General features: G+C 50.2%; 2 protein-coding genes and 1 pseudogene across 4 annotated transcripts; 2 read left to right on the top strand and 1 right to left on the bottom strand.

Moving 5' to 3' along the window:
• The first annotated feature begins 37,931 nt into the window (after nt 1–37,931).
• Nucleotides 37,932–75,188, top strand: LOC127191967 (guanylate cyclase D). The gene is made up of 19 exons (XM_051149324.1): nt 37,932–37,938; nt 40,942–41,700; nt 45,615–45,910; nt 47,068–47,422; nt 48,858–48,942; nt 49,529–49,625; nt 49,722–49,850; nt 50,991–51,071; nt 53,376–53,552; nt 53,740–53,896; nt 54,119–54,268; nt 57,932–58,080; nt 60,090–60,253; nt 63,725–63,917; nt 68,305–68,479; nt 69,226–69,324; nt 70,135–70,229; nt 71,609–71,694; nt 74,727–75,188. Exons 1-19 carry the CDS (start codon nt 37,932–37,934, stop codon nt 74,833–74,835), a joined length of 3,363 nt encoding a protein of 1,120 aa, XP_051005281.1. The 3' UTR covers nt 74,836–75,188.
• Nucleotides 75,189–86,196: 11,008 nt separating this feature from the next.
• Lrrc32 (leucine rich repeat containing 32) lies at nt 86,197–96,477 on the top strand. 3 transcript variants are annotated; one of them, XM_051148997.1, is made up of 3 exons: nt 86,197–86,293; nt 90,369–90,463; nt 94,403–96,477. In XM_051148997.1, the coding sequence occupies exons 2-3, from the start codon at nt 90,377–90,379 to the stop codon at nt 96,305–96,307; spliced, it is 1,992 nt and encodes a 663-aa protein (XP_051004954.1). In that variant the 5' UTR covers nt 86,197–86,293; nt 90,369–90,376; the 3' UTR covers nt 96,308–96,477. The 3 variants fall into 3 exon arrangements, with proteins under 3 accessions (XP_051004954.1, XP_051004952.1, XP_051004953.1); XM_051148995.1 differs by lacking the exon at nt 86,197–86,293 and adding an exon at nt 86,542–86,935; XM_051148996.1 differs by lacking the exon at nt 86,197–86,293 and adding an exon at nt 88,111–88,278.
• A 17,779-nt stretch (nt 96,478–114,256) lies between these two features.
• On the bottom strand, nt 114,257–114,811 carry LOC127191726 (60S ribosomal protein L9-like; annotated as a pseudogene).
• Between the last annotated feature and the right edge of the window lie 27,624 nt (nt 114,812–142,435).

The raw sequence follows: 142,435 nt of genomic DNA on the forward strand, positions 1-142,435 counted from the left end.
TAATTGAAGCTGGCTTACCATTTTAGATGTTTAGTCCATTATCATCATAGTGGGAAGCATGGCAGCATTCAGGCAGACATGGTGCTGGAGAAGGAACGGATAGTTCTGCATCTTTATCCACAGGTGGCAGAAGAAGACTGGGTACCACACTGGGCATACCTTGAGCATAGGAGACCTCAAAGCCTACTCCCACACTCCCACTCCCCAAAAGGCCATACCTACTCCAACTGAGAGGCCTGGTTAAATAAATGTAGCAACGGGCTTCAGTTTCTGTTAGTTCAGAGCCTCCATTCCTCAAAGGCGGGTTCAACAGTCACTGGAAATGCTGCAAAGAATGGGCAGCCAACCAGAGATGGCCATGACATGGCCAGAGGGAGATAGGGGTTAAAAATGGTTATTACTGCTGGTATAATTGGTTAAGAAAGATATATTGCCCGTCTGGAAATCTGCCTTATGATGAACTCATGACCTGGCCAGAGTTTGCTCAGTTTGCCTGGGCTTTCTAGTTTAAGTGATTACTTAACCCCCTTTGGAGTTTAAAAGCTTGCAAAAAGAACCTGTGAGCTCACCAGGGGTGGGTGGGGGGGGGGGTGGCTGTAGCCATTGTGTCTTGAGTAGTGATCCCAACATGCTAATGATTATCTACCCTCTCCTTTAGGACTTTCCCTAAAAGCCTTTAAAAAGAGCTTGGGAGCTCACCAGAGGTTGCTGTCCTGTTTAAAGGTTGACTACAGTATGCTGGATTTCTGCAGAATAAACACTCTTTGCTGTTTACATACTATTTGAGTCTGGGAACTTTTCATCAGCATGCTCTGGACCCTAACAAAACAAGGCTACACTTTCTAATAGTGCTACTCCCTATGGGCCAAGCATTTAAACATGTGAGTCTACGGGGCACTACCCATTCAAACTACCACACTGTGCTCACATTTTTAGGGAAAAGACCACATTCACAAAGTGAAGTGGAGTATAGTCATCTCTCTGCATGTACAGAGGATTTGACTCAGGACCTTCCATGAATACCCAAATCCATGTACACCCCAGTCCCTCACATACAATGGCATACACGTAACCTAGACAGACCTCACACCTACTTAAACCATCTCCAGGTGTCTTAGAATACCTAAGACTACATAAAAGCCTTGGAATTAGTTATACTGTAGAATACCTAAGACTATGTAAAAGCCATGGAATTAGTTATTATACTGTTTTGTTTAGAAAATAATGACAAGAAAAATCTATACTTGTTCAGAACAGAGATAAGTAGTTAAAAAACATTAAATACCATTTTTATTAGAGTTAGAAACTGTGTGTTTGTGTGTGTGTGTGTGTGTATGAGAGAGAGAGAGAGAGAGAGAGAGAGAGAGAGAGAGAGAGAGAGAGAGAGATCACATGTAATGGCACAAATACTGAAACCAGAACACAACTTGTGAGAGTTGGTTCTCTCTTTCCTTCATGTGGGTCCCAGGGATTGAACTCAGGTCATCAATCTTAGCAGCAAACACCTTTTCCCCAAGCCATCTCACCAGCCTGAAAAAAAGTGTTTGTTATTTATCTATGCATATATGTGTGTTTGTTTGAATGTATGTTATGTGTATGCAGCTGCCCACAGGAGCCAGGATGGGGTTCCCCTGAGGTTGATGTTACAGCTGTTTTGTGAACTTGCTGACATTGGTACTGGTAAATGAACTCAGATCCTCTAGAACAGCAAGCACTCTTACTCACTGAGCTATCTCCTCAGCCTATGAGAAAATAATTAGTTTGTTTGTTTGTTACAGAGAGAGAGAGACAGAGACAGAGACACAGAGAGAGACGGAGACAAAGAGACAGAGAAAGAGAGAGAGAGAGAGAGAGAGAGAGAGAGAGAGAGAGAGAGAGAGAGAGAGAGAGAGTGCGCCTTGAATTCATTGTCATCCTGCCTCAGACTCAGGAGTGGGGTGATCACAGATTGCTTCACTGTGCCAGCTTCTTTCAAATATCCAAGGATACAGAACTGAACTGAAGGAGTGTGTGTGTGTGTGTGTGTGTGTGTGTGTGTGTGTGTGTGTAAATGGTGGCATCTCAGGCACAGTGGTCTACAGAGAACATCTTTCTTCTTGTACCGTTAGCTACTTAGGATGTCTGGGTATATCTACTGGCCATTCTAGAATACAGATGGGGACATGACTATTGGAGAGGAGTATCCTAAAAAGAATCACTCTGTGGTCTTTCTTCTCTCTCTCTCTCTCTGTCTCTGTCTGTCTCTGTCTCTGTCTGTCTCTGTCTGTCTGTCTCTCTCTCTCTCTCTCTGTCTCTGTCTCTCTCTCTCTCTCTGTCTCTCTGTCTCTCTCTCAGCAGTATCTCCAGTAGCCCAGGCTAACCTTAAATTCACTATACATCCATATAGCTATTTTCCAAGGACTGAAATTACAGGCATGAGCCACCACCCTGGAGACTGAATTGGAGCTTCATGCATGCTAGGCAGGCACTCTACCAACTTAGCCACATCTCAGCAACTCTCCCCGCAGCCTACACACATACTTTTAAAAAAAAATGTTTTCCTTAATGAGAAAGTTATAGATAGAACCTGACCTCAGAGTCCTCAGTGTGGTTTTTCCTTGCAGTGTTGCTGCATAGCACCTGCCCTGTCCAGCAGAATGAAGGCTCCCAAGGAAGGGGATGGTAAGCCAAGGCTTTTGAGCAAGCAAACCCTGAGAACTACCTAACAACTTATGGGTACCTGGGAAAGCTGGTCCCTGATCACTGAGAGGGAGACAGGAGATATATTCCCAGATGGTGGTAGACACAGCCATCCTTATAAAGTGTTGGACGGAGGCATGGCAGAAAGCCATGACTGGGTGGAACAGCAGTATGGTCAGAGAAGGGGGTATAACTTGAATGTAATTACAGTGTTTTGTGGGCTCAAAATAAACAACCTTCAGACCCCTGAGATGACCCAGAGGAGAAAATGGAACAGGCGTCTTAACTGTGAGAAGATGGTGGTGCCAACATCCACACCACAGAACATCTGTGACCTCAAGCCAAGCAGGCAGAGCTGCCAGGCCCAGGTGTGCACCCAGTCTAAGCCTAGTGTCGAGGTGCTGGGTTGAGTCCTAAGAGGCCTGCAGTACCCTGACAGAAAGCCTGCTTCAGTTGGCTGCATGTGAAGGACATGTTTCTGTGTGACATTATCCCATGTTTAGGGAGGTGTGACAGTGGCCAGAGCTTCTGGGGCCCAGGCACCCAGGAGTGCCTTACTGGAGAGAGACAGGAGGAGGGGCATGAGAGAGAAGGAGGTGGGCAGGATCTGGGAGGAGTTGGTGGAGAGGGAAAATGCTCAAAATGTATGAAAATTTTGAATAAAAAAGATAGAATAGTATTTTTTAAGATTGAGAAAGGGAAATGCTTACCCCATATATAAGAAAAGACTTTTCTGAAAACTGGAAGGGATTTCTATGAATGAATGAGTGAATGAATGAATGAATGAATGAATGACCCACAAAACCAATAAGCCAAATCAGAGAGCCAGGCAAAGCATTCAAATAGGAAAGTCACAGGGGGAATAAGAAGGATTCACACATGAGCCTATGTCCTCCTTGCTGCTTGTCAGGGGTTGAAAGTCTGAAATGACATCGACTGAGTTCAGTTCCCATCTGTAAGACTGACAGACCTTTGTTGACACCTGTGTTCTTTACTATAGCAAAACGCCTGAGGCTTCTTAAAGTACTCAGTTTATACACAGAAGTTTATTTAGCTCTTAGTTCTCGGGGCTTGAAAGTATGCCAGCCAGCATGAACTTGGCTCTCGTAAAGGACTTTTGGTAGATGATGTCACAAGGGCTGGATGGGAGGAAGTAATCACATTGTCAGATCGGAAGCCAGAGAGGGTCCTAAGTCAGGAGGCCTGCCTAAAGTCTTTCCAAGCACAGCCCCCAGTGAGCTAAGGACTTCCCTCTAAAGACCCGCATCTTAAAGTTCCATGCCACTTCTCAACATTATGAACTACGGAGAGCCAAGCCACGACCAACCCATAGCGCTACCCAGTGTTGATGAGAGATGCCATTCAGTGTTGGCGCTGGATAGGTGCCTCCGCAGCTGAGAGTCCTCTGCTCTTCCATGGGACCCAAGGTCAGTTTCCAGAACCCTCATTGGGTGGCTCAAAATCACCTGTAATTTAGTCTGTAAAAGAACTGACACCTCTGGCCTCTGTAGGCACCCACAGTCATGTGTACATAACCATATATAGACACGTAATTAAAAATAAAATATATCTTGAAAAAACAAAAAGAGTTGCTGGCCATCTAAATTGGTACAGCTTTTTTGGAAACCGTCTGACTCATTCTACTAGAGTTTAAAATACATAGTGCATTTGCCCGAGCAATTCGCCTCCAGATATCCATCTCGTGAAGAAACACCTGGATACATGCATGGAGATACTTCCTGAAGCACTATTCATAACATTAAAAATTGGGAGAAATCAAGGCCAGCCTGGTCTACAGAGTGAGCTCCAGGACATCCAGAGCTATACAGAGAAACCTTGCCTAGAAAAAAAACAAACAAGAAAGAGAAAAAGAAAAGAAAGAAAGGAAGGAAAGAAGGAAGGAAGAAAGAAAGAAGGAAGGAAAGGAAGGAAGGAAGAAAGAAAGAAAGAAAGAAAGAAAAAGAAAACTGGCATGTTCCTGTGTCGGATTCCACACAGCAACAGAGCAAGGCAGCCTTGCGAGCTTAGGCTTACGGTGTTGTCCAAGGGTAGAGGCCTCAGCATTTGCCTGCCTGGACTGTGCTATGTTCCAAATGTCCTGGAAGCTGAACTGAGAGCCAGAAGGGTAAGCAATGGAGCAGTAAAGGCTGAGAGGAGATTCCTGGACAGGGGCCGAGGAGGCCCTGCAGGCTCTTAGAGCTCAGGTGTAGCCAGTTCAGAGAGAGCTATCCCTGAAGCACGACTGGCTAAAAAGACTCTAGCTCATTAGCTGGGAACCCTCAACTGACTGGACAGGTGGAAGCTTGGCCTGGGAGGCTGATGACGTCAATGTGCACGCTTCTTTAGGGTAACCCTCTACCTGCCAGCTCACACCGAGCCCCTGACCTACCCCAATGGACTCAGACACTTGCCAACCCCACCATCCATACCTCCTGAAAGACGGACTCATTTGCTTTAGTTGCTTATCTTCATCTACTTATTTATTTATTATTTATTAGTATGTATACAGTATTCTGCTTGCATGTACACCTGCACACCAGAAGAGGGCACCAGATCTCATTATAGATGGTTGTGAGCCACCATGTGGTTGCTGGGAACTGAACTCAGGACCTTTGGAAGAGCAGGCAGTGCTCTTAACCTCTGAGCCATCTCTCCAGTCCTACTTATTTATTTTTAGTCAGAGTCTTCCATAGCCAAGGCTGACCTCAAATCCCTATGTAGACAAGGATGACCACCCTTGAAATTCTATTTCTCCTGCCTCTCCTTCCAAGTGCTGTGGGCCACTGAGCCAGGTTTTCTGCAGCGCTGGGGCCTGAATCCAGGGCCTCATGCATATGAAGCATACACTCCACCGCCTGAGCTACATATCCAGCCGAGCCTCAGAGTGGCATGTATTTATATAAGAAGGCAGGATGCTGTCAGGATTCTGCTTCAGTCCACCTACCTATGATGTCATTGCCTACCTTCCCTGGGGGCGTGGCCCCGCCCAAGGCTATATAAAAGGACAGACCTTCCTCGTGGCTCTCTCTCCTCTCTGTCTCTCTGTCTCTGTCTCTGTCTGTCTGTCTGTCTCTCTCTCTCTCCCTCTTCCTCTCTTTGCCTCTGTTTCTGTCTCTGTCTCTCTCGGGGCTACCCCTCCCCCCTTCCCTTCTCTCCCCATGCTCACTTAATAAACCTCATATATTCTAATATCTGGCAGCTGGCACCTTATTATCTTCTCATCATTCTCTTATTATGAAATGGAAAAGATACCACGTATGTACTGAAAATGGTTGGCTCAGACTGGACTTGTAAAACAAAATCAGGAACAAGATGTAGGTCTTCCGTGCCAAGCAAGGGAGGGGACAGGGAGGAGTTCGGGAGGAAAAGTCAGATTGGTAACAGAAATAATTACAGTTTCCCTGTGCATCAGCGCACAGGGCAGTGTGCTGATTCTTGTACGCCTTCCACCAAGCACTTGGATGCCTGGTTTTTTTGTTTGTTTGTTTGTTTTTCCCTGCCTGGCATGGCTTCCCAGCTCTTCCTCCTGGTTGCTTTCTACTCCACTTTCAGTTTGGCCTTTGGTATCTTCCTAGGAAAGCTACTCTCTGCCCAGACTTCCGTCCTTCTAGCTTTCCTTTACAGCTTAGTGTACTGTGTTGTTGGGACAGCTACCCTTGACCCCTGACTGTGAGCTGAGACTCTGTTAACCTCAGTGCTGGTCCTCACCTTCCACCTTGCTCGAGAGAGGGTCTGTTGTTTGTCACTATGTGAGTCAGGCCAGTTGGCCTGAGAGCTTCCGTCTCTGTCTTTGACCTCACTGTAGGGAACGTTAGACTCACAGCTGGGAGCTACTGATTCTGGCTTTGTGTAGGTCATGGGGCCTGAATTCAGGCTTCGTGCTTGCACAGCCAATACTTTATCCACAGAGCCATTTCTGCGGCCCTGGTTTCATCGTTTGTCTCTCTCTTCCACTGGGTATTTCCTTGCCTTTGTTTTCTGTGACCTTCTGTGCTCTCCTCCACCTCCACCTCCTGTCCAACCAGCAATACCTTCCCCCTACCCAGGCCTTGCCCTCCTCCAGCCTGGCAAAGGGTGGCTCTCAGTTCTCCCAAGTCCGTCCCACCTGCCTGTCCACCTTCACACTACCCCCGCTGGTCAGGCTCCGAAGGTTAGTGGGCATGTGCTAGACTCACTGTTTCCTGACAGTGCTTTGCTGAGGCGGGAGCAGGGCAACTGTGACTCCTGGGTGGGGCCATCTGGGCCTTTTCCAGCCTGGAGATATCACACCTCCACCCTGTAGGAAGCCCAGCCTTCTTCCTGTCTCTTACTGCCACAACCCCATTACTAGGCTGCATTCATGATTTCCTCCAGGGGGCTCCTTCCTCAATCACCTTCATCCACCTGCTAGGCTATTAGACACCTGGGAGGAGTTAGATTCCAGGAAGTGGCAGGTGGAATGTAAGAGAACCCAAGTACAAGGTGGCAAAGCAGAGGAAGTAAGAACGGACTGAGACACTGGAGGTGGGACTTGAACCAGTGAGATTCAGCCCCGATGGATCCTGGGATCTGCCTGCCCCTCCCTCCCCCATTGGGTATTGGGTGTGGGGGCAGGGTTGGGGGTCTTAGGCAAACTGCTTCCTGGTTCTCAGTCCCTGCTTCCTTTCCTGAAAATAGAATACAGATTCCTGCCATGCACTGTTGTACAAATTAAAGGTTGTCTTAGTTAAAACTCCCATCATGGAAGGCTCATGGGAAGTTTTACTTGAGGTGGAATTTGAAAGCTCGATGAAGGAGTAGGGGCTTTAAAGCCCATCCTTGCCTCCTGTGGGTGCCTCGGGGAGGGTGTCTAGGGTAAAGAGTAAACGCAAAGATTAGAGGACGAACTGTAGCCGAAGGCAGTGGGTTCACATCTTAGTGGGCACCGGGACAAAACCCACAACCAGGACATAAAGAATGGGAAAAGATGCGTACTACTAGCAAGGAGGGCACTGCGGTTATTTGTGAAGTAGTGCTTTCTGGGAACAAAGAAAGCATGGGGACTTACCTGGAGGCCTATAGGTATTAGTATAGAAAGAACATAGAGGCGAGCACATTTCCAGGTACCATCAGTTCAAGGCCAGAGAGTGCACGTGCAAAGGAGAAAATGGCTGACATGAACTCTTCTGGGCATGCTCAATTCAGTATTGCAATGAGTCAAGTTTACTCTAGATTGCCTAAAAGAATAAGTCAGAGTGACTCTGTGACCTTGGCTGATTCTTGTTAAATTTCCCCCCAAGGGCTTTCAGCTAAAACAAAAGGAAAGAACAACTTTGAAGATGTGCTAACCTTCTTTAAAGGGATATCGTCTTTCTCCCTTTTCCTCTAAAGGGGCAGCGGCTAGAGCAGGTGTTAGACTCTGAAGGCACCTGCCTCAGGTAGCTGCTGAATGAATGGCTGCATCTCAGTCACTGGTCAACTGTGGCCTCCCATACCTCACAGGTCCTCAGTAAAACAGAGAGGGAACATGTATATTGCAGTTTGCAGGAGAATGAAATTAAATACGAAAACTCAATAAACATTAGTCCATGTATAAATTATAAATAGCATAGTATAAGATTTGAATTTTAAAGTTCATCATATAAGGATGAAGCTTAGTACGAAACGGAGGCATGGTTGCCCCCATTTAAGCCTATACTGCTAAGGATCAGGCGAAAGGGCGTGGTCCGTTTACAAAGGCCCTTAGGCCCACAACAATTGAGGGAAGGAGCCTGGAGATTACTTCTGCAGGTTTTTGACCAAGTGCCCAGTGAGCTGCTGGGGAGCCAGACATCTAGATCCAGGGGACAGGTGATTGGAGGAGGTACAAGGAGGCTAAGGTCAAAGGGACAGTTCTGCCAATGAGGATGCAGGCCCAGAGGCTGTTTCCAAGACTACAGCTGTATTCCTTCTTGTGGTAGTGATCTGAGCCCCAGACTCCTGTCCTATAGAATGTGCTCCAAAAGCACATACTAGGCAGGCAAGCCATTTCCTGTTTCTGGCTGCCTTTGGACATACTGCATGTCGCCATATCTGTGTCTCGGCTTCGGCTGTCCCTAACCCTAAGGTCATGTAGTTCTGCCTTCTCTTCCTGCTAATATCCTGCTTGCTCTCAGCTCAACTGCAGCCCTCAGATCTCCAGTTGTCACAAATGACTCATTACTAACTGACTCTGGGAAGGTTACCTGATTCAGTAAGTCCCAGTTCACTTGCTTGCAAATGGGGCTGCTTGTCCCCTTACCTGTGGGTCCTGTGAACACTTAGTGAGAATTTACATAAAACTATGGCACTGGCATATAAATCCATACAGGACTCAATCCATCAGAGTGCCTGTGGAGGGTGGTGGCCTTGGCCCTGACCTTCCACAGATGAACAGCGCCAAGGTCTCTGGTTAGCCAATGTGAAGGGACGTTCTCTGATCATTTAGTTACTTAAAAAATGCTCAGGGGTCATCCATTGGGGGCCAGTTCTGTCTACAGAGCTGGGTGACCTTGGTGAATAAAAGCTACAAGCCTCATGCATTCTGGTACAGGGGACAGACAACCGATAGCAGTGGACACTGAAAGGTGACAAATGCTTTAGATAGAAACAGATTGAAGCTAGAATGATGGGGCGGGCGGTGGAGACTTTATGGGAAGGCAGAAAGCAGAGGAGGGTGTTTTCCAGACAGACAGAGGTCCTCAGGAGTGTGCTCCGGGTCCAGGGCAGCAGGGCAAAGGCACTGAGGTGGAGCCTACGTGGCTTGCTAAGGTGCAGCTGGGTTCAGCAGAGTCTGGGCATGATGAATGAGGTCACAGTTCAGTAGAGGTATTATAGGCCATTGGGAGAATTCTGATTTTTCCAAGGGACTTTGGAGCCTTTGGAAGCTTTGAATAGAGACCTTTACCCTGTTTGTCATTGTTTTAAAAGGATCACCCCACTTGGTTTTCTCCATGGGCCCCAGGCCCAGCTCCCCGTTTGTAACTGTACCAACGCGTGACTTATTCCTCTACCTTGCCTCACTCTCCTCTGGGGGGGAAAAAGCCAGTAGATGAATACTATGTATCTCCCAGATCCTTGGCAGAAATTCCTGTCTGCTTTTAGACCTAAGAATAGCAGTCCTTCTGAGCAGCTGGTCAGCTTCACTCGTGAGCAAAGTGTGGCTCACGCTTCCCGGCTGCCCAGGAGCCCAGAGTGCAGTGTTCAGCCCACAACAAGTGTGGCCATCTTCACGAAGTCTGACGTGGTTCCTGGGATTACTTCTTTCACACCTACTTTAAAAATACATTTGAAATGTTATCTCCTCTAAATACTGCCTTTCAAATAACATTTCCCTCAATTACAGAAATAAGACCTGTTACTGTTAGATATTTTGGGAAAAATACAGGAAAAAGACCATGAATGAAAGTATGTGTAACTCAGAGATAATACTTTAGTCTTTCTGTAGTATTTCTTGTTACCATGAGTGTGCATGCCTCTCTCTCTCTCTCTCCCTCCCTCCCCCTGCCCTCTCTCTCTCTCTCTCTCTCTCTCTCTCTCTCTCTCTCTCTCTCTCTCTCTCTGTGTGTGTGTGTGTGTGTGTATGTGTGTGTGCGCGTGTGTGTCCTGAAGAAAATGAAGCTATTGTTAAACATTTTCTACTCTTTCCCCAGTTTCCTCAACTTCATGCCTTTGGCCATAAGGCATTGCTGTTGAGCGTGATGTCTAGGGTAGGTCTCTTCCTGGGCCCACATGACCTTTGTGCTTGGAAGGTCAGCTACTCATTCAGAAGAGGCCTGATGAAGGGTCAAGCCTTCATACCCCAAAACAGACAAACAGACAGCATTCTGAGAGAGAGAGAGAGAGAGAGAGAGAGAGAGAGAGAGAGAGAGAGAGAGAGAGAGAGAGAGAGAGAGAGAGAGAGAGAGAGAGAGAGAGAAATGAAAGAAAGGTGAGGAGTCTTGTACCATTTGCCTCACCTAGCTTTGTCCCAGAAAGAGAGCGATGGAGACCAGCCACCAGAGGCAGAGGCTGCTGTGTGGCTCCAAGAGCAGGCAGGCTGAGGTTAGCCAAGAAGGTTCTGGCTGGAAGAGAAGAGGCAGCTGAGGGGAACCTAGGGAGACAGACTAAGAGAGCCTCATAAATGTCCCAAGTCCTGGGAAAGCTCAGGACAGCTGAGAGGGGTTCTGTGTCCCTGGGATGTGGGAAATGACAGCCAACCTTGGCAAAATTCCCCCCCCACACAAGTGAAATGACCCACAGCCTTCATGCTAAGCAGCTGAGTCCAATTCCTCAGGCAGTGTCTTTCCATAATTCTGGGGGCCCCCTGAGCTTGCAGTTGGTGTCAAAGGCTGAAACTGTGTTGATAGGATGCACACCTCGGGGTCTTCCTCTGCTAGCTTCACACTCTGGGGTCTCCCTCTGCTGACTCCACACCTCTGGGGTCTCTAGGACAGACTTTCCCCCTTCTCTGCAGGCCCCTGGTGGCTGTCAATCTTCTGTGAGTGGCTGCATGTTCTCCTGTGCCTTCTGCATAGGGTCTTCTCTGTGTGTCTGCCAATCTCTCTCTCTGTCTCTCTGTCTCTCTCTCTCTCTGTCTCTGTCTCTCTCTCTCTCTCTCTCTCTCTCTCTCTCTCTCTCTCTCTCTCTCTCACACACACACACACACACACACCTATCTATCTATCTATCATCTATCTATCTATCTATCTCTTGACTGATTGCCCCTCTCCCTTCAAGAGCCTCATCTTACCCAGATCTTTTGCCACATTAAGAACATGTTTCTTGGTTCCAGGGATTTGGAGGTATCCGAGGGTAGGGGACATTACAGAAGCCAAGAATACTGCTTGGAATCAATAGGCTTTATGATTGGGGATGAGGATGGGCTGGGCAGTGGTCAGTGGGAACTGCCCAGCCAGTGCTCAGACAAGATCATGAGATGTCTGTCTTAGGGCATGCCACCACAGACAGGTGACATCTGAGGACCTAACTATCAGAATAGAGAAAAAAGGATGACGACAGGGACTCAGAAATGATTGAGGATAAATCTCTACCTTGTAGAATGGTATCTTATAGAAATTACACTTAGTTAGAAAAATGAAGTTAGCAGTTTTATGCCCTCATGTGGTACAAACTTATAGCACGTTGTCTGTGGGCGTGCAGACTAAGTAGCATATAACAATTCTCAATCCCAAAATGAGTTCCTACCCATAATGTTATCCTGTGGGCTAGTTAGTCATCCTACCCTAAGAATGTGCTTTAAACAATTTCTGTGTTGTTAAATATCCTTGATTTTGACTGCCTTTGCCAGTCAGCTGATAATTGAGTATATGATCCTATACACATTACCCTATATTGTATTTTTATGAAAGCTTAGCTGGGCTGCTACACCTGTAATCCTGCCACTCCGGAGGCTGAGACAGGAGGTTTGCAGAAGCTGAAGCCAACCTGGGCTCATGGTGAGTTCCAGGCCATCCTGGGCTATAGAAGGATACCTTATCTCAAAAGGTGTGTGTGTGTGTCTGTCTGTGTGTCTGTCTGTCTGTCTGTCTGTCTCTCTCTCTCTCTCTCTCTCTCTCTCTCTCTCTCTCTCTCTCTCTCTCTCTCTCTGTGTGTGTGTAGGGGGGTGGCTCTTATAAGCCACATTCATCTTGCTTTCCTTTTTAGACAAATGGCGAATCAACATACTTATTGAGTTGCTATGAGGTTGCTATGAGGATTAACTATAATTCTGTATATGTAAAATTTAGAATTGAAAAGTTTAAAAATTGAATCCAAGTTGAATTTTTAAAGTTGGATTTGAAATGCATTAAAATTGGAATTCATCAAAATCCATTATCTCACTGCAGGAAAGGTGCTGCCAGATTTCTCTCCCTACTCCCTATCTAACCATGGCCCTCGGACTCATGGGCCCTCTCAGAACCACCCAGTTCTGTCCACTCTTGTGGATTGTTCTCTGATTCATTGTTTTCTCCCCTCTCCTCTATCTCAGATAACCCTGGCTATTTTCCTTTCGGTTGCCCCTAAGGCAGATCCTGAGATGACTTAGGTCATGTGACTTGTTTGTGGGGCATGTGATCATAGAAATAAATAGACACTGGAGAAAGTGGGGAGAGAAGACAGTAAAGTAGGTAGGGCATGAGCTCTGGCCATTGGGGACCATGAGGTACCTGTAGGTGATGCAGGCTCCTGTGAAAGCCCTTCTCTTCCTGCCTGTGGAGGCAGGAAGCGGGGATCAGTCAGCAGTAAATGAACTGTTTTCAGAAGCTAGTTGGTCTTCTGGGCTCCAGAGTTAGTGTGACAACATCTGCTGTCTGCTAGGCCTAGCCTGCTGCCTTAATCTCTCTCTCTCTCTCTCTCCTCTCTCTCTCCTCTCGCCTCTCTCTATCCTCTCTCTCGCTCTCCTCTCTCTCCTCTCTCTCCTCTTCTCTCTCTCCTCTCCCTCCTCCTCTCTCTCTCGTCTTCTCTCCTCTCTCCTCTCCTCTCTCTCTCCTTCCCCCCCCCCCCCCCGTCTCCCTCTCCCTCTCTCTCTCCCTTTCTCTCTCTCCTCAGAGGGCTTCCTGGGACTGTGGGTACAAGGCTGTGCTGTGTGAGTATAGAACAGTGGTTCTCAACTTTCTTAACGCTGCGACCTTTTAGTACAGTTGCTCATGCTGTGGTGACCCCAACCATAAAATTATTTTGTTGCTACTTCATAACTGTAATTTTGCCACTGTTATGAACTGTGATGTAAACATCTGATATGCAGGAGATCTGCTATGCGACCTGTGTGAAAGGACTGAGAACTGCTGGCCTAGAGGAACAGGCAGGTGGCAGAGGGGCAGACATATTAGGACTGCAGGTTGGCCTGTCTTTTGTCCGAGCTCACTCTAAAACTGAACAGGATGGAGCCGAAGTGAGCTGTAGATAAAAACGTGTGACCATCAGGGCATCAAGCCTTACTTGGTTCCAACTGACTTGGAAAGCAGGTGTTCTTGGCTCCAGGTTTCAGGGGATGGGGGCAAGGAACCATTTAAGATGGCACATTGGCCATGGCTGATCCTCGCGCACAGCACTGAGTCTACTCTGTGCCTCTGACCAAGCCATGAAAGGGTTTAAGGATGTATTTCGGACAGCACGGATCCAATCCTTGACTTCATAAACTCCCCGCAGATCCTAGCAGGGGAAAAAAGCTGCTCCTCCTGGAATGATGCCAGTGTCGACGAACAAGGGGACTCTCGCATCTATCATGAGATCCACTGAGGAGTCAGCTGCCTGGATGACAGTGACTTCCTCCTGCAGCCCTGTGATTTGGCACCCACACAGAACTGCCAAAGAAGCTTGGTCACTGGCTCCCAAGGGTGGCTGTTAACTAGCCGTGTGGCCTTCGACACAACAGTCCCTCCCAGGTCCTTTTAGAAGAAACAGGCTTTGTTATATGCCAATTAAATCCTGAGCCCAGCAGCCACTTCCTGGTGCAAGCTTTGCCCTGTCCAAGAGCTGAGGTCTGGAGTACACAGATGGTCAGAGCTGATCAAGATGGGAGGCCCTCTTCAATGCTGGGATGATGGGGCCGCCCGCCACAAAGAAGATGGCTATAGAAGGTGCTTTCTGAGAACAACAGGTAATACAGCCATTTTCATAGAATACAAGGAGCATCCTAGAGCTAAGATACGAACAAAGAGAGGCAACCCCAGAGCTTACAAACTGCTTGGAACTGCATTGTGCTCACGCATGATAACTGGTTAATGATACTTTGTCAGACCATCAGACGTTTTTAAGAAGACACTCAGGAAATGTTAGATGCAGCAAAGAAAATCTGTAAGAAGAAATAGATGCCTTAGAATCCATATCAGTATCCATTCAAATCTTCAAATAGTGTGGAAAGGGAATAATTCATCTGGGGCTATTGATATGGCTTAGTGGGTTAAGAGCTCTTAACACTCTTGTGGAAAAACTCAGCTTGGTTCCTCCTGCTCACAACCACCTGTAACTCCAGCTCTAGGGAATCTGATGCCCTCTTCTGGCCTCCTTAGCCACCTGCACTTACATGCACATACACACAGACACAGACACACACACACACACACATATATATATATGCATACTTTATAAATAAAATAAATTGGAGCTGGTGATATGCCTCAATAATTAGGAGCACTGGCTGTTCTTCCAGAGGACCTGGGTTCAATTCCCAGAGCCTACATAGAGGCTCACAACTGTCTGTAACTCCTGTTCCAGGGGACCTGACTCCCTCACAAATGCAGGCAAAACATGAATGTATGTAAAAAATAAATAAAAACTCAGGCCCAATAAATAAATAAAATCTTTAGAAACTTTCATTTATTTAATGGGAACTTGCCTATTTCACATCTTGCTTATTTATTTTTATATTTTTTGAAGAAGATAGAATTTGTATGTTTATTTTGCATACTGATTAAATAAGTTTAGGAGCTATGTGTTAAGTTTAGATAGATAGATAGATACGTAGATAGATAGATAGACAGATGATAGATAGATAGATAGACAGATGATAGATAGATAGATAGATAGATAGATAGATAGATAGATAGATAGATAGACTTTCTTTCCAGGATGGAAGGAGGTACAAGGTTACATGGTGGCTTGATGAAATCAAGGAAAAGGAAGCATCCTAGACAAAGTGACAATAAGATGGGTATTTGAGTGATGTTTTATGCACTGTCCTTGTATTATTCAACTCCTGATTTCTCTACGGGCAGAGAGCTGAGTACCGGCTAGACACTAGTATTCTCTAGTTGCATCATATTTTGTAAACATACACTTCCCTCACCTTCTGATTGGTTAAATAAAGAGCTGAACAGCCAATAGCTGAGGCAAGAGAGGGAGACGGGACATCCGGCAAAGAGAGGGATGCTGGGAAGGAATCTCAGGTGCAGTAGTCGCCAGCCAGACTCAGAGGAAGTAGCAAGAGCCAGAATTAGAGTCTAAGATGGCAGGTAATGGACCATGTGGCGAGATATAGGCCAGGCCAGTATAGTCAGATTAAATAGCTGAGAATCAGGCCAGCTATAGTGCTACAAGCTTGTAATAAATATAAAAGATCTCTGTGTCGTTGTTCCATCTGCTGGCGGTCCCAAGGAAACTCCAAGGTTTTAGATAGGTATTGATGAATGACTGTGGTTAGGAGTTTTCGGGATAGGTACACTGTGGGCATCCCTTCCACTCTGTTTATATAGTCAGTCTTCCGGATATATACGGGCTATGTGCAAACGATACACACAGGAACCTTGGGGCTAAGGAATCTGAGGCCCAGAGAGGTAAAATAACCTGGCCTGAGTCACACAGCACTTGGAGACAGATCAAAGACTCTAACTATCTGCGTCCAACCCTTTGCTCACCCTTACTGAGCATGCCTCCAGAGGATAGTTGGGCAGCTGGTGAGAACACAGCTCCCTGCTCTGAGTGTGACCATGCAGGGTTGCACCAAGCCACCTCTCCTGCACCCACACATTGACTCCTCACACACAGGTGTGCAATTGTCCTCTAATTTCTGGGTTCTGTGTTGCTCTCCATCTCTCAGGCTAGGAGAATATCAACATTTGGGGATGCAGATCTGAGCCTTCCTGCAGCCGGTGTCACCTGATTAAATGGGGGTAATCTCAGGGCAAGCTGTGATCATGACCCCTGACAGGAACAGGGAGTGGGGAGGGGGAAGGGCTTATTTTGGTTCTTGGTCCAAGAACCAAAGGTTGAAAGCATGCAGCAGTTTACTCAAGTGGAACCCTCAAAGACCTACCTCTATCGGCTGCTTCTGCTAGCTAGGCCCAACCTTCAAGGCCCCACAGCCTCCCAAAATATTGCCTCACGTCCCAGAACAAGAGACCATGACAAAGAGGATGATGACCACATGCAAAGAAGTATGTGGCTTTTTAGGACCTAATCTCAAAGGTTACATGACACTGTGTTGGCAGCATCCTGTCACTCAAGGCAGTCCCCAGCATCTGTGTAGTCCCAAGGGGCTGGATGTGAACCTTCCATCTTGACTGGGAGTGGCGGGGCCCTCGGAAAGCGTTATAGACAAGTGTTGTCTCAGCTATCTTAGGAAAATACGAGCTGCTGAGCCCAGTCACACCTGCGTTTTTGCTTTCTGTATGACACCTTTCCATAAGCAGGGCCTCCAACCCCTACAATAGTTGAGTCTCTTACGTGCTCTTTTTCTGTTTGCATTTTAAATGTCTTGTTGGAGTCCTTCTCTGCCTGGACTTCATAAAAGCACGTCCTTATTTTTAATTCAAAAGCAGACAAAAACAATTGCCTGGCACATGTTAAAGACCTTAATCTACCTGGACCTGGTTTGCGTGTTTGTGCTAACCATAAGGACAACCGGAAGTGTCAGCCCCACTTGCGGAAGGTGGTTTTTTTGTTGTTGTTGTTTTTGGTTTTTTTGTTTTTCTTTTCTTTTCTCCTCCTTCCTCACAGTGCAGCTGTTGTTTATCAGGTTTCCATAAGTTTCCAGCTGGTTTCCCGGCTTTCTCTCCTTTCCTCGCTGTGTTCTCTATTCCTCTCAGCAGCCACATTCTCTTTATGTCCGCATGGCCTGTGATCAGTCTCAGTAGCTTGCTTTTCTTTTGTGGCGGGAATCTTGGCCTTTTGCTCATCCATTAAAAAGCTTACGCTGGGGGCTCCGGATGGCTCAGCGGTCAAGAGCATATGCTGCTCTGATAGAGGGGCCAAATTCACTTCCCAGCACTCATACTGGGTGGCTCAAAGACACCTTCGTCTGCCCCACAAGGCATCCATACATACCCTCATACACACATAATTAAAAATAATAAAGCAAATATTTAAAAGCCCTTATACAACCAACTTACACGGTTCCCCAGGATAGTCACTAGAATTTGGATCGGGAAGGCACACAGTCCATAAACCCACTACTAGCACTGATAATTAGTATATTTTAATATATGGATCTAAAAATGTCTTGTTTATTTATAGGTCTCTCTGTTTCTGGATCTCAGCAATATTTACAATTTTTTTCATAAAAGCTTTGTTTGTTGAGTCGGGCATGGTGATACATGCCTGTAATCCCAGCACTTGAGGAGGCAGAGGTAGGCAGATCTCTGTGAGTTCCAGGTAGCCTGGTCTAAAAAAAGAGTTCAGGACATACCAGGCTATGCTGAGAAACCCTGTCTCTAAAAATCAAAATAAAAAACAATACAAAGCAAACAAACAAACAAAAAAGGCCTTGTCTGTCTATTATTAAATTTGTTTTAAAGGAGCCGGGCATGGCAGTACCTTTAATTCCAGCACTCAGGGAGGTAGAGGCAGTTAGATTGCTGTGAGTTTCAGGCCAGCCTGTTCTAAAACAAAACAAACAAACAAACTTTAAAATAACTTGTTTAGGGGGCTGGAGAGATAACTCAAAAGTTAAGAGAACTGGCTGGTGCCGGGCGTGGTGACACAAGCCTTTAGTCCCAGCAGAGGCAGGTGGATCGCTGTGAGTTCGAGGCCACCCTCGTCTACAAAGTGAGTCCAGGACAGCCAAGGCTATACAGAGAAACCCTGTCTCAAAAAAAAAAAAAACCAAAAAAACAAAACAGACAAACAGACAAACACTGGCTGCTCTTCCAGAGGTCCTGAGTTCGATTCCCAGCAACCACATGGTGGCTCACAACCATCTATAATGAGATCTGGTCTATAATGAGATCTGGTGCCCTCTTCTGGGAGGCAGGCAAAACATTGTATGCATAATAAATCTTTAAAAGAATTTGTGTTTCGAAGTACATTTTAACTGTTACTACTATAAATACGTTTTTTTAATAGATTGTAGGACTTTATTATTATTATTTTTATTAATTTATTCTTGTTACATCTCAATGTTTATCCCATCCCTTGTATCCTCCCATTCCTCCCCCCCCCATTTTCCCATTATTCCCCTCCCCTATGACTGTGACTGAGGGGGACCTCCTCCCCCTGTATATGCTCATAGGGTATCAAGTCTCTTCTTGGCTACCTGCTGTCCTTCCTCTGAGTGCCACCAGGTCTCCCCCTCCAGGGGACATAAATACGTCTTTTAAAGTTACATTTCAGCTTATACAATGCACCTACTTTGACACAATCATGCACCTCTCTAAACTCCTGTGCTTATTTGTGGCTATTTATGGTTTCTGTGTAGATGCTAATATCTTCTGCAAACAACAGGCTTTAGCGTTTTTGGGTTTTTTTTTTCCTTCCATATCTTTACGTTTCCCGTTTCTTGGCATTGTTTTATGGTGCTGTCTAGGGTCTCCAGAAGAGAACTGAATAGAAATGATGACAGTGGAATCCTTCTCTCCTTCAGAGTTCTAAAGAGGATTTAAACAGCAAATCTCCTTGGTGAATTCAGCGTATGCTGGTGGGGTTTCTGTAGGTGTTTGTTTATGAAAACAAAGTTTTTGTCTCTTTCAAGTTAGCTAAGAGTTGTTTTTAGAATCGAGTGGACATCAAACTTTATTGAATCTGTTTTTTATTTTTTCATTTGTGAGATGAAGTCTAATTTTTCCCCTTCAGTTGTTGAATGCTAGGATTGATATAAATGACTGAAAACCCCAAAATACTGACTTTCCTGTGGAGGGGGGGAGTTGTCTGTCCTACAGAGGAACTAGGGCAAACAGGACAGGAATAATTTGGTGAGAGTGCACCAGGAAGTGCTCCAGCACAGACTCCTCCCTCTGAGCTGCACCACTTCCTGTGAGCTGACACTGCGGATCCAAGATGGCACCCTGGATGGCACAGCCCTTTGTCCCAGGCAGGGAGGAGGGTGGGCAAAGGCTGGCTCACCTGAAGATGGGTTCCTGGAAGCTGGTGCCTGAGAGCTCACGTGTTTCATTGTGTAGCTTCACACTCCTTCTCCTGTAAACATGGCTTTACTTCACATATAGACTTTGACTTTGATATGGCTCAGTTATCAAAACTAGGGGTTATTCATTTCTGGAAAGTTTGGAAATGCGTATGGGAAAACTCTCTTTTGAAAGTTTTATTGTATACACACACACACACACACACACACACACACACACACACACACACACACACATACAAAAGTATTCGAATGTGCAAGCAGAATGCTTGTTTGTGTTTTCCTGAATAGACATTCGATTGTGACCTACAAAGCAAGGCCATTTCCCTATGCAACCACAAGACCATCAAAAACAGTGACAAGCACAAACAGCGTGACTGTGGATGCGGCATCTCCACCTACTTCTTGGGCTCCTTGCAGGTTTCTGTAAAAAGCCCTTTAGAGCCAATGACCCAGTTTAAAGTCTCCCATGGTGCACCTCTTAGACTTCAGACGGAGGCAGAGCTGCCCTGCCTCTCCTGTGCTTGATACTCTCGAAGATTATAGGCCGTTTTCCTGTAGGATGCTCTTCAGAGGTGTTTTGCCTGGTGTCTCCTCATGACCAGATTCTGATCTGATTCCTCGGCAGGAATATTCCAGGCATTGCTCTGTCGTAGCCTCCTGTCAGATGCGCCTGACTTCAGCCTGTCCTGACAGTGGTGGTGTGCTCGCTAGTCTCCTGAAGAGTGCTTGCCGGGTTTCGCCACTGTAAACTCCTGGAGGAAAAAGGGCCCTTTCCAATTCCATGCACAATGAACAAGCATTTTGTGGGATGGTGTCTTGAGGGTGTGTAAATATCCCATGCCTCAGTAAAGGTCTGCTCCCTCCTTCCTCTCATCTCCAATAGCTCGGGCTCCTGCTCTCGCTATTCTATTCAAGGACTCATAGTCTGTTGTGCCCATTAGCTATTCTAATGCACAGAGTAATGCAGCTTTGCCTTATGGGAACCCTTCCAGGGTACCTTCTCGTTCTTTCTGACACGTCTCACCATTCTTTGAGCGTGTCCTTCCTCTCAATCTGTCCCAGGTTTACTGTGTGCATTCCCTACCCCTGGACTTGGAGTCAGTTGTGTCTGTAAGGGGCTTTGTTTCCATTGCTTTCATGGGAGGGGTGCCCCAAGGCCCTGTAGAGAGAAAGCAAAATAAATAAATAAATAAATAAATAAATAAATAAATAAATAAATAAATAATGCGCTCCTCCGTGAGCTCTCCACACCAACACTACAAGGTTTATTCTCTCGCCATCTTTTCATTCAGTCATATACAACCACTCTCCCGTGACAACTGCTTGCCAGGGTGTGGACACCCTCCTCCCCACCGATAGGCTGACAGCTGATGCTGGGTCCTGCCCTCCTCATGCCCCAGGTCCTGGCACAGGGGAAGCAGATAGAAGTGAATGTTGGCTGCACTCACCCACCCACCCACTCAGTGCTCAGTCTGACATGATAATCCAGACTCCAGAAATTCAAGACCTGTTTTATGAGCTTGTCTTTCAACCATGCACCGAAAGGAAAGGGCATTTGCTCTCCTATCCAAGAACTACTGAGCTTTGCCTCCTGTCACTGCCTTCTTCTCTCCCCGGTTGGAGCTTCCTGCCCATTGCTTTCTTCCAAGTTTATCTTACAAGTCACTCTGTTTGAATCCTCCTCTTCCTCCTCCTTGGGAATCCCGCCCCTTCCTTCCCCTTTTTATGATTCCCCTTTTCCACTGCCTTCCAGCATTTGCTTCCCATCTTAAGTTCCTCAAAAATCTAGCTCCCCCCCTTTGTTTCTGCACAGTGACTCTTTGCCTCCCTCCACCCTTCTCTCTCTTTTCTGTCCATAGCAGCTCTGCTGTGAGTTCCTCTCTGACTTCATCGCTACTTGGCTCCTGCCTCCTGCCTTCTCCTCACCACCGCTGTCCTGCTCTTCCCTCACCAGCCATTTCACTCTCCCTCTTCAGAGCCACCTTTCCATGCCACCCCGGCAGTGGACTGGGAGTTGATGCTACGTGGCTTCGTGGCTTCTATGGCTTCTGCGGCTTCTGCTGAGACCCATGACTCCCCCGCCCTCCTCCTGTGACAGCAAGAGCCGCTATGAGGCTGGCTCTGGCAAGCATGCCTGTCCAGCTGGCTGCCTCTGTCTCAAAGGAGTCTTCGCAAGCCAAAAGGGGCACTTAGATGGCAGAAAGCCGGCCATAGCCCAAACGCTAAGAGTAGACATCAGCTCCACTAGCAACCCCAGCTTTGGTGGGTGGTATAATCACATGGCACATTCACACACACACACACACACACACACACACACACGGGAACACACAAGTAGGCACACACACTTATGCACACAGCTGGGCACCAGCCTGGCACTCAGCTTTCCTGGAACCTGCTGCTGTTGCTTAGGTTTCACTTAGACTCACTTCCTCCCTCCCTTTGGAGTTGACGCCAGCCTTAATTGTCAGCTCTGGCTCCAGCCTGGCTCCTGGAATGTTCTCTGTGCAACTGTGGATGAAGAGTCAGGAGGGAGGGAACATGGATGCAGTTTAGGAGCCGACTGACACCCATCAGGTGGCAGACTCTACACCTTCTAGTCTGCTTCCATACAGGTATGCCCATCGCACCATTGGACCACCAATGTCACCCTGCAATGAAGGCACCATTGTCCTTTAAGTCACAGGTATGGCAACTTGGGCACCTGAGGTCACAAGTCAGGAGGGGACAGAATTGTCAGCCTGGCACCTGCCATATTGTCTTCTGTCCACAGGCTAGCAGAGTTGGCTATAGGGAGATCATCTGAGTCAGCAACTGGACCAGCTTCAGAAAAGACTCAACAGAGTAAAGCACATTAGACCTCCTGTCCCAACAGGGACTGCACTGGGATTAGCCAGGATGGGGGAGTGTGAAAGGGCAGACATTAGGGTAAGTCACATCCTCTCTAGAAGTAAGACCGGCTAGACCTGCGTGTCTAGGGTTTATTAGCACAGAGGACCTGCTTCCTTCCTGGTTCACCATCCAGGGCCAGGAACACCCTGAAAGGTCAGCCTCAATGCCGTACACTGCAACTCCTAAAAATACCAAGTCAGGTTGGCCCTACTTGGGCACTAGCTAAGGGGGAAAAAAAAAAAGGACAGCTGTTTAGGCTACAGATGATCACACCCCATGCCCCAGGGCTCTCTTTTGCTGTACACTATGGCTTCCGGCTTCTGTATCTCCCACTTATACCTATTTGCTGTCAGCTTTACGCAGGTGGCAGGTTCCTCTGCAGCGTGCCCACCGTTACTTCTGTCATTTCACTGTGGATGGTGATGAACTAGCAGAGGGCTCATGAAAATGGCGGGGCAGGAATCACCGGGTTGGGGATCCCTTTCCCAAGCCAGTTGCTCTCAACTTCTGCTGCACCTCACCCTCCACCCTGCACCCTCCACGAGATTACAGCAGTTACCCTTACCTAACCGACACCAAAACAACAGAGCAGGAGATGGGAGGCAATGGAATACGCACTGCACATAGTGGGTAGGAGGCACTGCGAACTTCGAACTTTGTGAGGGGTGAGCGCAAAGGAAAGGCCCCGTGAGGCCAAGCCAGGGAGCTTGGCCACTCACTGCCAGAAGACACAGCCTCCAGGGTAGAGGCTGTTGGCTTGCTGTAAGTGGTTCTAGACACTGCCTTCCCCCATGAGGGCCTCTCTCTCTCTCTTCAGACCTGCTCTCAAAGGACAGAGGACCAGCTCTGCAGGACATCTTGTCACTGTTTTGTGTTCTGGGCAGCACACTCATTCAGCTCAGAACAGACAGTTGTTTGACTAGTCTCTCTGTCTCTGTCTCTGTCTCTGTCTCTCTGTCTCTGTCTCAGTCTCTCTCTCTCTCTCTCTCTCTCTGTGTCTGTGTGTCTGTGTGTAAGTGTATGTCTGTGTGTATGTCTGTATGTAAGTTTGTGTGTGTGTTTATATCTCTTTTGTGTGTGTGTGTGTGTGTGTGTGTGTGTGTGTGTGTGCCGGGGATGGAACCCAGGGCCTTGTATAAGCTAAGCAAGTGCTTTACCATGCCCTAGCCCTCAGTTTTGAGATTGGGTCTCACTGTATAGCTCAAGTTGACCCCAACCTCATAATCTTTCTGCCCCTAACCCCCAGATACTGGGAATATAGGTGTGTACCATTGTGCTCAGCTTCTCTTTTCTTTTTAATTGCTTTTTGAAGCTATGTAGACTCTGCTTTTGCTTTCTGAAGAGTGCCACCTGTGGACACCTTGTCCTGGTATAAACATCTGGCCTGGATCAGGAGTGACTGACCAACCCCAAAAAGGAAAGTGAGTGTCCTTACCCACAGGATGATAGCAGGTCTCTGCACTCACACCTGGAGGTGCAAGCGAAGCCCCTGCTTTTGCACATTGCTGCCTTGCAGCTGGTGCTCACGGCGGGGTGTGAAGTGTGCACTTGGCGTTCTTCCAGACGGCAGCATGACTCCAGCCTCGTGTTGTGTCCGCAAAGATCTTCCCCAGACTCGGAGACAACCCCGGCCCCCCGCTGTCTGCATCCCCTGAGGAACTCCCCCCACTTTAATCAGATTTTCTCCCCTTTCAGAGAACCCTCTCCCAGCTCCTCAGATACTAGACAAGTCACTTCCCACCCCACAGTTGCTGGTGGTCGGGGAACCCTCTGAGCTCCAAATGCTTTGTGCTGCAATACACTTCATTTCAGTTCTTAGACCAGTGTGCAAGGCAATTATGTCACTACCTCCCCCCTGAGACTTCATGGCAGGTGGCGAGTGCCACTGAGTCTCTAGCCTGTGCTTTCTGTCTCTGTCCTGTGCCCTCGGTCTCTGGCCTACTCCTCTGCACCTGAGCCTCTCACCTTCCAGAGCTGCTAAGAGCTGCCATGAAGCCCAGCTCTCACCACAGGTGTACCACTGACAGGAGTCTGTTCACTGCCAAGAACTCTAGTGCAGGCCAACGAGTGCAGTCTTGCTGCCCTCTGCTGGAAGAAATACAAACTGTAACTGTACTTTTCCCCCCAAAATGCAATGTTTATTTGTTTGTTTGTTTGTTTATTCACTGTATATCCTGGTCTTAGCACCATCCCTTCTCTCCTCCCAGGCCCACCCTCCTTTCCTGTCCCCCCCCCCTTCCCCTATTCCTCAGAAAAGGGGAGCCTTCTCTTCCCATATACCCTCAAGTCACATCAGGACTAAGTGTGTCTTTCCCCTGTGGCCAGGCAAGGCAGTACCACCAGGGGGAAGTGATCAAAGAGCTGGCAACAGAGTCCATGTCAGAGACAGCCCCCATTCCCCTAACTAGGGGACCAACATGAAACCTAAGCTACCCATTGGCTACATCTGTGTAGGGGGCCTAGGTCCAGTCCTTGGTTGGTGTTTCAGTTTCAGCAAGCCCCTCTGGTCCCTGGTTAGTTGGCTCTGTTGGCCTTCTTGTCAAGCTTCTGTCACCTCCAGGTCTTTCTCTCCACCCCCCTCTCCCAACCCAGTTTTCCACAGGACCTCCTACACATAGCCTAATTTTTGGCAGTGAGTCTCATCATCTGTTTCGAAGCACTGCTGGGTGGAGCCTCTCAGAGGACCACTCTGCTAGGCACCTGTGTGCAAGCATAGCAAAGTACCATTAATAGTGTCAGGGACTGGCTCCCTCCCATGGGGTGGGTCTTGGGCTGGGCCAGGCATTGGTTGGTCATTCCCTCAGTCTCTGCTCTATCTGTTCTGTCTTTATCCCTGTACTTCTTGTAGGCAGGGTAAACTTTGAGTTGATGTTTTTGTGGTGGCTTGGTGTTACCGTCCCTCTTAGTAGGAGTCTTGTCTAGTTAGAGTAAGTCTCTTCTGATTCTATGGCCTCTGCTAGTAGAAGACTCTGCTAGAGTCCCCTTCATATCCTCCCAGGAGCCTGCCCTGACTTAGCTTGTCATAGAGATGCCCCCCCATAGTTTCTCTTTTCTCTGTAACATTTCTAAAGCACATTTATTATCGCATCTACTTGTCATCATCCTTCTATTCACCCACTTGCCTGCCTACCAGGTATCAGCCATTCATCCACCAATTGATCTATTTGTCCACATATCCATCCATCCATGCATCCATCCATGCATCCATCCATCATCCATCAACTGACCATCCATCCATCTAGCCATATATATTCATCCATCTATTTATCATCCACCTATCAACCCATGTAGCCATCCATCCACTATCTGCCTCAAGTTCCTGGATCTATCCATACACCTACTGCTACAGCCACAATCCCTCCCTCCCTTCTGCCTCCTTCCCTCCTTTTCAGTATTACCTGTGTCCCAAAGATACCATCCCGTTCCACTGGGCTTTTCATTGCAGTGCCCCCAGATCTTTCCATGGACCAGTTCCTGAACCAGCATCAAGGTACAGTGAAGGAAAAATAGAGGCCCCATCTGTGTGCTTCTTTCCCATCCACCAATATCTGTCAGAAGCCGTAGTTAGGATCCCCACTTAACTGATAGGGAAACTGGAACTATAGCACCCAACAGCCGTACATTAGAAATAGTCTTTGCAAACAGTGAGATGTCACTAATTTCGCCATATGGGGTAAGTGTCTCAGGCTCTCTGAGCCTTAGTTCTTAATTGGTAAAGTTAACTGTTTGATAAATACTTGCTCTGTACAGCATGTGCCATGGGTGGCTCTGGGACACACCAATGGGAAGGGCAGGAGGAAATCCTGCTCCTCTTAATCTTGTGCTATGACATTATAATGAAGCTTATGTGACACAAAAACAGCATACCGTGCCACAGAGGTGCTAATGTGTCACACCATTACTATCACTTCTATAAGAGCATGGAAGGGAATGGCTGGCATATGGTAAGACATTTCCCAAGGCTTATTATGTTTACTTATGTGAGTCTGACATGGCGTTCTGCCTTGCACAGGCCAAGAATCAACTGAGGCCAGAGGGATATGATCTGAGGCCTTTGAAATGTGAGGCCAAACCAATCTTTCCTTCCTCTGGTTGTTTTGTTGATCATTTGGTCAGAGCAATGAAAAAATAACGGATACACTTTCCCCTGCCATTTCCAATTTACAGATTCCGGAACAAAATCGCCACTGGTGTGCCCAGCCTTCCATTGTGTGTATGTCCTCTCATTGGGTAACTAGGGCTTAATGCCGCATTCTGCTTGGCCCCTTGCGAATTCAGAGAGACACTTCTAGAACAGACAGCACGTGTCTCTCACAATCGTGTCACCCCCATGAAACTTACCTTCTGTGGGTCTCGGTTTCCCCCTCTACAAAATGGCACCAACAGTCACGGGGTTTGAAAACAAGCAGGACAAGCCACAGTGCGCCACAAAGCTTAATGTCTGCTCTCTCAACTCGAGTGCTGCAGCCACCGGAGGCCACTGCTCCCTCCCAGGCAGCCAGCTGTCTACGGGGCTCCTGAAAACACCCTTTCCACAGCCTGGCCCCATCTTCTACATTTTTAAATTATTAATTTATTTAGAGTGTGTGTCTGTCAGAGGAAAAGCGTCGGAGTTGATTTTCTGCCCCCATCGTGTGGGTCCCCAGAATTGAACTCAGGCAGTCAGCCTTGGCAACGAGTCTCATCAGCCTGCTGCCCCATCTTGAGCGCGACCCTTCTGAGCAAGGCCTCTTGGAGTTACCCCTAATTTAACCATACAGTTTCTGTCACAATCCTAGTATTAGGGGTGGCCCTAGGAAATGGCCACCCCCAACAAGACAATGGAATTGAGTTGTTTGGAACTAGAGCTAAAATTCTGTGACAAAGCATTTGCTTAAGCAGAAGGCCTGGGTTCTATCCCTAGAACTACAAAATAAATAAACAAGGAGTTGAGTTGGGAAATGAACGAATATTCTCTTGCTTTGTGCAATCCTGGCGTGGTCTCTTTGCTGAGGGAGACAGGGAACAAGCAACTTGTCATGGGTGGTAGTATGGAACAATTCGTAGGCGGGGGTGATACATGGCTCTGGCACTAAGACCCTATGGCAATGAGAATGGTTGTAAAGATAGCGGAGGGGCCTGGGTTATTACAGCCCAAGAGAACGTGCTCACAGTTGTGCACTCTCGAACAGCGATGCAGTCTGAAGAGCATATTGCTAGGCCCTTGCATTGCTGTGTGACCATCGGAATCTGTACACACAAACATGCTTACATCACACTATACAACTCATGTCTGCAGCCTGTCTTTGACTGCTGTGTGATATGTTTCTGTATGTAAGAAGCAAAGGTTGTGTGGTCACATAGTGGAGGGCACGTGATTGATGGGAGGCTTCCGTGACACCTAAATGGAGTCCTTCATGCCCTGTAGACACAGGTAGGATGTAAGGGAGGCCCAAACTCAGGACCCGATGGTAGCATTGCAGTCATGCCCTCTTCAACTCTTGAGGGGCACTGACAGGCAACAATGGGACCCCAAGTCACATGGGGGTGACATTTAGGAGACCAGAGACGGGTCTAAAAATTCTAAAAAAAAAAAAAACCTTCAAGTTGCCCTGAACTCTTGTGCTAGCGAAAGCAGCTCCCGCAGGCCTTTCTGAGCACCCCTATGGCTACATAAACCCTCCCCAGGGCATTCTCTCAGCATTTTATTGTTTTCAACCACACGCAGGCTTCCACCCCAGCAGAGCATGAAGAGCCCCATGGTTCAACCAGCAAAAGGCTGGGCTGACCCCTGATGGAAGAAGCCAACGTGCCAGGAGGCAAGGAAGGAGGAGCGCAAAGGCTTTCTTAGCATAAACTTAGCTGACTGGAAGAGGCAACATCTCGTCCTGGAGGATGATCTTCCTGGGGGGGCTGACTTAGGGGTGGAATATGATAAAGGTCAGGTTAAATGCTCTCAGTGCCCAGCCTCACTGCAGTGAATGACTTTAAGCCCGTGCCAATCCCCAGAAGTTTGGGTCAAGAGGAATGATGCTAAGATTACACTGGGCCTAATTCACTGCTATGGGAGAGCTGGTCTCAGGATCGAATAGTTTCCCTTGAGCACTCAGTAGTTTTTTCATCTGTTGGGTGGATGAGCTGGAGTTTGGATTCAACCATAGCACTGGCTATAAAGAAGAAACGTCAGCTCCTCCTTAGGACAGGGAGAGAGAAGCATCTGGAGGCCGAGAGAAGCAGACACGTTGGGGCTGTGACACTTGCTAGCCTCCTAGGAGAAGCAGGAGGATGCTCCCTCCACCAGAGCCGAGAGGGATGCATGCATGGAGTGGGGCCCTGCTCATGCTGAAGACCTCTGGGAGCCAGAGATGACTCTGGGAATGATGTGATGGGCGTTCTTTAATGTCAGTGTGGGTAACAGGAGCCTGGGAGTTCAGGTAGGGAAGAGCCCTTGACCATCAGAACCAAATGGGTGGACACAATTACCAGAACAAGCCATGGGCACAGAGCCATTGTGGAAGTGTTTCTGGGATCCTTGGAGTTTTTTTTTTTAACTAATTGCAGTATCTCTGATGCCATAGGCAGGATGCTTTGGCATGAAACTAACAGAGATAAAGCAAACACAAAGGTTACAGGTTGGACAAAGTGGCTTGGGCAGGTAGCTGGGTGGTAGAATACTTGCCTAGCATGTGCAAGGCCCTGGGGTGAATCTCAAACACTGCAAAAAAGGTCATATTTAAAGAAAAAGATAGGAGTCTATAGGGATGACCCTAGCTGAGACTCCAAGCAGCAGGTGAACTCAACACCTCCTCTAGCCAGGAGGGACTCTCAGTGGAGGGAGGGGGACACCAACCCACCCATAAGACTTTCAACCCAAAATGTGTCCTGCCTACAAGCAGTGTAGGGGAAAAGATGGAGCAGAGATTGAGGGAATGGCAAAGCAATGACTGACCCAACTTGAGACCCACCCCACGGGAGAGAGCCAACCCCTGACACTATTAATGATACTCTGCTGTGATTGCAGACAGAAGCCTAGCATAACTGTCTTCTGAGAGGCTTCATCCAGCAGCTGATGGAAACAGATGCAGAGACCACAGCCAAACAATAGACTGAGCTTGTGGAGTGCTGTGGTAGAGTGGAGGCGGAGAGAGGATATAGGGAGCCAGAGGGGTCAAGGGCACCACAAGAAGACCCACGGAATCAACTAACCTGGGGTCCATGGTGGTTTACAGAGGCTGAAGCACCAAAGAACATGCTTGAACTAGGATTAAACCCCCTACATGTATGTGGCAGATGAGCAGTGTGGCCGTCATGTGGGTCTCCTAACAATGGGAGTTGGAGCTGTCTCTGACTCTGTTGCCTGTCACTGGATCCCTTTCCATAGCTGGGCTGTCTTATCAGTTCCCAGTGAGGGAGACTTGAGGTGCCTTAGTGGGTTGATACCCCTTGGGGGCCTCCAATTCTCTGAAGAAGGAGAGGAGGGAATGAGAAGAGGGACATGAGGGTCGGCCTGGGAGGAGAGGAGGGAGGAGGCTGGGATCAGGCTGTAAAGTGATTGCACAAATAAATAAATGAAAAAAAATAAAGAAGATAGGCAAGAATTTAATGAGACTAAAGCTTGTGAGTAGAAGTGAGCTAACATTGGCCAAAGAGGTAACCAGATTGCCCACTGAACGAAGACAAGGCCATGCATCCTGCTGGTCTGTTGCAGTGAGCTAAACTGGGTATAGTTTCAAAAACTGTTTTACTCCTTGTGCACAAGTACGTGGCCTCAAGGCTTACAAGCCAGCCGGGTGCTTATATTAACCCAGGGGCTGCCGCGTCACTTTTGCTCCTGGCACCACCGTTTCTCAAGGATGCCCTGGCTTTATAGTTTAGTCTTGGCCCTGTGAGAGGAGGGAATACTGTCAGTGTTTGGGCTACTGGAGAAGCAGCAAGGTGGGGCAGACCATGTTCCAGCCAAGTTAACTCTACAGGACCATTCATGGACAGAACATTTTTTTTTATTGGCTTTCTTTTTTTTTACTTTATTAATTTATTCATATTACATCTCAATGGTTATCCCATCCCTTGTATCCTCCCATTCCTCCCTCCCTCTCTCCTATTTTCCCCTTACTCCCCTCCCCTATGACTGTGACTGAGGGGGACCTCCTCCCCCTGTATATGCTCATAGGGGATCAAGTCTCTTCTTGGTAGCCTGCTATCCTTCCTCTGAGTGCCACCAGGTCTCCCCATCCAGGGGACATGGTCAAAAGTGGGGCACTAGAGTTCCTGTGAAAGTCAGTCCCCACTCTCCACTCAACTGTGGAGAATGTCCTGTCCATTGGTTAGATCTGGGTAGGGGTTCGAAGTTTACCGCATGTATTGTCCTTGGATGGTGCCGTAGTTTGAGCAGGACCCCTGGGCCCAGATCTGCCCATCATAATGTGGACAGAACATCTTAAATGAGAAATGTGTTTCTACACACATAGCCAAGTAGACTCTGGCTCCTGGGGCAGGGTAGCAAAGCGACAAACATGCTGTGAAGGCAGGGATGGCAAGCCTTTTGCCTGGTTAGCCATATGCTAGAAGGGATGGCATTCACTGACAGTGGTTGTTTCCTGCAGCAAAGCTAGTGGGGGAAGAAAATAAGAATCAGTTGCCCACTTGCAGGACCTCAACATTAGGAATTTTCTTTTTCTTTTTTTTTTAACTTATTTATTTTTATTTTGTATGCATTGATGTTTAGCCTGCATGTATGTCTGTGTGAAAATGTCAGCTCTTGGGAGTTTCAGACAGTTATTAGCTGCCATGTGGGTGCTGGGAATTGAACCCAGGTCCTCTGGAAGAGCAGACAGTGCTCTCAATCGCTGAGCCACCTCTCCAGCCCCAACATTAGTGATTTTCAAATTAGTCAATAGCAAGAGCTGCCACTGGGCTCTGCCTGGATGCTTGAGTCCATCCTTGGGGTTACCAAAGGCATTTTAGGAGATGATTTTTCGCCTTGCTAGTGGTTTCTATCTTGTCTTCGTTTACTCCTTGATCTTGAGGGACTTGGGATCTATCCAGGGTCATTTGTGTGGCCATCCTGAACCCCACCTGCCCAGCTACTCTCATCACAGGGTCTCCTGTAAGAATTCAGGCCCTGTGGCCTGACCCAGCAGCATCCTATGACAAGGCTATTGAGAGGGAGCAAGGGTGGAGAGGAAATTGTGCTTTGCATGAGTAGCGTATTAAGGGCTCAGAGGGCTTTCCCCGTTTTGTCCCCTTGTGGCAATCTCTCTATCATCCCTGAGGAGAAAAAGTAGTATCCTTCTACAGTCCTGCTTGACAATTGAAAGCTATCTGGAGTCATCACAGTGCTGGCGCCTTGCTATGAACACAGCTCCCTGACTGCCAGTTCCCAGCCTCAGAGCCTCATGGGGCTAGGACAGGGGTGGGTGCTAGGTCCCTTTGAGGCAAGTGGATGCTGTGGATCTTCCACCATGGGGGGGGGGTGCGGGGAAGCTGGGAGGTGACTAGGCACAGGCTCTGAACTGCTACTGAGCACTAACTGTCGGGAACGAGCCAGCAGGACCGCCTTGGCCTTCGCCTTCCTAATGGAGGATGGGGGAGGTTATTCAACCAGCTTCAGAATGAACGGATAAAAGTTTGCATGCACAGCAAGAGCCAGATCACTATCTGGCCTCCCTAACCTGGAGAATAAGGGCTCTAGGGGAGAAAATATGAAAAAGAAGCATTGAAACATCACACCCATCCGTCCCCTGCCCAGAGAGAAAAGCCAAAGCTTGCTAGACCCAAAAATATCTGAAGTGAATGCCTGCATCAAAGGCTCAAGTGGCTTAGGGACAGCCACTCCTATCACACTCCTGTCAGCATGCATTTCTTTTAAAATTTATTTTTACTTATTGTGTGTGTACATGTAGGCATGGCACATGTGTGCAGGTGTTCATGGAGACGGAGTCAGATCCCCTGGGTCTAGAGTTGCAGGTGGTCATGAGCAGCCCAGCATGGATTCTGGGAACTGAACTGAGTCCTCTGGAAAAGCAGTAAGCGTTTTTGAACCACTTGACCATCTCTCCAGCACCAACACTTGTGTTTTGACTGAGGAAAAAGCTAGAAGGGTCTTGGAAGACAAGGGCGATTGTTGTTGTTTTGGTTAGGATTTCACTGCTGTGAAGAGACACCAAGACCACAGCAACTCTTATAAAGGAAAACAGTTATTTGAGGCTGGCTTATAGTCTCAGAGGTTCAGTCCATTACCATCATGGCGGGAAGCATGGCGTTGTGCGGGCAGACATGGCGCTGGAGAAGGAGCTGAGAGTTCTACATCTTGACCCACAGTCAGCAGGAGACTGTCTCCCTGGCTAGATTGGAGCATATATTATCTCAAAGCCCACCTCCACAGTGGCACACTTCCTCCAACAAGGCTGCACCTCCTAATAGTGCCACTCTCCATGGGCGAACTACTCAAACGCCTGAGTCTATGGGGGAGGGGCGGGCATTCATATTCAAACCATCACAGTCGCCAATACAGACCAGGAAAGTTTCCACGCCACCTGTCTTCACTGGACTGAATCAACAACAGTCTCTGACACCTGCCCTGTGACTCTTGTCCAAGAAATTATAGCCACCCCCCCCACCGCCCTGCCGCCCCACTTCCCATCAGGAAGTACATTGGAGTGCAGTGTGCAACAACACAGGTCTCTGTTGTTTTGTCCCCAGAGCACTCCAGTTCTTTGTCATCATAACAGGGCTCAAGGGGACATTGGATCAGCTAGAGATCCCACAGAGTATCGTGGCAGTAGGTTAGATTGATGACATTTTGCTAATTGGACCTGATGCTAAGAAGGTAGCCAGAATTCTAGATGTCACACTGGTAAGTGCCAGGGAGAGCCAACAATTCCGGAGGTTGTCCCCGGACCAGGTCCCAGATGGTCTAACGCCATGTTGGGGTGTACTTCCTTCTTCCCCCCTTCCCTTCCTTCCATTTTCCCCCCTTTTTGTGTGTGCATGCTCATGGGGTGAGGGATGGGCCTGGGGCTCGGGCTGTAGGTGTGGGTGCACCTGTGCAGAGGTGAGAGGTGGGGGTTGGAGGCCAAAAGTCTACTTTGAGCATTGTTTCTCAGAAGCCATGCACCTTTTTAAAAAGAGAAGAATTAATATTTCATTGTCATTTATAATCAAATGGCTGTTGGGTATATTGTTGTACTTTTCACAAATTAAAAAAAATGTATGTTTTAACCAGCTGATGGATATTTTTGCTTTTTCAGGACACGACAAAGCGAATTCATTAACAGTGGCATCAAGCTTTTTTTTTTTTTTTTTTCTTGTCAGCTCCAGAAAACTTTATCCGCCATTTGACCCCTTTTTATGAGACATGGAAGATCAGCGTGCATCCGACTTCACAGTTTGCAGCAATGTCCTGGGAGTCGTCCACATTGCTGGGACGGATGCCTTTTAGAGAGGAATGAGAGGAAGCTCATCATTCTGCAAGGACCACAGCACGTGTCTCGGAGTTGCAGGCTGTTATGCTACCTCCTGCAGCACCCAGGGCCACCTGCAAAGCTTCCATTGCCCCTGATCAGCTTCATCATTTTTGCTATTGTGGGAAGGTACCTGATGAGCTCCTGAAGAAACAGACCCGAGGAGGCAGAGAGCATGCGCTAAATTTGTTGTTGTTGTTGTTGTTGCTGCTATTCTTCATCATATCATCATCATCATCATCGTGCGTTTGCTTGTCCTTATCACTTATGTATACAAGATGACCCATAGCTGTCAGCCAGCTGCTTCCCCCACACTCTAGAGCCCCATGGATAGGTGGAAGTAGCCTTGACAGCCAGAATGTAGCCTAAACACACACTTGACCCATGGACGTTTATTATGACTATGGCGCTGCTGCGTGTCCAAGCAGCGAACAGCAGAGGTCGCTGCTGAGCAACCGTTTCTGTAGAAGGGTGGGTATCAGCCCCACAGTCTGACTCCATCAGCCTGAGTCAAGAATTGGAGGGTGAACTGCACACACACACACCTGTTTTTCTCATCTCTGGTGCTTTTGATGAAGCTGTGACTATGATCATACAGACCACACCTCTGACTGGAGGAAGCGTTTTTCACTGCAAGGGCAAGGAAGCAGGTGGTGGCTGCCTTCCCCTCATCTGTCATCCGAGAGCATCTGGCTGATGGGCTAGAGAAAGGGAGTGCTGGGGCTGTGACAGGGTCAGCGGGGACAACATCCTGTATGATGGGGTCCAGTCTAGTGGTCAAATGTACCATCCTGTAGTCAGAGCGTGGGCCAGGAACCAAGAACATAGGGGGACCTCTGTCACTCTTACCTCACAGACACACTGAAGGAAGCTCATTTGTTGACATTTCTGTGATTCTGTAGAGCAGTGGTTCTCAACCTTCCCAATGCTGTGACCCTTTAGTACAGTTCCACATGTTGTGGTGACCCCCAACCAAAAACTATTCCACTGCTACTTCTCAACTATAATTTTGTTACTGTTATGAATTGTAATTTAAGTAAATAGCTGTTATACAACCTCCGAGGGGTCGCGACCCACAGGTTGAGAACCACTGCTTTAACATGGGCAGAGGTTTGTTGCTTGTTGTTGTGGGTTTTTTGTTTTGTTTTGTTTTTGAGGAAGTGTGTTGGATCTATCTTTGGCCATGTGTACATCTCAGGACCCCTCCGCTACCCCCAGTCAATCCAAGAAGAGAGCTACTACATAAGCCCCAAGTGACAGATCTCAGTCTTTATTGGGGGGCTTTTGTCAGTGCCCCCATAGTTGGCAAAAAGGGTTATGCTAAGGATACAATATGTTAGCCCCGAGAATTGCCTTGTCCTACAACCCTGGCTAACCCTGTAAAGACTAGACTCAGATCCTTCAGGAAGGAAGCTTTGTTTCACCTACCTGACAGTTCCAACAGCCCTATGGTAATATAACTCTTCCCTCTATATAAAAACTGCCCAGTCCCCAGTGAGTGCCAGTGGCATCTAGTGTCTGAGTGGAAGTCACCCTGCTGCACCACAAATCATCTTGTGGTCTTCGTTCCAAGGAACCATGTAAGGGTAGAACTGCCGCAGGCCACTGTCAGTCCTGTGGTAAGAACAGACTCTACAGGGACCTTCCCAACAGACGGGCTCAGGTAAAGGACCCACCTGGAGCATGGATCCAAACAGGAAAGAGAAACAAGGGACCAGGGTGGTGGGGAGGCAGCTGTGCTGTCCCCTGGCAGACCTGCGAGGTGGTGGTGACGGATGCCGTGAGGCCCAGGCCCTGGTTCCTGATCCTGCTCACTAAAGAAAGTGACGGGTCTTTGAACTTCCTCGAGCTGTCAGTTTCTCCCACTGTTGCACACATGCAGGGAAGAGACTGTGATTGCTGCCTCACGCCAGCAACCCCCACTTCCCGTGATGATGATGGGGTACTTGTCACTGGCTTCCGAACAACATGGCAGAGCTGGTGTGGTTAGCTCAACTGACATCATAGCACAAAAGGTTGGCTTGCTGGCAGACACTCTGCTGCTGGCTTTGAAGAGGCAAGTGGGCTGGGTGTGGTGGCGCACACCTTTAATCCCGGTACTCAGGAGGCAGAGGCAGGTGGATAGCTGTGAGTTCAAGCCAGCCTGGTTTACAAAGTGAGTCTAGGACAGCCAAGGCTACACAGAGAAACCCTGGCTTGAAGAAAAAAAAGTCAAGTGGACACCACAGCCCATGGCCAGGGGAGCTTGGAAACAGATCTTTTCCCGGTTGAAACTTAGATGAAAGCCAGGCCTGCTCCTGTTTGCAGCCTGTCAGACATGAAGCAGAAGTCTCCAGTTAACCAATCCTCAGATCTTAGAACCTATAGAACCTGTGGGATAATACTGACTTTGTAAAAATATGTGCTATGACATAAAAATGTTAAAGTGCTTTGTAAGAAAAAGCTACATTTTGGTGCTGAGGAGTGTGTGGTGAAATTTCTACTTCTACATTTTTCACTGATATTAAATTATGAAAACCTTGCAAATACACACAGAAACAGAAAAGGGAGTATAACAAACCAAAAATACACCCGAGAGTGAGGGGGTGAATTTCCCAGTGTCTCCCTTTGTCTGTCCTTCTGATGTCTGTGAGTGTCTCCTTTTGGCTAAAACCTGCCCAAAGGCCATGACATAGGATGATGGGAAGGGCAGTTTCTGGGTTAGCTCCTGCAGTGAACGCAGCATACCAGCTTTCTTTCCTTCCTCGCCCCTTTCTCTGAGATTAGGCAGCCTGCTGAGGGACCAGAGAATGGAGATGAGAGGCAATAGGTCTGTGTCTGACACATCAGCAGGGGCCCTGAAGCCCTCTCAGAGCAATATTGGGGCTACATAAAAAAAAAAAAACAAAAAACAAACACACACACACACACACACACACACACACACACACAACCAAAATTAACTTATGACACACCTACTCTTTCTTGACTGTTAAAATCATGCTAAAGACTGCATAGTAACATAAAACTCTCATGCTGGGCTGTGTACCTGGCACTGTTGATGGTCTTTGCTTATTCGTAACATCTCTCACTTTCACACAGTAGCCTACCACCTTTATTTTTTTTTTTAACTCTTGTGTCCTTTCATATTCCTGTTAGAAAAGGTCCATGAAGATTAAAAAAAAATTTTTGTTCTTTCCACATGTCAATGGGACTCAGTTATCTAGGACAATACCTAAGAGGCAGATGAGTTTGGGGGAAATGTCAGGAATTAGGGGTATGGTTGAGGGAAGGAAAAACAGTGGCTTTGGCTCACTCCATGGCAGAACTGGGACGTGAGTTCTTAGTAAGCTCCGGATGAATCAATAAGGTGACAAAGAAAATAAGACATGTTTTCACTTGGCAAGGTCATCTCTGGGGTGAGGCACAATGTGATGGCAGTTTTTAGTAGACTCAGGGCTGTCAAGAAAATCTTGTTGTCCCAGGTAAGAGGTGGTAGGTGGAGGCAGGGTGTGAGTAAGCCCACTGGACCGAGGTCTTATCCACCAAAAGGACAGTAGAAAAGATCTCTCATTCAAGAACTGCATGGTGTGACAGCACGGTGTGTGTGAAGCTGCAGGCAGTCAGCCATGCCACTTATTCGCTCTGTGCCCTCAATCAAATTACCTAGCCTCTCTTGGCCAACTTTGTTTATCTCTAAAGTAAACGTAATAACAGTGCCTCTGAGGGTAGAGTGAATTGTGCTTGGCCCTTGATGGATGCTCGTTAATGCTGGGTTCTGTGACTTGCCTGGATGCCCTGCATTCTGGGTGCCCTAGAGAGGCTGGAGCTGTCCACAGTGCTGAAGAAACCCTCTCATCGTCTCCCCCTCCCTCCCTCCTTCTCTCCCTCCTGTCCTCAACTCTCCCTTTCTTTCTGATGGAGCTCCCCAGAGCCCTGGTGTCTGAACAGATCCGGTTTTCCAAATGGTTTCTCTGGGCTCCTAAGGGGGAACGGGAGAGGATGAGCCATATCTGTGCCTGTCCCCAGGCAGGAGTCTTGGTAGACAACAGGAGCAATGAGTGGCTAGGACAATCACACAGAGAACGAGAGGCCCCAGGTCAGAGAGTGCTCAGGACTGCTGAGGACCCTGTGTGAGACCCTCAGGACTGACGAAAGTGCAGTGTCAACTCTGAGGGCCCATCATGGCAGGTGAGTCTGCAGGGAGCATGCCCTGAAAAGAGCAAAAAGGACCAGGCTGGGGTTAGGAGGGTGACCCTGGGCTCATAGGAATTCTCCATCTTTGTCCTGTGGGCTACTGTCATTCTCTTTGGTTTGGTGTCTTCATTCAGACAAAAGCTTCTCTGACTCTGAGCTCCGGGGTTCTGATGGGAGCCTTTAACTCCATGTGGGTGGCCTCATAAACCCAGCAACCTATGGCTAACCCTAAGGCCATCTCTAAACCCCCTCCCCATTTCAGGGTGGCCCTTCAACCTGTTGTGCCCAGTACAGAGGGACCAGAGGAGCTTACACCCTTGGGGGTATTATGTGGAGGTGAATGCTGCTAAGCTCAAGGATAGAGAGCTCTGTTTCTGTGTTCTCTTGGCACACTGAACATCAATGTGGAAGGATGTTTAGAGACTTTAAGATGCAAACTGAGCTTTGTTTGCACAGTTGGGGAAACCAGGGGCAGAAAGAGGCCTGGACCAAAGTGCTACAAATCAGGGCCAGATGCAGTAAAAGGTGGCCCCTGCTGTGTCTTATCACTGGCCTCCTGGTGCTATGAACCCTGAGTGTCTCTGCAGGCCATTGGCTGCAGGATTCTTGAGGCACCAAGATTTACCAGTAGTACCTTAGGTCAGGGGTCATACTGGTGTTTTGCAGGGTCAAAGGAAGAGCAACCTCCTCTCTCTGAGCTTCAGGGTCTCAATCTGGATACAGAAGGCTTGACCTAAACATCTGCCATCCTTAGGCTCCGGTACTCCATATGAGATAGATGGATAGATTATACACACGCACGCATGCAGGCAGGCAGACAGGCAGATAGATGGCAACAGAGTGAGTGAGGGTGGGTATTGATTCATCTTTGGCTGGGAAGTTGGAGGTTAAGTTTTGGTTCTGACTTGGTCCCACCTTTTGTAAGACCTTAGACAAGTCACTATCCTACCTAGAATCAGTCTTCTTTATAAATGCGAGTTTAGGGTCTCTTTGGGAGCTTCTGGGAGGCCCCAGCAAAGTCTGAGTCACCAGTGCTTTGGGAAACAGACCAAGGATAGTGACTGGTCCCTGGTCCCTTTGACCAGGGATGGCTCACGCTTCAGTTTTTAGCTGGAGACAGACAAAGACATTGTACAGCCAGAGCTCATCCCATGGGCCAGAGGGACTCACTGTGAGGGCAGGTGGACCTCAGCTGCATGCTAGGAGACCACTCTCTGAATATCACAACAGAAGGCACTGCATCCACAGGCTCAGAGGCTAACAAGAGACTAGCCTTTTGCCCACCAGCCCTGAGTCGGGAGAAGCAGAGTATGAAGTCATCAGGGCAAAGTGCTGGGCACTGCACAGATGCTGAGGCTGAAGCCTAGCATGACGTGGAGACTCAACTCCCTGCATCCTTCCTGCTCAGCTCTCCCTGCTCTCTCTCTCTGCATCTTCTGCTTTCTCTCAAAGATCTGAAGGTAGGGTAGTAATGAGGAAGAGGCGGGATGGCCCTACTTAGTAAGTGCAGAGCATCCATCCCATCATAGACAGGACGCATATGGTTTCCACAACCCACCAAGTAACTATTTGTACCTCCACTTTGCAGGCTGGGAAACTGAGGCTCAAAGAACCTCAGTGTCTAGCCCAAAGTTAAAAGCTAGGAAATGAGTCTTCTATATGGTTACAAGGCTCCTCTCCCCGCCCCACCCCAGCATTGAACATGATTTCTAAAGAGCTGCCCTACCTAGACCCTTTTTTATGGCTTTCAAAGAAAAACTTCCTTTCCCCTGACCTCAGTCTCCAAGTGTAGGGTTGATGTGAGCTCTGCCTCCTCCAGGAAGCCCTCACCACCCTTGCTCTCCCCTGCTGATCCTCCTGTCTATGGCCCAAACTCATGGCTAGCTCTTCCCTTGGCTGAGATCTGCCTCCCTACTCACTTGGCAGTTTCGGGGCGGGGGTTGGAGGGTAGAATGGTTTTTATTCCTTCCCGGAGTTCTCCACATGACTGTATAAATGGTGTGGGCAGAAAGATAGCTGAGCCCTGTGGATGGCCAAGAGCTTACAGCATGTTTTCAGACAGGAGGCAAGAAGGCCTTCAGGGGGGTGTCAAGAGTCTCTAACACTAGAATAGAGCAGGAGCGACAAGGAATATGGCCCCTGTGCCCACATCAGACATAGCTACAATGAAAGTCAGCCCTTGCCTTATCCCGACGCAGATGCGGTCTTCAGCTCTCCATGAACCTCTGCAGGCCCCTGGCTGCAGGATTCTTGAGACACTGAGTCTGGCAGCAGGGCCTTAGGTGGAGGAATCTTACTCCTGTTCTGTAGGATAGCCAAACATGTACACAGAGTGTCATGGTTGAAAAGGTCGTGTTTGGGGTAGGGGAGAACGGACATGCGTCTTAGCCTATCTCTCTACTAACTTTATGCCAGTTCCCCCAGCTTCTTCCTCTATGCGGTGAGGTGGAGAGACCATCTGGTCCAGACAGGTCTGTGATGGGTTTGAGGAATGGGACACACATGGATAGTGCGAACACTTTAGCTCCAATTCTCTTGGTGAGCAGGGGCAGCAGGTGAGCTACAGCACTTGGCACATGTGCTTTGCTCCCAAGGCCTTGGGCTCAGCAGCCAGGGTCTTTGGGTGGAGCTGGCCTTGTAGAGAACAGTAACAGGGCAAGGAGCACTTGGTCCTCCTTAAAGATGAGTTAAAGAAGAAACAGAGGTCATGTTTTTGTTTTTGTTTTCAAAGTAGGACACTGAGTCCTAAGAGCTTGGAATTATGCCGAATGCTGTCCATGGTAACATTTGTCAGCACAGTACGACTTCTGAGCAGTTTTTGCTGTTCATATTTTCAGAGGAGGAAGACAAGGCTGAGACATCCCCAGAGGCTAGCCTGGGATCTATGGATGGAGGCAACGGGTTGGATTTGGGTGTTATTCCTGTAGGCAGCATTCTGTTTGAGCTCCATCCCCAGGACTCTCTTAGACAGCTAGACTTACCCACACTCTTCCCCAGGTTTGCAGAAAGGCCTGCACCCCGAAAGCCAGGACTGGACTGTACCACACAGGAAGACCTGCATGCCCTGCCAGGACAAATGGGGGCTCATTGTCAGTCATCTGAGGACAGCCTCATCGATATCAGTCCTCTCTGTGGTATTTTGGGGTGTCCTTCTGTCGGCTGACTCCTTTCCTTTGCTGGCATGGGCAGGAGAAACCTTCACCATTGGGGTGCTGGGTCCTTGGGACTGTGACCCCATCTTTTCCCAGGCCCTCCCTGGGATGGCTGTCCAGCTGGCTGTAGATCGAGTCAACCAGGATGTCTCAATGCTTCATAGCTCCCAGCTGGATTTCAAGGTCATCCCCACAGACTGTGACACCCCTCATGCCCTGGCCACATTCGTGGCCCACAAGAACACAGTAGCTGCTTTTGTGGGCCCTGCCAATCCTGGGAACTGCCCAGCAGCAGCCTTGCTGGCCCAAGGTTGGGGCAAGTCCCTCTTCTCCTGGGCCTGTGGGGCTCCAGAGGGAAGAGGTGCCTTGGTGCCTACTTTGCCTTCTGCCGTCCATGTGCTACTTTCTGTCATGAGACACTTTGGCTGGGCTCACCTGGCCATCGTGTCCTCTCACCAGGACATCTGGGTAACCACAGCCCAGCAGCTGGCCACAGCTTTCAGGGCCCATGGACTGCCCATCGGACTGGTGACTTCTTTGGGACCTGGAGAGAAGGGGGCCACAGAGGTTTGCAAGCAGCTCCATGGTGTGCGTGGTCTGAAAAGTAAGTATACCAGGGCCTCGCACTGCTGTAGGCATCCTGGACTTCACATGGCCACAGGAGGCCCTTTCTGGATCAGCCCATGGGCTGAGCACTTGCCGAGTCTCCCAGCAACAAGCCTGTAAGCCATCCTTTCTGAAGGCTTCCCCTGGCAGACCACAGAGAGCAGGAACTTGTCCCACTGGTCTAGTCTGATCTGACTAGGCAGATCAACAGGATCCTGAGCTCTGGTTCAAATGTTGGCTGTGAAGCCTACTTTTTGGTGGTTGCCTTTGAAATGAAAGTTTCAGGGGTGTAACAGAGATCTAATCATGGCTAGCATTATAAAAAGAAAGAAAGGAAGAAAGAGAGAGAGAGAGAAAGGGAGAATGAAAAGAATAGATTTGAGAATGAAATAAAACATAACTCTGTGTGTGTGTGTATGTGTGTTTATTCATGTGTGCATATATGTAGTTCTTAGAGCTACTTTCATTGTATCCCATAGGTTCTGGTATGTTGTCTTCTCATTTTCATTTGATTCTAGGGATGTAAAAATTCATTTTCTAATTCTTTGATGATCCAGTCATTATTTAGTACTACGTGGTCCAGTCTCCAGTTTCTGTAGTTCTTGCCAATTATTGATTTATAGTTTTAGTCTACTGTTATCAGATAAAATAGAGAAAATTATTTTAGGGCTCTTTTTTATTCCTTAAGAGTTGCTTTGTGTCCTAAAATGCAGCCTATTAGTCATTCACTTTACTGTCTTAGGATCAATCAATGTCGTTACATCCAGTATGGTTAGCCAGGCAGTGGTGGCACACACCTTTAATGCCAGAACTTAGGGGGCAGAGGAAGGTGGAGCTCTGTGAGTTTGAGGCCAACCTGGTCTACAAAGAGAGTCCAGGACAGCCAGAGCTCTGTTACACAGAGAAACTCTGTCATGAGAAAACAAAACAAACAAAAAAAAAATTGAAGTCTTATAGCCAGATGTTAGAACTGCTACACTTGCCTGCTTTTTAATTCCACTAACCTGGAATATCTTTATTATCCTTTCACCAAAATGCTGTCTTTGTCAGTGAGGTGTGTTTTCTATAGACAACATATAGATGGGTTCTCTTTTCTGTTTTAAATTGAATCTGTTAATCTATGTCTTTCAATTGATGAATTGAAACTGTTAACATTCAGCATTGTTATTGAAACATATACACTAATTTCGGTCACTTTGTTAGTTTTGTAATATTTGGTACTTTCCCAATGCTAATTGGGATTGTACTTTTCTAGTGAACTTTATTCTTTTTCATGTCCTCATGGATGTGTTTACTGTTTCCATTTGTGTATTTGCTAGCCCAGCACATTTCTTTACCTTTTTTTTTTTTTTTTTTTAATACAGAAGAGTAAGATAAAAGATAGCCTTGCTGGGTATAGTAATCTGCGCTCTCATGTCCAGCACAATACTAACAGAATTCTCAACAGAAACTTTAAAACTAAGAGGTTATGGGCAGTACTTCAGTCTGTTCCAGACGTGACTTTGTCTTCTCTACTGCAGCTTTTCCTTTGAACTCTCCATTTGGAATTTCGTCTATTCCATTCTCTTTGTGGGCCCTTCCTGTGGAATTACTGATTTTCAGAAAGTCACATCACATTGGTTTTTCATGTTTCTTGTGTTTCTGTGTTGGGACTTATGCATCCAGGATTAGGTTGGATTTTTCTTTATCTACCCCTATTATTTTGGTGGAAATATCTGCAATGTTCAAATTAGCCTAGGTTGTAGCCAGACTAAAGTGCCATTCCTCTCTCCACTTCAGTACCTGCGCCTTCAGCCTATGTACTCGGGGCGCTCACCCTCATCTCTATCCTACTCCAATGTAGCTGATTCTGGCAGCTGATACATGAGTGATCACAAATAGCAATCTATACCCTCAGAAATCTCAAGCCCAGGCTCCCAGGTTCCTGACCAAGAGCCCAGCCCCAAACTGGAGTGGTTAGTATTTATGAGTGGGACCAAGCGTTCCACACCTCCCTGCTGGGGATGCTTGACTCACCATATGAATACTCAGTTCTATGAGATGTATCTCCAGCTGAGCTCTGAGGATGTGGCAGGAACAGGCTGGGTCTCAGCTGTAAGGGGCCTGAAACTAAAGAAGAGACAAAATCCAAAATAGATGACCTGTTTGGAGGTGAAGGGGGCTTTCTAGAGAAGGTGACATTAAGGCAGGACTGGACAGTGAATGGGAGTCAAGGGTAGAATAGAGATGACAGAGGGGCATTGTAGTGCAAGGTGTGCAGTTAACACCCCTCATGCCCAGGAAAACAAGGGACAGTTTGGCTCTTGTCAGATGGGGCAAGGAAGGGGCAGCTAAGGAGGCTGTGAGACCACGCCTCTGCCCCTGAGACAGAGAACTGAGTTCCAGCCATGATACTAACATTCAATTCAGGAGGCAGGATGTTGAGGGCAGCTGTAGGAGTTCCACGTTGGCCCTACTAGCTGTGTGGCCTTTGGCAAGCCACCAAAAACCTGTCTTTGCTTTCAATGTTCTGTGCTCCTCAATAATTTTCTCAGTGGAATGAGGCAGCTTAAAACTCCTAGTTCGTAGGGTGGTGAAGATGATGAACATGGCCAGTGAAGAGGTGCCCTGAACCAGCTTTCTGCCTAGTTACATGGTTCTCAGCTGCCCCTTGTGGCCAAATATAAAATGGTGCTTCCAACTTCCCCCAAGAGAAAGGGGATGTCTGAACAGAAAGTGACAAAGCAGGTGGGAAGCGCTCACCGCTTCGTCTGCCTATCTTAGTGGGTCTTCAGGAGATCGTCTCACTATTTGGGTTTCAGATAACTCATGGCCACCAGCCCACACAACACAGCCACTCCATGCAGGCTCTGACCTCTGTGTGATGAGGGACCTCAGGCCCAGCAGGGAGACCTCTGTTCTTTTGTGGAAGATGGTAGCTCCATCTTTCTGGGTTTTCTAGAGACTCGGAGGTGGAGGTCACGAGTGGGCAGAGGTGACAGTGGGGGTGGTGAACACTCTCTCAGACTAAATAGTGGTGATACAGGTTTGTAAATATACTCAAATGACCAAGGCGTACACATTTAAGGATATGTTTTCTGATATGGAAATCATGTTAATTTAAAAACTTAAGCAAGCATAATGCCATAAAAACCTATAAACCCAGTCCTTGGTAGAGTGAGGCAGGAGGATCACAGATTCGAGGCTAGTCTGGACTACCTAGTAAGTGCACGGCCAATGTGGACTATATGACAAGACTAACACACACACAAGTTTTTTAAGTATTATAAACTGATGGTAAGCCCTGGGTTCAAGTCCCAGCTCTACTATTTTGGTGCTTATATGCTCTAGGAAAATTCATAAGCCACTCTGTGCCTAAGTTTCCTTCACACACACACACACACACACACACACACACATATCTTCATGCTGCTGTGATTTTTTTTTTTAATTTGAGACAGGATGTTATCATGTAAGCCCAGGCTGCCTTAAACTCAGTATCCTGAGTGCTGGCATTACACGTGTTTACTGCCCACCCACCCCACGCCCAAATCGGCAATGAACAGCTACATGTAAGGGCATTTGGGGACAGCCATTGGACACAGTTGATACATATCAGCAGTTATCAGGGCCTGAGGGCTGAAGTGGATGAGAAGCTGTGCCTGCTATGTGGCATGCTGGGATGTAAGGTCAGAGGGCCATCTTAACCTAGGGTTATCCTCGATTGAGAGGAGTTTTTTTCACCTAGATTTGGTGGCCTCAAGCCATAATTATTCTAGGGTCAGGTTGAGGGCAAATCTCACCTATACCCAGAATCCTTTGGAGCTGAGGCTAGAAGTGTGACCACAGATTTCGGGAGCTCTGAGAACCTCAGGATTTGGGTTTTGGGCAAGAGCTGAAGTGCAAAGGTAACCATGCCATGTTGACTCCCAGTCGTGGTGCTGTGCATGCACTCTGCACTGCTTGGAGGCCTGGAGCAGACCACCCTGCTGCACCGAGCGTGGGAGGAGGGCCTGACAGACGGGAGACTGGTCTTCCTGCCCTATGACACGCTGCTCTTTGCCCTGCCCTATCGCAACCGCTCCTACCTGGCCCTGGATGACCATGGACCCCTTCAGGAGGCCTATGACGCAGTACTCACTATCAGCCTGGACTCCAGTCCTGAGAACCATGCCTTCGCTGTTACTAAGATGAATGGAGGGGCCACTGCCAACCTGGAGCCAGATCAGGTGGGTGCGTCAGATTCTCTCCAGCTCTGGAGGGTGGGGCCCTGAGCCAGTGTGTGTGCACACTTTACCCATTACAGATCTTTCTGGCCTGGGCTGGCTAACCAGGCCACCCCACTGTGGCCACAGGACCTGAGTCTGCCTGCTTAGTTCATTGGTATAGGCTTGTGCTTGCTTTCTGTCTCTAATGCTACTACTCTCTCTCTCTCTCTCTCTCTCTCTCTCTCTCTCTCTCTCTCTCTCTCTCTCTTTCTCTCTCTCTCCCCCCTGCCCGCCTCATCTTCTCTCCTGCTGTGTTGTAACTTCCAGTGACAATGTACTCAGTTCCCATAATCTTATTTTCCAGTCGTTCTTTATCTAGACACACCCTACCTGTCCTGACTCAAATCTCTCTAGCAGGCGATGAAGACTAAAAGAAGAAAATGTTGGGAGTAGATTTTTGAGGTTGCCATTATGAACCTGAAAATTGTTATTGGTCTGGTGAGGCTACTGCCTTGGCTTTGGTTTGTAGGATTTGGCTTAACTCCAGAGCCTGCTTCATAATGAGGAGGAATAGCAGTGGCTTGAGGTGACAACAGGGCTGCAGGTGTGGATGGAGATTATTCATCCTTTTTAAAAATGTGAATTGGGTCTCTCATATGCCACCATGTGAGGTGTCAGGGACCTGGTGATATAAGCAAGACAAGCTTCCTTCTGTTGGGGAACACAAATGACAACCATGGAGACGGTGTATGTTGTAAACAAAGTCAAAGCGATGGTTTCTTCCAAGAAAGCAGACGGGAATCAAGAGACGGAGAGAGGTGGACTAGAGGAGTGGACAGCAGAGATAGGGTGCACCAGGAAGTTCCCCCTCCCGTGAGGAGGTGACACTTGAATGAAGCTCTGAAGAACCAGGAAGCATCAGATGAGGCCCTGAACAAAGGGCAAAGAGGATGAACCTGCTAGAACCAAGAAGCTTGTGTTTGGAAGGTTTGGGATATATCTGAGTCAGAGAGAGTGGAGTAGTGGTGGTAGTCATGGAGACCGTGAGGCTGCTCAGTGGGGCTGGGGTAATGTAGCCAGAGTGTGGACTGTGTGGGGAGATAGGATGGCAGTATACACAATCCTGTAGGTCGCTGAGATGTCTAAGGTGACAGTATGGAGGGCTTTCTCTTCCACAGGTGTCTCCACTCTTTGGAACTATTTATGATGCAGTCATCCTGTTGGCCCATGCTCTGAACCACTCTGAGACTCATGGAGAAGGGCTCTCAGGAGCTTGCTTAGGGGACCACGTAAGAGCTCTCGATGTGGCTGGTTTTAGCCAGAGAATCCGGATGGATGGGAAAGGAAGGCGGCTAGCCCAATATGTCATCCTGGACACAGATGGTAAAGGAAGCCAGCTGGTTCCCACCCACATTCTGGATACAAGCACATGGCAGGTGCAGCCCCTAGGAAAGGCTATTCACTTTCCAGGAGGGAGCCCTCCAGCCCGTGATACCAGCTGCTGGTTTGACCCCAACACACTCTGCGTAAGAGGCAATTCTCTGTCCACCCAGGAATCTATCCATCCATCTATCCATCCATCCACCCACCCATCCATCCATCCATCCATCCATGCATCCATCTATCCATCCATGCATCCATCCATCTATCCATCCATCCATCCATCCATCCATCCATCCATCCCACACACCTATCTTTCCTTCCACCCATCTGCCCACTCATCCCTCTTTATATCCATTCATCTACCCACCCACATACCAATCCATCTCTCCAACCATCTTCTCACCTGCCTACCCACTCTCCATGGGCATAGTCCCGCAAAGGGAGCAAGAGCAGATATGAAGAAGGGCTCTGATCTTTCATGGGGAATCCTGACCACTAGCTGAGATGCACTAGGAGAGACCGGCAAGGCCTCCCTTGGATGATCAGGGCTAGTGGTGCTCCCCACTCACAGATCTTCTAAGGGCTTCACGGCCTTGTGGGTAGGGTAGGCCATTACCCCCCACAGACACCATTAAAGAACTGAAGGTTGAAAAGCCTTGATGACTTGCCCAGAGTCACATAGAAAGGCAGTGACTGAGCTCATGTGGACCCAAGCTTCTGACTCCAAGTACAGAGTTTATTTTCCTTAAGACCACTGGGCATGTGCGGCAAGAAGCCCATACCGTTCTGGTTTCTGTCACTCATCCATCCTGGCTGTCATCCTTTATGACACATGTGACTATGACCATAAGGAGGCTCACATATGCATACAAGCACATTCCCTAATGCACATGTCATCACTATGGTGGCAGTGACAGGTTTGACCAGACCTGTGTATGTCCCTGTCCTGCCTCAAGCTTTCGGTGCCTCCTTTTGTCCCAGGCTCAGCCAACCCTGTCCTTCCAGCAATTGCATCTTCCCAAACACATGCCCTGCCCCCCTCCCCCCAAATCAGGCTTCCCTTAACAGGAACACTTGTACTCCTGACCCTGGTGCCCCTTCAACTTGCCTGACCACATCTGCTCTGTAATAAGTGTGTGTTCCATACCACAGGCAAGCACTAGAGCACTGAGCCACACCCCCTGCCTCCCGGGTCCTTACAATCAGCTCCTCCCTAGAGCATCATTCATACCAGTGTGCACAACCAGACAGGACCATCAACCTCCCAGACTAACCGAGAATACGAAAAACCCTCCTGGGGAGGGGCGGGGGGCGGGGCTGAAGCCCTCACCTGCTCTTCTGTCCTTTTCTTCTACAAAGAGTGACTCCTGCCCCCTGCCCCACCACTGCTCACTCTCAGGAGTAGGTGAGAACAGAACAAAGACAAAGCCAGGCCAGGCCCTCCAGGTGACATAGTCTGTAACAGACAGGGATGGCTAGAGACCATATGCAAGGAGCAGCGGTTTGAGAAGGGGACGCAATTTGAGAAGGCGGCAGCAGGTCTGTGAGGTCACTGCTTGATCGACCCCTGTCTTTCTCTGCCCAGGTGTGCAGCCCCCGGGCAGCCTCCTGACTCTGACACTGGCCTGTGTTCTGGCCCTGGTTGGTGGAGTCCTTGCTTACCTCATCAGGTGAGGCTGACCGGCCTGGCTCAGGCTCTCTGAGTCCCTGTCCTACGGGGTCTCCCTTGGCAACCTACAGGGGCTTTCCCCATCTCCACTTCCATACCTCAGGGACTACTGGCCTTTCCCTCTCTTAGCTGTTATTCAAGAAGAGCCAGGAGTCTTGGCTGCCTCCTGAGAGGGCTGTTTGAGACGTGGGGGAGAAGCCTGTGACACTGGATAAGACTCTCTGCCTCTGAGGTTCATGCTCCTGCCTGTACAGTGAGAGAGGGGCAAGCCAGATCCATCCCAGAGATTCCTCCGTTCTGCAAACACTTCTCCCGTTTCCATTCAGATGCTCCCGAGCCTCAGCCATATCTCGCTCTGTCTACTCTCATGTCTAACAAGGCCTCAAGGAAAACTGGTCTACACACCAGTAGACCCATCAGGCCCTGGGAAGTTGCAGACTGAGCCCAAGGCCAGTGGACCCTGTACAGACCGTACTCAGCCCCCACCAGCCCGGAGGCTGGCACTGGAGGAGATGCGGAAAGACTAGGATGTGGGTGCTGAGTCCGAGGCGGCGCCTGACTGAGGTCTTATTTTCTCTCACCTCCAGGTTAGGCCTTCAGCAGCTGCAGCTGTTACAGGGCCCCCATCGGATCCTGCTGGCAGCTCAGGAGCTCACCTTCCTCCGGCGGACCCCCAGCCGGCGGGTGGGTGGGGAGACGGGGCTGAGTCGACAGGTAGGAGGATGGGACGACAGGCTGGGTCTAGCCTCTGACCACCCCTCTCCCCAATACCTGTCCCAGAGGCTGCATGCGGACAGCGGCAGTGAGTCAAGGAGTGTGGTGGATGGTGGGAGCCCAAGGCCGGTTACCCAGGGGTCAGCAAGGAGCCTACAAGCCTTCACGGAGTACACCAACGTGGCCTTGTACCAGGTGAGGGCGGTTGCCACTCCATACCAGACCTGAGAGGCTGTGTCCAAGTTTGGAAGAAGTCAATCTAAGACACAGTCTTAGGCCTCTGGAGGCCCCTTCTGTTGGGACTTTCCTGGTTGCCCTGGCACATGTACAACAGCCCCAGAAAAAGGACACAAGACACCTTGCTCCCACCAGCATGGTTCCACGTGCTGATCAGCCTCAGACCACTTGGCTTTGGCCTTGGCCCAAGTCACCCACCTGCTCAAGCAGTGACACTCCCCAGTCCCTAAAGCTTTGAAGGCAGTACTCAGCCACAGACCCCTCCAGGTAGAAACTGAGCCCCAGCTGACAAGGAACCTACAGGGTGAAAGGTCAGACAAGCAAGGTCATGTTGCTGAGAACACAGCCATTTTTCGGGCACCATTAGTCTCAAGTGCAACTACTTACTAGTACACGGCTCTCTGCCTGTGGCTGCCACGGTGACTGAATTTGGCTAATTGTTTTCCACAGGAAGCAGTGTGAAGCTTTCGGTGCTTATTTTTCCACTTTTTCCCCTGGGCAACCCCCACCTTTTCCTTTTCCTACCAAAAAGAGGTTTTAATGACGCACAAAACACAATAGCCAGCAGGCTGCAGGCTGGACAGAGGCAATCCATTAGGGACCAGCTGAGGGCCGGGACCACAGTGAGAGCAGCAGGCACCTCATCCTCTACCGCCCTTCTCTCAGGTCTCTCTTCTGGAGCCCAGAGTTGCAGCTTGCACACCACAGGTGTCCGAATTCTTCATGGTAAAGCCGGACTCCAGCTAGGACCCTGTTTCCTAGTTGCAACTCCTTAGCCTTCATCTGCTGGTTGCCCCCGCTTTGCAGACTCAGAAGCTGACGCTCACACTAGAAGTCGCCTACCCAAGTCACAGGGCTCCAGGGAGGCCAAGTGATGAGTGGGCCTCAGGTCCACCAGCCAAAGCTTGGCCCTGGCCCTCCCTGAAAAAGTCTGAAAAGGTCTGCTTACTGCTCCCATTGGCCAGGCTAGGCGCTGCTCAGAACACAGATGAGGGCACACGTGTGGGGTAGGCACTGAGGCCAAGAGGTGGTGGCATTGTTCCACGACCACCCAGCTAGTGAGCTAGAACAGAACAACGCTTTCTCTTGCTTAAACAGGGAGACTGGGTGTGGCTCAAGAAGTTTGAAGCAGGCATGGCTCCTGAGCTGCGGCCAAGTAGCCTCAACCTCCTGAGAAAGGTAGGACTACAGAGGGAGGGACACAGGGGGCCAGAGGGCATGTGCTCAGGACACCCTCACTGGTCTGGAGTGGTTCCTACTCCCTGGGCATGCTTCTGGCCTAAGAGAGAGAGAGACAGAGAGAGACAGACAGAGAGAGAGAGAGAGACAGACAGACAGGCAGAGAGCGGCAGAGGAGAAAGAGAGAGAGAGACCAGCGAGAGAGCAGAGAGAGGACCAGAGAGGAGAGAAAGGAGAGAGAAGAGAGAGAGACAGAGACAGAGAGAGAGAGAGAGGAGAGAGAGAGCAGACGAGAGAGGAGGAGAGAGAGGGAGAGAGAGAGTTTGCTTTCTAGTGCCAGCATCTCCTCAGCTGCGTGGTCGCCATCCCACACCAGCATCCCTCAAACCTGTCAGCATCCTAGCATAAGCCTCACCATAGCTATCTGGGTTCCTCTCCCAGCAACAGAACCTGGGTACCACCAAGGGTCCTCAGCCTGTGCCTACCTCCCTGTGCCCATCCCTGTCATATTCCAGGCAGAGTTCTGGGCTTTGGAGAAGGGGTTCTTGAGGGAGGGAGCTTCAGTCACCACCACTGACCACACAAGCACCTTCCCCCTACCTCCACCCCAAGATAATCACCATCAGAGAGGCACATGGGAGGGAGGGCAGACTCCCGGAAGACTTCAGGTGGTGTCCTTCCTCCATGAGGCACCTGGCTTCTGTGTAACGTAGAGACAATATTAATCCTACCTGGCCTAGGGGAGCTGTGAGGAGGGCAGGGAATATATATGGAATAGCCTAGAACTGCCCCTGGCAAAAGACATTTGAGAAATGAGAAATTGCATTGAATTTTGACTTTTGTTTTTTGTTTTTTGTTTTTTGTTGTTGTTTTTGTTTTTTTTTTTTGTTTGTTTGTTGTTTGTTGCCAGCATCAGCTCTCTGAAATGAAGTTCAGAGAGATTAAGTGGCAGGAAGCATTTCCCATGTGGCCAGTGTGAGCAGCTTCTCTAAGAAAGAAATGTCTTATGTGGGAGTCAACCAGGTTTGAGAGTTGCTGGGGGTTAGCCACAGAGCTTCTTGGAGCCTGTGTTGTGCCGTTCTGGCTACCTGCTGGTTTACTGTAGTGTACACTAAGAAGCAGTAGGTAAAACAATGATGCCTCCACATCTTACATTGTGTAAGAAGTTTGGTTAGGACTCAGGTGCAATGGGTTGGGGTCAGGCTATGGGGCTCAGCTGTCAGAACTTGGCAAGCTGTGGCCTGTAGGCCAAATCCAACCCCACTACTTGTCTTTACAAATAAAGTTAGGACACGGCCACACTCTCTCCTTAGTGTTTGTCTGTAGCTGCTTTCCTGCCCACAGTGACAGAAGTGAGTATTTGTGACAGAGATGTGTAAAGCCTGAAATACTTACTATCAGGACTGTTTTTAGAAAACCTTGTGGTTTCTCGGTCTAGAGGGACTACGGAGCTCCACTCACAGGCAGGGCAGCTGAGGACTAAGCTCCGTGGCATCTGAATTCTCCTTTCTTATACTCTCAAGGCATCTGCCAGGCTCCCTGGACTCAGGGAAGTACTCTTTACTTGGGATGCTGCAAGAGATAGGACCATTTCCTAAGACCTGAACTCCAAAACGTGCACGACCCTTCCCGCTGTGTTCTGTAGCCACAGAGCACACTCGGGGAGGGACAGAGGCCACCTCTCCATGGCATGAGTCTCAAAGGCTTTGGGGTGGGGGGGTGGGGAGCCGTTCTTGGGTGTCCCAGAGGAGGGAGAGTGTGCAGGCGGGCAGCCCTCCCCATTTAGCTGAGTCCTGAGCCATTTTTGTGAAGAAGGCCTTGCCAGACACGGGTTCACTGTGTCCCACTTGGGCCCAGACCCTGCAGGGGAGGCTGCTCTCCTTCATTGCGGGCAGGAACCCTCTTGTTCTCCTTCCTCCTGCACCCCTGTGGGCTGTTGGGCAGAGGATGAAAAGGTTCCCAGATCAGTGGCATCAGTCAGGTTGAGAAACAGACCTAGATCTGACTCTGTGGAAGTACTGACAGCTCCTCCACTCATCCATCCATCATTCGTTTATTTGTTCGTTCATTCATTCATTCATTCATTCATTCATTCTTCCAACCATCAGTGTGTCTATCTGATCATCTACCTACCTGTTAACTCATCCAGTCCCTGTCCACTTATATTCATCTAACCGTCAATCCAGCCAGCCAGTTATCCACGCACCTATCGACCATCCATCACCCATCCACCCACCCAGCCACCCCATGCAGCCACCTCATTACTCATCTATCCCAGGGCCTTGATGCTTTTTGCCCCTGCAGATGCGGGAGATGAGGCACGAGAATGTTACCGCCTTCCTGGGCCTCTTTGCGGGGCCCGGGGTCAGCGCAATGGTGCTGGAGCACTGTGCCCGTGGCAGCCTGGAAGACCTGCTCCAGAATGAGGCCCTGAGGCTTGACTGGCCCTTCAAGGCCTCCCTACTGTTGGATCTGATCCGAGTGAGAGCCTCCTTGGGAACTAAGAGTCGAGGAGGGCGGTGTGGATGGGAGGTGCTCGGATTTCCCGGGCCTTTGAAATCTATCTAAGAAGGCAAAAGCAGAGGTGAGGCCAGAAGGCCTCCGGGTCCTGTGGACACTCCATAGTGGCCCTTCTCACTCTTCACTAAGCCCGTATGTCCCCTCCCAGGGTGTGCGGTATCTGCACCATTGGCATTTCCCCCACGGGCGCCTCAAATCCAGGAACTGCGTGGTGGACAGTCGCTTTGTGCTCAAGATCACTGACTACGGCTATGCAGAGCTCCTGGAGTCTCATTGCTCTCCCAGGCCCCAGCCAGCCCCGGAAGGTCAGCTCAGGGGGGCAGGGGCCACCAGGAGTGTGCTTGTGACGCAAAGGGAGGGGGAGCTCTCCAGTGCCCCACACTTTCCATGCTGGGACCTGGAATTGGTGACTCTTCTGTCCCACAAGACCCTGAAGCCTTTAATCTGGGAATCCAGGAGGACAGATGCACTTAGGTCCTCTCAGGTGCAGGGTGTGACAGCAATGTGACCCTTTCCTGTGATTGCAGAGCTTCTGTGGACAGCTCCTGAGCTGCTGCGGGGGCCAGGGGGCCCCGGGAAGGCCACCTTCAAAGGTGATGTTTTCAGCCTGGGCATTGTCCTGCAGGAGGTGCTCACCCAAAGCCCACCCTACTGCTCCTGGGGACTCTCAGCAGAAGGTACGTGTCCCTCCCCTTCCTGGCCTCCCTGGCTGCTATCTTGGATAGCTAGGAAATTCTGTGACCTTCAGGAAAGTTGGACACACAAGCCTAAAGCCTGACTGTGAGAACGGGGTCTCCTCGCCTGAAGGCGGGAGACAACTGTAGCAACTCTCCCAAAGGCGGTTGGGCAGCTGAGGACAGTGGCACCTTCCTTCCTTTCCCGAGGCCACACACATCTGCAGGTGCTCCTTTCTGGATTACATGCCCCCTCTTAGTCCAGAACCTGCTATACAGATCTCAGTTCTGCTCTATTTACTTGCACATATCTCATACCTACTTTGAGTCTCAATTTTCTCACCTTTAAAATGGAGTTCCAATAAAACTGTGTTGGACAGCAAGGTGTGTGGTTGATGTGGCCCCGGCAGCATAGTGTTTGAAGCTCGGCTACCTGCCCAGATGGCACACTATCTGGAGCCTCTCTGTCACCACTCTCCAGGCACTAGCTACGCATCTTTCCCCCTTTGCCACCTGGCTTGTGGGTGCTTTTTTTCCTCTTGCCACCCCAACCCCAGGGCCAGACTTCGGAAAGGTCCTCCCATTCTGTGGTCTCTGTCAGGGCTCCCTGAACCACAGGATGCTCCTACAGTTGTCCCCCCGCCCCCCCAGTCTCCTTATATCTGCCCAGTCTCAGAGACCTGTCCCTACAGCTCTTCAGGGCACCTTAGCCAGAGACACAGCTGAGTTCTTGATGGATGGTCTGACTTTGCCCTTCCTCCACTGAAGTCTTGCCCAATGAACACTGCTCATTTCAAGCCTGGGTTTAGGAGATCCGGGAGGGTCAAGATATCAGGCTTAGGGAGCTATTTGGTCTCCCATGCCTCACATCTGCCTGCAGTGGAGGATGGGTGTGGCGGCACACACTTTTAATCCCAGCACTCGGGAGGCAGAGGCAGGCAGATCACTGTGAGTTCAAGGCCAGCCTCGTCTACCATGAGAGTCTAGGATAGCCAGAGCTGTTACACAGAGAAAGCCTCTCTTGAAAAGAAAAAACAAAAACAAAGCATCTGCCTGCTGTGGAAGAGAAAAACCACCCAGATGGGCCGTGCAAGCCTTGTTTCCAGGTAAGGCCCTCAGGTATGTCATCAGCCTTTGGATGCAGGGATTAGAGACCTTCAGATAGAGCTCAGTCCATGCCTGCTGCTCCCTGGCACGTGCTTTCTCCAGCCTTGGAAAGTGCAAGATCCAGAGTTTAACTTGATCCAGAGTTTAGCTTTGGGCCCAAAGCCAGCTCTATACCAATTTACCTCACACTTTTGAGTAAATTCTTGTTAGGTCTAAGCCTCGATTTCCTTATCAGTAAACTGAGGACCAGGGTACCTGCCTCAGAAAGTCACTCTGTGTGCAGCTTTTCACTCTAGGTCAAGTGCCTGAAACATGGTAGTTGTGCAATAAAATCTGCCTGGGTGGTTTGGGGATGGGGTAATGTGTATCCCACATTCTCTCCTGCATCCAGCATTTGGGGGCAGGCCTGTGTGTGTAGGGCCCTGTGTGGGCTCCAAGGCTCTCTCTGTGTGCTCCATCTGGTCCCCCCGGGAGGTGGCTGATGAGCTCCCTTTCAGGAAAGAGTTAAGTGATGCTCAAAGCCGGGCAAGACGGCTCAAGGATGGACCTGGGGTTTGGATGGTGGTCTCCTCATTCAGGCATGGCATTCTTAGGGACCAGAAGCCAACACTGTTGAGGACAGAGATGCATTGAGTGTGAACAGTGGACCTGGCACAGCAAGAGAACCTGGAGACCAGCCTAGGGCTGCTAAGACCTGGGTCTGGGAGGATGGCTCAGTCAGTAAAGCTCTTATGCAATCATAAAGACCTGAGTGTGGGTCTCCAGCATCCACATAAAAAGCAGGGAGCCCTGGGGTTGCTGTCTAGATAGCGTAGCCAGATTGTCAAGCTCTGGGTTTAGTAAGAGATCCTGTTTTTAAAAATAAGATGGAGAATAATTACAGGAGACACGCAGCTTCAACCTCTGGCTTCCATAGACATGCCATCCACGCACACGCATCCCCTCAATGCCCCACTCACTCCCACACAGCCTCTACCCTGAATGCCAAAGCCCCCCCCCCACTATCTTCAGCTTTTACTATCTGCTGACTGCAGCAACACTGATGACAGACACGCTACTCAGAAATCCAAGATGCTTTGAAACGGATTAACATTTCATTCAGCACGACGCGATTGGTATGCTTTTAAAACACAGCTGCGTGTGCGTGCATGGCTGGTATCACTTCCATCTGGATGCCCTTCTTTGTAAGCACATGGCCTCTGGGTCCCTGTGGTTTGAGACCCCTGGAGTCTGATGCCTGAGGTTGGGACCCTCTAGACAGGCTGAGTGGAAATCAAGCCCACTTTCATGTCTGCTTTTTACTGCCTTCTATAAGTGCCCTCCCTTCACCCTTTGGAGCCTCAGTTTTTCCTTTCTGTAATGTTGGGCATTAATAACCAGTGTGTGATAACACAGACTTATAACTTCAGCATTTGGGAAGCAGAGGCAGAGGGATAGCCAATTTGAGTATAGCCTGAGCTACGTTGAATTCCAGACAAGCCATAGTATGACCAGGCATGGTGGCACATGCCTGTCGAAGTAGAATCAACACTTGGGACACATGAGGATCAGAAATTTAAGATCATCTTTGTCTGTATAATCAGTTTCAGGCCAGCCTGGGGGAAACTTTGTCTCAAACAAAACAAACAGGCAAACAAAAACCTACCAAAAAGACCAAAGTCATAAAGAGCCAGTGATCCCTCACTATTCCCAACAAGGTGGCCAACCTAGGGCAGAGAGAAGAGGCCTGTAGAAAAAGGTGCTTCTTCTATAGAGGAAGGCTCCATGAGGTGGGGTCCCAGACCTCCTTGCAGGTTCCCCTGTTGTGCCCCAACCTGTACAGAGTGCACATAGATGGCAGAAGTCCTGCGTAGATCTGTGGACTCAGAGCCTGAGGGTGGAGCCCAGCCTCTTTCCTTCCCAGTTTTGATGAACTCTTGGTTCTGCCAGAGGCAGATGTCTGGGGTGGGCTGTGGATCTGAGGCACAGAGTGGCAGGTCCAGAGAGCTACAACATTGGTCTCTCTGGCCTTGATATAGTGAGGCATGGTCCTCACACTGTGGAGCAGAGATGCCTTGGGGATGTTGAGGGCTGTGTCTGCCTCACTCTTGTGAGGAGTGGTGTGGTCTCTAGATGTTTAGGCTGGTTGGAAGAGCTATGTGGCCAGGTGTCAATACAAGGATAGAACAACAGCCTTGGGGAGCGCCTGCCAGTGCTACCTCCCACAACTCCTCCCTCAGCAGCCTTCACGAGGAAGCCCTTGCTGATCCCATTTCACAGGTGAAGATACTGAGGCTGGGGGATTCACTATCTTCTCTGCCACCACACAGAGAATCGTAGCAGATTCAGAATTGAAACTCAGCTCTCCTGGCCCAAGTCTGAGACCCTTTCTCTGGTTAAGGCCTGAAGGAGGCCCAAGAGAATAGCAAGGTGATGACACTGACCAGCCATGCAGAAGACATGGATGAAAGGGCTTGAGCATCCCTAGGGCCCAATTCCCCCTTCCCTTCCCTACCTCAAAACCCCTCCCATAATCCCTCAGGGCACCTTGGCTCAAGGTACCCATGGGGTTTGTTGCAGAGATCATCCGGAAGGTGGCATCTCCCCCTCCTCTGTGCCGGCCACTGGTGTCCCCTGACCAGGGCCCCCAAGAGTGCATCCAGCTAATGCAGCAGTGCTGGGAGGAAGTACCAGACGATAGGCCGAGCATGGACCAGATCTACACACAGGTCAGTGCTCCCCAGAGGAGCAGGTGCTTATAAGCAGGCCTATCCACAGGCCTCACTGGGCCACACGGCCCTCATGCATTTCCAGGGCCTGGAAACACCGGGCAGTCAGGAGACACAGGCCAGCAGCATCACTCTGAGGAGGATAGTCTCAGAAAGCGATGCTTGCCGGTGCTATCCTGAGTGTCCAGCCATTTTTCAGGCACTCGATCATTAAGGTCACCCTCTGAGGCACCAGAGTCTTGGCTCTGTAGAAGATAAACAGGCAGAGACAAATACCCAAGGGACCTGACTTGGTGGGCTGTCTGTTTGTCTGTCTGATCTTCACATGGGGTCAGGCCTTCTAGAACTGGAGCAGAAGCTCTCTTAGTGACTATGGAGACAGGCCTGGTTCCCAAGTCAGTGAGGAGATTAGATGGACCCTGGGGTCCCCTGCAGCCTGTCTTGGGACTTCAGTGGGAGGGCTGAGGCAAGCCTGCATGAGTCCTCAGGGCAGGACAGCTCTCCTCCAGGAACAGCCCATTAAACCTAGGGCCACATCTCTGCTTCCTATGCTGGTCTCATAGTCCCCAGCCACAGCACCAAGTTGCCAAGGTTCAACAAGTCAGAGGGGCAGGGAAGGAGGGGAAAAGGCATCATGGCAGGCAATGACAACCTACAGGGCTCCTTGGGACATTCACACACACACACACACACACACACACACACACACACACACACACATATACACACACACACACGCATGCACACATACACACATGTATACACTCATGCATGCACATATGTGCACACACACAGGCACGCACACATGTGCACATGCACAGGCATGCACATGCTTGCACGTGCGCATGCACACACACACATATGCATACGGTAGCATCACGGGTGGCACCTCCTCACACATGAGGATCTGGATTTCAGAGTTAACAAGCTCCAAGGCTCACAATGATGGGGGGGGGGGCGGGGCGGGAGGGTAGATGAGGTAGAAGGAGCAAAAGGCTTACATCTTCTGTGGAGGTCAGAGGGCATCCTATAGGAAACCAGGGCATGAGGCACAGGCTCTGAGGAAGGGTGACTGTGAGAAAGGGCCCTGCCTGAAGCTCACTGCAAAGAAGCCTGGGTGAGCACACACTGTGCTTGGCAGGACAAAGGTGGGATTGCATCACACAACAGGGAGGGCAGGGCCAGAAGGCCGGAAATAACTATGACTCTTACCCACTCTCTTGGGTAGCTAAATTCTCCCTTTCTTTTAGCCTCTTAGAGGTTGGCTTGGAAAGAGATGTCATTTGTGACCCAGTGTTCTGATACGAAGGCCCAATACAGGCTTCTCTCTGCTGGGCACTGGCAGCAGTTGTATTTCTTCAGGACAATGGGTTTAATCTTCTGTCGTCTCAGACATTAGTGGATTTGTAATGTGTGTTTCTGTTTGGTTTTGTTGCTAAGAAGCTTGTATCTAAACAGTGAGCACTTTCTACCTGCACATTTCACTCCTGGATTTTTTTTTTCTTTCTTTCTTTTTTTTTTTTTATTGTTTTATTTTTTTATTAAATATTTAGACTCCTTTGGTCTTAATGCCCTCAGATATGTAGAGAAGTAGAAGTGAAATGGAGTGTTATATACTCTATTTACCTATTGTCTGTCAGTCTGTCTGTCCATCTGTCTGTCCATCCATCCAACCACTCACCATGCCCCCATCCATCACCCATTCCCCCATCCACAATGGCTCTCTCCATCCACTCACAAGGTTACTGTGAGACCTGGGTAACCTGGCTGTGTGTTTGTTAATGCTAACGCTTGCCTGGACACACACTCCTCTGCTCAGCTGTTGTTCTTCCTTGCCCACTCCACACAGAGAGGTTCCCCCACATCCATCTGGTCTCCAGATGACTCACACATCTGTCTCCACCTCATTCCATCACCCCGGGGCAGAGGCTCTGCCTAGCTCACTCCGGAGCCATGTGCAGGAGGCGCTGACTCTGATGATTGACGCTGAGGTGCTGTTTTCTCTTCAGTTCAAAAGCATCAACCAAGGCAGGAAGATGAGCGTGGCTGACTCCATGCTGCAGATGCTGGAGAAGTATTCCCAAAGCCTGGAGGGTCTGGTCCAGGAGCGGACAGAGGAGCTGGAACTGGAGAGGCGGAAGACAGAAAGGCTGCTTTCACAGATGCTGCCTCCGTGAGTGGCCTGCGGATGCCTGGGTCCCTCTAGTCCACTTACCAGAACTCAAGAGGTGCTCTAAGAGCCAGTAATTCACTCTTATTCACTGAGTGTGCACACATGTGTGTAAGGGCACAGGGGTCTTTGTGCTTAAAACAGTCCCTAGGAGAACCTCGGATGTTAGGCACACAGAACTGTTCCTTCAAGGGAAGGAATCCAAAACCCATTTTCCACCCGAAAGCCTGGAGGACACAGGCTTCCTAGCCTGGTGAGCTTTGTGCAACCTCGGTGGCCAGAGCTGGCACCTGACCCTCCCCCAGGCCCTTCTCCTAAATTTGTTCTTCTCAGGCACTCTCTAGAACCCATCTTTCTGGAAGGGGCCACATGAACTTCTCAAAGAGTCTTAGTCAGGTCTGGTCTGTATTTAGCTTACTTTATTCCTCAAAGGGACTCGGGTCTGCTTTGCTGTGCCCGAGGGATTGAGTTCCTTGTCACAAGAATGGTTTTCCATGAGGGAGTGCTGGGATTAAATGAGCCTAAAGCTAACAGCTTGGAGTCAGACTCCTGAAAACGTGAGCCAACACTGGCTACTGAGTGGTGTTGCCTTCTTGCCTCCAGTGGCTCTCCCACTGCTGCCTGCAAAGGAGACTCCTACAACTGTTGCCCAAAGTGGGGCTATTTTTCATCCCTTGTGCTTAAAACTTTCCCCTGATATCAGGCCCTTGGTTGTTGGCTGTTGAAAGTAGAAACAAAGGATGCAAAACATTCCTTATCATCAGAATGTTCACGAATGTGGAAAACACAGGCTTTCAAGTCAAATAGAATATCCCAGCACTCAGGAGTCAGAGGCAGGAGGATCGCTGTGAGTTTGAGGCCAGCCTGGTCTACAAAGCAAATCCAGGCCAACCAAGGATACAAGAGAAACTCTGTCTGGAAAAACCAAAAAAAAAAAAAAAAAAAAAGAATGTGATGGAATCAGAGGAGGGAGCCCTGGCTGGAGGCCCCATTATTTTCATAATAACATTTATGCCTCTGAGATCATATAACGTTCAAAATTTACTCTTCACTTTTTTATGAATTAGAAAAATAGTGGAATTCCAAGGACTAACTGAAGGACATATATACACATATACATATATGTCCTCATTGTAATTGTTCCTGTGCTAGAAGTTGGGCCTGTTTTAATTTTTCCCCATGCAAGGGCCTCTGGTCAACCCATACTGCATCCATTTCTCCCTTGATTCTCAGGCTGCAGTTGGTCTCTGGGAGTCAAATTTGGATCAGTATCCCTTAGCCCAATGTTTGCCCTTTTGCATCATGGGTAAAAGGGAGGGACCTGGGGCCTGGGCAGAACTGATACATGGGTGGGGCCAGAGGCAGCCTCAAAGGAAGCTCAGTAGCAACACTGCCACAACCTCCATAACGGTGGGAGCTGCCCATTGGCTCAGCAAGCCTTGCTCCCTGCGAAAAATGCGCCTGGAGGATCTCCTTTTTATTATGGTTCTCTTAAAGAGAGTCCATCATTACTGCAATCCAGATTGTAAAATAATTGACAGTGATTTTATCATTCTTTTTACGAGCTCTTTTTACGTTAGCTGCTATGCGTTTCCAATTGTTGACATCAGTGGTTCCTTGTTAGGAAACCAAGGATTGAATTTTACAGTCATTTGTACAAAGTCACGGAGCTTTTGCTCTGAATATTTTGTTTCTCTGAGGTTTTTGTTGTTATTGTTTATTTTTGTATTGCTTTGTTTTGTTTTTGGAGACAGAGTTTCTCTGTGTAGCCTTGGCTGTCCTGGAACTCTCCCTGTAGACCAGGCTGGCCTCCAACTGGTAAGAGATCCACCTGCTTCTGCCTCCCAAATGTTAGGATTAAAGACGTGCACCACCACTGGCCAACTCTCCCCTGGATTTTAACAGACACCTCAATAATTGCATAAAATGCATGGCCTCAGACAACTGAGAAGAACCCAACTCTCTCTCTCTCTCTCTCTCTCTCTCTCTCTCTCTCTCTCTCTCTCTCTCTCTCTGTCTCTCTCTCTCTGTCTCTCTTACACACACACACACATACACACGCACACACACATTCTTCTATTTAAAGAAAAAAATCTTTCTTTCTCTGAGGGTCAAGCTCTCCTTGTTGGACATCAGTTAAGAGAGTTTGTGTGACCTTTGCAGGCAGCAGAGGGAGAGCCACTGGAGGCAAGAAGGTGGTCTGGTGCAACACCACTCGGTAGCCAGTGTTGGTTCACATTTCAGGAGTCTGACCCCGAGTTGTTAGCTTTAGGCTTATTTAATCCCAGCACTCCCTCATGGAAAACCATTCTTGTGACAAGGAACTCAATCCCTCAGGCACAGCAAAGCAGACCCGAGTCCCTTTGAGGAATAAAGTAAGCTAAATACAGACCAGACCTGACTAAGACTCTTTGAGAAGTACATGTGGCCCCTTCCAGAAAGATGTGTTCTAGAGAGTGCCTGAGAAGAACAAATTTAGGAGAAGGGCCTGGGGGAGGGTCAGGTGCCAGCTCTGGCCACCGAGGTTGCACAAAGCTCACCAGGCTAGGAAGCCTGTGTGCTCCAAGCTTTCGGGTGGAAAATGGGTTTTGCATTCCTTCCCTTGAATGAGCAACCTTGTGTGCTTAACATTCCAGGCCCTTCTGTGCCCCCTACACATGTGTGAGTGCTTGAGTGCACATGTGTGTGCATGTGTGTGAGGACAGAGGTCAACCTTAAGTGTCATTTCTTAGAATACTTTTTGTGTTTGTTTTTTGGGATAGTCTTTCTTTGTGGCCCGCAATCTGCCTGGACTGACTGGCAACCCCAGGAATCTTCCGGTCTCTACCTCCTCTGTGCTGGTTTTCTAAATACACACGTCATCCTCAGCTGCTGCTGCTTCTTCTTCTTCTTCTTTCTTCTTCTTCTTCTTCTTCTTCTTCTTCTTCTTCTTCTTCTTCTTCTTCTTTGTTTTGTTTGTGTGTTTGTTTGTTTGTTTTTGAGACAGGATTTCTCTGTGTAGCTTTGGCTGTCCTAGATTTGCTTTGTAGACCAAGCTGGCCTCAAACTCACAGCGATCCACCTGCCTCTGCCTCCCAAGTGCTGGGATTAAAAGCATGCGCCACCACACCCAGCCTCACTCTCGGCTTCTAATGTGAGTTCTGGGATTCAAACTCAGGTCCTTGTGCTTACGCAGCCCCTTCACTGACTGAACCATCCCCGCAGCCTCATTTCCTCTCATTTATCTCACATGTTTTTCTAGCCTTCCCCGTATATTGGGTGCTGCAGCTGTGCCTTTCAGTATTGACCTCCTACTGTCCCCCACCCTGGGAGCTGGAAGCGGCCACTGTGAGCCCAGCTCACTTCTAAGGAAGTCAGGACAGGTCTGTCCTGTGGGGCTGACACACCAGCCAACTGGGGACTTCCTCCCTGCCACGTCCCCAGACTTCAAGCTGTAAAGACAGGGTCCTCACCCGGACCCTCTCACCCCTTCAGGTCTGTTGCCCACGCTCTAAAGATGGGAACCAGTGTGGAGCCCGAGTACTTCGAGCAGGTCACCATCTATTTCAGTGACATCGTGGGCTTCACCACCATCTCCGCCTTGAGTGAGCCCATTGAGGTGGTGGGCTTCCTCAATGACCTCTACACGATGTTTGATGCTGTTCTAGCCAGCCATGATGTGTATAAGGTGAGAACAGCAGGACTCCTTTCCCACTACCCCAACCCCATCCCACACCACCCCACCCCCACCCCCCACCTCAACCCCATCCCACCCCACCCCAACCCCCACCCCCTCACTCCCTCACCCCCTCACTCCCCACCCCAACCCCATCCCACCCCACCCTATCCCAACCCCCACCCCCTCATCCCCCACCCCAACCCCATTCCACTCCCACCCCACCCCACCCCACACCTACCCCACCCCCACACCTCCACCGCAGCTGGCACCAGAAAATTGTTTTCATCCACTTACTTGTGAACTTGTATCAATTAGCTATTGCTGTGTAATGAAAATCTCCGAGTCCAGTAGCATACAAAGAAGCCATTTGTTACAAGCCTCCAAAAGAGCTAAAGGATACTCCTGGGCGCACACACTTTTCCCACCAGCTATGTGGGGTCGGGGTGGGAGGATTGGGGGGATTGGAGCGGGGAGATGCAGCTTGCTGATATCAGCTTGGTCTGCTGCATCTCGGGAACCTTGACTGGAAGGATTTTGCTCTGACTCAAAGCCTCTCTGAGATGGTTCACACTCATGGCTGGGTTCTGAGAGAGGGAAGAGGCATGCTGGCCTCTTGAGCTCTAGCCTGGGATCTGCACACTGCTTTTCCCGACAAATTCTGTTAGCCAAGGAAGACAGTGACAAGGAGAGAGGGCTGAGGGAGTGAGGAGATGATGTGAGGAGAGCAGGGAGGGCTTCCTGGAGGAGGAAGCTTCTTCCCAGCACTGTCCAGATTATGCGAGCAGGCACCGAGGATTGACAGGGCTGTGAGTAGGGAATTCCAAATGGGTCACTGCGGCAGGACACACAGCACGGGCCAGCAGTAGACAGGAATCAGAAGTCTTGGTGGAGGCATCAAGGCCTTCTGAGGCCTGTTTCTGGTGTGCCTTTGGATCCTGGGTTCGGTTTTAGCCTGGCCAAACATGTTGCTTTACCCAAATGTTACCCCTCTCTGCCCCGTTTCCTTATCTGTGGATCCGACAACGCCCATCTTGGCAGTTCACAGGGGACATAGAAGTGTGTCCGCTGTGACTGGGAGGGCAGGTGGCTTACTGCTTCTTCTGCAGCTCAACTGTGCTATAGAGACTCTCCTGCAACCTTGCCTCCCACACCCCGGCCCCCCACACCCCTGCATCCCACACCTCTGCGTCCTGCACCCCTGCCCTTTATGTTTGTCTAGGAACTGGTACCCCATGGCTGCTCAAGAGGTAACAGAGAAAGTGGGGAAGGGAGTTCAAATGTCACCCTACTCAAACGCTATTGGCTTTTGACCCCGTGTGTGTGTTTCCAGCAACTTCTTCAGGTCACAACCCTTAGGGGATGAAGACAAGGGCAGCTGCTGGAAAGAGTCAGGGGATAGAGCAGGCAAGCAGACTGCTGCTTGCATTATTTTGTAGTGTCCCAGCTCTTATGGAGCACCTACTGTATACAGGATGCTGTTAAGGGTTTTGTGTGCATGAGGATTTACGAGGAAAGTGCAGGTGCCCCCAACTTACAGGGGAGATGGCAGAGGTGAGGTGGCTTATGGGGACCTGAGGTTTGGACTTGCCATGGGGTCTGCAGCCTCTTTTAGGAAGTTCACCCTCGGCATGACAGACTCTCTTGGGATAAAATGTCAGGTCACACCATCTCACAAGCCCTCTGGGGTTGGCCTTCTCTGAGTGTGTTCGCTGTTGCTCCTTCTCTGTGGACTTCCATATTTCTCCGAGGGTTCGAGTCTCACACCACCTGGCCTTCCCACACACTGTTTCCTCTTCCTGGCTCACCCATCTTTCCTCTCTCCCTACTCCCCTGTGTTGCCATCTTTTCAACCTCCCATTCACTCCCTTCCCTCCCAGACATGGTTAAGTGCTCTCGTTAACACTCTCAAAACTCTTCTTGACAAAACTTGTTCATTCGGTCCTAAGGCCCAGAGAGGAAGGAAGTCTGCCTAGAGCCACAGTGACAGCAGCAAAGCCATCAGGAGCACTGAGTGTCCACAGGCTGTCACGGGCACTCTCCCCAGCAGACACTACAAATGCCTCTGCCACTGACACTGGAGTCCTCAATCACTCTTCTGCTCCTCTTGGGGACTCCATGGCTCCAAGCACTGTCTGGCAGGCCAGCGGCCCACACCCTGACCTCCTGTGGGTCCCATAGGTGTCTCCCTGAAACCCCAATGCTTTGATCTGCCCTGAGTCACCCCTGGCCTGTCTCTCCTGTCTCTCCTAATCTCTTCTCACACATGTGGCCCTCCCAGCTCTGAATCACACCTCGGTTCTGCTCTGAACTCTGGCCAAGAGGCCTGCATCTTCCCAGCAGAAGGAAATGAAATCAAACAAGGCTGTTCCCCTCCAGATGTGGGGAACAGCAGGCCCAGTCCCTGTGATGTGTGATGCATCTCTCATCACTCCTACCATCTGACTCAGTGTCCGTCCTCCGCTCCCGGGCCCCCATCAACAGCAGGATCTACTTACTGTTTTGAATCCTTTCTGGCCTGAAAAGCAGCCATACAACCATTTCCTGCGTGTGTGGAGGTAGGGGTAGGGGGAAGGGAGGGAGTGTGCGGTAGGTGTAGGGGTGGGGTGGGGACAGAAGGACCACCCCAGCATCAGCATCGCTGAGTAAGCATCTTTCTCGTACCCGTACATAGCATAGAATTGAGTGCTGGGGCTCAAGGCTTGAACAAGGCATGGGACGGGAGAGCAGGGACTGGGGACAAGTGTGGCTCCCCAGCTTGGCCTGCAGTGTGTGGTGTGAGGCCATGCAATCCATCAAACAGCCCTAAGCTTCCCTTGGGCCCGAGGCTCCCGTGAGTGAAGCGTGGGGCTGAACTTCCCGTGGCTCAGGACTGCTCTGTAGATGAGAAGACAAGCTGCTGTCTTTCACACAGCCACCAGCATAATGCTAGCCGTGGCTGGCTGCAGCTCGGCTCAACTCCCAGGCCTCCACGGAAAACACGGAAGTACCCACGCTGAGGGAGAACTTGCCTTAAATGTCTTCGCGGCATGCCTTCTTTAGCACTGTGAGTGCCTTTAGCCAGGACGATTTGGCCCTTGAGACACATGAAGCTCAGAGAGGGCAGGATTCCCTCATCGAGGTTGCACAGCAAGTCCATGGCACAGTTAGACTCCACAAGCATGCTCAGCAGAAGGCAGCCCTCCGTCTCGCTTCCCCTCTGCAGTAACCTCCCGTCTGTCTGAAGGAAGCACATCCATTACAAGCAGCCATGGCCTCACTTGTAGGTAGCTGCTCAACACCAGACACCTCTGGGCACCCCACCTCTGTGAAGGCCAGCGAGTGGCTGACCCTGAGCTCTGAAGTGCTGGGCTGTGGGAGAGCCATCTGGTGAGAGCCAGGATACGTGGCTGACGTGGGGTGTATGTGGCATGGTGGTGTCCGAGAAACAAGCAACTCTGAAGGATGCAATGGAGGGGGCATCATGCCGATCTCGGGTCCTGCGGTTGAGGTCCTGCTCTGTGGGGCAGTGCTACAGCTGGCTCTGTCAACCCATTAAACACGCAGCTCAAAGACAGGGAGCTGTGGCCACAAGACAGAGCTAGAGTGGAACCTGATGGTTCCAGAACCTTCTTTCCTTCTCCTACTTTTAAAGTGTACGCCTACATGTTGTATGTGTGCGCGTGCGCGCGAGTATGTGTGTGTGTGTGTGTGTGTGTGTGTGTGTGTGTGTGAAGAGAGCAAGTGAGCATGCATGTGTTTGTGTGTGGAGTGAGCATGCGTTTGTGTGTGGAGAACAGAGGACACCTTGTGGAATCAGTTCTCTCCTCCCACCATGAGGGTTCTGGGAATCACGCTCAGGTCATCCCACTCAGCTGTTTACCCATGGAACCATGCCACCGCCACCGCCACCGCCACCGCCACCGCCACCGCCACCCCTACCTGCACCAATCTCCCCTTGAGACAAGGTCTTACTATATAGCTCACGGAAGATTCCTGGCCCCAAACTTGCAGCAGTTCTCCTGCCTCAGCTTCGTGAGTGCAAGGATTACAGACTGCTACAGGTTGCCCAAGACCTCACTTTCTTTCCAGTATCCTTGGAAGCCAGCAGAGTCAGGACACCAGACTGTCCCTGATAGATGTCGTCTTCAGATGAAGCCCTGGGTGGTTGCATGGCTTTGTGCACACTGCTCTCTGGGTCTGTTCTCAAAGACAAGACCAAAGCTGTCATGTGCCCTATAGACAAGAGGCCACTTGAAGTTCACAGCACTGACCAGTGCCGAGTGCCTGAGCCTGGAAGTCTAGCAAAGGCTGTGGAGTGTGTTAGATCTGGGGTAGGCGTGTGGTGAGGACTCCTGACTGGTGGCATGTAGGTTTGGGTGTGGGACAGGCTGTCCCAACATGAGGTTCTTGTTTGTAGGTAGAGACCATCGGGGATGCCTACATGGTGGCCTCTGGGCTCCCTCAGCGCAATGGTAGTCGGCATGCTGCTGAGATCGCCAACATGGCCCTAGACATCCTCAGCTATGCAGGCAACTTCCGGATGAGGCACGCACCCGATGTGCCCATCCGTGTCAGGGCTGGCCTGCACTCAGGTAGGCAGAAGGGCTGGGGCCTACGACCAAGGCAAGACCAGCCTCCCAGAATTCCCAGGGGGCACTGGTGGTGGGTCAGCCCGGGTGTTGTCTCTGGACCTCCAGCATCCCTACTCCGTCAGAAAAGCTTTGTTTCTGGTCACCTTGGTTACCAAAGAGTCTGGGCACTGGGATTCACAAACTTTACTTGGTTTGAGGTTTTCTGCTCTTGGCATCTGGTCAAGGATGGCCGATTCTACATGGAAAAGTCTGCAGCCTGAAGAAAGAGGCAGAAACCTCTTGTAGTAGGGGCAGTTAAATGTCTTCTGACCTGGGTGTGGAAGAGACCTCAGAACAGGGTCTCTGTGCCTCTCCTATCTCCCTGCTGTGGCTCTCCTCACTGACCCCTGCAGCCTCTCTCTTTGGTTCCCACCAGCCTCTCACCCACACTCAGCTAGTTTCCCAGGCCTTTAAGCCTGCCATCTTTGGCCCATCTGTCTTCCCTTCAAGACATAGGTCAACAGTCACGTCTCCAGGTTGTTTTCCTCATCCCAGTACTGGCTACTGTTTCCATCTCCCACATGGCCAGGGCCCCAGCACGGAGCCCAGCATATGCACTGTCTCCCTCAGGCCCTCTCCCTCCTCTGGCTCCAGACAGCATGGCCCTCAGCTCAGGGCACAAAGAGGGTGGTATGGCGGCATAGGGAGGTGGATGCTGGGACTTCTCTCGCACCTCCTGGACTTCCCCAGGCACATTTGGATTTCAGGGCCCTGCGTGGCAGGTGTGGTGGGTCTCACCATGCCGCGGTACTGCCTCTTTGGGGACACCGTCAACACCGCATCCAGGATGGAGTCCACTGGCCTTCGTGAGTGTCTCAGACTGCTACCTTGCCACACCCTGGGGAGGCGTCTTCCACAACAAAGCCAGACCACCACCAGCTGCAGGAAACAGTACTCAGTAATCATGTCCCCACCTGGTGGCAGCGTGCCAACATAGGTGACAGCACAGGGGACAGAAGGGAAGGATATGTGGTCTCTAACTTTCCATGGAGTTTTTTTGTTTGTTTGTTTTTTTAATGATCTCATGGGAGAACTAGCATAGAAGACAGTGACACAAGAGGCAGAAAATCTGGGTCCTCCCCGCTAGCTCCGTAGTGGACTTGCCCAGTGTCCTTGAGCAGGCTCTGCCTGGAAGGCCTTGGTGTCCTCCCTTTACAGTAAGGTAACCCCTTCCAGTTCCAGATTTTACTTGGCTGCATGCCAACCCCTGTTACGCTAGGTCAGCTCCAAGACCACCAGGTAGACATTGCCAACCTTTGAGGCCCTTACTTACGGAGGGGCTACTCTGGTGGCCTGAAGAAAGCACCCCAAAACTACCACTTCTTAGGGCCTCTGCCTCTGGGTGGGGTTAGTGCAGCCCCTCACGCAGCTCAGTGCACACACTGTGTCACTGGATGTGGTGGCCCTACAGGCAAACATTGCATCCCCGGGACTCCACTCCTAACACTTCATATGTAATTTGCTTCTTGGAGCTCTTTTAGTGACCAACTATGTGAGGGAATGAGAGGGTTAGGAGAAAAAAAATCATATGTATAATTGTGTGCTGTAACTGATTGGGGCTCTTAGTGAAGGAGGCTGCCACCAGGTAGTGGCTTGGTTTCTGCCTTTCTTTTCAGCATACCGAATCCATGCCAGCCAAAGCACCGTCCAGGCCCTGCTCAGCCTTGATGAAGGCTACAAAATTGATGTCAGAGGTCAGACCGAACTGAAGGTGAGACCTGCCCTGGGGACTGGATTCTGGGCAGCAGTGGATGGTCTCAGCTGGCCAGTTTGTGTGAGCTAGGCACAGAGGTGATCCTCTATGCTCCTCAATTTAGAATCAAGAAAAACTTCTTCCTGGGAGCCATTTGGCTCTTTTCTAGAGTCAGAGAAGTGTGGCCACTGATGATCTCCCTGTGTGGCTCCCTGGTTATATGGAACACATATAACCTTCCAGAGCAGTTGTGAAAAAACAAAACAAAACAAAACAAAACATCCTCATGTTACATAGCTGAGGAAATCCAATTAGAAAAGCAATGACTAACTCCTGACCCCACCTGATGACGGCTGTGCTTATGCCTTCTCTATAATACTCTTGGGCTCCTGTGCATCCCTCAAAACCCAGTCCAGACATCACCTCTCACCAAAGCCTACCCTGACCCAAGACCATCCTCACTTTCTACAAATAGTGGCTGTCACAACTTCCCTGTACACCCATGAGTGGCTTTCCACAACCACAGTATAATCCTGGGCTGACTGACTATAAGTTCCTTTGAGGCAGAGAAAAACTTTGAGGCCTGACTGCAGCCGCCACCACCTTCTTCTTCTTCTTCTTCTTCTTCTTCTTCTTCTTCTTCTTCTTCTTCTTCTTCTTCTTCTTCTCCTCCTATGCAATATATGATGAAGGCAGCAACTTCTCCTACCTCACCTTGTCCCATCCTCTTCCCCAAGTTCCTCTGCTAGGGGCAGGCCTGACTAGGAGACAAGGGCTGCCTAGTCTAAAGGCCCCAGGGCTGGGACTGGACCTCACTCTCAGCACTCTTCATGATTCACCTCACAACACTGTGGGATGAGGCCACAGCAGGAGCTGCAGGAGGCACCCACCGAGGGCACGGTTCTCAGGCTCTCGAGGTCTGGTGTCTGCCTATGGCACCCTGAGCTTGACAGGGGTGGGACAGACCGGGGTGAGTGTGGATGGGATGAGCCCAGGGCAGGAGTGTTTGACTTGGGGACATGAACATAGCATGCTATGTCCTGAGAAACAGAGAACTGGGTCAACAGAGGAACCCTAAGGGGTGAACTAGCACAGGACCTCAGTGTCCGACAGCTCCTTCCCACGCAATCCCAGGAGAGGCTGTAGAGTCTTCCAGGAAAGGCTGGAAGGGATTCTACATGGTGCATGCCTCAGGCATTAGCATTCCAGGCCTGCCTTCTTCTCTTTAACTGGTAAGTATTATATTATCCAATCCTCGATATAGCTTTAAGAGATAACAGAGAGGTGAAGTATGCAGTCGCCCAAGGTCGAATAGGCAATAGATGTCAAGTGGCAGAGCCAGGCTTCTTGCCTGGGGGCGTTCCTCAGGGCCCAGGCCTCTTCTTCTTTTGTTTCAGGGGAAGGGCTCAGAGGAGACCTACTGGCTGACAGGGAAGGTGGGATTCTGCAGACCCCTCCCTACACCTCTGTCTATCAAGCCTGGGTGAGTGAGAAGGGGCCCCCCAAAACTGAACACTTCCCCATCAGGGATGAGCCGTTACTTTAGATTGTTAAAGGCCTGACTACTGGAAAGACCTGGGAAATCCGTAATTTACCTGGTGCTAAGCACTGTCTGCCTGGCTGAATGGCAGCTGTGTCTGCTCCGCAGCCTGGCTGAGCCAGGCCAATTAGGGTTCACGGGGGGGCCCCCCAGGATGCTCAGTTGGCCTGCACAAGAGTTTCCTGTATCAACACAAAGGCTGTATAAACGGGCCGTCTGGAGGGACACCACACAAGGGGCATGCCACACACACCCAGCACCAAGGGTCTCTTTATTCTGAGATGCCCAGTGGTGTCCTTGTCATCTTCCACAGATGTGAGACTCTTACATTAAGGAGGAAAAAAAAAAAGGCAGCATGAGAAAGATTCTTGAGAGCTTGGGCGTCTAACAGCATGTTCTCCGCCCTCCATCCTTGGGGCTCCATGTCCTTCATTGAGTGCCATGTGGAGCAGTAACAGGTCCCTCCAACAGGCTGTCCCCTGCTCCCCTGCCCCGGTGAGCAGCCTCCACAGGCAAAGGCAGCAGGCACAAGTGTTATCAAAAGACAGAGGGTCCCGGGACCATGAAGGTCAAGGGGCTTAGTCCACCAGGGAAAGTTGGGCTTGCAATGTATCAGCCTCCTTCCAGATGACTCAGCATCAGGTTAAAATTTCCCCTTCACCAGAGCACCTAAAACAGTGGTTCTCAACCTGTGGGTCATGACCCCTTTAGGGGTCACATATCAGATATCCTGCATACATTATGATTCATAACAGTAGCGATATTACAGTTATAAAATAACAATGAAATAATTGTATGGCTGGGGATCACCACAACATGAGGGTCACAGGGTTAGGAAGGCTGACAGCCGCTGGTCTAACTGGTTGCTCTGAGCACTGGGTCTGCCCCAGCCAGCACTGGCTCTGCAGCTTCCTGCAGCTGGACACCTGCCCTTGGGCACCTGGGCTGCCTCCTAAAGCACACCTCCTCAAGTCTCCCTACCCCAGGGCCTTTGTTCTTGCTCTTGCTATGACTTAAGATGCCCTGCCACTTTTAGTAATTTTTTTGTCATTAAGTGTTTCATCTTATTTTAGTTGATTAATTTATTCACTTTACATCCCAATTGTAGCATCCTCCCTTCTCTCCTCCCTCCCAGTCCCATACTCCCTCTCTCTTTCCCCTATCCCCCCTCCACTGCCCTTAAAAAATGGGAGCCCCCCTCACCAACCCACCCCAGCACATCAAATCATATCAGGATTGAGTGCATCCTCTTCCTTGGTGGCCTGGCAAGGCAGCCCCACCAGGGGGAAGTGATCAAAAAGCAAGCATCTGTCCTTGTCATAGACAGCCCCTGTTCCCCTTACTAGGGGACCCACATGAAGACCAACTGCCCATGGGGTACATATGCGTAGGGGGCCTAGGTCCGGTCCATGCATGGTCCTTGGTTGGTGCTTCTGTCTCCGCAAGCCCCCAGGGCCCTGGCAAGCTGCAGCTGTTGGTCTTCTTCTGGAGCTCCTGTCCTCCTGGGACCTCCTATCCTTCCCCCAACTCTTCTACAAGGCTCTCTGCACTCAACCCAAAGTGTTTAATATTTTTAAGGAAAAAACTGTTTGTAGTGCTGGGACTGAACTAAGACTGTGCTCCTCCACTGAGCCACACTCCCAATTTTAATTTTGGGGTGCCCCTGCCCCTTCCTGCGATTCAAGTCTCAGCTCACATGCTCCCTCTGTCCATCTGATCTGGTCACACCCAGATGAAGCCCCAGTCCCTTCCTGGCCTGTCCCCAGCCAGGCACTGTCCCTGTCTACACTTCAGGAAAGTTCTTTCTGGCCCTAGCTACCTTGTCACAGGACTTGGGGGACCTGCAGGCGTGGCTGCCATTTATCAAGCCAAGCTCCCTCAGCTGATGACTTTTCCATTCTTAGGCAGAAACTTTAGAAAGTGCCAGAAACATTTTCATCTTCTGTCTCAGGGAGGGAGGAAACTGGAGATGAGCTGTAAAGAGCATCACCTGCCTTGGAGCCTCAAGCAGGCAGGGGAGGATCTGTGTTCAGAGCCTGCGTGTGAGCTGGCAGGGGTCTGCTCGAGCGCACACACACACACACATGTACACAACCACAGATGCACACACTGCACACACACACATGCACACACATACACACAGGTACACATCCACAGGTGCACATACACATGCACACACATACACATGTACACATTCACAGATTGATACACATACACACATGCACGCACGCGCGCGCACACACACACACAAGCATCTGTTTATACATACTATTTCCAAAGTGAGAGAGAGAGATCAGGGACAGAAGTCCTATCCTGACCATGTGTTGGCACAGCCACCGACCCAGGTAACAGAACTCAGAGAGCATCGCCCCCACAACACCTCAGGGAGACACCCCACGAAGCTCTCTTTCTCTTCCCTCTGCCCTTACCAACCAGCATCAAAAGTGTCCCCGAGTGGTTCAGTGGCAGAATGCTTGCCTAACACGTGAGAAGTGTTGGGTTTTACTCCAGTGTCAACAAATGTCTCCTGTGGTGTTCTGTGAAGTTTTGGCTTTTCTCAGATGCCTGTTTCACTCTCTGGATCAAAGCAATGCCCTGGTTGGCCAGCTCCAGGCATCACAGGCAGAGGATGAAAAAGAGAATGTGTGTGTGTGTGTGGAGGGGGGATGTCCAGGGAACCCCTTGTCTTAGTGCCTCCTGGAGTTATATGCCAAGTAGGGCACAGAAGGGTGGCCTCACAGGCAGATGGCCAGTCACTGCGTTGCCACAGAGAAGATTTCACATGTTTGAGCATTGGGCTCCTACAGTAGAAAAATGGGAAACGTTGAGCCAGTGTGCCCAGTGTGCCCACTGTGGCCAGGGCAGGCTGCAGACACAAGAGTAGAAGGCATGCTTGGCGCCTTTAGGAAGCCCTAGCCAACTATCACTCTAGCTCTGGCAGTTATTTATGACCCTCATTTTTCCTTTCTCTCCAGAGACCCATGGCAGGACCGCATAAACCAAGAAATCCGGACCGGCTTTGCCAAAGCACGTCAGAGTCTGGCTGAGCCGAGGAGGTCAGGGGAGGCTGGGCCAGGTTCCTAATAAGAAGTCAGTGGGCAGCAACCAAGGCAGCCAAGATGCCCTCACCAGCCCCACCCTGCTAGGAATGCCTAATCAGCTCCCTGATGGTCTGCCACCCATGAGTGACATGAGGTGCCAGTGTCTTCCCTGGTGACTCCCAGGTGTCTTTCCTCCTGCCAGGAAAACAATAAAAGTAGAAATACTCCTTCCACCCCACTGCGCTTCACTCAGTGTTGGACAAGCCATCTGGATGCAGGGAGCCCATTGTTCCCAAGCCCTGGTTCCCTATAGAAGACCCAGTGTCCAGCACATGGCTAAAGGCCCAAGACCAGGGTAAGGAGGGCCTTTGCTTCAAGTGGCACAGCTCTTCTGGGCAAAAGTAAAAGCTGGGCAGGAGAAGGTTCCTCAGGCTTGGCCAGTGTCCTGCCCCCCCCCCCGTGTGTGTGTGTGTGTGTGTGTGTGTGTGTGTGTGTGTGTGTCTCTGTTTTGTATGTGTGTGTGTCTGTGTCTGTGTCTGTGTGTCTCTGTGTATGTCTGTGTGTGTGTGTCTATGTCTGTGTGTCTGTGTGTGTGTGCGTGCGCGTGTGTCTGTGTTTGCATGTGTGCATGTGTGCGTGTGTATGTGTGTGTATGTGTGTCTGTCTGTGTGGGTGTCTGTGTGTGTCTGTGTTTGTATGTGTGCGTGTGTGCGTGTGTATGTGTGTATGTGTGTCTGTCTGTGTGTACATGCATGTGTGTGTGTGTGTGTGTGTGCGCGCGCGCGCGCGCGTGTGTGTGTGTGGTCCCTGTCCCCATCCTCCATCACAGTGCTTCTCGGAGCCTCTGTGCTATTTTCCCTAAGAGTATTGAGAGGACTCTCAGGACGCCTAGAGGGCCCATAGGGAGCGCCCCGCCCTGTCTACTCCCCTGCCTCACTAGAACCAGTCCACAGCATCTAAGAGCGTGCTGTCCTGAGAGTCCAGTGTGAGCTCCCAGAATCTCAGGATGGGGGAGAAGGGCTAAGAATTCCTTGGCTGTCAGGAAGATGAGAGTTCTATCATTTAGAAGAAGGGGGGGGGCGGGGGGAGAAGCCCAACTTTTTTTTGCAGCACATCAAAGAATGTTCCCCAAATCCCTACAGGTGATTTCAAAGCCAGCAAGATCAGGCACACGTGTAACTCATTTCCCCACTGATGGCTGAGAGGGGGAGCTGAAAGTAAGATTTTAACCTGGGCGTTCTGGGAAACCCTGTCTAGGGTCACTGTCCACCTGGCCTTCCCTACCCGCATAACTCTGTGGCGATTGTGTGAAGCCTGTGGAGACATTGCGCCCACCCAGGCACCCTGCAGAAGTGGAGAGGGCAAGTCCTCCCATTTGTTGGTGGCAGATGACTATGATTTGTGCAGTATAGCCATAGGGAATCTGTCCTCTCTGTGGGTCCGCATGGCCTGCCTTAGGCCTGTGGCTCTTATCCAAAGCCTTCTTCTGCATCTTCATCTGAGACACACGTGATTGGCTAGATAGTCAGTGAGGCCCTCTGGATACTTGGATGTGTAAATTCTGTGAGTACCCTGGGGCACACAGAGAGACACAGATGCACGTGTTGGACAAACATAAGGAAACTAGCCTTCCCCTAGGCTTCAGCATTCCCTCTGTGAGCTGTGTGGCCTCCACCGATCTCCATGCCTCAGTCCCCACTGCACTATAGGGAACAGATGGCTGCCTTACTACCTGTGGGCTCTTGTGCAATCAGAGTGGGCAGGGAGCCGAAGCCACACAAACTGGGGGTGTGGGGCAGATGTGGCTTAGGGTGTGTACATGTGTATGCAACGGGACCCATGTGTCTCTGTGGAGACTTATGTAGACACCAGAGCTCAAAGGGCCCCTAGCAGATGGGTCAAGGTGAGCCTGTGTCCGTGGACATGTGTGAACTGTTACTGTGTCATGCAAGCACTGTTGTGAGTCTCTGTGTCTATGCATGTGTGTGGTTGTGTGTTCCTGTGTGCACATAGCAGTGTATATGTGGGCATGGCAATCTGCGAGCCTGGCTTCAGCATGTGTGTTACTGTATCTGCGTGTCCGTGTAGACCCTTCTGTGAGCACCATGCAGCTCATATTTGGGTGTCCTATAACATATGTCTGTGCATGCCCCTGTACATGTCACGTCTGATGTAGCTGGCTTTGCCTGTGGCCTTTTGTACTTGAGCAGTACAGAAGAGCAGCCAGCCAGTGGTCACCAAGGGGATAACCCCCTTCCTGGTCCACGCAGCTGTTCTCAGCCTCCTGCACAGACCTTTTTGGGAGAACCTGGGGGCTTAGGGGGACTTAGGCTCCATATTTGGCCCACTAAGCATAAGTGGTTATGTGAGTTGGTCCCTCTGAGGGGGTTCTCCTGCTCTACCCTTCCCTGTCATCCAGAGTCAGGGAGTGGGCTGTGCTTTCTCCATGCTGCCTGCTGTGGGCCAGGCCCATCTTTAGCCCTACTATGCCCACTACCCTTGGAGGAACTGTTTGCCCATCTTATAGAGCAGGAGATGGAGAGGGAGATGGAGGTGGGTAGCATGCCCTCTCCCTCCCCTGACTCCTGCTTCCTGAGTGGTGACAATACTAAAGGAGCCCAGAAAATTAGCCATGGTCCCCAACATGCTCTCAGGGAGCCTTCTCAAGGACCGTGGCTCTCCATTACAGAGCTGGGAGGCCTTTGGAACTTGGCACGGTGGCTCTGGAGAGGAGCCAGGCCAGTGTCTGTATGAGCTCACACACGTGCTCAGGTGGAGCCTGAGCCTAGGCCCTATGATGGTCATCATCCGGTGACTAGAGGCCCCTCTGTTCCACCAGCTGAGCTATCCTCCTACCCTTTGGAATGGGTTCCTAGTGAGGGGCTATCCCAGCCTCAGTAGGAGATGGGGCCACACTTCAGCAGAGGGGGTCCTGGTGGAGCCAGGTGAGTGGAAACTCTTGGTCCATCGTCCTGCAATTGGGCACAGTTTGGGGTGGCAGACTTGGAAGACCACAAAGACTTCAGCTTGGCAGCCAGGCCCTGCACCTACCTGCCCCACCGCAGGCTCCCACAGACCCAGGCTCTTCCTGTGGCACATTCTCTACTCTTCCCCCAGAGCTCTCAAGATATCACACACAGCTTTGTTCCTGCTGCTGTCTACTTAAATGACCTTAACCTTTTCCAACACCCAGTAAACCCCTACACACCCATCAAAGCCCACCTGAAAAAGCCCCCTTCTCCTCCTTTTGCTATAGCCCCTTCCTACCCCTCCTCTGAATGATTGGCAGTTGCTATGGCTTACATCACTGGGGCAGCAGCCTTATTCAGCTCATCCCTTTAGCCTAATGCCTAGGCAGAGGCAGTTCAGGGACCGGATTAATGAATGGACAAGCAACAAAGCTAAGATGCCCATAAGCTTCTTATGAGCGTTCCTCTCCTGGGATGCTTGGGCTAATGCTCACTCAGGACCCAGTGATACAGGCTCTGCAGCATGTCTGCTGGCCTTAGCCTCTCTCTATTCACAACCCCACAGCACCTCCAGCCTGACAGCCTGGGCATTCCCTTCTAGACACTGGCTTCCACCCTTCCTGATAGCTTCTTCCTCTCCAGGTCTCTGCTCTCTGACACTTCCTACAGGAAGCCTTCCAAGCCTTCCCTGAAGCCTTTCCTCCCACCCCTGAGTGCTATGCAAGAGACTTCTCATCTGCAGCCACTCTGGCTATAGTGACCTCTCTGAGGATGCCTGTACTGCAGACTTGGAGCTTCCTGAGCACGGCTGGGTCTGTGCCCTGCTCTTGTGACATGTCTGGTCAACAGAGAAGGAACTTAGTGTGTGGCATCAGAGGTGGAGGCAGCTACAGTGGTCAGGTGGACATCAGTATAAGGATACCAATGTGTGTGGAACACCGCTCAAAAGAGAGCCAAGGCTACACTCCATGGGAGGCAGTTAAATACTGCAAAGCAACAAGTATTGGGCATCTGCTATACGTAGTCTCTGTCCAGCCTTGAGGTCCTGGGAGGAAGGCCAGCTGCTCCTTAATGAGAAACCAGGGTACCCAAGCCAGTCCTGGCTCCTCTCTAAGGTCTAAGGTCTGCAAGCCCCCTTTCCAACCCTCACACACCCTGTTCAAGGATCCAGCTTCAGCGAGATGGGTTTTAAGACATCCACTAGGGGGCAAGCAAGGTATTCCAGAAACAGGTGGAACACCTCAGGCTCCGGATTTGGTTGCCCTGACAGAAGAGAGAAGGCACAGGTAGGCTCACTCAACTGTAGCAATTTGCCTGGGGACTCCACCTGACTACTCAAAGGCAGTAAAAGATTGCGGGTCTCGGTGTCCTGTCACCACCCAGAAGGCCTGGAGGCACGCATCAAAGGGTTCATTGGCCTTCCGTTAGTCACACTTTGTACCAAGTGACAAGTAAGTAGTGCTCACTTTGAGCACGTTCTCTGGTTCATGTGGCTTATTGTACCCTCTCCTGGGAGGCAGGCCAGATTGTCCCAGTCAAGACTGAGGCACTCAGTGCAACCTTCCTCCTGGCCCCCGATGGCTTGGACCTTTCTTCTGGGCCCCAGATCTACAGACATCTCCTTGGGGAGTTCCAGGTCTCTCGACAATGCATGGTCTAGTCAGGTGTGTGTGTGTGTGTGTGTGTGTGTGTGTGTGTGTGTGTGTGTACATGTGGGTACAGGGGTATTGCGTGCCAATGGAGCCAGAGGTTGGTGTTGAAGGCCTTTCTTGATGGCTCTCCACCTTAGGTTTTGAGACAGGCTCTCTCACTGTACCACAGTATACCGACTAGGCTGACTGGCCAGTGAGCTCCAGTCTCAGGCTCCCACTGCTACAATTAGAGGCACATGCCACCACAGCCACCTCTCTGTGGGGGATGCTGGGAGTCAGAACTCAGGTGTTTGTGCATGCATAGTAAGCATTTTCCTGACTTAGCCATCCCCCCACCCCCAGCCCTAAGGCCTGGACTCCTTAAAGGCTTAGCATTCTCCTGGAGTCTGGACACACTGTGAGGCTCTCATGGATAGCCCACGGAGCACCTTTAATATCACACACACACACACACACACACACACACACACACACACACAAGCATGCACTAATGTGGATGGGGTGTCTGGGACTCCATCCTTTTCATAGTCCCATGAGGTAAATAGAGGTCATCTTTTTAGATGAAGGTATTCAGGCTAGGGTCAAGGTCAACCAGTCACCATATGGCAGAACTGAGCCTCAACTCCAAAGCCACCTGTAGCACCACCCTGGCAACCTCAAAAGCTACAGAGCAATGAGGTGATATGAACATCACATACACAGAGATGGGGGAGGGGAGGAGTGGGGTCAACAGTGGAAATGGGACCATTTTGGCATGAAGCCAGAGGAGGAGCCGGTTAGGTCAATACCATGACCAGATCTCTGCATAGTGAATAGAGACACTAAGAAAAGGACTGAGGGCAGAGGTCAAGGTCAAACCAAGAGTGTGAGTGTCAGACTGTGGGTGAACAAAGCGAAGGCCAGAGCTCTAGGATGCTTTAGGATTCTGTCTTTGTGTGCAGCGCAGCAGCAGCAGCCAACTCAGAGTCTCTCTCATCCCTCCCAGTGGCCCTTTCCTGGCTCCTGAGTCCAAGGAATACAGACACAAGGCACCCCTTTGGGTCATTTTTGCTTGGTCAGCATGGAGTCCTAAACAGGAAGTTCCTTTAGCCCCTGCCCCTGGAATTTTCCATGAGAGAGAGGGTGTGGGGGGGAAGGTGTGGGGGAGGGAAGCAAAGAGGAAGGAGCTGGAAAGGAAAGAGAAAGAAGGGGCCTGGAAAGGGCTTTTGGTGGAGACAGATAACGAGGCAGGCTGGAAAGAGCAGGAAGGAGAGAGAGGCAGAGGAGGACGCGTGTGGTTGTGTGATTTGCAACATGGTGCAAGAAGTCCAAGAGACAGGAAAAATGGGGGTAGCCTACCCTCAGTGCCATCATAGGTCTTCGAGCAGGTGAGTGGCCTGGTCCATGGCTGCCACAGGGACATAGGGACATGAAAGGGGACCTTGGACTAGGAAGCTAACCTGGGGAAAGGGTGAGAACACAGGAGAGGTTCCAGGTTCAGAGAGGAGGGAGGGAGAGAGGAAGAGGAGACAGACCTAGGAAAGGATGCAGACCAGTGCCTGAGGGAATGGGGGGCAGGGAACAGTCCATCTATGGTGGCACTGGCCTAAAGGCTGTGGGTGAGCTTAGTAGGCTGGGGAGCTGGCGGCATCAGTGGGGAGCAGGAGACAGGAAAGCAGTCAGCCCCCTTCTAGGTTTGGCTAGGAAGGGCTGGGAATGAGGGCTCTGTCCCTACTGGTGGAAAACTACACAGGGAGAACAACTGTCTAGAATGTTCCTCTCTCAGGACCCATGTCTGCCAGTAGACAGCACAGCCAGACCACCAGGAGGCCTGGCAGACCTAGGAGGCTCATGTAGACAGGGTCAAGTTTGTCCTGAGGAGTAGAGTTCAGACTCCAAACCCCGGTGTCCTGCCTGCTTGACACACAGAGGGGTGAGAGAGTCAAAAGGCAGGAGTCCACCAGGCCGGAAGAGGGCGGAGAGCAGAAGTCCTGAAGGCCCGGCAACCGTTCCCAAGCCTCCAGATCTGGAAAGCAGCAGTTTGAGGGGGGGGGATCACCATCCGCGGATGCACCCCTTCTCCTTGTTTCTATCTGGCTTAATCATAGACTTCCTGGTGCTGCTGCAATCTGACTGATGCCAAAACATGTCTTTCCCCCTTCTTTATTTTCTGTACCCCAGGAATTCACCCTAATGAAAGACACTTGGCCCATATGTAGTGTGACTCTGAGGAAATCTGCTCATGGGCCCTGAAGATGGCAGCCCAGGTCCTATGAACACATGTACAAGTGCATTCTGGTCCTTTCCTTCCACACAGGTCAACTTAAGTACTGTTCCCTCATTATTTTCCTAAGAAGCCGTCTTTGAGAGAAGGCATGTGATGTTCAGAGCCTGGTCCTAGCAAGCACTCTTCTGCTCTTCTAGAAAGACCGTGAACTGGACAACTTGAATCCCAGAGATCCCTAAAAACTGAGCCACACCACCTGGGCCCTGGGTGGTAGGCAGTTGGGGAGAATCCTTGCCAGTCTGGCAAACTCAGCCCAAGCAGGAGTCTCCACCTTGAGAAAGGGCCTCGGGGGAACTACCAGGACAAGGTGCCCAACTGTGAGAGCTCTGCCAGGCCAGACAGCCCATCCCCCAGCTGCTGGGTGCATGGAATCTGAGGGGCAAGGTCTCCCCCATTACAGCACCCCCAAACCAGGCTCCCCAGGGCCTTCCTCCACTCTGGGACTCCCTTCTTCCCATCACCCACAGAACTCAGGTTTCCCATGGGGAAGATGACACCAGCCAGAGTGACCCCACCCTGCACCATATCTTTCCCCAGTGCCATTGGGCCCTCACCACCCCTGAAGTTGGGCTTCATTTGGCAGAAGATGGTCTTGACTCTACAATGAGGATGTTGAGCCGAGGGTGCCACATTCCCCCGGCAGTAACCCTTCCTCCCTGTAGAATCCAGTTCCCATTACTGCCAACTCCAGTGCTGCCCCATGGGCCATGAATAAGGCCATGCTATACCACCTTCATGATGGAGCAAGGCCCCATGCGATCTGACCTTCAAATGGTTAACCGGGAAGCCTGTGAGCTGGGTCCCCCCCCCCCCCACTCCCCTCAGTTCCCAGCAGTCCCCAGCCGCAGTACTGCGGTTTCACGGTCCACGGCTCAGCACAGACAAGCTGTGGAGATGCTTGGAGCTTCGTGTCTGTCTTAAAAGTTCTCCCTTGGCACCTTGCCACTCCCTGGGGGCCTGCAGGGGGCTCAGTCACAGCGCTCCTTGTCGGGAGGTGTTCACTTCTGGGACTTGGAGCCCAGAGGCCCCTGTGTGACAGCAGAGGGGAAACGGGCCTCACCAACACCTGCTATACCTGCATGGTTGACTCTGACTGCCATCTTCCACTAAGAACAGAAAACCAGCCCTCTGGGGGTTCAGCCCCACTCAGTAGGCTTGCAGGCTTCAAGATGCCCTGCCCTGCCCATTGTATGGATAAGGCCAGAATGTCTGAGTCTGTCCCAAAAAGGGGCCATGGACGTTTCTAGAAAAGCACACACCCTGGGCTCATTCCACAGCCTGTTGCCCTCCACTTAAAGCCATCCAGTGGAAATCACATACCTAGTACCTATGTGTGCTTGTCCCCTTGGTCCCAGCATGGGCTTTTGGCTTCAGACTCCCTTCAATGACACACCTGACACCTAGCCACATGGACCATACTTTCTTATTGTCCTTTTAAGAGACATGGTCAGAGCCATGATGGTCGTCAGCACCCTCTTTGTAGGGCAGGTAAATGGGGGAAGAGTCGGGGAAGCCAGGGTTCTGCCCCGGCAGTCAGGGCCCTAAGAGCAGCCGATGGGGGAACTCCCTGGCTCCCAGGAGCCCACATGGGTACTAGGCAGGGGCACAGAATGAAGGCAGCCATAACCAAACACTAGACTCTGGTGTAGGAGGGGAAACCTGTGTTTGGTTCCTGATTCCCAAGCCATGTGATTTGAGACCAGTTACTTAACCTCTCTGAGCTCAATTTCCAGTAAGTGAAAATAAAGACTCCCTAACTGGAAAGCTGTTCGTGGCCATCTTTACTCTGCTATACCAAATTAGGACTGGCCCAGAACAGGTGTTCAGCAAAGAGCAATGGAAACTAAATTAGGGATCCATGTAGCCACGGTCCTTTCTCACTCTGTTCTATAGCTAGACAGGACAGGAAGCTCACAGAGGCTTAGCAACGTGCCCTAGATCACGCAGGACACGTACACCACTGGCTTGCTGGGTCACTAACTCCTACACATGACCTCAAGTGTTAACCTGCCTGAGCAAAAATCCTCCCAAGGAACCTTGAGCAAGACTTAGTGTCTGAGGGCCACTCTCTCAGAGCGAGAGCAGTGAGAGCTCAGGAAGGGACGCGTAGATGAGAGTTTTTCCATAAGGACACCAAAGATGATGCCTGACCTGCCACCTGAGGGACTGTGCTGAAAACACCCAGTTTCTAGGCGGTGCAAGCAGTATGGGAAGGAACTGGACAGAAAGCTGTCCCCTCCGTGGGCCTTAGAATAAAGCACCATCCTGGCTGCCTTGCTTAGATTCTGATATCTCGAGCTCTGCCTCCTGGGCTGGGCCTTTTACACTTCTGGATCAGTCATCCTCCTTGCTCTCCCCGCCTTAGCCTCACAACTGCCCACAGGAGACAATGCTGGACAGTTTTATTTCCCAGCCTCCCAGGGCCCACCTGGGGACAAGGGCCAGCATTCCCATTGGGTTCACTGTATAATTAATTAATTATACAATGTTCTGCCTGCATGTAGGCCTGCAGGCCAGAAGAGGGCATCAGATCACATTGCCAGATGGTTCTGAGCCACCATGTGGTTGCTGGGAATTGAACTCAAGACCTCTAGAAGGGCTGTCAGTGCTCTTAACCTCTGAGCCATCTCTCCAGCACATCCATCTTATGCGGTTGCCTCGGCCAGCCGCATTGTGGGTTTATCATTTGCTTTCCCTCTACAGGAACAAGTGGAGGTCAGAAAAACCAAGCAACCTTCCCCAAGTCACACAGCATGACAGCCCAAGGACAGAGATGCAGTAGGTGGGGGCTGAAAAGTTCCGGCTTGGTCCTTAGGCCCAAGAGACCTCTCTAGTGGGGGGAAGGGGGAATGCTTGGTTGCCCCTCTGTCTCTCTTATCTCTTGGGGAGCCCCATTCCGGCCACTGAATAAGACCGAACCCCATGTGCTTCCTAACCACAACCACAGCCTCTGGGCGGGGCGAGGGGGGGGGGTCACAAGGGAAGCAGACTGCTCACCCTGTATGTAGCTAAGGCACTGGCCCAGCCCTGCCCCCACCTTCAGACATGCTCTAGGGCAACTCCAGTAGAGTGAGTCAGCATCAGGCACTTAATGGAGAGGCAGGTAGCGAGAGCCCCAGCCTGCCAGAATCTCTTCATTCATGCTCTGCTCATGCTGCCCGGTGGCCAAGGAGCCCCTTCCGCTCAACCCATGACCCCAGGGACAGGAACCTGAAAGAGGTGTCCAACCTCGGGCTGCTGCGGTTGAGGAACGTTCTCTAAGCTCACTTGGGTGCAGGCCCTGGCACCCACAGCCCCAAAACAGCTCTTGTCATTCCTGCTTTTCGAAGAGAGAGAAACTGACATTCGGTCTCACTGGATAGTCCAGAAAAGGGCTGAGGTGGATGAGCTAGGACCCTGGAGCTCCTGAGGTGGCTAGTGGAGGTGGCTGGGGGGGGGGGGCAGAAAGTTTGGCTACTCTGCTGTATCCATCTCTTCACTTACAACTGGAATCTACTCTGACTGACTCCTCAGAGCGACAGGGGTTGCTCCCTTCAAGAAGCTTTCCCCGAAGGCTTTCTCCTTCAGTTAGGCCTAGAGACCAGCTGTCAGGGACTGTCCTCTCTGGGTTGTCCCCACTACACAAGTCCTCTCCACAGTGGACTAGGAGGGAGGAAAGGCCACCCTGGTTCACCCTGGCTTGATGCTGCTCGCTTTCAGCTTCCATGCCCGTCAAAGTGGGGTGGGGTGGGGTGGCCCAGCTCCCAGCGCTGTGACCATCAAGAACATTATGAATGAGGAGCCGAGACTGGAGGGCAGCGGCAACACTCCTCTCCCAGGAACGCGCATCTTTCAGCCCGCACCCTGCTGGGCACGGTGCCAGTGACTGAGAAGGGCCAAGTATCCTGAAAAGGGAGCAACTCTGCCTAAGTCCTGAGACTCTCTCCATGTGCAGTTTAACCTACCCGAACCTCAGCTCCCCCAACTGTACGTGGGGACCTGACAAGTCTCAATCAAATGGTTTTTTCATAAATATATACATATTTACCGTCATGCACCTTCCAACTCCTAGCCTCAGTTTCTCCATCAGTTAGAGACTTCGACAGGCTTGGAGATGACTTGAAGGCGGGATAGCCGAGGTATGGGGGTGGGGTGGGGGAACCCCCTTAGAGCGTCCCAAGGCCAAAGAAGGGTCACTTCCTTCCGTGCTGGTGGTTGTCAGTCACCTCTGGGTGGCCCCCCGCCCCGCCCTGGTGTAGCGGCGCCAGGATTTCCTCCGCGGACCTGCGGCTCCCCGCACCCTAGGCCTCGCGGGCCCACGGATGCACGTGCGGTTGCCTCGGTCTGGGCTTCCTTCGGGAACCTTTTCCCTCCAGGAGTTTTGTCAGGCAGGGCGATTCCAGAGCAGATGCAGCTCTGTTCCCAGGTGGTTCCCGATGGGAGGGCGGCGTTAGGACCCCGCGGCTCCGAGCCCCCAGGGGGCGTGACCGAGCGGAGGGTGCTATTTAAAAGGCGGGCGCCGCCCCCTCGCGGCCGGCTGGAGCGGCGCTGCAGCTGCCGGGCCTCGGCGCCCGAACCCCCGCGGGCTGCGCGAACGATGCGCGGCAGAGCCTGGCGGCGGAGGCGCTGAGCCAGGTAGGAGTGATGGGGGGCGGCGGCGCCTAGGGTGCTAGGGCAGCATCCTCGGCATCCTCCCTCGGCACCTGGGTCTACCCCGGGGAAGATGGGCGGTCCCATTTGACAGCTGGGAAAATCGAGGCCGGAAGCTTTGGACATGCCTAGGAGCACACAGCCAAGCAAGCAGATCAGTATTTGAATTCAGGTCTGCCCCAGGCAGACATGGGCTTTCCACACCACCGCTGTTGTCTTTGGGGGGGGGGGGATACTTAGCGCTCTTTGGAGAGACTTTAAGCCGACGTTCTTTAATTGTGATAGACGGGAGGGACCCCGCGAGGGACCCCTACCCCACCTCCACCCTGACATTTCGCATCACTGCCACATTCCTTTGGGTTAAGGTCTGATTCCCTCGAGATGTGGGATGTCTCCAGAACGGGCTGCCCCTAGTGATTCACTGCCCTGTGAGCCTGGAAGCTGCTCTCCCAGGCCCCCTTTGTCAGTACGTCAGAGTCAGAGCCGACTGAGAATCCTACTGTCCAATGTGCTCCTGGGCCTGGGGGCTCCTGGGCAACTTTGGAAGGAAGTCTTGGCAATTGCTTTGGAGACAGAGGGGCTGGATTCTGGTCCTGAGTCTTCTATTCATTGTACAAGTGACTTTGGGTAAGTCATTTCTCTGAACCTCGTGTTCTGGGAGAGAGGGGTGGGGGGGGGCAAGAGTGTCTGTGTTGCTGGAGAGCACCCAGCATTAAGGGTCTGTAGATCTGGAGGAGACCCTGTGCCAGTTTGGGGATCAGGCACTTCACCTTTCTTAGCCTCAGTCTTCCGGTCTATAAATGGGGATTACAGCAATCACCTCCTTCAATGGTTGTGAGCAGTATAAGAGCTACTATGATCAGCCAAGTGCTTAGAAAAATGCATAACCTTCTTGCATAGTAGCAGCAGCCTTATTTTGGTTATAGGACTGCCCCCCATCTCTGTCTGGTCCTCTTTTTTGTCACACACAGAGACACACACAAGCACAGACACAGATACTCTTTTACACTTCTCCAAGTCAGAATCCAGCCACTTACCTGCAGACCCAGGGCCTCTGTCCTCAACACACCTCTCCTGGGATGCTCAGCATCGTCGCGGTGTCTGAACCAACAGGGAAGGGCACTGTAGTGTCCCAGGACTTTCCTGGCCACACTCCACCTGATCATCCCCATGGCTGAGGGTGGTCAGTGGGATGGGAACCTGTGTGTGCTCCAGATGAGTCACTCCGGCAAGACAGGTAAGAGAACTTTCCATGGGGAACCAGACTAGCAGGTGGTGGGGCTTGACAGGAGCCCAGGGTCAAATACCCCTGGTCTTCCCTGTGAGCTCGAAGCCCTCAGACACTGTGGAAGGGGGCACAGCACGGGGCTACCTTCCATTGCAATTCTGTGGTTCAGTAGGGACTGCCCCTTGTGGATCTGTACAGCAAACCCATGCTGGAGTAAAACAGGATTTAGCAAAGGAAGGAGAGATAGAGTCCCTTTGGCATCTCTATCTTAACCCCAGGTCCCAACTTGGCCTTATTGCAGCTAAACTTCTGCTGTCCCTCAGCCCCTCAGTCCTTGAGAGAACTTTCGGGAGCATCTACTTAAGGAGTGGGTTTTTGGGGATGGGGGAGCCTGAGCAAGAAGAGCATTCTGTGCAGAGGAGGGGGACAGCAAGGCAGAGCCCCAGGCAGGCGGGAAGGTACTGGGGTGTGACTGAGGAGATTTTTGAGGGGAAGAAGTTGGTAGATGGAGCTGATGTGAGAGAGAGAGAGACAGACAGAGACACAGACAGAGACAGAGACAGAGAGACACAGAGAAAGAGAGGGAGAGAGAGAAGCCTGGGACGCTGCTGGAGATTTTGAAGTGATTCATAAGATCTGACATGTGATTTTGAGACGTCACTGGCTGCCATGTATGGGACAGATTGCCTCATACTGAAGGGAAGCAAGAACAGAGAAAGTGGAGTCTGCTGTTGCGGTTCAGGTGGGCAGCTTCGAATCTGGTGGGAGGGGGAAGGGAAGGGGTAGGGAGACAGAGGGAGTCGGAGGACCTCTCCTCACCTCCATCCCACAATGGAGACTCACATGCTGGTGTGCCACCTAGCTGCCCTGTGTCATGAGGCGGTCCTCCACGGTTACCTTACTTCCAAGGGATGGGGAAGCATGGCGGGGTGTGCTTTGTGCTCCAGACTGGGCTGTCCAAGCTCAGCAACTGTGAGAGCCTGGGGAACGCAGGCCAGCCATTGGGGAACCAGAGGAGGCTTCCATGGGAATGGAAGGTATTCAGCCACAGGGGAGGCAAGGAAGGGAGGGCCCGGGCAGTGGAAGTGCCCAGACATCCAAAGGAAATACACGTGCTCAGAACCCACAGAGTGGGAACACTGAGAAGCCAGGTGGGAGACCAGCGCTGGCCCAGGAAGGATCAGCTCCCTAGAGCCCTAGAGGTGAAGGTCAGGGCTTCTCAATTAGCCCTGAGTATGCAGGTGGGAACTGTGTTCACACCAAAAGAAGAAAATTTCCTGTGAGCTCACAGCCTGTAGTGAAAGCAGAGAGGTGTGGGGCAGGGCCGGGGCCTGGGAAAGCCAGGAGGGAGAGTTGAAAGAGCCACGCTGGCCCCTTCGAGTCTCAGCAAGATGAGTGGTCACTGCATTGAGATTCATTGCCAGTGGTTTCTGATGAGCAAAAGAGTGGGAAAGGCCCGCAGGTCTGTCTGTCCCAAGGCCACCATCAGAGTGGCAACTCTCATCCTTTTCCTGAGTGTGCATTGTGGGAGGTCATCAAGTGTAGAAGTGAAAGGCAGAGATGTGTTCGTCCGTGTTGTCTTGGGTGCGTTGCATGGCTTCTCTGAGCCTTGGTTTTATCTGTTGTTTGTTTTTTCCCCTTCTCTATAAGTGATGGAACTGAGGCCTTGTGAGGCTTTAATGAGTTAATCGCTGTCGAGAAAGGCTTGATGGTGAGGTGTAAATGCTGTGACACTTTCAAAGATGGTCTTTAGCCTCAATAAAACGTGGCACAGTTGCCACTGCCATTTATAGTGACCCCTACGAGGTCACACAGCAGGTGCCTAGCGGAGATGGGAGGGAGCTGTCAGATGTATCTGCTCTGAGTGCTGTGGTCCCTCCTTGTAAGCACCCTGTGTCCAGGTTGTGATCTCTTCAGCCCACTGCCTCATCACTGTTTCCCAGCTCAGAGCTAGAGGTGAGATAGCATTCAGTAGGGGAGTAAGTGAATTCATGCATTCGTCAGTTAATTAAGTTAAAAGGCTAATGCACGTCTCCTTGGCACATGGCTCAAGTCCAGAGGGATTCACCCCTGCTAAGGGCCTCCGGTCCTGGCTGTTTACACTGCAGTGAGCCCATAGCCCCCGGGGCAGCCATAGCCTTCAGTGAAAGTAGAGAGCTGGCAGCCTGCTGGGGTGGGGCTTCCTGTTACTGCCGGGCCAGCCCCAACAATGAGGAGGTCTGAGAATTCCAACCAAAAGAAAAAGGTCAAAATGAAGGATTTGTGACTCGCAGAGAGTGAAACATTCCATTGGGGATGGGGGCCTGCTTGGGGCCTGGAGGGAAACTGAATCAGAGGCCCACCTCCCTCCACCAGGCCCTGCCCGGGGATCACTCTGCCTCCTGAGCACCCCTCCTAACTGTCTTCTTTGCATTGTTTAAATCACATTCTATTCATTTGAAGGGAGGGGTGCACGGGTGGAGGGTAGTAGGAATCCAGGGGTCAGCTTTCTCCTTCTACCATCTGGGTCCCAGGCTAAAACTGAGGCCTGGTGGCAAAGGCCTGTACCCCTGAGCCATTTCCATGGCCTCAGCCCAGCCTGAGGTAAACCTAAAGCGGACATTGTTGTACAAGTCTTGCTTCCCCTGAGTAGTGACTCAGCTTGGCCCCCTACCTCAGCCCCTTAAGTTCCAGGACACCATTGCTTCCCCCCATGCCCCCATCCCCCAACCCCCACCCAAGGCCCAGTGTGCATCTTGCTTTCAGCCTAGGATCCTCAGTGGAGGGCTGATGGGTGCTGCTGGCAGTGGGAGGGGCAGTGGTCTCACCATTCCTCTTTCCTCTCCACCCTAGGCAGAGCCATGAGACACCAGATCCTGCTACTCCTGGCCATGCTGACCCTGGGCCTGGCTATCTCTCAGCGTCGAGACCAACTGCCCTGTAGGATGGTAAGACACAGGCAGGCAGAATAAGGGGTGCCTCAACAAAGGTGGGGGTTCCCAGGAGCAAAGATTTGAGGACCCAGAAAAGGATAGAGCTCTGCCTTGCTGAGCTTATTTGTTGAGGGTACACTAGACTGTTGAGAAACCTGCTTACCCGAGAGTCCCATCTGTTTCCATTTCACAGAAGGGAAACTAAGGTTTGGGGAGGCTAGGGGACCTAACCAGGGTCATTCAGCTAGGGACAGTGGGGCCTACTGGCTCTCTATTCCCCAATTTGTTCCTGTTTTAAGCAGTTGGTCTTCTGGGAGTTTCTCAGGGTAGACAAGCTGGGAAAATCTCCGCTGTACTGATCATCCTGGGCACAGCTCCCTTCCCTGGCTGGGGTCCTGGACGCAGCCTACCTGCTGGAATGCCCCTTACTCATTAGAGCCAGGTCAAACGCCACCTTGCTCAGGAAGCCTCCCCCCACCCCCACCCACACCTCCATTGCCAGGCTGACTCCTTCAGCTGCTCCCTCCTTTCACTTCCTACCCTCCACCCATCTCCATGCTGAGCAGACTGAGGATTTGGGGTGCTTCGTGCATGACCCAAGGCTGTCTTACCTGGCCAACCAAGAGCTCCGAGGAAACAGAGACCAGGCTTGATTTACTTCCGTTCTCTTCCTGTTCCAAGACAGGCAGATACTAAAGATATTGTGACCCCTGTGAAATGCAGGGAAAGGACTCTGTAGGTGGGCGGTTCTCAACCTGTGTGTGGCGACCCCCACAGGCCATGTATCAGATCTCTCCTGCATATCAGATATTCACATTACGATTGATAACGGTAGCGACGTCACAGTCATGAAGTAGCAACAAAAATAACTTTATGATTGGGGGTTATCACAAGCAGAGGAACTGTGTGTTAAGGGGTCACAGCGTTGGGAAGGTTGAGAACCACTCACCTAGGTAAAGTAGAACTAGAGCTAGGACAGGTCCACAGGCAACTGCACTTGGGGCACAGAATGGATAACTGCTTAAAGAGACCAGAAATCCCAGCAGCCCTTGCCTGCTGTCTGCATGTGACTAACTCTAGCCTGGAGGCCTCCTGGGAGTCCCACAACCAGAATGATGGGAAGAAAAGCCTCAGACATCACCGTATGCCCAGAGCCCTGGAGGACTGAGGCCCTCGGTGGTGAAGTGCTCTGGCCTCTGTGGACAGAAGCCACGGGGCAGGGACTCTCTGAAAAGATGATAGACAGGAAAGAATTTCTGAGCAGTCAAAGAAAGTTCTAGTCACAGCAGCAGAGGAGAGGTGTGACCATGTGGGCCCCCCGATGGTAGAAGTGACAGAGTCAGGATTCAGACCCAGCTCCCCATGTGCTGTTCATTGCCAGAGCGTCTCCTCACATGGGTTCGTCCTGCGTGTGAGCTGGACGGCATGTCCTTTCCCTGCAGTGGCTGACACAGCAGAGTGAGGAGGAATGCTAAAGCCCAGCTGAGGCCCATTCTCACACATCTCCACACCAGAGACACCCCTGGCGGTCAGTCAGAGCTCAGAGCCAAGGGGGGTGAGGAGGGTACTGAGGTGGAGTTCAGGGAACCTCCTGTCTTTCAAGTTCCTTCTAAAGTCCAGGCTGGATCAGAAGGGGGGTACCAGGGGCTCCCCTGGACCTCTGCAGTATGTGATAGACAGTTCCTCTGAAGCTGGTGTCCTGAGGAGCCTTTGCTCATCCAGAGGGGAGGGAACCTGGGTATGGGCTTACATGGGGTCAGGGTGGGGGGAGTATGCACTGCAAATGCAAGGTAAATAGTGTCTGTGGCGCTTGTCCAGCCAGCCTGGGTGCCACCTGGGCAGCTGAAGACTTGGCTTACACACAAAAAAAAGGAACTCATACTAGCATTGGGTTGATTTTGCTGCTGCTTATAGCAGGGTGGTCCTGGGAGCTAGGGAGCAAGTGGGTGTCTGGTTTCTGTGGGTGGCAGTGAGGGGGGTTGGTGAGTCTCCTAGAGCCCCAGTTGGCAGCTTTCCCTAGAGGCATAGGGCTAGTCGAGGTATTTGTGCAGTAGGCATTCACACAGGTGCCCACGCCCTGTCTCACCCCTATTCACCATGGGGTCCTCAGGAGATGCCTCAGAGGTAGGTCAGGCTTGTGCCTTTTCCTTGCAATCTCAGCCACTGGATCCCTGTGACCCAGGGAAGTCACTGCCAGGGCAGACCTTGACCTCAGCATCTGGACAGCAGGTGGGTTGGCTTACTCTGATCTGATGTCCCTTTCTGGCTTTAATCTGAATATCTGGATTAGCTCTTTTCTTTCTGGCATTGATTAGATCAAGGCCTCAGCCCTTTGCTTATGCACAGATGTCTGCAATCCATTCATAAAAAACATTTCCGGAGCACTTTCTACGAGCCAGGTCCAAGACATCAAATGTCAATCAAAGTAAAGAAGTTCCTCTCTGCTCCAAGCTCCCTGTCTGCAGACCCAACTCAGATTTGCTCCAGGGCCCCAATCCATAGGGAGAAAGCAGAGCTAGGGAAGGCCTCGGTGGAAGAGATGTTGGGATTCCCATGTGGGGAGTTCACACACAGATCTGCTCCATGCTTGTCCAGAGATGGGCATGGAAGAATGTAAAAGCGGTAGCTAGACACAATCACTGCATGAACTGGATCAGGGTGTGTGGGCAGGTTGGTCAGCACCACAGATGGTCTTGGTGGACTCTGCTCTATGTTAAGGCCAAGGGGACCATAGGCAAAGCGGGGTTTGAGCAGTCTCTGGGCGTTTAGCAGGTGGGTAGATCAGTGGGAGTCAATGAGGATAAGCTGGGGGGAGGGGCAAGGCTGGCTGGTGTAGAAGTCACAGTATCTGCTAGGGAGGGCAGGGGTACCTGCGGGGAGAATCTGAGAACAACCAGATGGAGATGAGCATTTGCATTATGCGTTGTTTGAATGTGATTATGGCCATTAAAGGCACATTTTTATGGGTGGATAAGAGTTGCTAAAAGCCCTGTGTTCAAATCCCAGCTCCCTCCACAGCAGCTGGGTGATAATGAAGTCTCCTTTACTCTTTCCAACCTGGACTTTGGTGAAAAAACAAAACAAAACAAAAAAAACATATGCTTACATCAGGTCACCCTTGGACACCGGTGGGCTGTTGTGAGGGTCTGAGGAAATCACCAGTCTGAAAGTCCTGGTTTCTAAAGCAGGTGCAGGGAACAAGTTAGTTTGGGGGTAAGGAACTGGACTGTCGATGTTGATGTGCCCTGCTAGTGGTCACGCAGTTAAATGCCATCAGATAACACCCATTGGGTGCTGACATCCCTTTGCTCTGCTCTGCTTCCTAACCCCTAATACCTTCAGTGCCCTGCACTGGACCAGGCCACCAGAAGTGGGGCCACTGATACAGGGAAGATAGCAGCTGCAGAATGGATTCTGCCCGGAGCCACCTCAAGTCACAAGAGGAATGAGATCTGAGCCTGGGTAGACGAGTCAAAAGGGCTGGCAGGATAGCCTTCGGGCTTCCCTGTTGCAAACATCTTTTCCTGATGAAGCTCCTAGCCTAAGGCTGGAAGATGTTACATCTGGCAGGTGGCGAGGGGACCCAGGTGTGGAACTTGGAAGCTGCGGGCTCATCTTGACCATGTTGCTCCTTGGTTCTGGATCACTCTGAGCAAAGACATGGATTAGTTTCCCATACATCAGGACAATAGTTAGCACGTGTTTGTTCTTTTACCTGTCTGCTATGTCTCTTTCTACTACTCCCTTCTGCCCAGCACCCACCAGACTGCCAGAGGCAGGGCCAGGGAGCACCGTGGGTCATCAGCTGGGTGGAAGCAAGGCTAACATCCTGGGAGTCTGGGGAGAAGCCCCTAAAGCTTGGGTGGGCAGGGCTTGTCATCTTTCATAGAGAACCCTGTCTGTTCTATTGTCCCTATTAATGCCAGCTTCTCTGCCACCCCTTGCTCTCCCTAGGTGAACAAGAAGGCCTTGTGCCAGGGCCTTGGCTTGCTTCAGGTCCCCTCAGTGCTCTCACTGGACATCCAAGCTCTCTACTTGTCTGGGAACCAGCTGCAGAGCATCCTAGTCTCTCCCTTGGGCTTCTATACAGCACTTCATCACCTGGATTTAAGTGACAACGAGATTAGCTTCCTCCAGCCCGGGGTCTTCCAGGCCCTTCCTCACCTAGAGTACCTCAACCTGGCCTACAACCAGCTTGCCACAGGCATGGCGCTGAACAGTGGCGGTCTGGGCCACCTGCCCCTTGTCACCTCCCTGGACCTGTCTGGTAACAGCCTGTACGGTAGCCTGGTGGAACGGCTGTTAGGCGAAGCCCCGAGCCTGCACACACTCTCCCTGGCGGAGAACAGCCTCACTCGCCTGGCCCGTCACACCTTCTGGGGCGTGCCAGCACTGCAACAGCTGGACCTCCACAGCAATATTCTGATGGATATTGAGGATGGTGCCTTCGAGGCCCTGCCCCGTCTGACCCACCTCAATCTCTCCAGGAACTCCCTCACCTGCATCTCGGACTTTAGCCTGCAGCAGCTGCAGGTCCTTGACCTGAGCCGCAACAGCATTGAGGCCTTCCAGACAGCCTCGGAACCGCAGGCCCAGTTCCAGCTGGCCTGGCTCGACCTACGTGAGAACAAGCTGCTCCACTTCCCTGACCTGGCTGCATTCCCAAGACTGGTCTACCTGAATGTGTCCAACAACCTCATCCGGCTCCCTGCGGGGCTGTCCCAGGACAGTGAGGACCTCCACGCACCCTCTGAGGGCTGGTCAGCCTCCCCACTGTCCAACCCCAGCCGGAACACCAGCACTCGCCCCCTCTCTCAACTTCTAAACCTGGACTTGAGTTACAACGAGATCGAGCTGGTCCCCGCCAGCTTTCTTGAGCATCTGGCCTCCCTGCGCTTCCTCAACCTCAGCCGAAACTGCCTGCGGTCCTTTGAGGCCCGGCAGGTGGGCTCCCTGCCCTGCCTGGCACTTTTGGACTTGAGCCACAATGTGCTAGAAGCATTGGAACTGAGCACCAAAGCCCTGGGGTCCCTGAAGACATTGCTTCTACAGGATAATGCCTTGCGAGAACTGTCACCCTATACCTTTGCCGGCCTGACCAGCCTGGAGAGTCTCAACCTACAGGGAAACCAGGTCAATCCCTGTGGGGAGCAAGCAGAGCTAGGTCCCCCAGGCTGTGTGGACTTCTCTGGGATCCCTACCCTTCATGTTCTGAACCTGGCAGGGAACTCGATGGAGACGCTCAGGGCAGGCAGCTTCCTCCACACCCCACTCACTGACCTGGATCTCTCTGCCAACCCTGGTCTGGAAATGGCCGCAGGAGCCTTGGCAGGCCTGGAGGCATCCCTGGAGGTACTGGAGCTTCAAGGCAATGGCTTGATTGTCTTGAAGGTGGACCTGCCCTGCTTCCGCAACCTCAGGTGCCTTAACCTTGCGGAGAACCGCTTAAGCCGCCTTCCTGCTTGGACGCAGGCCGTGTCCTTGGAGGTGTTGGATCTACGAAACAACAGCTTCAGCCTCCTGCCAGGTAATGCCATGGGCGGCCTGGAAGCCAGCCTCCGGCGCCTCTACTTGCAGGGAAACCCACTCAGCTGCTGTGGCAACAGCTGGCTAGCAACCCAGTTGCACCAGGGCCGAGTGGATGTGGATGCTACTCGGGACCTGACTTGCCGCTTTGGCTCCCAGGAGGAGGTGTCCCTGAGCCTCGTGCACCCGGAGGACTGTGAGAAGGGGGAGCTCAAGAACTCCAACCTCATCATAATCCTCACCTTCACACTGGTCTCTGCTGTCATCCTCACCACACTAGCCACTTGCTGCTTCCTCCGCAGGCAGAAGTTCAGCCAACAATACAAAGCCTGATGGGGCTGGGGGAGCCTCTTCCTACTCTGTGTGGAAGCCAGAGGGGCAGAGACTTTGGGGGTCCCACTCAGGTTACAAAATGACCATGGGGCTCGCCCGCCTGCATCCTGCCGCATGAACAGGCAGTTGCTTCCTGGGCTGCAGATGTGGTCCAGCTGTGGAGCCCAACGTGAGTGCGACAGTTTACTGAACACAGGATGCCAAGAGATCTCCGCTGAGCATCTGTTCAGACTACACTCTTCTCTGGGTATCAGCAAATGGCGCATGTGCCTGCCCTATCCTCTGGCAAGAGAAGCTGTCACAGAACCACACGGTGACCATGTCATGCGAGGGGCTTGAGGTGGGGAGGCAATGGGCCCCAGACCCTGCAGGCCTCAGCTGATCATGATGAACCCATCCTGGCTGCCTGTGACTGGGCAAGAAAGAGCCAAGGCCCACGAGAGGATTTGTCTGAGCCATTTCCACCCAGAGCCCTGTCACATCTGCTGATAATGATTTTCAGCCTCTCTGGAAATGAAGAACTTGTGACCGGAAGAGAGATGCAGCACCTCCCTCGGAGGTTTGGAATCGGGGCTCCTGGACCAGATTCCACAGCTCCAGCTGGACCAGCTTAAAGTGTGGTCACCTAGGCTTCCACTCAGGCCCAGGCTGGTCTGGGTCCTGCCTTGGACAGGCCATTCCCTCCAGTCTACTCTTCTACACACTCACCCCAGTGCTGCCGGGATCTCCAGCCCCCAGCTCAGGCCTCCTTCCATTCCAGCTCCACCCTGGCTTTTGAGCCAAGAGGGAGAGCCTCTGCTATCTGGTTCTATTTTGCACTCAGCTTAGCAGCTGCAGAGGCAAATCCAAGCCAAGTCTCAGAGGTTTCTATGTTATCTGGGTTAGGCACAAGAAGAAGGAGAAGAAGGAGGAAAAACAAAAACAAACAAAACAAAACACCAAGGTTCCTACATTCCCTTTGAGAGCCTCGTGCCTGAGAGAGATGCCAAAGTCAAAAATGAGTCAGCCCCACATCCTCCCATTTCCCTCCTCTCAGACAGGCCCCCACAGACCCTCTCCTTTTCTGCCTCCATGCCCCTCATTCATTTGCAGACCAGTATGAATTCTCCCTTTCTCTTCTCCCTCCCACAGTCTCACTCCTGGAGTCTGACACAATCATTGAGTGAAACCTCCTCATTGGACAGATAGGGATACTGAGGTTTAAGGCCACGCTCAGAACCACAGCAGTCACTGGCCGAGGCTATGGGGGGGAGAACAGCTGGACTGCTGCGCCGGGGTAGAGCTTTGCGTGCTGAAGGCCCCGAGCTAGACGCTCAGCAGCTGTGTCTGTGTGTTTTCCCTGCTCCTAGCAGTCACCGCCCAAGGCGAAGGCAGCTCTTGTGCCTATCTTCACCACACATGGAAAAGAAGGAAGACCGCCCCTCCTCCCTCAGACTCTCCTCTTGTTCTCCAGGTCCATGGGCTGCAGGGAGGAAAGGGAGCCCTGGGCCCAGTTCCAGAACCTGCTTCATCAGCTCCCCAGTGCTCACCCCACTGTCTGCCTGGGCACTTGGCAATATATAAGAAGATGAAAATGCCATTCTCTCTCTCTGCCCCATTTTACAGGCAAGGGAAACTGAGGCCCCGAGAAGGTTAAAGGCTCAGAGCACCAATGACAAATCCAGGGCTAGAACCCTCACTGGGGCAGCAAGTGTGGACTCGGTGCTACCCCACACAGCACTCTGTCTCGGCCTGGAGGCTGAGGCATGGTCCCTCACCCCCACTCCCCACACACCTGAGCTCTGAAAACACTATATTATGCTGCTGTCACTCCCCAGGACTGGCCGCTGCCAGGCCCTGGGACCAGCTCTTTGTATAACTCACATGAATGTATTAAAGTATAATTTTGGAGAAACTGTGGCCTGCCAGCCTGCTTGCTTCAAGCACCCTATACCATTGTGTGCACTTGAATCCTGGACCTTTCTTTTCCCATCAGGGGCTTTCGTTCCTCCTGAGGCGTCTGAGAAGACGCTAAAGCTTTGGGGTTTGGGCCTCAGCTGATCATGGCCTCATCATACCCAACAGCACAGACGATGCCCCACCCTAATTCTGAGAAGTTAGTGACTGCTTCTTCCCACCTGTCTGCAGCTACACGTCCCCCCCCACCTTTCTCCGGGCTCACCCTCCCACACCATAAAACCAGTAAGAGACTCATGTTCCACTTTCCCATCTCTCCTTCCCTCACTTTCCATGGCAGATCCCCTCCCCGCCCCTCCTCTCCTGGGGCGTACCCCACCCCTGCCTTAGCTGAGGCTTCCCAGGGCTTCCTTACAAGATCTTCATGCTTTTAGACCTCATGTCTTTGTCCCCAGACACCATGGCCCCTCACCTCACCCTCGGCCATGTTAACTCCACGCATGAAGGTGTGTCCCTCCCTCTCAAGCGTCTCGGTTCCCAGCCCCTCCATTTGCTCCTCATCCTCCAGCCGCCCGGGGAATGATGGTTCATCAGCCCCTACAACTGCTCCTATGGAGACATCCAGAGGCACCCCCAACCAGAGGGTCTCCTAAGGCCTAGAGAATTCAGGAGTGTTCCTTCCCACTCCGTCCCCCCCCCCCCAACTTGTCAAATGCTGGTGGCCTGAGAGAGGCAGCAAGGTAGGAATAGCCAAGGGAATAGAGAGACCCCAGGCGGTGGATGGACAGACTCTTGGAAGGCAGGCTTCAGTGAGCAGCTCCGCTGGGAGTGGGTAGAGGCTTTCAGAGTGAGTGTACAGCATTGGCCAAGGCTAAGGTGCTGAGAACGCCTTATTTACACGCACAAAGAGGAATTCCAGGTGCTTGCCAGACATTCCCTTATAAGGAGAGAGGTAGTTTAACCTGACTGTGACTGCATGGCCTCCTCTGGTGTGGGCAAAGGTGGGAGGGACTTCCACACAGGCCCAGGACAGGGAGGGAGAAGTCCTACACCTGCTGGTCTCAGGACGAGAGGGATTTTTTTTTCCGGGGGGTTTGGACACACCTGGATCTCACTCGTGCTCCAGGCTGCCTCCTCCGGGTTCCACAGTATCCCAGCCCCACAAAAGAGAGGGTTGAGGGAGGGAGAGGAGCTGCCCTGTCCAGGGCAGACATGGCGAGGGCGAGGGCGTCAAGAGCAACTGAGCAAGAGGAAGAAATGGAATCTGGAGGTGGCCAGCAGTCCCCACCTTTGTCTGGCTCCTTGAATTGCAGCCCTTGGAGCTGGTCTCTGGGCCCAGCTCAGCACCTCAACAACTAGGCCGTACCCTCTGCGAGTATCAGTCTTCCACTCCAGCCTGCCCCCACTACACACACACACACACACACACACACACACACACACACACACACACACACACCCTGCAGTAACCTCCAAGTATCCTGGACGCATCTCCACAGCTGAAGTGGCCACTGGGTCCTCCCTGGATGGATGACTTTGCCTTTTCCTAAACATTTCTCCAGATGCCGTCTCTGTCTTCAACCTCTCACTGACGGTCCTGCTCCCTGCTCTCTTTCTCCAGAGGGGAAACTGAACTTCCTATTTCATGGAACAGCGCTGGGGATGTGAAGGTACACAGTAGGGGCTCAGCAAAGGCAAGCTGGTCCAGGACCCTACCAAGCCACTGACCTCTTTTCCTGGCAAACAGCAAAGCCTGTTCACCTGGCCAAGACCCACCCCCACCCCTGGCCCCCAGTGAGGCAGAAATTCCTGTTTTCAGTGAAACACGGACATAGCTGCCAACTAGGTCATCAGAACATCCGGTTTACTGAGTTTTCTCTCTAGGCAGAGAGAGAGGCCCTCATGTGCCCTGTCATAGGCTACCTGGAGTGTCATCCTCAACTCATCCAGGTCAGTAGGCTCTTGTGGTGCCCCAATCTTCGAGGGTCCCTGTGCTCCCCCTTCAGCTGCCCCACCATCTCAGTCCACCTGATCCAGGGACCTGGGTCACCCCTGTTCTCCAGGTAGCCTGCAGGACCCTGGGAAGCAGATACCTGCTGCCCCCTCCCCCACTGCCCCATTTATTGACTATTACTAAGCTAAGCCCTCCCTGAGCATCAATAGACCTTATTGAAGAGATTTCTATTGTATCTTGGGATTCTAGAGCTGAGCCCTAAACCCAGGCTCTTTGTGCTCTGAAGCCAGTGATTTCTTTTTTTTCTTATTGGTTTCTGTTGTTGCTTTGGTTTGGTTTTATTTATTTGCCTCTGTGCATGAAGGTCAGAGTACAACTTGTCCCCTCCTTCGGCCACTGTTGCTGTCAAGGCTCAAAACTCAGATTGTCAAGCTTGGCAGCAAATGCTCCCCCCCACCCACCCCCACTGAGCCACCTTGCCTGCTTCTTCTTCTGTGTTTGGACTCAGGGTGTCCTGTGGTTCATGCTGCCCTTGAGTTTACTAGGTAGCTGAGAACGACCTTGAGCTCCTGGTCATCCTGTGTCCTCCTCCCAAGTACTGGGGATGACAGCCGTGTGCTACCGTGCCCAGCAATGAGCTAGTGGTCTTAACCATTGGCAGCCCCAGAGTCTGACCTTTCCCTCTTCCACTAGGATTGGCCTACCCACCCTGACTCATCCACACATTTCTGCTGCTCTTGTTTGAATGGCCCATCTCTTCTAAGGAGGTCTGGACCTCTTCCTCCTGTTGCCTGTATCCCTGTGGGAACCCTCAGCCCCTAGCATGGAGTGTCCATCCTCTGGTCCACGAACCAGAATTAAGAGCCCTGAGGGGAAAATTCCTACCCAGAATCCTCTGTGCCTCCCCAGCGACTGTGAGCTCAGAAAAGATTTCCCAAATTAATGGGTCCTGCCCTCCAGGACTTATGAACTCTCGGGCTTAAGACCAGCCTTAAACTCAGACAGACCCAGGGGATCCAGAGAGGGCAGAGGGCAGCTCGATGTGGACGGTCCAGGGGCGGCAACAGCCCATATGCATACTCTCTCGCTGCCTAGCCTCCGCTGTCCTCAGTCTCCCCCGGGGCCTTGAGAACTCTGTCTTATCTTTGTCCTTCCATTCTCTGCCCTCCCAGTCTTCTCATCCCTGTCTCCCCACCCCACCGCCACCTCTATCTCCCTAGAAACAGTTGTGCTGAGAACAGGAGGGTTAGAGCTTGGAAGGAGGGAGGGCCGAGCTGTTTATAGGAACCAGAGTGGCTCCTCCATCATCAGCTCTGTTTGGAGTCCAGACCAAGCATAATAAACAGCCTGGCTCCTCCCCCAGCTGCGCTTTCCCTGAACTTGGCTATCCCAACCTCAAGTCTGTCGAGCCAGCTGGTTCTCAGGACCCAGTTCCCACCCGATTCCCCACAGCTCCCACCTCACATCTCCCATAAGGCCTGGGGAGAACTCTCTCTGTGAAATCCGGCTCAGGTCTGGAGCCACTCTTGCTTTTGGGCTCTCCGCTCCCCGCCCCCCTCCCCGTCTATGCTCCGGAAGTGAGGGCAGATTGCACGGTTGCATCTCCGTTTCTCCATCTATATAATGGGCTCGCTCATAAACATGGTTATTTGTAATGCCTGCGTGCTTGAAGATGCTCCAGGTTCTGGGTGCTGCGTCCTCGGGGAACCGGGGGACAGTTTGATAAAGCCTCTGCTGTGAGAGGAGAGAAGACACAGGCTGCAGCACAAGCTGGGAAGCTGTCAGAGGTGAGGGAGGTGTCGCAAGCTCTCAGAGTGTTTGCAGTTAGGCACAGGCCTCACAGCTGGAGGGATGAGGTGGGCTTGGAAGGCATCTGAGCTGCCTGCAGGGACAGCAGGATGTCAGTGTGAAGCAGAGAGGTCGAAGGTAGGAGCCAAAGTCCAGCCCCATCTGGCTGCTGGCCAGCCAACGCACTGTGGGGTTTCTTCCCTGAGCTCTCTGGTCCTTCAGCATCGCCCAGCATTCTGGACTTTTCTCTCTACGGCAGGAGAGCTTCCAACTTGCTCAGCTCCGCCTTCCCAAGTAGTGGATGCAGTCCCAGGATTCTGTCTTGTGTCCAACCCTCCTTCCCTAAAGCACAAAATACAAAGTAGAAGACTCAGAGAAAGCCACTGACCTGCAGCAGCACCGTGTTTTTGGAATGATTTAGAGACTGAGTTGAAGGAACAAATAAAGGTGTGAATCAGAGAAAAGGGGACCAAATAAGTGGATAAGTAAGTCACTGACAGCAGGAGGCATGTCTGGAGCCATGAGGACTCTGAGGCCTTTCTCATTAAGAAATAAACAATCTCCCCCTCCCCCTCCCTCTCCCTCTCTTCCCTTTCCCCTAACCCCCTCTCTCTTGCTTTTTTTGCTCTCTTGCTCTCTCTTTCGCTCTCATGAACACATTAAAAAAACAATGTCTATTTGTGATGAGCTGTGACAGGGTGGGACCCATGAGACTCCTCTCTGAGGACCTGATGATCATGGCTGAGATGGAGGAGGATATAAACTGAGAGACTTTGAGAATTATCCCCTTATATTTACCTAAACATCTTCAGAGGACAGAGACTGAGCCATGGACCCCCAAGGCCCCGGGCTCTGCACTGAAGGCAGTGGCCTCTGAGACACTGCCTGCCATTCCCCAGAGTTCTTTGGTCGCATTTCTGGAATGATTAAAAAACAAAAACAAAAACATTTGTGATTGAGATGGGGCCAGGGGTATGTGTTCTGGGATTCCAGCACTGTGCAGGCAGGAGTGAGGACGCTCAATTCCAAAGGTGCTTAGTTTTCATAAATATTACTATTCTTATTATTTTTCCAGAATGGACTTAGCTTCTGGTCTCTTCACATCATTCGTGTCAACCTGTTCCACCAGCTTACATCCTTCTGTTAGGCCCTTTGCGTGTTTTCCCCAGGACTGAGTCACTGTTGACAAAAAACAAACTATGCCAATACAAATATGTATATGTTAGAGATTTTTATTATAAAATAGGACTGTAGTCTGCATAGTCTCCTGTACCTTAAAATTTTTTAACTATATTTTGAAAACTCCCCCCAAATAAACTACTGAAGCTCTATTTGTTTTTTGGAGCTCCTGGTATTCCAGTGTTAATTTTCTTGATTTATTTAGCCATTCATTATTGATGGACTCTTTTTTTTTTTTTCTTCCAACTCCTCACAAGCTTATGACTTGTCCTGTGACATTATTGCTATGCATATATGTGCACATATACATAAATATAACCTGCTGGGTCCATTTAGTGTTGCTCATATGTGTATTCATTTATGGCTGACCACTTGGAACTGTGTAACCTATCTGGGGCCTCATCCCTGGAGAAGACTTGATTCGATTCTTCCTCTCTTAGCAGCCATTAATTGACTGTAGCTCTTCATCTAGGGATGGTACCTTGATAGACATAGCCACGTTGGAATGCTAGTGTTGTCATTGTCGTTGTTGCCACCTGTTGTCCTTGCGGGTCTTAGTTAGGTGACCTTATTAAGATATCTGGGAATACTTACCTAGCAGGGGAGAAGCTGTGGTCATGGAGGCTCATCTATTGTATTTCAGATATCCTGACTCCTGAAACCCCCTGCCCCCTCCCCCCCCTCCCCAGATGTGGGAAACTTGTCTGCATGATTTGTGGTAGTGAGGAACTAAGTTCCTGCTCTCCCCTGTTAATGAAGATGGTTTGATGATGATGATGATGTGATGGTGGTGATGGTGGTGATGATGAAGATGATGGTGATGATAACCCTCAAGGTTTGGTTGGTTCTTTTTTTTTTTTTTTTCATTCTTTAATTTTATTAATTTATTCATATTACATCTCAATTGTTAGCCCTTCCCCTGTTTCCTCCCATTCTTCCCTCCCTCCCATTTCTCTCCTTCTCCCCTCCCCTATGTCTGTGACTGAGGGAGACCTCCTCCCCCTATAGATGCTCTTAGAATATCAAGTCTCTTCTTGGTAACTTGCTATAGTTTGGCTGGTTCTTGACTTCCACTGAAGGGTCTGGAGATGGAACTCAGGTCGTGTACAGCAAGCAGTTTACCCACTGAACTGTCTCACTGGCCCCACATTTAAGTTTTAAGTAACCTGAAATAGATCTCTACTTATGAGTTGGACAGACATTAAAGTCTATTTGCTTTCAGATTAATTTATTGAAATGAACAGGTCACTCTTGTCAGATACTTACATTCTGATATGCATTTGGGATCTCTCTGAATTCTGGTCTGTCTCACTGAATTGTTCCTATAGCGGCTCCCTGGTGACTGGTTTTGGTTTGTTTTGGTACCTGCAAGGCAGGTTCTCTTGATAGTGTTATCTCCACTAACTCTGCGATCTGTGGGAATCTCTTTTTCCACAGAAGCCGCGGGCTCGTGCTCTCTTAGGAATTACTTTTAGAAATATTTTGAGGTCTATTCTTCCATTTTTCTTTCTTCTATTGCTGGTTTGTTGCTTGCTTTGAGGCAGGGTCTCTTGTAGCCCAGGCTAGCCTCAAGCTCTCTATTTAGCTGAGGACGATGCTGAACTCCTCATCTATCTGCTGCCAAACTCCCACGTTCTGGAATTTAGACATTGCTACCACACCTGGATCACACACAGCTTTCTCTTTCTTTCTCTTTTCCTTTTTGGTTTTTCAAGACAGGGGTTCTCTGTGTAGCCTTGCCTGTCTGGAACTCACTTTGTAGACCAGGCTGGCTTCGAACTCACAGTGAATCCACCTGCCTCTGCCTCCCGAGTGCTGGGATTAAAGGCGTGTGCCACCGCGCCCTGCACACACAGCTTTCTTTGAGTAGGCTCGCCCTTGTTCAACTTACTTCTTAGCATTTAAACTTTTCCAGTGTTACAAATGAATTTATAAACATTTATAAATTTGCAAACATTACAAATGCCCGACTATGTATTTATTGTCAAAAATCTTTAAATTATTGATTTTTTTATTCTTATACCAAGAACTTTGTCGTTAAATTTTATAACTTTTTATATTTCTGTTTGTCATTTATTTCTTTGCGAGAAGCCCCTGAGCCTTCTTGTACTCAGCCATTTAAGTGCCTGTGTGAGCATATGACACTCCCCCCAGGTGGCACCCACTTGCAGCATCCTCTGTTCTTTCCCAGCCAGCACCACGGATCTCTCCTTCTCCGTCTCCTCCTTCCCAAGGCCCCAGTCTCCCTGCTTAGTAGGAACATGTCTTTGGGTCATACTTAGCCTCTAGTTGTGCTTCATTTGGGCCACATAAACATTTATACAATTTCGAATGGTTTATGATATTTAAGAACTTAAAAACCTAGAGGAGTTGTTTCACATGGGAACATATGAAAATCTGGGCTTGTCTTTGCGCCGTGCATGTGCACTCTCACAGGCATGTCAAAAGCAAAGGCTGGCAAGTGTCTTCCTCTGTTGTTCTCCGCTGTCTTAGGGTGTTATTGCTGGGAAGAGACACCATGACCACAGTTTTTTTATAAAGGAAAAAAAGTGGGGCTGGCTTAGAGTTCAGAGGTTCAGTCCGTTGTCATCATGGCAGGAAGCATGGCAGCAGACATGGCTCTAGAGAGGGAGCTGAGAGTCCCACATCTGGATGGGTAGGCAGCAGGCCCAGCAAGTGAGCCAGGGCCTGACTAGACCTTCTGAAACCTCAAAGCCCAATCCCCCCCCAGTGACACACTTCCTCCAACAAGCCACACCCACTTCAACAAAGCCACACCCCCTAATAGTGCCACTCCCTATGAGCCAATGGGGGTCATTTTCATTCAGACCACCTCAGTCATGTTTATTCTTATTTTGCTTGGAATTATCTTCTGTTAAAGAGTAAAAAGAAAACAATCATCTTTTGCTGTTACTTTATTTAATATGTTTAGTAGTGTGTGTGTGGGCGTGCACGTGCGTGCATGTGTGTGTGTGTGTGTGTGTGTGTAATGTGTATATGTATGGGGAGCACATAGCACTTGCAGAGGACAGGAGACAACTCTGTAAAACTGTTTCTCTCCTTTTAGCTTTTCATGGGTCCCAGAGAGGAAACTCGGGTCACTAGAGGTGTGCAGCTCATGCCTTTACCCTCTGAGCCATCTCACCAGCCTTCCACCATGTTTTTTGAGACAGGATCTCTCACTGAACCTTGAGCTTGCTGACTCGGCTATGATGGCTGACCTGTGAGGCCCTGGGGTCCTCTTATCTCTGTCTCCCCATTACTTAGATTTCAGGCACACACTACCACACCTGGCTTTTTTTGTTGTTTTGGGTTTTTTTTTTTAAATATTTGTTTATTTATTATTTATACACATTCTGCTCTCGTGTGTGCCTGCCTGACAGAAGAGGGTACCAGATGTCATTGTAGATGGTTGTGAGCCACCATGTGGTTGCTGGGAATTGAACTCAGGACCTTTGGAAGAACAGACAGTGCTCTTAACCTCTGAGCCATCTCCCCAGGCCTGTGTTGTTGTTGTTTTGTTTTGTTTTTTACGTGGTTTAGGGACATAAACTCAGGTCACCATGCTTCTATATCAAGCACTTTACTGACTTAGCCATCTCCCAAGTTCCGATTTTTAAGACACTGTATAATCTGGGCTCATGGAATGCTGTGTGGCAGAAGCTAGCCTGTGAGTTCCTCGAGGGCAGGGGTCATTCTGTCTCCTCCAGTCCCCGGCATCTGACACAGAGCATGGCTCTGGTGTGGCCTTCGGAAGGGTCCCTTGCTCTCCTTCCATGTCACGCACCAGTATTAAAGAAATGGCAGGCCACCAGTCAGTAAGCACTCCGAACTTGACTGTGCCCTGTCTCCTTGGCAGTCTGGTAAAGCATATGGACAGACAGACCTCTTTTCAGAATAAGGTTTTTGACTCATAAAAGAGACAAAAGATTCTATAGGGAATCAGATCTGCTGAATGCTGTTGTCAAAATGTTTTATTTTTTAAAACCGCACTGCATTTTCACAAGTTCTCATTAGCATATTACAAAATACCACACATGTATTAATGTGTGCTTTTGAGGCCCCGAGGAAGGAAAGTTGTTTTGAGCTCTGACAAGGTTCAGAAAGCCTGATTTCTGCCTGTGGCAGGAGCTGATGACACTCTTTTATGTATTGTGCCCCATAGTCAAGGAGCGGGAACAGCTACATGTCAAGGAGAGGCTCACGGTGGGAAAAAACAAGGCTCAGGGTTTGTTTTCTTCTCATCCAAGTTCACAGACCATGGACCTCTCAGGTCACAGTCCTTCCTTCAGAAGTACCAATAACAGCAATGACAACACCGAGAGCCACAGTCACAGGGAAAACACAGGCAGGTCGGAGCCACACCATCTTCATTTGGCCTGCGATGTATATTCAGTTACCCTGTCTGCAGGCCCCTTTGGTGATATGTTCAAGAATTTTAAAAATGTGTGTCTGCTTTGACCCAGCAATTCCATCTCTAGGAATTGGTCCTAAGGAAATACAAAAGCAGCCCCCCAAAAAAAAGAGTGTGAGAATGTTTATCATAGCCAATGAACACATCCAGGATTTTTGGAGCCTGGTGTTTATATAATTTAGAAGGGCTCCTTTAACACAAAGAATGCAAAACAAGAGTCTAAAACTGTTAGATCCTTCTCAGGCCTTTGGAAATGCCCTGTGCAAATGATGAGTTTTGCATAAGTTCATCCCAAACATTACACCATCAGTAATCATTTAAAAGTAGAAAGAGCCTTAAAGAGCCAACAGTTGGGAATTGACATAATTCGCTGCGGAATAACTGTCTATATGGGAGAAATTCTGCCAGATGTGCAACATGATACTGATATAGAGTCTATTTGTTGACACAGGAAGATGATCAAAGACAGTGTCTTAAGGAAGGAAAAACTGCTGCTGCTCAGTTTGAAGGCACAGTCTATCATGGAATCTCTCTTTCCTCCTGGGGCAGAGGGCTGAGGAGCCCTCTGTAGGAGGCCCCTCTCTGGAGGGGCCGGTATCCTTCAGCTGGGCTGGTGCCCTGTGTGGCCACACACAGCACTCTAGCTTTAAAGGTCTAAAGATGAAGAGGCCACGCTCACCTCATCCTCCCCTGTGCATGTCACCACCAGCGAAAGCTCCCACCCACCTTTGGTCAGTAGGCTTTCCCAGGGAGGAGACATCTCTGAATCCTCTGAGTTCTGACAGATGAACTATAGTCCAGAGATGACTCTCTTTCCAGAAGGCCTGACACTTGCTTGGCTTCCTCTCTATCCAGGGCCTGCCTGGGGCTGAAGGTGAGTGATGACAAGAGGGCGCCACAGGCTGCTATGTCCTGCTGGACTGTGGAATTGCTTTTGAGGCTCTGCACAGCCATGATGCCAAGATGCAATCTAAGTTTCCTTTGCAAAGCTGTGATGGAATGCCCAACAGATCCAGGCTATGGGGAGAAGGGACTTATTTTTGGTCGTGGCTTCAGCCCATCAGGGCAGGAAAGGCGGGGAAGGCCAGGAAATCAGTTCATGGTGGTGAGTGTGTGGTGGAGGCTGCTCCCATAGAAATGGGCCCTAGATACTATATTCCCAAGGACCAACAGCCAGCAACCTTCCTCCCAGCAAGACCCTGCCTCCCAAAGCCTCTCAAAACAGTGCCACCAACTGGAGATCCAGCGTTGAAAACATGAGCCTGTGGAGGACACTTTAAACTCAAACCGTAACATATACAAAAAGCCCCACTTAACATTCTGCAACTCATAACTAATACATGATTTGACCAAAACTGGGATCTTTGTTTACACCAGGGTTAGCTGACTTTTCTATTGCTGCGACAAAACAGCATGACCAGAGCAACTTATAACAGTTTAATTTAGGGCTTATGTTTGCAGAGGGTCAGAGTCCATGCTCACTTCTGAGAGGATGGTGGGCAGGTGGGTGGGCAGGTGGGTGGGCAGGTGGGCGGGCAGGTGGGCAGGCAGGCATGGTGCTGGAGCAGTAACTGAGAGCATACATGTTGAGATACAACCAAGAGGAAAGAGAGATTCCATGAGAGACTGTGCCTTCAAACTGAGCAGCAGCAGTTTTTCCTTCCTTAAGACACTGTCTTTGATCATCTTCCTCTGTCAACAAATAGACTCTATATCAGTATCATGTTGCACATCTGGCAGAATTTCTCCCATATAGACAGTTATTCCACAGCGAATTATGTCAATTCCCAACTGTTGGCTCTTTAAGGCTCTTTCTACTTTTAAATGATTACTGATGGTGTAATGTTTGGGATGAACTTATGTAAAACTGATCATTTGCACAGGGCAAGTACAAGTGTCAGCCACGAGGTATGTGACACAAGCCAGGGCACCAATGTAGCACATCCAAAGGGAAGATGCCTGTGTCTTGAGAGCAGACCAGAGTTAGGGGCCTATGCCACCCAGAGGGGTCTCACTGCAGTCCACTCTGTGTGGACTTACCTCTTGTCCTTTCCTCCCCAGATTCCTACCCAACCCTGAGACCACTGCAAGGATGCAGGCAAGATAAGGGAGAGACAGCAGGGCCAGGCCTGTGCTCTCCATGCCTCAGTGATGGCCAGGCTGAGAGTCACCATGGGCAAAACCCCAGGAAGAGTGATCGATGCCAGTTCATTTGCTCAGCTGAGCAACGGTTACAGGTGGTAAACTTCACTCTTTATAGTGCTTTAGTTCTGGCATATTTGTTTGTTCCCGCGTCTGTGACCTGGACTCCTGGGGGCTTGGGTTACAGACACGCACCACCACACCTGGCGCGTTGTTTACTCATAAGCATTTAAGAGCTGTTTGTGTATGTTTGTGTCATGGTCCTTTGTCAGATAAGTCCCTTGTAAACCTTTTCTCCTAGAGATTCGGCTTGGGTTGTCCTGGGATTTTCTTTTTAAACCTTTTCAAATTGTAAAAATTTACTTTTAGTTTTAAAATGTTAAGTGACTGTCCTGACTAGGCATACAATTTGCTCTTCTAAGCCAGTTTTTAAATAAATGTTATCACAAGTAGATCAGTGTTGCCTTAGGAATTTCAATAAACTTTGAGTCATCAAACATACTTCTCCCTTGACTTTTGAAAGAATTTCAAACTTGTGGAGGAAATGCAAGAATAATACAACAAACCCTCCCACAGTTTCCCTGTATTCAGTTCTTAGCAACTGTTGGCATTTTGTCACTGACTGTCACTCTACATACACATTCCCTCCCCCCCCCCCGAACTATCTGAAAGTAAGTGGCACAATTAATGTCCCTAAAGATTTTAGTGTATTTCCCAAGGGGTGGGGGAAAGATGACCATTTATATACTAGAGAAACTTAACATTGATAGTAATACAATTATCTAAATGTGGTGGTTCAGATGAAAATAGCTCCCACAGGCCCATATGTTTGAACACTTGGTCCCCAGTGAGTGTAACTGTTTGGGAAGAGTTGAGAGGTGTGGTCTTGTTGGAGGAGGGGTCTCGCTAGGGTTGTGCTTTATAGTTTTAAAGCCCCACGCCAGGTCCAGTATCTCTCTTTTTGCCTTCTGCCTGCGGATCCAGATACAAAGCTCTCAGCTATCGCTCCAGTGCCATGCCCATCTGCTTCCTGCCATGGCAACCATGAACTAACCATCTGTAACTGTAAGCAAGGGCCCCAGTTAAGTGCTTTCTCTTAGAAGAGATGCCTTGGCCACAGTGTCTCTTTACCCAATAGGACAATAACTAAGACACTAAACCTTTCACTAAATGCCCCTGCTACTCTTCTCCCCATCACCCTCCCCATCCCTGGAGACGTCTAATGTCACCTTTAACACAGGATAGTCATCTGACCTTTCAATGCCATTTAGCACCCTGAGCCTTTGGATGGGCGTGGCCGAGTTGTCTTGGAGACAAGTCTTTGATTTGGTCTTGTCTGCGTTTTTTCTGTCCATTCTGCTGTGTTTGGTTGGAAACCACTTTGTAACAGAAAAGGCAAACTGTCCCTCCGATTCACACAGAGTGCCCTGACCTACAGAACCCGTGAGAATTCCCCTTTCCCACAGCCAGGCCTTCCTCCAGTAGACGCCAGCTGCTGGATTTAGTACCATTCTGAGGTCAGCCCAGAAAGAGCACCAGCTCGCCCAGGTGGCGTGCTCAATCCCACAACTGCCTCTGAGCCGTCACCTTTCTCTGACAGACCCCTGCTCAGGTTGCCTCCCTTTCCAGAAGCTGGAAATGCTCATCTACACTAGTTTCTTGTAAAGACTATTTCAAAGAGTCACAGAGAAGACACGTCATGGGGGCACGGTGCTTCCTTGCCCTCTTTGGTCACACCACCCTCGCAGAGTCCCCACCAGTCAATTCCCCAGAGTCTCTCTGACCCTAGTTCTTCCTACATCTTTATGGACTCATGGGCGTGTGATCACATTGTTGGCTATTGGAGATAAATTTAACCTTTAATGACTGTCCCCATCTTGGATGTCTGAGCACGGGGCTCCAAGTCCAGTAACTTTCCAGTGGTTGGCTCTCAGTGGGGGCTACTAGAGACCTCAGCCACCATATTTTTGACACCCAAAGGACAATGTAATTACATCAAGGAACTAAGGACAGAGATCAAATATATATTTCTTATTTTATCCTAATATGACACGAAGAATAATGCATGTTTTCTTTGGGAAACTCCCACCAGGTCCTTTGGTGTCTGGAAGATTTTCCCCCTTAGAGACAAACATGAGACTGTTGATTGATTTCTAATACAGTCCCTTTGAAATGCTGTGTGATTATGTCAGGCGTGATGTATATGCTGCTGGTTTCAGCACTTGGGCTGTATAGCGGGAAGAATTGAAATTCAAAGTGATCATTATCATGTTCCAGCAAGTTCTAGACTAGGAAGAAATAATAATAATGATCCAAGTGGGGCAGGGAGATGAATCAATTGATAAAGTGCCTGCCATGAAAGCATTAGGACCTGAGTTCAGATCCTCCACACTCATATAAACGCCAAGCATGGTGGCAGCGTGAGGGAGCCAGGTAGAGCCAGGCAGATCCCCTGGGCTCAATGGCTAGCCAGTCTAACTGAAACAATGAGCTCTGTCATCTCAGAAAATAAGGTGGCGAGCAATCAGAAGTGAGGTGTCAGCACGGGCCTGTAATCCCAGCATTGAGAGACAGAGGAAGGAGTTCAAAGCCAGCCTGAGGCCAGCCTGTATAGGCTATGTGAAATCTCGTCTCAACCAGACAAACCAAGCAGCGTCTGGAGAGCTAGATCAGAGGTTAGGAGTGGGTACTCTTCTTGCAGAGGACCGGAATGGAGTTCTGAGGACTCCCATGAGGTGGCTCACAGCTCCCTGTAGGGCCAGTTCCAGGGGCATCCAAAGCCTCTGGCCTCCACAAGACCCATACTCACTTTCACACACTCCCCCACACATGGTTAAAAATACATAAACCAAACCAAACACCTAGACGGCTCAGTGACTAAAGGTGCTTTTCACCAAGCCTGGCAACCCGAGTTCAACGCCAGGGTCCCTCCTTTGGAAGAAGAAAACTGACTTCTGCAAGTTGTCCTCTGACCCTCCATATGTGTACGGTGGCACCCAGACCCATAAACACACAGTAAATAAATAAATGTAATAAAATTTTTAATTAAAAGTAAAACAATCGCAAACCAACCAGTAATCAAACTGCCCTTTTGGAAACAGAGTCTCAAGTAACCCAAGTCAGCCTTGAACTTACTATGTGCCTGAAGAGGATGAAGTTTCTGATTTTCCTTCCTGTATCTCCCCAGTTCTGGGATTACTGTGTGTGTACCGCTATCCCCCTTAGGGGCCTCAAACCCAGGGATTTGTGCGTGGCAGGCTCTATCAACCCTAGGCTGGCATTTTTTCTTCATCTTGTCTTCCTGACTCATGCTCATAAGGGGTCTAGCCTGTACCCTCTCACTGGGACTGCACTCGGGTCACAACCCCGCCTGGCCTCACCACGGTCCATCTGTTTTATGTAGTAGAATCCATTTCCCACAATCCTGCCATGGTTCCCCCCAATCCACAACTCCTACTGCCACGTGATTGTACCCGCCCCGCACCCACACAGCATGCTTCAGCACCTCTGGCCTCAGCCTTCTTGCGACTACAGAATCTACACCCAAGTGGCCTGCGGGCTGCTTGCACTATCTCCAATCTTTTCCACGCCTCCCTGTCTCAGCCTGCATGGCCACCCGTGGCCAGCATCAACACCGGCTGTGTCTGGAGGGCCTTCCTGAGTGCCAACTATGGGCTGTCTCTGCCCTGAGGCCAAAGACACACCCTCAACAGCGGCCCAGGCTCTGCCTCCAAGCTCTCCACAGAATAAAGGGAGCTACCACAGCTGGATACAAATGAGGAGAGAGCATTATATTTGCAACAGAAAAAGAAGCTGTCTTTTTTTTTTTTTTTTTTTTTTCAGATGGTGTGCTAGCAAATGCAACAAAATTAGTAAAACCTGCTCAGCTCTCAGGTCTGAAGGCTGAAAGTCCAAGATCAAGGTATTAGCCAAATTTTGTACCCTCTGAATATTAGAAAGGATCTATTTCAGGCCTGTCTTCTAGTTTCTGATAGTTTAACATGTGGTGAAAACAACCCCAATATATACATGGCCTTCCGATATACATGTCTTCTGCCCACATTTTTAAAAAAAGATTTATTTATTTATTTATTTTATTATTATTATTTTATTTATTTATTTATTTATTTATTTTGGTTTTTCGAGACAGGGTTTCTCTGTGTAGCCTTGGCCATCCTGGACTCACTTTGTAGACCAGGCTGGCCTCGAACTCACAGCGATCCACCTGCCTCTGCCTCCCGAGTGCTGGGATTAAAGGCGTGTGCCACCACGCCCGGCTCTTATTTATTTATTTATTTATTTATTTATTTATTTATTTATTTATTATGTATACAGTGCTCTGCTTGCATGTATCCCTGCACACCATAAGAGGGCCCCAGATCTCATTATAGATGGTTGTGAGCCACCATGTGGTTGCTGGGAATGGAACTCAGGACCTTTGGAAGAGCAGCCAGTGCTCTTCTTAACCTCTGAGCCATCTCTCCAGCCCCCTGCGCACATTTTAAAAAGGCACCAGGCACTATATTGAAGACCTAACCCCTACTACAACAACTTCCGGAGCTGGGTAGCTTAGGTCTCACTCACCAGCCTGCTGCACCGTTCCCTTTTCAGACATGTAGACACCATCCAGACCCTTTCTGATAGCCTTGTGTTTAGCTGAGGAGGCTTGCTGAATTTGAAACATATTCAATATCATTTCCTTCCAGGACTAACCCACCCTTCTGGGTTTGAGAAGCAGAACGAGCAACACCTGGCCTCATCCGAACCCTGCGGATGTGTCTCTCACCCAAGATGCTTTGGATTTCAACCAAGGACCCATTCTCCTGAGTGACAACGTCAATGGGAACCTGAGATTTCATCATGTACCGGAAGCCAGCGTGTCACCCTTGACGGTGTTCTGAACGTGACTGCAGATGGCTCTGACAGTGGGCCGGTTCCTTCTGTTACCCACCATTTGTCAACTCGGAGCCTCTTTTTTTTTTTCCCCCAAAAAGACTCAGGTCTTCATTGATGTGATTAAAGTCCCTCTGCAGAGTTCCCCTGGGGCCCTTCACAATGACTGTGTACCCTTCGGAGTGATGGTGACATTTTCTGGGATGTCAACAGTCTGATCGATGAGGATGGACTTCATTCTCGAAGTGTCTGGGGCAAGAAAAGGCCACACCTGGCTTTTTGACATGAGGCTTTTGATGTGCATTCTAGAGACCAAACTCAGGCCCTCGCGCTTGCATGGCAAACACTTTACCCACCGAGACAGTTCCCCCCAGCCCCTCAGAAGCAGGCTCTTGTTTCATACTCTGCTTTTTCTGGAGGTGGATGGGGACATTGTTTGTTTGCTTGCTTGTGTGTTTGTTTGTTGAGACAGGGTCAAATACAGCCCAGCCTGTCCTTGAATTTGCTACGTAGCCAGGCGTGGCCTTGAACTACTACTGGTCCTCCTGTCTCCACCTTCTCAATGCTGGGATTATAGGCTGGTTTGTGAGATGCTGGAGAGAGAGAGAGAGAGAGAGAGAGAGAGAGAGAGAGAGAGAGAGAGAGAGAGAGAGAGAGAGAGAGAGAGAGAGCGCGAGCCCTGGCCTTCCTGAATTTGGACAAGCAGACGCACGTTGAGGCACGCGAGGCCCACATTCTGCTTTTGTAGGGAGGAAACTATAATAGGATTGACTAGTGTCACTCCGCTCCTCTGGGCCTGTTCCTGTTACTGAGTCAAGAGGGATTTCCCAGGGGACTGCCAGAAGCTCTAAGGCCCAGCAGGACAGCCTCTGCCTCTTGTATCTTCTGCTACATCCCTAAGCCCAGTTGGGGGATGGGCAGACAAACCTGAGGCCAGGCCACTGCTCCCTGAGACCGTCAGCAGGAATGCTACAATTGTCCCAGGCCCCCAGGCTCAGAGGAACAGCCTGTCCTAGGAGAAGAGGGTGTGACAGGACCTGGTGCCAGCCTTTGGGAGTCTCCTTATTGTCTCCACAGAAGCACAGGCCCCAGAACAACCCCAGAGGTTCTAGGGGAAGTGCGGTCTTGCCAAGCCACTCCCTTGACTCAGACATGTGGCCAGAGGACGCTGGGGATAGCAAGACACCAGGCAGCGTGATGGGACGGTTCTGGCTCCGAGCATGAGTCCTGCCTGGAGTGCTGGGCAGGGCACAGCCCTCTGGAAGGGAGACCTGGAGTGAAAGAAGCCCACGCTGTGCAGAGTGGATACGGGATGAGGGTTCTGCTGGCTAAGTCCTCTCAGCACAGAGGACTCTTCTGCGGGGCAGCACTCTGCGAATGTGCCTAACTCACAGCGGACCTCATTAGTCTCCTCCCATCAGCCCTTTCAGCCACTCTCCCATGTATTTTATTATTTTATTCGCAGTCGAGCACTATAGATACGCCACCCCATAGACTCATAGACACGCCTCCCAGCAGCTCCAATCCCAGGAGGCTTGTAGTCAGAGAGGCTGCATGCTGGAGCTGGAGGTGGTGCTGAGGAGGTAAAGGAACTTGGCGTGGAGCCTAATGACTTGACTTTGATTTCCCAGAATCCACATGGTAGAAAGAAGGAGTCCTCTGAACTCTACACTCGTGACACTGTGGTTCCTCCCATAAAATAAGTATAATAAAATGTTTGGAATGGTTTTTGTTTGCTTTCATGAGACAGGGTCTCGCTTTGTAACTCTGGCAGCCAGGAACTCACTATGTAGACCAGGTTAGCCTCCAACTCAGAGATTCACCTGGCTTCTGCTCCCCAAGTTTTGGGATTAAAGGCATGTATAACCATACCAGGTCATATAGATAGATAGATAGATAGATAGATAGATAGATAGATAGATGTGTGTGTGTGTGTGTGTGTGTGTGTGTGTGTGTGTGTGTGTGTGTGTAATTGTGGAGGCAATGTAAAGTCCTAAGTCAGGTCCCAGCTCCAGGCTTTTCATATCCAAACCTTGATCCCCTCTCACCTACTAAAAAGCATCCCTAGTGTTCTCCACACCATCAGGATAGCTTTCCTGTGCACCCTGAGACCTCAGAACAAAGCTGCCTGCACTAAAGAATGGGAACAAACTCTGAACTCTGCAGGCAACGAGAGGGCCAGAATGAGGGGACTTAGCCAGTCACTCTAAGGGGAGGCTGTCCCTGCATCCTCTGGTGCAGGATAAACGTCGGTGGAACTGCTGAATACACAATATCTAGATGGGCCTTCTGAGTACCACGATAAGCCCAATACTCACGTGTGTGACCAGGACAGAAGGGATGACTAAATTCAGAGCCATGTCTGAGTGTGGGGCCAGCCGTATCCCTGAGACCAGGACTTTTCTTCCTCTTATGCAAGAAGTCAAGGCCTTGGCAACAGTTGCAGCCTGCTGGCACCAGGTCCCCGAAAGGGTCATTGTTTGGCAAAAACAGGAAACTGCCCGAGGGGAAGTGTGACCTCACCTCAGTGAACCCCTGAAGAATGGCCCCCGAAAAACTTGAGGACGTGCAAGCAGGCACTGACAAGTTGCAGCTGTGCCTCCCCTGCACTCCAGGTTAGTATTGGACCTATCTCAACCCTGAGCGCCTAGGGCAAGAGACAAAGGCTGGGAACCTGGGGCTATGGTCTTGTTGGGGGATGACCTTGGGCAGGTCATCAACCCTTTTGGGACACATCTCCTCTTTGGTTGCCAAGTCCATTCAAAGCCTGCCTGGTCCTCACGGCTTTCTAGTGCTCAGGGGTTTCAGCAGAAGGACAGCGTGGTGGTTCCACAACACTTCAGAGTTAGCAAAGCATGCCTTCATTTCACCCAGTCCTCCAGCAATGAAGCCAAGAGGCTCTGACGATAAAATCCCTAATCCTCTCTGCCAGAGAACACAGAAGCTCAGAGCCAGGGTTCAAACCCCAACCCCCAGCCTTGGGTCTGGACCAAGGTCTGTCAGCTCTGAAGCAGCTTCCGTAATGGGTAAATATGTGCGCCCTCAGGCTGGAATACAGATAGCCCTAGGGGGCAGACCAGCTGAGCCTGGAGGAACCACTTAGGGCCTTGAGATGCAGCTTGCAGCCTGCTGGATTTGCTGTACAGTTATTTTTCTCACCCAGATCCTTCCACTTACCCTCTGGGTAGCCCAAGTCCCTCACTCTTCCCCCTCTGTGCCCCGGTGACCTGGATGGCTGCCCTGCCTAACTGGGTCAGTGCTGAGACTGAGGGGGCCCACAAACACATCATTACCACCTCAGAGAACCCCAGGTCTGTTTGGCTGTCCTCTGCACTCTCAGCGTTCACACTAGACATCAACTGCTTTAAGCTAGTCGTTGTAGGGCATTCCTGGAGAGGCTGTCGTTAGAGGGGAAACAGGGCCCAGGCTGATCCATTTGCAGTAAAGGAATTCCAATTCAGGCTGGGAGACCCATCCTCATGGGCTCTCTTTAACCAGACAACCATAGGCAAGTGTGGCCTCCACTGCCACTGGCAGCCATCTTTCTCTAAGGCCAAGGGGCGTGACGGCCATCTTGGGAACTAGCTGAGATGGAGTAGCCTGTGCTATTGAGGGCAGCTGTGTATGCTGGGCTGGGGTGGGAGGATGCTGCCTAGCTTCTGCAGCAGAGTTGGTCGTGAATGGGATCTGTCAAGTAAGAGCTGCCTTGCTATTGCTACACACACACACACACACACACACACACACACACACACACACACACACTTGTTGCTTCTTCCAGGGAGCCTCCCCAGGTCCCAGCATCTTTGACTTATGCAATTCTTGCCAGAGCGGGAGGGTTTGGCCCCAGCATTTGCTCCACTGCCCTGTGAGTGCTCACAAACACAGACCAGCTCAGCATCCACACTGCCCCTCACCTCTATCAGTTCCCCCCACCCCCCTCTGTGTGTGGCTTCCTCCTATTGGCTCCAGGTCATCTGTCTTACAGCCCTGGGAAGGCAGAGAATATGAGCAGACGCTAGAAGAGGCCCGTTTCTTGTTCCAGGTGGGCTACAGTCCATCCATCTTCTATGCAGCCTTAGGTGTGAGTGTGTCTGGACTAGAGATCTCAGTCTCTGAGAAGCAAGCTGAGGAGGGGACTCTACATAGTCTGGGGGCAAAGCCTGACAGACTCTCCCGTCTGAGTGTGGCCAAGAAAAGCCATGAACTTGGATCACAGCGCTGGAATTCCAGGAATCAGTTCTAAAGGGGTAAAAAAAAAAAAAAAAAACCAGAACATGAACAAAAATTAACGTGGTAGGATATTTTCATAACTGCAAAAATCCTGGAAATGATCCGGGAGTCTGGCAGCAACAGAAAAGAAATACGTTAACGCATATTGGAATAGGGAAGCCGAGTGCGGCCACTGGAATTACATTTGCAGAGCTGGTCGTGAATGGGATCTGTGGTTTGGATGTTGACCCTCCCTCCCAGAGGCTCGTGATTTGGAAGCTTGGCCTGCAGGTGGTGATGTGAGAGTGGATGGACCGGTGACGAGGTGGCACCTAGCGTCATCGGTTGTTGAGGCTGTGTCCTCGAGAGAGATTGATGTAGCACCCCTGGGAGGTTAGAAAGCCTGCGCCTGGCCACCCACACGTCCTGGCTAGGTTTATGTTGCTGTGATAAGACCATAGCCAAAGCAACCTATGGAGGGGAGGGTTTATTTCACCTCACAGGTGGCGGTACATCATCAAGTCAGACCTGGCGCTCAAGGCAGAAACCTGGAGGCAGGGACTCAAGTAGAAACTGTGGGAGTACATCGTTCACTGGCTTGTTCCTATGGCCTGCTCACTCTGCAGGACCACCTGCCCAGCGGTGGTATCCTCTCACATCAATCATTAATCAAGAAAATGCTCTACAGACTTGCCTATAGACCAATCTGATGGGTGTGTTTTCTCAATCAAGGGCCCCTCTTTACGGCTATTGTCTAGGTTTGTGTCAAGTTGACAGAAACTACCCATCACTCCAGCTCTGCAGCTTACTGCTCCAGATGGCAGCCTTCCATGCTACACCGTCCTCCACCTCCTGTGTGTGACCCTTACCAGGGTCTTGCCCTTACTGCTAAGACTTCCAGCCTAGCCGGGCGTGGCGGCGTATGCCTTTAATCCCAGCACTCGGGAGGCAGAGGCAGGTGGATCGCTGTGAGTTCGAGGCCAACAAAAAAGAAATACAAAGCGGTCTACAAAGTTAGTCCAGGACATCCAAGGCTACATAGAGAGACGCTGTCTTGAAACACCAAAACAAAAATAACAACAACAAAAACAACAACAACAACAAAAACTTCCAGCCTCCAAAACTGTGAGGTAAGAAACCTCTTTTTTCATAAATGGATTGCCTCCGATAAATCATTATAGTGAATAAAACACATGGAAAGTGGGGCTGGAGAGATGGCTCAGAGGTTAAGAGCACTAGCTGCTCTTCCAAAGGACCCAAGTTCAAATCTCAGCATCCATGTGGCAGTTCAAAACTGTCTGTAATTCTAGTTCCAGGGTATCTGACACCCTCTCACAGACATACATGGAGGCAGAACACCTATGTAAATAAAATAATAATAAATAAATGGTTTAAAAAAAAACACATGGAAAGTGTTAGGGAAGAAACTACGGAGGGCCAGCAGGTGGCTCGGTGGGTAAAGACTCTTGCCGCAAAGCTTGATGGCCTAAGTTCAATCCTTGGGGCTCACATGGTGGAAAGAGAGGACCAGCTCCTACACGGTGTCCTTTGACCTCACACAAGCACCCACACACAAATAAATAGATTAAAAGTTTTAAAGGAATAAGAAGAGTATAAAACCATGGGCAGGATAATTAAAACTGAAAAAAAAAAAAAGCATAAGGTCAGTGAAAAACTAAACTGCAGAAAATGGATGATAAGGTGGAAAGGTTGCATTTTCCTGTTTCCAGTTTCTTGTTCCCTCTAAACTCTCTGCTAGGCACCACTCTTAGTTTTTGTTGTTGTTGTTGTTGTTTTAGTCAGAAAAGCACTTAAAATTAGACAAAGAGAAACTAATGAAATCAACCCTAGCCCCAGCTCTGAAGACTATTATTGTAGACACGTGACCTTAGACAAGTCAGACACCCCCTTTAACACTTGCCTTTTGGGGTATGTGTGTGTGTGTGTGTGTGTGTGTGTGTGTGTGTGTGTGTGTATTCCTTTGTTCTAGCATTCTCTCTCAGGGCTCCCTGCAGGGCACCGGAGACACAGAAGTGAGTCAGGCTCTGAGCATATAGAAAGCTGTAAAACCTTCTTCACAATCAGACTAAAGCTTGGCCAAGATGCTACTTTTCATCTGTCAGACTGGCGACAAGCCAAAGGCCAGAGAACAGACCCCCTCGACAGTACTGTGGGAAAACAGACCTTCCCACACCCCGTCCTCTGGGAATATGAAACGGTGAGAGCCATATATGGAGGGGAATTTGGTGATTTCTAGAAAAAGTACTTAAATATACCCTTTGCCCAGGCAACCTAGATTCTAGGAATTGATCCCAAAGATATGCTGGCAGAAGGAAGACACGTGCAAAAAGTTATTCACTTCTGGGGCTTCTGCAGTGTGAAGACTTGAAGGGCCATTATTAGGGAAGGGTTTGCCACAGAGGGAAAGGAAGGGGGCTCTCTGACTGGCAGATGGGTAGTCTCCAGGTCACACCATCAAGTGAGAGAATGAGATTGGATAAGATTGTATGATGCATTATCATTTATCAAGAAGGAAGAGGATACACAACCAGGTGTGCATTTTCTTTAATTAAAAAAAAAACAAAACAGTTAAATTACAAAAAAGAAAAAGAACATTAAGAAATTGTCATCTGTAGAAGAAGAAAGAAGTGGGGCCAAAGGAGTAGAAGCAAAACAATATCTTCACTGAAAACACCTCATTTGTAGAATATTTTAGAAACAAGAAAATATGTTTCCTAAGTTAAAAGAAAATTAGGGCTGAGAGGTGCCTCGCCTGGAGCCAAGCCTGCCATCCGAGGAACCCAAGTGTTGGCAGGGAGAACCAGCCCCTCCAAGTTGTCAGCCATCATGCCACTATTGTTAGGAAGGGAGATTTCCAGTGTTAGGGAACAGGCATTTAAACATAGACACCCAGAGATCTAAGTAAGAGCCTTGCAAGTCTAGGCATTCCCTAAAATAGCAACATGAACTCTTTGGTTTGAGTCTTTATAATAATTTTTCATTATATTTATTCATTTTTTTATTTGTGCATGCTTGGCATACGAGTGGAAGTCAGATGACAACTTTTAAGAGTTGGTTTTCTCCTTCTACCATGTTGTCCTAGAGACGAAACGTAGGTAGTCAGTCTTGGTAGCAAGTACCTTTACCTACTGAGCCATCGTACTGGGCCATGTTTGGTTGCTTTATCCCAACAGTCTCATACAACTTAGGTTAATCTCTAGCTTACTAGGTAGCCAAGACTGACTTTATGGTCCTTCTGACTCAGCCTTCCAAATCCTGAGTTTTGGGGCATGTACCAACATATTCAATTTATGTGGTGCTGGGGATCAAGCCCAGAGCTTTAGGCATACTGGGGAAGCACTCTAACAATTGAGCTATATCCTCAGGGTTTCTCTGTGTAGCCATGGCTGTCCTAGAACTCATTCTGTAGGTTGGGCTGGTCTCAAGCTTAGAGATCTGCCTGCCTCTGCTTCCCTAGTGCTGGGATTAAAGGCATGTACTACCACTGCCTGGCTATGAAGGCTTGATATTTTTCCTTAAAAAAAAAAAAAAAATAGATTACCAGCTCTGCCTACTGAAAAGGTCTACAAACAAGACCAACCAAATTACATCAAACCACTCAAGCTTTCAGACTTGATGCCTCTACCACATTTCATGAAAACAAACACACACACACACACACACACACAAGACTTGTTGGCAATTCTCCACAGAGAATTACTCATTTCGCTCATCTGTTCATTTTGTCATATCAGAAAGTCAAGAATTTGTCAAATATTAGTATGGCTGGGTGAATAGGATACATAAAAAAAATCAAAGATCTTCATGGGTCAAAAATATAGCAAAGCAAGAGATGGCATGTGATGCAGGATAAACACCTGCCAGCACCATCCCTCACTGCATCTCCAGCGAGTGCTGAGAACCCACTTATTATTCTGAAAATGAACATGAAGTATCTCACCTGCCATTGCCGACAAACTGAATCTCAGAAAAATCAGAGTGAATGAGAGAAATTTAACTCTAATGTAGACATAGCCCAGCCAATGCCTATGAAGAAGAAATGATCAAATCAAAGCATCATGACTGCAGGGTGTGGTAGCACACTCCTTTAATCCCAGCACTCGGAAAGCAAAGGCAGGCGGGTCTTTGTGAGTTCGAGGACAGACTGGTCTAAAGAGTGAGTTCCAGGACAGCCAGGGCTACACAGAGAAACCCTGTCTCAGATAGATAGATAGATAGATAGATAGATAGATAGATAGATAGATAGACAGACAGACAGATAGATAATAGATAAATAGAATGAAAGTCACTGTCTTACAAGAGCCTACTGATATAATAGACATAAATGAAAACCCCCAAAGGCTTCTACAGGCACCAGAAGAGAGCATCTAACATCAGAAGTGTCCTGCACTTTCTGAAGAGGGTCTACAAAGCTTCAAGTCTGAAGTCAACCAGCCTTTAGCCCCACTCCACATGGGAGGAGTAAGAATATACTAAAGCAAGGCTGGGCCGATGGCTCAGTGGGTAAGTGCCAGCCGCACAAGCCTGGGGACCTGATTTTAAGTCCCTGGTGCCCAGGTAAAAAGCCGTGTGTGGTGCACAGCTGCAACCCAAGCACTGTGGGACAACGGCAGGAGGATGCCTGGGCTGCTGGCCACCAGCCTGGCTCTGGGTTCAGTGAGAGAATCTGTCTCTAAGAAACACGGCAGAGAATGATAAAGCAGGTCTCCCAGTGTCCTCTTCTGGCCTTGACACATAAATAAGTAGACAGACAGACAGAATTTATAAAAGAATATGATAAATTAAAAACTTACATGGGCTGGGCATGGTGGCGCACGCCTTTAATCCCAGCACTTGGGAGGCAGAGGCAGGTGGATCACTGTGAGTTCAAGGCCAGCCTGGTCTACAAAGTGAGTCCAGTACAGCCAGGGCTACACAGAGAAATCCTGTCTTGAAAAACAAAAACAAACAAACTTACATGGTCCAAATAATCTGCTTCACTCAACAAATAAGTTCAAAAAATAATGAGAAAACTATGAATTGAAGAGAGTTAAAAGAATAGGGTGAAAGCAGGAGGGAGGGAAAAATGGGAGGATACAAGTGATGGGATAACATCTGAGTTGTAATCTGAATGAATTAATAAAAAAATTTTTTAAAAAAGATACAACAAGCCAAATTCATTGAGGGACCTTCAGTGGGTCCCAACTTTGAACAAATATAATCTATTAGAGAAATATGGAGATTAATGATTATAAACTATTATTAAAATTAGGACCAGGGCATGGTGGCTCCCACTTGTCATCTCAGCACTTGGAAGATTGAAACATAGGATCACCTCAAGTGTGAGGCTTGCCTGGGTTACATAATGAGTTCCCTGCCAGCCTGGGCCATTGGCATTTGACCTTGTCTCCGGGAATACCAACCAAATGAGAGAGGATCTAGGGGCATGGCCCAATAGGCAAAAGCTCCTGCTGCCTGAACCTCATGGCTGATTGTCAGTTCAGTCCCTGTGAGCCCCTGTGAGCTCTAGCTAGTTCGTTTCTTGGGTTTTCTTTGGTGTCCTTGACTCCTCGGGCTCCTACAATTCTTCCACAAGATTCCCTGAGCTCCAACTAATGCTTGGCTGTGGGTCTCTGCATCTTCTCTCAGCAGTTGCTGGGTGAAGCCTCTCTGATGACAGTTATGTTAGGCTTCGGTCTACGATAGCAGAGTATCATTGGGAATCATTTCATTGACTTTGTTTTTTCTTCCGCCAATCATGTTTGGTTCTATCATAGGGCTCTGGACTGTCCAGCCTCTGGTTCCCGGACTTCCAGGCAGTGTCAGGGGTGGACTCCCTCTCATGGTGTGGGTCTCAAGATGGACCAGCCATTGGTTGGCCACTCTCTCAAGCTCTGTGCCACCTTTACCCCAACCCATCTTGCAGGCAGGACAAATTATAGATCGTAGGTTTTGTGGCTGGGTTGGTATCCCAATGCCCCAACTGGAAGCCTTGCCTGCAAGGGTGAATATCTCTGCACTCTCTATGCTAAGGGAGCAAAGGGGCCTTTGAGAGGCAGAAGCAGGGACGAGGGTAGGGTACCATAGAGGTACCCCAATGCCCACCTATGGGAGCCCAGGAAGGCTGCAGCTAAAGGGTGACTTTGTGGATTCTCAGCATGATTGGTGTCACTAGGCAGCTGAGTGGAGGATGGACTGGAGAAAAGGTCAGGATGTGTGTGGGGAGACTAAACTTAGGCTGCCCCAGCCCCGGAGAGGAACAAGGAAGGCCGTATTCGGGGTTGCCTAGCCAGGGCAGGGCTGAGTGCTGCTGTAAGGAGGAAGGTGCTGGGAGGCAGTTTGTCCAGGTGGAGGATGGGTTCTGACCTGAGTAACTTGGTGAATGTGGGGGGTGGGGGCACTGCTAAGATGGATGAGGTAGGTGGTACCCTCCATCTGTGGACCTGCTCTGGCCGTGGAGTCTGCAAGTCTTTGGCCCTTTCCAGCCTATGGGGCTGCATCTCTAAAGCAAGGTCTGGGAGCCTCAGATGAGAGCCCTGTTAATCTACCCCGTGGATCTGCATCTTGCTCCACCTTGCATGCTTCTTGCTTGCAGGAGGATCACGAGTTCTCCTCAGGCCTTCTCGTTGAAAATCCAGTTGTGTGATGTCAATGGCATTTCCCTTCAGAAAACGGAAATGAGGCTAGCGCCGCACATTACCAGGAAAGGAAAGTTAGCCCAACCCCACCCTACAGCTCTGTGCTTTCCTCAAGCAACCAGCCCCCTGGGGTCAGAGACAGGGCCTAGCATGTCACCATTCAGACAGAGGCGCCAACACAGCGCTTACCTTTGCAGCGTACCTGGGCCACCCTCTCCTCCCCCCCGAAAAATCATTACCTTCTCTGGTAGCAGTGGTACAGTCCCCAGCCATACTAGGGGACAGGGGCTGTTGGAAGGATTTATGAAATGCCAGGAGGTGAATTCTTTATACATGAAGAATGTGGGGCCCCAGGAGAAACAAGGACTTGGCCAAACTCACGGGGCAAGACAGGAGAATGCAGGCCCAGGTCACATGTGGCACCTAAAGACAGGTATTCCCAGAAAGCCTAGGTACAAGCATTATGTACTTTTATTAAACTAAGCCATTAACACACAGAGGAGTGGTGCACACCTTTAATTCCAGCACTCATGAGGTAGAGGCCAGCCTGGTCTACAGAGCAAGTTTCAGGACAGCCAGGGCTACACCAAGAAACTCTGTCTTTAAAACAAAACAAAACTATGCCATTCTCTGCTCTTCTGCTTTTTGGCCTCTGGAACATTCTTTATAGTGCTATTTTGCATACAGAATGGAAATAAGTATCAATCTGTTTGATATAATCACTATATGCTTTTAAACTTTTTATTACATTCATGTGTGTGTGCATGCACACGTGTGGTGTGTATATGTGTGTGCGCGTGCATGCGTGTGGTGTGTGTGTGTGTGTGTGTGCACATGCCATGGCACATGTGTGGAGATCAGAGGACAACTTGTAGGAGTCCGTTCTCTCCTTCCATCACGTGGACTTGGGGACCTAACTAGGGTCATCAGGCTTGGTAGAAACACCTTTACTGGCTGCACCATCTTAGCAGCCCTGTGTGCTTTTGAATTAGAAAAAAAAACAAGTGGTAAATCTAATACATTTAGTGTGTCCTGGACGCTTGAAACACCGACTGGGAGTTGATCATCAGGTTGACAGACCTTGAGAAACTTTGCCTAATGTTCCCGGAGGACCTGCTCAGCATCCCTCCACGCACAGCCAGACCCCAGGCCCATTCCTCTCAACCACTAACCCTCGAGCAGCTCCCATGCAGGAGGGCCCAGGGGTTGGTTCCCTCACTAAGGAATAAGTCAGTTCTCATGTGGACCCTCCCAAGGTATGGTTGCTCTGGTCACCCAGGCACAAGGATGCTGTAACAGCTTGGAAATCCCCTTTACCCAACCCTGCCTTCTCTCTTCTTACAAAGGTAGCTCAGGTCATACTTTCCACCATGGCCCCCCACGTGGAGGGCGGCTGGCTCACTTCCTATGCACCCATGGGCTGGGGGTTTTCAGGGCTCAGAAGAGGCAGTGCATGTACGCGGTACACAGTAGCGGTGAGTATGGATGTGCCTCTGAGTGTAAGGTCTCAGCGTGAGTGTGCAGGTGGGTGGACAAGGATTTGCACATGTGTGCAGAGGTCTCAGGTATATAGTGGTGTTCTATATGCCCAGATATTTATCATCTGTTCTGGTTGTTTTTGAATATGAATATATACGAAGGAAGTATATACATACACTCCCATTTGCACAGGAAAACCTTTGTTTGCATGAGCATCTATTGGTATGCAAGATTTCACAACTCCAACAAATGTCCTCTGAGTACACACACTTGCATGTTACAGAAGTGTGTGGTAGTGGAATATACATCAATATGTGTAAGTTTGTGCGCATATGTCCTTTTTAATAAGTATGCAGTGAGGTATGTTGGTGTACGCAAGTGTGTGGGGGCATATGTATGTTCGTGTAAGGTTTACGTGATTTGTGGGGCATCCCGGTGTAGGAATAAGGGTAGGTGGTCTGCCTGTTTGTGCTTGCTTGAATGAATGTGTGCTGGAGAATTCCAAGCCAGTGGAGAGGTGCACTGTGGGACAAGGGTACCCGTGCATGTGGCACTTGTGTGGGAGCGCATGTGGCAATGGTAGCCCCCTGCTGCCTTTTCTTTCTAGTCCTCCTGGGAAATCACAGGACTTCTGAGTCCTGACCGTGACTGGTGGCCCTTGCACGAACATGATTTCCTGTGACCCAAAAAGTAAGACTGGGGTACACCGTAGGATAGGGGTGGAGCTTGGGGCCCTCAGAGAACAGGGCAGAAGCCTTCAGAGCACTGCAGTAGACCAGACCAGTGAGAGGTACAGTAATGCCTTGGGCCCTATCCTCCACTGTAGTTGTCCCCAAGTGTGCACTGGGAGGGACACCGATCTTAAGCATGATCCTTGGGGCTTTCGAAGCCCCCCTTTTTTTCTGGTTATGGCATGAAATAGCCCTGTAAAGTCACCTCCATGGCAAGCAAGGGCACAGTAGTCAGTCTCAGGCCGCAGTATTTCCTGTAGTTAAACCACACACCCACATCCATAACCCTAGCTAGTTCCTGTGAGCTTCCATCTTCCTGGGAAGGTTGAGGCAGAGTAAAAGCCCGCTCTACTCTCTCCCTGCTCCTCCATCCAGCTTCCTTTCTGTCAGGACTTACTTTTGCTCAGCCAATGGCAGAAATGCACACTACCATGCTTACTGTGGTCACAGTCTCCCAAGTGAGGGAACTGAGTCAAGCCAGAGGACAAGGAAGAGAGCAAGGTGCACCCTGACCTCAGATGCCCGTCTTCCGTCATCAGAACAGTTGCTTCCGGACTCGGCTGGCCGTGCTAAACCCCACATGTGGTTCTGTGGTTGCCCACAAAACCTAAAAATAGCCCAAAGGGACCGGGGAATCCCCCACTGGTGAATGGAGATGGTCATTCCCCCGGTGTCTGCTGACCTGCCTCCCCCATAAACTTGTACTGTCTAGAGAGAGCTGGATGTCTGGGAGGAGGTACTGGAGGCCATGCCAAGCTTGGAAGACGGGTTATTTCATCTCACTGGACAGATGAGGAAGGCAAGAGATGAAGTAACCCACTTGAAGCTAAGGGACTCTGATCTTTCACTTGTGCCGTGCCTTGCTTATCTTGAGCTGGGGACACAGGGAAAAGAGCAGGCCTTCACAACCGCATAGACCTCGTCTCAGACTACAGCCTCCCTGGTGACTCCTGGGGGACTTAGCTGCCGTACCTGCACAGGAGGGGCTGTGTGGCCCACTTGTAGGACCAGCAGGGCCGGCCCTGGGGCTAGAGACAGTTACTGCTCTTATACCACTTTAGATCAAAGATGCAAGAGCACCCCCCGAGAGTCCCAGGGATCAGGCCCCAGTTACAGGCCTTCTACAACTGGCCTCTGGAATATTCCCAGTTCTCTGAACTGAAACCTTACCACTTCCCATGGGGAGATGGAATCTACCACCCCTCTCTGGAAACTGTCACCTTTGGAATTTCCTCAATGAAGAGGATGTGGCACAAGTGACGGCGCGTCACTTCCTAGGCTTAACCTTAACTGAAAGCTGACGGTGATGACGATGACGGTGATGACATCCCTCTATGAGAAAGCCCCTGCCCCAGCTAAAGTCGCAGCTGCCAACAGCCAGCAGCAGCAGCAGCAGCAGCAGCAGCAGCAGAGCCAGCCTGTGAAGAACTCCTCATGTGACTCCGCCCCTCATCCTCCCCACCCTCATCCTCCCCACCCTCACCGCCAGCCCAGGGAAGGTCACCTGAAGCAGAACCTGACTCCCCGCTAAGCCTAGACAGAAGGTGGGTTGGAGGGCTACACAATGTCACTGTTTCAAGCCACGGTCTCAGGTGGCCAGTGACACAACACTGGGTAACAGAGACACCCTTGTAACTCATGGTGGCAGACCCTACAGTCACCTCTCCTGCTTTTGTGTCACAAGCTGCAATGCAGAGCCCAGGTTGGGGCTCTTGGACTGGTCACTAACTTTTATGACAAACATCCATTTGTCATTTATGAGAGCCTCTCGGGGGAACTGGGGTTTGAGTGGAGCAGCTGGCAGGAAGAAGAGGTCTGGACAGAGAGGAGTTCTGAGGGGCCCTACTCTGTGTCCTCTATCCAGTAAGGACCTCTTCACAGGCTGCTCACGGTCTGGCTAAACTGTAAGAGGAAGTTCAGTAGGACTGACCAGGCCCTGACAGGGCTCTGGTCAGTGACGAATGGGCAGAGGCAGAGGACAGAAGAGGCTGCAGGAACCGGAACAGTGAAGCACACCAGATGGGGTCAAGTAACTGAGGTCTGCCTTTAAGACTTCTCAGAAAACAGAAGGCATCCCCCCCCTCCCATTTCTGGCCCTATCTAGAGAGATTAAGTAAGGGAGGTTCCCAGACCAGAGGCAGCGGCATCCTTATCGGCCATGTCTGGGGTACTTGGGATGTGAACCTTCCTGCCTGTAGCCCAGTCCCAAGAAAACACAAAGCAGAAGTGTGGGGCATCTTACTCCTGTAGGCCTGGCAACTGGTAGCCCCAGGGCCCTCTTCATCAATTTAAGATGTATGCTGCCCCTTGGGGCTACACTGGCATTCAGAGGGGCCTTGAAGCCTTTCTGTTAGCATGGCCCTGGCCAATACACCCCCTGCTTGGAAGCGAAAAGCATGGCACACAGGCTGGCAAGCCTTGGGGTCTGCAAAGCCTTTCAAACCACTTGCTGCATGCCAGCTGCCAGTCTGAGTGCATTTCAGGTGTCACCTCATGGAATTCCCACAGTACCCCCACAGAGTGCCAAGCAAAGGTGCCATTCGTACTTCACCCAACTCAGAGCCTCCGAGGACTTCCACCGCCTTGAAGGTTTGCATGCAGTGTAGAGGAGTGAGAAGTTGAGGAGACAAATGGCAGCTTAATGCCACCATCTGGGAAGCTCTTTGGAAGATATGACCCTTGAGATATTAAAAGAGTTTGTCACATAGAATGGAGAGAGGAGAAACGAGCCCTGGGCAGAGGGAGTTGGAGGATGGAGACCCGGCGGTCTGGCTGCTGTGAGGAACAGTACTAGTGGGAGGGGACTGGAGCACAGCAGCTCTCAAAGCCCAGGAGCCCGCAACAGTCAGGGCCTCCATGGCTACATTGAAGAGTTAGGTTTTACCTCAAGATTAGGGCACTATGGAAAGGTTTTAAAGAGAGGAGGAATGTGGTGTCCAAAAGGAGATACCATGAAGAGGTGAGAGTGGAAAGGCAACATGAGTGGGGGCTGGGATACTGGGGCAGCATCTCAGAAGCAACATCAGAAGGTGGAAGGTAGAACCAGGCTTGGGTGACAGGTTCTGTTGAGGACACGTTAGGCATGCTTGTATGGGGACCATCCAGCCCAACTTGGGAAGATGTAGACACAGGTCCTGACAGGAGTGGTTGGAGTGGATAAAAGGTGACTGGGCTCCTTTCAGCAGAGTGACTGGGACAGAGTAGGACTTTGAAAAGACTCCCTTTGTCAAAAACAGAAGGGCAAATCCCTCACAGCCACTGCATGTCTGCAGGCTGGTCTGTTCCTGTGATGGCCAAGGGTCCGAGCTTCACGGGCGGCCTCTGCTTTGCGTTCTGTTCTGTGTGCACAGCGCGGAAGCCTGATCAGAAGGCCCCCTTCCTTTCTCTCTCTGACTTGCTGACTTGGCTTCCTCGGGTTCTGATGGACTTCAGGCCGCCTCCCATCGTCAGCAGCCTCCGCTAAACCACAGCTGGTATTAAGTTGAATGAACCCTCAGCTTGCACGGAGGCCTCAATGTTTGTGCAACGAACAAACGAACAGACTCCTGTTGCCAAGACCTTAGCTTCTGCCCTGCTGTCCAATTAGTCAGGCCCTGGGATACCGACCAACTCTGGGGCTCCCAGATCTTCCACTCCTTGATATCCCTGCCAGTTGCCTGAATGTTGCAAGGGAGGGGAAGGCTTAAAGTCCCATCAGTTTCAGGATCAGATCTTGGTACATCAAAGCTCCCTGCTCCAGCAGAACTGGAATGCGGGAGGAAGGCAGCTGGGCAGATGCATTGTGACCTTTTAACCTTCTTTACAGAACCCTGAGCCCCACCCTGTGGCCCCCTCTCACAGGGGCTCAGTGAGCAAGGGAGGAAGGGAGAGCCGTGTGACACTGCAGACTAGAGCTCAGAGACAGGGACTCATGTGCCCTTCCCACACAGCAACGGTCAGGTCTGGTGCTTACAGGGATTGCTGAAAGCGACCTGGGTCTACCTGCATCCCGTCCCTGGGCGAAATAAAGACAGGAGGTACCTGGACAGCACAAGCAAGCATGGGACCCATGTCTCCCTGTGGACACATCTGGGCCATGGCCAGCCCTGGGTCACTCTTCTCTCCTCTCTTTTCTCTTTTGTCCTACAAGCCCCTGTCATGGAGTCTCTCCTCTGCTTTCTTAAACACACCTGGCTCCCCACCTAGGGTCTTTATAGAATAGTTCCTTCCATTTAGATAGGATAGAATACCTTTCATTAGAAGGTATTCACCAAGTCCCAACATCTCCCAGGCCCATAGTCATCATTTCTTTATCCATCCAGCATTTTAAAAATAACAGCTTTTTTGACTTTATAACTCTTATTTATTGGAAGAATACAATTCAGGGTTTTGGTACACTCACAACTGAGTAACTGTCACCAACTCTGTTTCAGAATATTGATATCACCCTCGCCCAGGACTCTGTACTCATCAGCAGTGACTTGTCTCTGTCTAACTGGGGCAGCCACTATCTCTGGCTTGTGGGTTTATCTATCCTGGACAGTCCATATGCGTGAAATCACAGGGCGTGGCCTTGTGTGGCCGGCTCTGTTGACTTACTGTTCTCTTCATGGTCCTTTGACTTTCGTGTTCTCAAGGTTTGCCCGCGTCATACTTCAGTTATTTGACATTGCCAAATAACAACCCATTACATGGGTGTTAGCACACTTGTAATCCAGTCACCACTGGGTGTAGGCATCTGTGCTTTCCACATCCTAGTTATCACGAACAATGCTAGTGAGCATTCATGTTCGTAAGTTTTTGTGTGGGCATATGTTTTCATTTCTCTTGGAGGAAATTCCTAGGAATTGAGTTACTGGGTCGGGTGATCATCATGTAAACTCTTTAAGGAACTACCAGACCCAGCCACGGAGGCTACACCACTTTGCCTGGTGGTGAGTTAAGGTTTCAACAGCTACACATTTCTATCAGTACTTTGATCCTTTTAAAATTCTAGCCCTTGTAGCTGGCGTGACTAGCGTGGCTAGCGTGGCTGTGGTTTGAGTTGTGTTTATCTGATGACTGCTGTTGTCACCTTTCCAGGGCTTATCCTGACTAGTCCCACAATCATTAGAGACACAGCATCTCAGATATAAGTGTGTTCTGTACAAGTCCTTGCGATATTATAGTTACAAATCTCCTATTGGATCGTGGCTTACAAACATCGTTTCCAGTCTGTGTGTTCTGGCTTTACTCTTGATGACTTAACTTGTGGAACAAAAGCTTTTCATTTGGATAGTCTCCAATGCGTCTAACTTCCCTTTTGTTGCTTGTGCTGTTGCGGTCATATTTAAGAAACCATTTAGGAGGGGCGGTGGTGGCGCACACCTTTAATTTCAGCACTTGGGAGGCAGAGGCAGGTGGATAACTGTGAGTTCGAGGCCAGCCTGGTCAGGGGTACACAGAGAAACCCTGTCTTGAAAAGCAAGAAAAAGAAAAAGAAAGAAAGAAAGAAAGAAAGAAAGAAAGAAAGAAAGAAAGAAAGAAAGAAAGAAAGAAAAGAAAAGAAACCACTCAAAGGCCACAAGGACTTGAGTCCTACAGACTCTGACACATGTTGAGTTCATTTTTGTACTGGTGTGAGGTAGGAGATCAGCTTCCTTCCTTAACATGTGTGCATCCAGCTGCAGCAGCTCCCATTCTGCAAAGTCTATGGAATGAGATTGGTGACTTTGATGAAAATCAACTGCCCGCTCGCAAATGTCCTTCCATTTTAATTCAAGCATCATTTCCCTCAGAGTCATGGCCGACACCTTCTGCACCCTGACCTCATCATGTCTGGAGCCCCAGTATTTAGGTACATCATACAGAGAGTAGAATGCGCGTGTTTATATAACGGCATACAAACCAACACAGACAGTGAGCTATACAATGTATTTAGAATTTATAGATCACACATAGATAATACCGCAGTTAAAAGATACATTTATATACTAAACGCAAACAAACATATGGTCCTAAGCCAGATATTGGAGGTTCAAATCCAGCTCTGCCATTTACTAACTGCCTGACCCCTGTGTACATTGTTTAGCCTGTCTCTTAATTTTCTCATCTATAAATTGGACATTGACTTACCTCATAGGGTTGTCATGGTAACATGTAAAGGATGTGGCACATGAAGTGCTTGTGAGGGACCTATTATTAGACACGGCATTCCTGAAGCTTTAAGGTCTGAGGACATGGACCCTCTGTGTTTTGGGCTCCACTAACCCCACTGTGCCTGGCACAGAGAGGACACTGGGTGCATACCCCTTGGATTAATGGATGAATAAAGGCATGCATGCATGAATGAGTCGCAGATGGTTCTAATTCCACCCCACTGTCTGGCTTCTGAATTCTTGGGACCTCTATAAAGAGAGGGTGGTGGATTTGTGGGTGATTTTTCTGTCTTTGGATACAAAACTCTTAGATCAAGAAGTACCCACTTTGCAAAGCAGGTAAAGAAGCTGCCGTGGGAGACGCCACAGGGTGCCTTGTGTCCCTTCCTCCATGAGTACCGCAAGACTTCCCAGAGCCTACTGGAAATACACAAACTGTCAATGCTCCCTGCCTGCTCCCCGGCTCTCGGTGGCCCATGATTCAGAGGCAGCTGATGTCTGAAGCGCTTAATTCAGGCCAAATGCTGGAGGTCTTGAGGCTTGTGGGAGGCTGAGCGGCACATTCCAAGGAGGGAAGTTGCTTCTTCCCACAGAAAAGAAAGAAGGTGGAGTGACCTAAAAGCCCCTGCTCCCCCACAAATGGAAGGGCACCTCTGTTCACCCTTAGCTCTCCACCCACACCAAGATGCTCTGACCACCAGGCCTGCACTTCCTCCTGCTTACCCATCACCCAAGTGCCTGCCCGTGTCACTTAGACACCTCACTTCACCTAGCACATGGTCTGTGGGAGGCCAGTCGGCGGGTGAGTGACCCAATGTCATAGCATAGCAAATGATGGCAGAGAAGAGACCGGAAGCTAAGGCTCCTGACCTCATGTCCAGACTCTCCCCATCCATTTCCCTGCCTTAAACCTGATTCCACTGGCAGAACATCAGTGCAGCACTCCAGCCCATGAGACCAGGAAAGGACCAGCATAAGATGGCCAGCCATGTCCTACAGCTCTTAGAAAAGAGAAAGCCAGAAATGTGTTCCAAGCAAGTCCCTGGGTCAGAGGTGCTGGCTACAGGCAGATACAGCCTGGGGATGGAGTGTCCCATGTGTTTGAGTGACAGACTCAAGATCGTGAACTTCAGAGTTAGGCAGGTCTGTCCAGGTCACCAACAACCTGTATTGGCCTCAGTCTCCCCCACCAGTGACGTGAAACAACAGTGTCCACACTGCTGAACTGCTGTAAGGATGAAAGGAGACAAAGCCAGCATGGTGTCACCACACAAACACTGTTACCCTGACTGTTCTGCGTGCTGGGGTGCTGACAGTTTGGCCAAGAGGAAGAACATATCTTCCCACCCCACCCCTCCAGGCCTTAATGTTCACTAAATCCACCAGTATTACAAAGCAGGTTCCTAGCAAAGAGGGCCAATTAATAACCTGGGCAGCGGGCAGGGCAGAGCAGAGCTGGCATGTGGCATGGCACACTGGGCAGTGCTGGTTGCTAGTTGAAATAGGACTTTGCTGAGTTGGCCTTTGCTTTAGGAGACGAACTTGACTTGTCTAAAGGCATGCAGAGGTGGAAAGCTATTTGGTGGATACAGTGAGAGGGCACAGGCTTCCTGGCCATCTTGTTTTCAGTCCTAGGGTCTGCAAATCCTCAGGGCAAGTCACCAACCCTTCCTGAGCCTCAGTTTCCTCACCAGACAAATAGAGGAAAACGAAGTTCTCTCCTTCCACCGCGAGATGTGCGGAGTCAGAGTCAGGTCATTGGCTTACACTGTAAGCACTTCTACCTGCTGAGCTATCTCTCTACCCCAAGATGTAGGTCTTATCCAGGCCTTTAGGACATCTGCAAGGGGCTGAAGAAGGTCTTTCCAGCAGGGCATCTGGGGACACTCTTGCAGGCCAGAGCTGAGACAAGAAGAATGAGGAAACTGATCCATGTAGAGGGAACAACTTGAGGAGAACCATAGAGGACCACACACGACAGCTGTGGTTTGAGACAGACAGTATGATTCCTGGAAGACCAGGCTGACTCCAGGATGGAAACTCACAACCTGCTCCATGTCACCTCAAGAGGGAGGGGTGACTGGAAGGGAGGCTCTGGTCCATCAGTCCGCCTTTCCCTGGGCTGGGCACTACTTCCTGGAAGGGTTTCTGGCTCTATTCTGGGCCCTCCCACGGGATGGGGTAGGCCAAGACGCCGTCAGCTGTGCTCATGCCCTGGCCTTCCTGACATTCATATGAGAAGCAGGTTCTCTGAGGGTGTAATTCCCCCAAGCCTTTCTCTATCTACCCCACAGGAGGGGTGATCAGAGTGGGTGTGACCCATGTCTAGGATTATTCATCAAACAGCCAAAAAGAAAAAGAAACCCACAAGAGACGCCCACAATAGTAATAAAAGTAAGAATTCCTTAAATATGTTTATGGGAGCCAGCTCTGCTGTAATCCACCTCCCTGTGAGGTCACTAGTCACTCTTCTCTATGTGGAGAAAGCTGAGACACGGGCAGGGAAGTGGCTCCCCCTGAGACTGTGTGGGCTGGCCATCTTGAGACAGAATCTTCAGCTGGAGGGTCCTGCTTGTCAGGGAAAGAGATAGCAGTCAAGTGTGTCAAGGGGGCACTTAAGGAGAGGACCACTGCCTGGGGACATTAACCCTGTGAGTCTTCCCATCTTTTTTTTTTTTTAAGTTTCATTTGTTTATCTAATATTTATGTATTTGTATGTTGGGAGGTGTGTGTGTATATATATGTAGGTCAGAGGACCACTTTCGGGAATCAGTGTTCTCCTCCCTGAACTTGGGTCCCAGGGAGCAAACTCGGACTCTGAGATGTGGAGGCAGGGGCCTTTCCCGACTGAGCTATCTTGATGGTCCTAGGTTCCGCCATCTTGCTGTTTGGGACAGGCCTGTTCATAGGGGCTAGATGGGGCAGTGCCTCTACTGCCTTCATTCCCAGGGGCCCACAGTAGCAATAGGGTGGACACTGAAGCCAGGCAGCTAAAGGTTAGTAGGAGATAACAGGCCAGCCAATGGGGTAGGGCATTCCCAGCAGGCAGGACAATGTATGTTAAGAGGGGACACAGTGACTTGCAAGATAGTCACATGGCTCAGTGTGGCTGGACTGAGTGGAGGCTTATGGGAATGAGAGGTACACTTCCTGGGGGACTAGAGCCCAGAGAAGGGGTGTTTGTCTATCTCAGAGTACACTAGAAATATGGCGGCCAGATGGGAAGGGTATGGCCTTTCCTCCAGGCTTTGAGAGCTGTCTCCCACAAGGAGCCCTGGGGAGAAGCCCTTGGCTCTCACTGGTGTAAGTACGGGAACCTTCCAAGGGGATCTGCTTCAAAGGTGGAAGCTTGTTGGCAGGGCAGAGTCCATGTCATGTTGGCATCACCCCTTATGTCTTCTGTCACTGGTAGGTAGGGACTCTTTTGTCCCCGTGGAGGGCAGGGTATCAGTTGCCTGATGTCCCCATCACATTTATTAGCAGGCCAAAGACCTAGGCCGGCCTCACTCTTCTGCAGCCAGACAATGACTGTCTTTGGATCACTCCCAGACGTGGCCAGCTTGCCAAGCCTTGAAGGCCAGAGGAGACAAGATGACCCCTTCCTGCATGCCTCTGACTAACAGACCCTTGGGTCTTTGAAGCATCACAACACAGCCTGTTGCTAGAGTAACCTGCAAACCTAATGGGCCTGAGGTTTCTGACCCTCCCCCATGGCCCCCCCCCCCCCCCCCCGGTGCACCCCCGGTCACCAATTGCTCACATGGAGCACTCTGGGACAGCTCTCCGAGGCTCAGCAGAAGTGAGGGGAAGTTAGTAATGAGGACGTGGCTATATACATTTAAGTGCTGAGGAAAGCACAGACAGGATGTTGAGCTCATCTATCTGTCTGTCTGTCTGTCTGTCTGTCTGTCTATCTATCCATCCATTTATCTATCTCTCTATCTCTCTAGCTCTAGCTCTAGCTCTCCTAGTTGGCCAATAGCTTTAGCCCTAGGGACATGAGCTAAATAGGACACGGCCACCAAGCTGGGGCAAAGCCAGGAACAGCATGGCCATCTCCTATGACCCCCTAAGCCCTCAGCATCAGGCTCAGAGCTTCAGGAGTTGTTCTGAATAGCCCACAGGAGATCACAGACCCTCCCTTCTGAGCCAGCACGGTGGTGCCAACATGACCTGGACTCAGGCCTGCCAACAAGTTTCACCCTTGAAGCAGGCCCCGTTGGGAAACTCCTACCCTCATACCAGTGAGAAAACCAAAGGCCCTCTACCCTGGGCTCCTTGTGGGGTTGTCTCAAACCCTGGAGGAAGGGCCACACTCTTCTCACCTGGCTGCCATAGTCTAGCGTACGCTGAGGTAGATAATTACCTCCTCTCCTGGCCCTAGTCTCCCCACTGTATTTCCATAGGTTGCCCAGAAGACACACTCCCCCTATCTCCCCAATCAGGCCCCCTTCTTGTAAGCCTGGGAAAGCAATGGCTCTCTGGTCCAAGGACCTGCCTAGGAGACTCTGTAGGCTTTCTCTCTTCCAAGGGCTACAGTGTGGCTAACTGGCAGACGCTCCTGAACTGACTGGAGCAGGCCCTGAACCTCCTGAGTCCAGTGTTCATCCAATGATCTCCCAGGTCCTTTAGGAATTTCACTTTCCTAAATCCCAGCAATCTTCTGTGGTCCTGTGGTTCTGTCCACGCTCTTCCCTTTACCGTCTCCCCCCACTGTTACGGGCTCACCCTCTGTCTCCAAAGGTGTTCCTAGGTGCCTCACTGGCGGTCCGTCCTCTCTGTTCCTTGCTGTCATCCCTGTGAAGATGCAGAATGGGCCCAGCCTGATGCACGCACCCTCAAGAAGGCTTACTAACTTGTTCCCAACAATCTGTGGGTCTAGGACTGAAGGCAAGATGACAAAGGAAGCCCATTATCAAACGGCATTCCACCTTCTTCTGATCATATGGGCAGGATAGTAAAGCTCAGACCCCAGCATTCATGCCAGCCATCGACATAGCCTGTACCTCCTCCTGCTCCAGAACACCTTCCCCCTCCCTCAGCTGAGGCCTTCCGTGAGTCTGCCCTGAATTGCTGCCTAGATTCGCAGTCTCCAGAAGTAGCCGTGGGTAGATCCTTCTTTCCCATTGCTCTTCCCTGAATCACTCTTGGCCACAGATGGATCGTATCCTCCTAATGCTAAAGCGTGTGCAGTCAACTAGTCACATTATCTACTTATGTAGAGATTATATCTATATGCTATACATACTTATCAATTCAGGATGCTGAGGCAGGAGGATTCAAGTTCAAAGCCAGTCTGAGCTAGGAGGAGGAGGAGGAGAGGAAGGGGAATGGGAGGAAGAAGAAGGGGAAGAAATGAATGATATACATATGCTACTAGGCAGACTTATTGAATACACTGTGGAACACCTGTGCGTATAAAAAAAATAGACATGAGTGAGAGAATAAGCAGTATCATTTTGATTTTATTTTCATTTTAGCCAGTGGTGGCAGAAAGCATCTTGTTTTGCCTCAATACAATTACTATTTAAATTTTGCGATTAACCATCTATTTTATTTATTTGTTTGTTCACTTGCTCATTTATATATCTGCACTCTCATGGAGGTCAGAAGACAACTTTGAAGAGCTGGTTCTCTCCTTCCACTATGGTCCCAGGGGTTCATCTCAGGTTGGGGTTTTGAGGAAAATCTATTTCCCTTCTGAGCTGTCTCACTACCACCTGCCCTGCCCCTGCTCCTGTGCTTCATTTTTAAATACCATCTTGGTTGGAAGGTGTGGTTCGCTCATGTGAAGATCTAGTACTAAATCCCATTTGTGGTTTCATTTGGTTTTGTTTGTCTGTGTTTTCTTTCTTTTGAGGCACTGTCCTGATGCATTCCAGTCTTCACTGAACACAAACTCTAGGCCAGACTCTGACCCAAGGACTTCTATGGATATAGCAATACCAGCTAACACGCCTTTTCCCCAGGGCTGTGGAGGCCAGTGGGAATACTGATGTTCTTTGTGAGGTGTTATTGCTTCTACCCACAGGTTAGTCTGACCCTGACACATGAGTCTCCCAGAGAAACTATTTGGTCCTCAGAGAACACACCTCCAAACCTGAACACTGAGTATAGGCTGGCCAGGGCAGAGTAGGAACCGTACACAGTAGTCATCATCACCCTAGCCAGGACTGCAAATGCAGGCCCTCTGAGCATGTGGTCTAGCCCAAGGCAATGTCATACTTGGAGACCTATCTCACCCTGGCCCCCAGCATCCTGGCCCCGCCCCTAAGGAGAAGGAACTGGATAGTCCCCTGCTGCTGGCAGGAACCACTTCCACCTCCTAGTGTCCCTATATTTAGCCATCCGTTGTGACCCCGCAGCCCTCTTCTGCCTTCTCCATTGCTAGTAGAATGGCCTGGCAGCTTTGATGGCCTGGTTTCCCAGGCCCTGGGCCTGCTTCTCCTTCCCCAGTCAACCGACAGGGGCTCACTCAACTGGGAGCTTTTGTATCCTAAAATAGGATCGTATATACATGTATAGGCACGCACGTGCATGCATAAGTATGTATGTCTGTGTGTATGTATGTATATTCTGGGTGAAGTGGTTGGACACATGTACATGTGTCTCCCAGAGAAAGCGTTTAGTCCTCAGAGGACACACCTCCAAGCCTCTCCTCTCATATGTGTGTGTGTGTGTGTGTGTGTGTGTGTGTGTATACATATATCTGGGCTGTATATACCTATATATGCATACACACACACACACCTTGTGGGCTGAGGTCCTAGCATGCTATATGACCTCAGGGGCATTACTCTTGCCTGGTCCTTGGTGCCTCTGTCTTGGTAATGGAGTTGTCATGTAGGGTCTTCATGAACTCTCCCAGTGGGGGTAGTGGAGCATGGAAGAGCCGACTGTGAAGGGATTCCACAGAAACAGCGGCTCCAGGTGAAAGACTCCATGCCCCCCACAGGCCCCGTGAGCCCTCAGCATGTGCTGGACATGGCTGTCTGGACTCTTACCATTTGCAGAGTCACGCAAGAGGCAGTCTCAACCAGACTAGATGGTCTCTGAAGACATCATACGTCCAGCTGTGTGTGAACGTTGTAGCACCAGGGTGCAACAGCGAATAAAACCCGCGCAATCCTTACTGCACAGAGCTTGGACTCTAGTGGAGGGAAGTGGACAGATAAATAAACACATAATGGACACAAGTGCTGCGCAGGAAACTGAAAGCGAGGCGGAGATTCCGGGAGGATGGGAACGTGGCTATTTTAAGATGCCAGACTGGGAAGCCTCTCCCTAGGAACTGACATGTGGACAGGGAGTAAAGGCCACGAGAAAGGAAGAAGTGTTCAGGCACCAGTGCAAAGGTCCTGAGGCAGGAGAATGCCAGGGATGGCAAGTAGTTGTAAGGAAGGCTGCAGCAAGATAGAGATGAGAAACAAAGTCACAGTCACAGGATAGCAGGGATGGGGACAGCTCATGCTCCGCAAAGGCCTTGCATTCTTTTTTTGTTTGTTTTGTTTCAAGACAGGGTTTCTCTGTGTAGCCCTGGCTGTTCTGGAACTCTTTAGACCAGGCTGGTCTCGAACTCAGAGATTTGCCTGCCTTTGCCTTCCAAGTGCTGAAATTAGACGTGGGTTACCATGCCCGGCTGGTTGTGCATTCTTATTCATTTCTTTCTTTCTTTTTTTTAAAGATTTGTTTATTTATTTTATGTGCATCAGTGTTTTGTCTGTATATATGCCTCTGTGAGGGTGTCATATCCCCTGGAATTGGAGTTGCAGACAGTTGTGAGCTGCCATGTGAGCACTGGAAATTGAACCCAGGTCCTCTGGAAGAGCAGCCAGTGCTCTTAACCACTGAGCCATCTCTCCAGCCCTCTTATTCATTTCAAATCACTATAGAGAATATTTTATTTTTGTAATCCAGTGCACTTGTGTATTTTATTTTAGTTAAATATAAGGATGGTGCCACCAAGTGTGGTTTGCTGCATCTTTAACCCTAGCACTTGTTGGGTAGAGGCAAGGAGGGCTCTGTGATTCTAGGCCAGCCAGAGCTGCTCAGTGGACCCCAGTCTCTACTTCTCCTGCCTTGATAACGATGATGGTGGTGGCTGGTGGTGTCAGGTGTGATTGCTCAGGCAGGAGGATATTTTTTTTTCTTTTTCTTTTTCAGTTTAGGGCCACCCTGCGCTACAGAGTAAGACCCTGGCACAAAGCAAAACAATAATAATGCTGGCAGTGACCTCAAAACCAGATGTGGTAGAACCCACGTAATTGAAGTATTGGAGTAGAGGACTGTTGTAAAGCCTGACTTTACAGCAAGAGTCTGTCTCAAAAAGAAAACAAAATGATGCTGGCTCTGATTTCCAATTCCTTTCCTGGCTCACTGAAAGGTCACAGGCAGTTTGAGGAGTACTGATGGAGTGAAACGCGTTTCTAGTGGCTTTTGACAAGTGCTTTTAGTCCTATAAATACTACATTTTGTTTTGGTCTTGAGTGTCTTGTTTGTTTTTGAGACAGAATTTTCTGTAGCCCAGGCTAGCCTCAAACTTACTATGTGTCGAGTATGGCCTCAAATTTCTGATCCTCCTTCCTCCGCCTTCTGAGTTCTAGATTAACAGTCCGGCACTATCACACCTGGTGATGCGGTGCTGGGGATCGATCCCATGGCCTTGTGGATGCCGGACTATCGTCTA

This window comes from Acomys russatus, chromosome 7 (assembly GCF_903995435.1).
Source record: "Acomys russatus chromosome 7, mAcoRus1.1, whole genome shotgun sequence".
Classification (NCBI taxonomy): Eukaryota; Metazoa; Chordata; class Mammalia; order Rodentia; family Muridae; genus Acomys; species Acomys russatus.

Coding starts and splice junctions, on each gene's coding strand:
- LOC127191967 (XM_051149324.1), top strand. Junction 53,553..53,739: donor TACTGTTGGATCTGATCCGA/GTGAGAGCCTCC, acceptor GTCCCCTCCCAG/GGTGTGCGGTATCTGCACCA. Junction 69,325..70,134: donor GATGGAGTCCACTGGCCTTC/GTGAGTGTCTCA, acceptor CTTTCTTTTCAG/CATACCGAATCCATGCCAGC.
- Lrrc32 (XM_051148995.1), top strand. CDS start 86,815: ATGTGCTCCTGGGCCTGGGGGCTCCTGGGCAACTTTGGAAGGAAGTCT. Junction 86,936..90,368: donor CATTGTACAAGTGACTTTGG/GTAAGTCATTTC, acceptor TCTCCACCCTAG/GCAGAGCCATGAGACACCAG. Junction 90,464..94,402: donor ACCAACTGCCCTGTAGGATG/GTAAGACACAGG, acceptor TGCTCTCCCTAG/GTGAACAAGAAGGCCTTGTG.